The sequence below is a fragment of the Lissotriton helveticus genome, chromosome 6, assembly GCF_964261635.1.
Source record: "Lissotriton helveticus chromosome 6, aLisHel1.1, whole genome shotgun sequence".
In the NCBI taxonomy this organism is placed as follows: Eukaryota; Metazoa; Chordata; class Amphibia; order Caudata; family Salamandridae; genus Lissotriton; species Lissotriton helveticus.
This window is the reverse complement of record NC_136067.1, coordinates 200,433,929-200,578,107: the sequence shown is the minus strand read 5'-3', so window position 1 is coordinate 200,578,107 and position 144,179 is coordinate 200,433,929. Positions and strand designations below refer to the sequence as shown.

General features: G+C 47.9%; 1 protein-coding gene across 1 annotated transcript; it reads right to left on the bottom strand.

Annotated features, from left to right (window-relative positions):
* Positions 1-39,160: 39,160 nt before the first annotated feature.
* LOC144761289 (cysteine-rich venom protein-like) lies at positions 39,161-120,464 on the bottom strand. The gene is made up of 9 exons (XM_078646740.1): positions 120,432-120,464; positions 118,369-118,488; positions 109,341-109,460; positions 98,193-98,312; positions 91,438-91,528; positions 82,614-82,762; positions 71,901-71,995; positions 43,885-43,973; positions 39,161-39,294 (listed from the first exon to the last, which is right to left on the bottom strand). Exons 1-9 carry the CDS (start codon positions 120,462-120,464, stop codon positions 39,161-39,163), a joined length of 951 nt encoding a protein of 316 aa, XP_078502866.1.
* Positions 120,465-144,179: the final 23,715 nt, after the last annotated feature.

Below are 144,179 nucleotides of genomic sequence, written 5' to 3'. Positions count from 1 at the left end.
CGGGGGCATCGTCGCGGACAGTTACTTTCAGCATGCCGGACACTCCTCCCCATTCGAAGGGGACGCAGGCCATCCGACACAGGCTCTCCGAGTTATCTGCCGATCGGACGGGGCAAAGTACGTTTGGTAGGATTTGTTCTGGGGTCACCAGGTGACAACGGACGGCCGTCACACTGGCCCCGGTGTCACGCAGGGCCTCGGCCTTGCGCCCATTGATGCTCACCCATTGGCTGTACTTCCGAGTGTTGGCGGGCAGGGGAGTCCGCGGGACCATGTCTCTTCCTCCCAGGCATGCCAGGGTCATGGCGGCGGGTTCCCACTCGAACTGCTCCGACTCATAGGTCTCCGTGTCTTCGGAGACTTGTTCTTCTCCCAGGGCGGCGGCCGCCATCTGGCGGGGCCCGGGGACCTGGTTCTTCGGGCAGGTCGGGTCACTGGCATAGTGGCCGACTCGCTGGCATCGATGACACGTCACGTTAGCTCGGAACCCCGGGCGCATCGGGGGGTTTCCCCGGCCTGCTGGGGCCGGGGTGGCGTTAGTGGGCGCGGCCGGGATGGCGTCTCGGCCCCGGCCCGGGCCTCCTCCTCCTCCTCCTCGGGGACGATGATGACCTTGGTTGGTTCTGTTCTGCTCATTCGGCCCACTCCGGGCCACTCGGGTGCTCTCCCACCGGTCAGCCTCGGTGGCGAGCTGCCGGGGTTCAGTCAATTTACTGTCGAGGAGGTGCTGCCTGAGCTCGACGAAGCAGTTGTTGGAGAGGTGCTCCCACACAATGAGATTGAAGAGTTGTTCGTAAGTGGTTACGTTGTTACCCTTGATCCACCCCTCGAAGGCTCGGCTGAAATAGTTCACGTATTCCAACCACGTCGTACCTGGGATCCGGGTGCAATTGCGGAACCTCTGGCGATACATTTCGGGTGTAAGCCCATATCGACTGAGGAGGGCGGCCTTCATGTGGTCATAGGACGTCATTTGATGGTCCGGAAGCTGCAGCAGGGCATCACGGCCCTCGTTGACGAATCTCCCCCATAGACCGGCTCCCCAGTCACTTCGAGCGACCCGGTGGGCGGTCATGGCAATCTCATAGGCCTTGAACCACTGCTGTATGTCGTCGTTCCGGTGATATTCTCGGACCACATCCTTGGGGATGTGGACCTTCTGCTCGGTAGGACCCGGGGAGTGCGGTTTGCGTATTTCTATCCCTGCTAGTTTGCACTCGTGCTCGTATGCCAGTCTTTTTTCTTCGAGGTCTCTCTGTCTCTGTTTTTCCTCTCGCTCTTCTCTGAGCCGTAAGTGTTCTAAGTTTATTTTTTGTTCCGCCAGTTTCAATTCTCCGTCTAATCTGAGTCGTGCCAAGTCTAACTCATGTAATCTATTTTTTTCCCGCTCTTGGATCTCTTCACGGGAAGGGCCTGTTCTCCGTTCTTCCGTCCGGGTGGTGTTGACTTCCGGGGCTGCGGGGTCCCGGGGGGTTGCGGTATTTGTCTCTGTCCAGGCCTCTAGGGCGTTTTTGAAGTCTTTTTTTGTGCTTAGTCCGGTGGTAGCAATGCCTAAGTCCATGCAAAATTGTTTGAGCTCTCGGTGGTTGTATTCTTCCAGCTTATCCATCTGGAACTTCTCCGCCGATCCGCTCTCTTTGGTCGTCATTGTGGTTTTAGTCGTAGGGTGAGTGTTGGACAGGCCACATGAAGGGCTCGCTCCCTCCCCGCAGGACAGGGCCCGGGCCACCGTCAGCACCATTGCCCGGCCCAGCCGCCATCTTGGACACGGCACCACGCGGCCGCGCGGCCTCAGCCCGACCCCAACCCTGGGCCTGGCCAGGCCCCGACATCCCGGCACCACCCTCCACCCAGGAGGTGAACGGCCCACTTGGCAGGTCAATGGGAGTACGAAGTGTCGATGGCTCTCCCCCGCCAGGTGCCGAGCACCCCCAGCCTCCTTGGGCGCTGGCTCCGCCCCCCTGCTGGGTGTCTGGACTCCCTCATCCCAGACCTCCCGACCTCCAAGAGCGAGGGTCCGGACATCAAAGGGCGCCAGACCTATAACTGAGGCAGCCCCAGGACAGGAAGGCAGTTGTATCCTGGAGTCGAGAGACACCGCGACGAACTCATCCTTGACGGACTGTTGGCGCTGCCACAGCCCTGCCTTGTGAACTATTGTCCTGCCTGCTGGCGCTGCCGCGGCCCTCTGTAACCTTCCTCCCCGTGGGACCTGCTGGCGCTGCCGCGGCCCTCTGTAACCTTCATCCTCGTGGGACCTGCTGGCGCTGCCGCGGCCCGTTGCAACCTGCATCCTCGTGGGACCTGCTGGCGCTGCCGCGGCCCGTTGTAACCTTCATCCTCGTTGGGACCTGCTGGCGCTGCCGCGGCCCATTGCAACCTGCATTCTCGTGGGACCTGCTGGCGCTGCCGCGGCCCGTTGTAACCTTCATCCTCGTTGGGACCTGCTGGCGCTGCCGCGGCCCGTTGCCACCTACGACCTCTTCGGGACCTGCCGGCGCTGCCGCGGTCTGACCCATCCGAACACCGAGCTCGAGGATTGTGAGCTATCACCGTTACACACCCGTACCCGTGGGTACCAAGACTGTCCCGCTACCCCCTTCCCTTACTAGAGACTAGAATTGAGAGGATCATCGTGTCCTGATCGCCTTGTATCGTGCCACACTACTACCCGAAGTGCCTATAAAAGGTGTTACCCTAATCTTTGTGTGGTGTCCATCTGTGGGGGGGAAGTTACCTGTCTGTGCGATCACTGTGCTCGGCCGACCCTCCAGGTCCCCGTCTAACATTGGTGGCTAGCGGCGCGATCCGAACCAACGCGTACCGTACAGACAGTAACTCACCCTACGACTAAAACCACAATGACGACCAAAGAGAGCGGATCGGCGGAGAAGTTCCAGATGGAAAAGCTGGAAGAATACAACCACCGAGAGCTCAAACAATTTTGCATGGACTTAGGCATTGCTACCACCGGGCTAAGCACAAAAGAAGACTTCAAAAACGCCCTAGAGGCCTGGACAGAGACAAATACCGCAACCCCCCGGGACCCCGCAGCCCCGGAAGTCAACACCACCCGGACGGAGGAACGGAGAACAGGCCCCTCCCATGAAGAGATCCAAGAGCGGGAAAAAAATAGATTACACGAGTTAGACTTGGCACGACTCAGATTAGACGGAGAATTGAAACTGGCGGAACAAAAAATAAACTTAGAACACTTACGGCTCAGAGAAGAGCGAGAGGAAAAACAGAGACAGAGAGACCTCGAAGAAAAAAGACTGGCATACGAGCACGAGTGCAAACTAGCGGAGATAGAAATACGCAAACTGAACAAAAACCTAGGGGTGCCCGAGCAACCGCACTCCCCGGGTCCTACCGAGCAGAAGGTCCACATCCCCAAGGATGTGGTCCGAGAATATCACCGGAACGACGACATACAGCAGTGGTTCAAGGCCTATGAGATTGCCATGACCGCCCACCGGGTCGCTCGAAGTGACTGGGGAGCCGGTCTATGGGGGAGATTCGTCAACGAGGGTCGTGATGCCCTGCTGCAACTTCCGGACCATCAAATGACGTCCTATGACCACCTGAAGGCCGCCCTCCTCAGTCGATATGGACTTACACCCGAAATGTACCGCCAGAGGTTCCGCAACTGCACCCGGATCCCAGGTACGACGTGGTTGGAATACGTGAACTATTTCAGCCGAGCCTTCGAGGGGTGGATCAAGGGTAACAACGTAACCACTTACGAACAACTCTTCAATCTCATTGTGTGGGAGCACCTCTCCAACAACTGCTTTGTCGAGCTCAGGCAGCACCTCCTCGACAGTAAATTGACTGAACCCCGGCAGCTCGCCACCGAGGCTGACCGGTGGGAGAGCACCCGAGTGGCCCGGAGTGGGCCGAATGAGCAGAACAGAACCAACCAAGGTCACCATCGTCCCCGAGGAGGAGGAGGAGGCCCGGGCCGGGGCAGAGACGCCGCCCCGGCCGCACCCACTAACGCCACCCCGGCCCCAGCAGGCCGGGGAAACCCCCCGATGCGCCCGGGGTTCCGAGCTAACGTGACGTGTCATCGATGCCAGCGAGTCGGCCACTATGCCAGTGACCCGACCTGCCCGAAGAACCAGGCCCCCGGGCCCCGCCAAATGGCGGCCGCCGCCCTGGGAGAAGAACAAGTCTCCGAAGACACGGAGACCTATGAGTCGGAGCAGTTCGAGTGGGAACCCGCCGCCATGACCCTGGCATGCCTAGGAGGAAGAGACATGGTCCCGCGGACTCCCCTGCCCGCCAACACTCGGAAGTACAGCCAATGGGTGAGCATCAATGGGCGCAAGGCCGAGGCCCTGCGTGACACCGGGGCCAGTGTGACGGCCGTCCGCTGTCACCTGGTAACCCCGGAACAAATCCTACCAAACGTACTTTGCCCCGTCCGATCGGCAGATAACTCAGAGAGCCTGTGTCGGATGGCCTGCGTCCCCTTCGAATGGGGAGGAGTGTCCGGCATGCTGAAAGTAACTGTCCGTGACGATGCCCCCGTAGACTGCCTCCTGGGGAACGATCTCGAGAGCTCCCCGTGGGCCGCTGTGGAAAGAAGAGAGCATCTGGGGATGTTGGGTCTCCCGGACTGGGCGTGCGTAACCACCCGGTCCATGGCCACCCGCACCATCCCTAGACCAGAAGAACCAGAATGGGCAGCACCTCCGCCCTCGATCACTCCAGAAGAAGACTTCCTCCAGACCGACCACCCGGACCCCACCCCAGAGGGGTCCACACAGCCCCCCGAGCTTCCCGACCTGGCTCAGTGGCGTCAAGAAGGGGGGCCCACCCAGGAACAATTCCGGCAGGAGCAAAAGACCTGCCCCTCCCTCGAGGGATTGCGACAGCAAGCGCTCGCCCAGAGCCAAGGAGACACCACCGGGGCCCACTGGGTTTATTGGGACAATGATCTCTTGTACAGCGAACAGAAAATCGCAGAACTGGGGGCCGGGCGAGTGCTGGTGGTGCCCCTCCACTTCAGAGACTTCCTGTTGAACCTAGCCCATGATGTCCCCCTGGCCGGGCACCTGGGCCAAGACAAGACCTACCACCGCCTGGTGACTCACTTTTTTTGGCCCAAAATGAGAAATGACGTATCCAACCATTGCCGGTCCTGCCCGACCTGCCAGGCCAGTGGGAAGAGCGGCCGCAAACTCAAGGCACCCCTACAACCATTCCCCGTGGTGACCACCCCGTTCGAAAGGGTGGGAATAGACATTGTGGGGCCCCTGGACCCCCGAACAGCACAGGGACATCGCTTCATCCTGGTCCTGGTGGATCACGCTACCCGCTATCCTGAGGCGGTCCCCCTTCGTACGATAACAGCCCCAGTAGTGGGTCGAGCCTTGATGGGGATCTTCTCTCGAGTGGGCTTCCCCCGGGAAGTCGTCAGCGACAGGGGTACGAACTTTATTTCAAAGTATATGAAATCCCTCTGGCAGCAGTGCGGAGTCACTTACCGATTCACCACCCCCTATCACCCCCAGGGGAACGGACTGGTCGAGCGGTTCAACCGCACCCTCAAGGGGATGATCATGGGGCTGGAAGAACCCCTACGCCGCCAGTGGGACGTGCTACTACCGTGCCTCCTCTTCGCCTACCGAGAAGTCCCCCAGAAGTCCCTCGGCTTCAGCCCCTTCAAACTCCTGTACGGACACCCCGTTCGCGGGCCTCTCAGCCTAGTGAAGGAGGAATGGGAAATGGCCCCCCTAAAGACCCCTCCGGACGTCTACAAATACCTCCTGACCCTCCGTAATCAGACCCGGAAATTCAGGGAGATCGCTAAAGCCAATCTGGAGGCCAGTCAAGAGGACATGAAGAAGTGGTACGACCAACATGCCTCCTCCATCGAGTTTGAACCGGGTCAGCAGGTATGGGTGATGTCCCCCATCGAACCATGTGCCTTGCAGGACAAATGGACGGGGCCCTTCAAGGTGATAGAGCGCAGGAGCCCCGTCACCTATCTCATCGACCTGGAGTCCCCCCGGAACCCCCTCCGGGTCCTCCACGCCAACCGACTCAAACCCCACTTCGTGCGCTCAGAGCTCAGCCTGCTGATGGCTACCGACAGTGGCGCAGAAGGAGACTCCGAGCCCCTCCCTGACCTACTGAGGACCCGGGAAAGAGATGGTTCGGTGGACGGGGTCCGACTCTCTGAGGCCCTGACCCCAGAGCAGCGTCAAGATTGCCGGGCCCTCCTGCTGCCGTTCGCAAACCTGTTCTCTCTCGCACCCGGAGTCACCTCCTGGTGCCTGCACGACGTGGACACGGGGGACAGTCCTACTGTTCGACACCGGGCGTACCGAGTACCGGATCGGGTACGTACATGCATCCAAGAAGAAGTCTCCAAGATGCTCGCCCTCGGAGTCATCGAACCTTCGGACAGTCCCTGGGCCAGCCCGGTCGTCCTGGTCCCCAAGGCCGCGGCCCCGGGCACCACCCCTGAACTCCGGTTCTGCATTGACTATCGGGGTCTGAACGCGGTCACCCGAACCGACGCACACCCTATCCCCCGAGCAGATGAACTAGTCGACCGCATGGGGGCAGCCCGCTACCTAAGCATCTTCGACCTGACAGCGGGCTACTGGCAGATCGGCCTCACCCCCAGAGCCCAAGAACGTTCCGCTTTCTCCACCCCGGATGGGCACTACCATTTCAGAGTGATGACCTTCGGCATGAAAAACGCTCCAGCCACTTTTCAAAGACTGGTGAACCAGGTATTGGCGGGCCTCGAAGAATTCAGCGCCGCCTACCTGGACGACATCGCGGTATACAGCCGCCACTGGGCGGATCACCTCCACCACCTCAGAGAGGTCCTGCAGGCCCTCCAACAGGCCGGCCTCACCATAAAGGCCAGCAAGTGCCAAATCGGCCAGGGGTCCGTGACCTACCTCGGACACCAAGTGGGGAGCGGTCTGGTGGCCCCCCTCCAACTCAAGGTAGCTGCCATTCGGTCCTGGCAACCCCCCGAGACACAAACCGAGGTCCGAGCCTTCCTGGGGCTCACCGGATACTACCGGCGGTTTGTAAGGGACTATGGCAGCATTGTGGGGCCCCTCACGGAGCTCACGTCTAAGAACCACCCAAAAAGAGTCAACTGGACTCCCGACTGTCAAGCAGCCTTCGAGACGCTGAAGGCCGCCATGTGCACCGCTCCTGTGCTCCAGGCCCCCGACTACGGCCGCGAGTTCATCGTGCAGACCGATGCCTCCGACCATGGTATTGGGGCCGTCCTCTCCCAACTGAACCCCGAAGGAGTGGACCAACCAGTGGCCTTCATCAGCAGACGCCTACTGCCCCGAGAACAGCGCTGGAGCACCATTGAGCGAGAGGCCTTCGCGGTGGTATGGGCCCTCAAGAAGCTCCGGCCGTACCTCTTCGGAACCCATTTCCGGGTACAGACGGACCATCGGCCCCTGCAATGGCTCATGCAGATGCGGGGGGAGAACCCCAAACTATTGCGATGGTCCATCTCCCTGCAGGGGATGGACTTCACTGTGGAACATCGCCCTGGCCAAGACCACGCCAACGCGGATGGCCTGTCCCGCTTTTTCCGCCTCGACGAGGAAAGTCCCCAAGAAGATGGGTGACTCTCCCCGCCTTCAGCTGGGGGGGACGCATGTTGGACAGGCCACATGAAGGGCTCGCTCCCTCCCCGCAGGACAGGGCCCGGGCCACCGTCAGCACCATTGCCCGGCCCAGCCGCCATCTTGGACACGGCACCACGCGGCCGCGCGGCCTCAGCCCGACCCCAACCCTGGGCCTGGCCAGGCCCCGACATCCCGGCACCACCCTCCACCCAGGAGGTGAACGGCCCACTTGGCAGGTCAATGGGAGTACGAAGTGTCGATGGCTCTCCCCCGCCAGGTGCCGAGCACCCCCAGCCTCCTTGGGCGCTGGCTCCGCCCCCCTGCTGGGTGTCTGGACTCCCTCATCCCAGACCTCCCGACCTCCAAGAGCGAGGGTCCGGACATCAAAGGGCGCCAGACCTATAACTGAGGCAGCCCCAGGACAGGAAGGCAGTTGTATCCTGAAGTCGAGAGACACCGCGACGAACTCATCCTTGACGGACTGTTGGCGCTGCCACAGCCCTGCCTTGTGAACTATTGTCCTGCCTGCTGGCGCTGCCGCGGCCCTCTGTAACCTTCCTCCCCGTGGGACCTGCTGGCGCTGCCGCGGCCCTCTGTAACCTTCATCCTCGTGGGACCTGCTGGCGCTGCCGCGGCCCGTTGCAACCTGCATCCTCGTGGGACCTGCTGGCGCTGCCGCGGCCCGTTGTAACCTTCATCCTCGTTGGGACCTGCTGGCGCTGCCGCGGCCCGTTGCAACCTGCATTCTCGTGGGACCTGCTGGCGCTGCCGCGGCCCGTTGTAACCTTCATCCTCGTTGGGACCTGCTGGCGCTGCCGCGGCCCGTTGCCACCTACGACCTCTTCGGGACCTGACGGCGCTGCCGCGGTCTGACCCATCCGAACACCGAGCTCGAGGATTGTGAGCTATCACCGTTACACACCCGTACCCGTGGGTACCAAGACTGTCCCGCTACCCCCTTCCCTTACTAGAGACTAGAATTGAGAGGATCATCGTGTCCTGATCGCCTTGTATCGTGCCACACTACTACCCGAAGTGCCTATAAAAGGTGTTACCCTAATCTTTGTGTGGTGTCCATCTGTGGGGGGGAAGTTACCTGTCTGTGCGATCACTGTGCTCGGCCGACCCTCCAGGTCCCCGTCTAACAGTGAGTTACTGTCTGTACGGTACGCGTTGGTTCGGATCGCGCCGCTAGCCACCAATGTTAGACGGGGACCTGGAGGGTCGGCCGAGCACAGTGATCGCACAGACAGGTAACTTCCCCCCCACAGATGGACACCACACAAAGATCAGGGTAACACCTTTTATAGGCACTTCTGGTAGTAGAGTGGTACGATACAAGGCGATCAGGACACGATGATCCTCTCAATTCTAGTCTCTAGTAAGGGAAGGGGGTAGCGGGACAGTCTTGGCACCCACGGGTACTGAGGTGTAACGGTGATAGCTCCCAATCCTCGAGCTCGGTGTTCGGATGGGTCAGACCGCGGCAGCGCCGGCAGGTCCCGAAGAGGTCGTAGGTGGCAACGGGCCACGGCAGCGCCAGCAGGTCCCAACGAGGATGAAGGTTACAACGGGCCGCGGCAGCGCCAGCAGGTCCCACGAGAATGCAGGTTGCAACGGGCCGCGGCAGCGCCAGCAGGTCCCACGAGGATGAAGGTTACAACGGGCCGCGGCAGCGCCAGCAGGTCCCACGAGGATGAAGGTTGCAGAGGGCCGCGGCAGCGCCAGCAGGTCCCACGAGGATGAAGGTTGCAGAGGGCCGCGGCAGCGCCAGCAGGTCCCACGAGGATGAAGGTTGCAGAGGGCCGCGGCAGCGCCAGCAGGCAGGACAATAGTTCACAAGGCAGGGCTGTGGCAGCGCCAGCAGTCCGTCAAGGATGAGTTCGTCGCGGTGTCTCTCGACTCCAGGATACAACTGCCTTCCTGTCCTGGGGCGGCCTCAGTTATAGGTCTGGCGCCCTTTGATGTCCGGACCCTCGCTCTTGGAGGTCGGGAGGTCTGGGATGAGGGAGTCCAGACACCCAGCAGGGGAGTGGAGCCAGCGCCCGAGGAGGCTGGGGGTGCTCGGCACCTGGCGGGGGAGAGCCATCGACACTTCTTACTCCCATTGACCTGCCAAGTGGTCCGTTCACCTCCTGGGTGGAGGGTGGTGCCGGGCTGTTGGGGCCTGGCCAGGCCCAGGGTTGGGGTCGGGCTGAGGCCGCGCGGCCGCGTGGTGCCGTGTCCAAGATGGCGGCTGGGCCGGGCAATGGTGCTGACGGCGGCCCGGGCCCTGTCCTGCGGGGAGGGAGCGAGCCCTTCATGTGGCCTGTCCAACAGAGTGTGAGTGCAGAGTGAGAGTAAGTGCAGAGTGAGTGTGAGTGCAGAGCGAATGTAGAGCGAGTGCAGAGTGAGTGCAGAGTGAGTGTGACTGCAGAGTGAGTGCAGAGTGAGTGCAAATACAGAGTGAGTGTGAGTGTAGAGTGAGTGTGAGTGCAGAGTGAGTGTGAGTGCAGAGTGAGTGAAAAGCGAGTGCAGATTGAGTGCAGAGTGAGTGTGACTGCAGAGTGAGTGCAGAGTGAGTGCAGAGTGAGAGTGAGTGCAGTGTGAGTGTGAGTGCAGAGTGAGTGCAGAGTAAGTGCAGAGTGAGTGCAGAGTGAGTGCAGAGTGAGTGTGACTGCAGAGTGAGTGCAGAGTGAGTGCACTCACACACACTCTGCACTCACACTCACTCTGCATTCACACTCACTCTGCACTCACACTCACTCTGCTCTCACTCTGCCCTCACTCTGCACTCACTCTCACTCTGCACTCACTCTCACTCTGCACTCACTCTGAACTAACTCTCTCTGAACTCACACTCTTCACTCACTCTGCACTCTCACTCTGCACTCTCACTCTGCACTCACTCTGCACTCGCTCTGCATTCGCTCTGCACTCACACTCACTCTGCACTTACTCTCACTCTGCACTCACACTCATTCTGCACTCACACTCACTCTGCACTCACACTCACTCTGCACTCACTCTGCACTAACTCTGCACTCACTCTCACTCTGCAATCACTCTCACTCTGCAGTCACACTCACTCTGCACTCAATCTGCACTCGCTATGCACTCAGAGTGAGTGTGAGTGCAGAGTGAGTGCAGAGTGAGTGTTGGACACGGCCTCGTGGCGTGGTCCGACCCCGTCCGCATGGCGGGCCCGGGACGACATCGGCCCTCCATTTACCTACTATCGACCCCCCTGACCCGCACATTCACGAACCATCAGCACGAGCAGCCTCCCCGGCCACCTACAGCTCTCCCCCTCCCTGGGACCCCGGCGGAACCTGCTCGCCAACGCTGCCAGCCTGGCACCCTGACCCGGCCACCCTTTCCGGCCCGACTCCATCTTGGGACCCTCACGCCCCGAACACGTGGCCGCAGCCATCCCGGGTCCGGCCCCAGCGAAGCCCAGACATTGAGGCACCAGGATCCTCCCAGAGGGTAAAGTGGCCACTCGACCAGACCCCGGAGGAGGAGAGTCTCGAGGGGCCTTCCCCCACCCCCGGACGCCTGGTATCGATCGCTCTCCCGGCTCCCTGGGCGCTGGCTCCGCCCCCCTGCTGGGTGTCTGGACCCCTTCATCCCGGCCCCTCTGACCCCCAGGCGCGAGGGTCCGGACATCAAAGCCCTCCAGTCCTATATCTGGGCCAGCCCCGGATCAAGACGGCAGTTGTATCTGGAGTGGAAGCCCTGCTGACCTCGTCGCGGCTGATCCTGATCCGAACTCTTGCACCTGGAACTACCTTCGAGGCCCTGCTGACGCTGTCGCGGCCTGTCCAAGCTAAACCACCTTCGAGGCCCTGCTGACGCTGTCGCGGCCTGACCGAGCTGAACTACCTTCGAGGCCCTGCTGACACTGTCGCGGCCTGACCGAGCTGAACTACCTGCGAGGCCCTGCTGACGCTGTCGCGGCCTGTCCAAGCTAAACCACCTTCGAGGCCCTGCTGACGCTGTCGCGGCCTGACCGAGCTGAACTACCTTCGAGGCCCTGCTGACGCTGTCGCGGCCTGTCCAAGCTAAACCACCTTCGAGGCCCTGCTGACGCTGTCACGGCCTGACCAAGCTGAACTATCCTCGAGGCCCTGCTGACGCTGTCGCGGCCTGAACCCTTGAACTATCCACGCACCAGTGGGTGCCAAGACTGTCCCGCTACCCCCTTTCCCCCGAGATCAAGACATTACGGATCCCTCGATCCTTGCCGCTATCCTGCCAAGAACTTGCTTCGAGTACTTATATAAAGATTCTTGTGAACCTCCTTCCTGTGTAGTGTCTATCTGTAAGTAGTGTGATTACTCTGCTGTTACGATTGTAGGAGAGGAGCCTCGCCAAGGAGGCCTCCCTACGGCGCTCGGCCTAGTCCATACAGAGAGGTGGGTCTCGGGGCGGACAGTCAGACACCTTCTGTCTCCCCCGGGGTCGCCTTTCCAACATTGGTGGCAAGCGACGGGATCCGAGCCCACGCAAATCGTACAGCGAGTAACACGTCACTACTGACAGAGATCCACAGCCACGATGACTACTAAGGAGGGCGGAACGACCGCAGAATTCCAGAAAGACCTGTTAGAGGAGTATACCCATAAAGAACTTAAACAATTTTGCAAAGACTTGGGTATCGCTACCACTGGACTAAGTACAAAAGACGATTTCAAAGAAGCGCTGCAAACCTGGGTGGAGACCAGAGAGACCCCACCCCAAACGAACGATGACATTGTCCGAGAAGTAACCGTGAGTACCGCCATAGCCCCCATAGAAGAAAGAGCCGCCAACAGGGACCCGGGCCTCTCCCACGAAGATGCCCGGGAGCGAGAGAGGAGTCGGCTCCATGAACTAGAGCTCGCCCGACTCCGGCTGGACGGAGAACTCCAATTAGCAGGAAAAAAAATGGCCCTTGAACAACGGCGATTAGAGGGAGATCTGGAAGAGAGGCGGCGGCAAAGAGAATTGGAAGAAAAAAAACTCGCATACGAGCACGAGCGTGGCCTCAAAGAACTCGAACTCAAAGCCAACCTCGAAGGAACTGGCACCACGGTAGCCCGGAACCCCTCACCGCCTGCCGACCCAAAGGTCCACATCCCGAAGGATATCGTCAAGGAGTACTACAAGAATGACGATATCCAGCAATGGTTCAAGGCGTACGAAGTTGCCATGACCGCGCACCGCATTCCGCGATCAGACTGGGGTGCCGGCTTATGGGGGAGATTCGTCAGCGAAGGAAGAGACACCCTGCTAGAACTGGCCGACGACGTAATGTCCTCCTATGACCACATGAAGGACGCCCTGCTTGTCCGGTATGGCCTCACCCCCGAGATGTACCGGCAGAGATTCAGAGACTGCAAGAAAATCCCCGGTACCACGTGGGTCGAGTACGTGAACTTTTATAGCAGGGCCCTGGAAGGATGGATAAAGGGCAGCAAAGTGTCCACCTACGAGCAGCTGTTCAACCTCATCGTTTGGGAACACCTCTCCAACAACTGCTTTGTCGAGCTCCGACAGCATCTACTCGACAGCAAGCTAACCGAGCCCCGGAAACTCGCCGTCGAGGCAGATCGATGGGTGAGCACCCGGGTCCCCCGAACACCGATAGGAGAACCCGGTCAGGGTGGCCGGGGGCACCCCCGCCAGCGGGGGGGCGGAGGAGGACAGAACCAGAGCCGAAGCTTCCCGCCAGCCGCGGGCCGGGGCCCCCCTCCCGGGTTCCCCCCGAGTAACACTTTGCCGTTCCTGAAGAGGGACCCCCCAGCACGGCCGGGGCCCCACCCGAACGTTACTTGCCACAGATGCCAGCGGACCGGCCACTATGCCAGTGACCCCCTCTGCCCCTTGAACCAGCGTCCCGGCACCACTGGGCCTCCGACCCGCCAGTTCGCTGCTGCAGCTCTGGGAGGAGAGGGAGAAGAAGACGTAGAGGTCTACGAGGAAGAACAAATCGAGTATGAACCGGCCGCCATGGCCCTAGCCTGCCTGGGCAATAGAGACATGGTCCCCCAGGCCCCGCTACCGAGCAACACTCGAAAATACCGTCAGTGGGTCCACATCAATGGACGGCGGACCGAAGCCCTCCGAGACACGGGAGCCAGTGTGACCGCCGTCCGCTGCCACTTGGTGACCCCCGAACAGATCATCCCGAACGTAGGCTGCCCCGTGAGGGCCGCCGACAACTCCGAGACTCTATGCCAGATGGCCCGAATTCCCTTCGAATGGGGGGGAGTGTCGGGCACCCTCAAGGTGACCGTCCGGGACGACGCCCCCGTGGACTGCCTCCTTGGGAACGACCTCGAGAGCTCTCCCTGGGCCCAAGTCGAGCGGAGAGAGCACCTAGGAATGATGGGACTACCAGAGTGGGTCTGTGCGACGACACGATCTATGGCGGCCCGAGCCCCGGCAGCGACCGAGGCCGCCCCGACCGAAGAGCCAGAGTGGCCCGAGCCACCACCCTCGGCCATCCATAAAGAATGCGACTCCGAGACCAGGCCCTCGGAGCCCGGAAACCACCCCGAGCTCAGCGACATCCCCGAACTCGCCCAATGGCGCCAAGAGGGTGGTCCCACCCGAGAACAATTTCGGCAGGAACAGAAGACCTGCCCTTCCCTCGAGGGGACCCGCCAACAAGCCGCTGCCCAAGCTACCGGGGACACCTCAGGGTCCCACTGGGTCTACTGGGACCACGACCTCCTATATAGTGAACAGAAAATTGCCGAGCTGGGGGCCAGCCGAGTGTTAGTGGTTCCCCTGCGATTCAGAGACTTCCTTTTGAACCTGGCGCACGATGTGCCCCTCGCAGGGCACCTGGGGCAGGACAAAACTTACAGCCGCCTGGTGACCCATTTCTACTGGCCCAAAATGCGCACTGATGTACATAACCACTGCCGCACCTGCCCGACATGCCAAGCCAGCGGAAAGAGCGGGGGGAAGGTGAAGGCCCCGCTCCAACCTTTTCCAGTAGTGACCACCCCCTTCGAGCGAGTGGGAATAGACATTGTGGGGCCCCTGGACCCTCAAACCTCGCAAGGGCATCGCTTCATACTTGTCCTGGTGGACCACGCCACCCGCTATCCTGAGGTCATCCCCCTCAGAACCATCACCGCTCCCGTGGTGGGGCGAGCCTTGATGGGGATCTTCTCCCGAGTAGGATTCCCCCGGGAGGTCGTGAGCGATCGGGGCACGAACTTTATATCTAAATATATGCGGTCCCTGTGGCAACAGTGCGGGGTCACATACAAGTTCACCACCCCGTATCATCCCCAAGGGAATGGACTTGTGGAGCGGTTCAACCGGACACTCAAGGGAATGATACAGGGCCTAGAGGAGCCACTACGACGCAGATGGGACGTCCTGCTGCCCTGCCTCCTGTTTGCCTATCGGGAGGTACCACAGAAATCCCTGGGGTTCAGCCCCTTTGAACTCTTGTACGGACACCCTGTCCGAGGTCCGCTCAGCCTGGTCAAAGAGGGCTGGGAAACTACCGTCAAAGACGCACCCCCGGATGTCTACCGATACCTCCTGACCCTCCGAAACCAGACTCGGAAGTTCCGGGCCCTTGCAGAGGCCAACCTGGAGGCCAGTCAGGCGGACATGAAACGCTGGTACGACCAGCACTCCTCCTCCATCGAGTTCGAGCCGGGCCAGCGGGTCTGGGTCATGTCCCCGGTCGTACCCTGTGCCCTCCAGGACAAATGGTCGGGGCCCTTCAAGGTGATCGAGCGCAAGAGCCCCGTCACTTACCTCGTGGATATGGAGTCTCCCCGGAACCCCCTCCGGGTTCTGCACGCCAACCGGCTCAAACCTCATTTTGCCCGCACAGAACTGAGCCTGCTACTCGCTACCGACGAAGGGACCGAAGACGACTCCGAGCCCTTGCCTGACCTCCTAAAGTGCACTGAGAAGGACGGCTCCGTTGAAGGGATCTCTCTCTCCCCCGACCTGACCCCCGCACAGCGCCGAGACTGTCAGGAACTGTTGGGACAATTCACAGATCTGTTCTCCCTCACCCCCGGGGTTACCCAATGGTGTGTCCACGATGTCGACACCGGGGACAGTCAGCCAGTACGACACCGGGCCTACCGGGTCCCCGACCGAGTTCGGGCCTGCATCCAGACGGAAGTCACCAAGATGCTGGCCCTGGGGGTAGTCGAACCCTCCGACAGTCCCTGGGCCAGCCCAGTGGTCCTGGTCCCCAAGGCCGCCGCACCTGGCACCCCGCCAGAACTCCGGTTTTGCGTCGACTACCGGGGGCTGAATGCTGTTACGAGAACCGATGCACATCCCATCCCCCGGGCCGATGAACTGATCGACCGCCTGGGGGCCGCCAAGTACCTCAGTACCTTCGACCTCACCGCCGGGTATTGGCAGATCGGCCTCACCCCTAGCGCCCAGGAGCGCTCAGCCTTCTCCACACCCGACGGCCACTTTCAGTTCAAGGTGATGCCCTTCGGCATGAAAAACGCCCCGGCCACCTTCCAGAGACTAGTAAACAAAGTACTGGCGGGGCTAGAAGAGTTCAGTGTCGCCTACCTAGACGACATTGCGGTCTACAGCCTCCACTGGGCTGAGCACCTGAAACACCTTTGGGAGGTCCTGACCGCCCTCCGCCGGGCCGGGCTAACTGTGAAGGCCAGCAAGTGCCAGATAGGCCAAGGGTCCGTGACCTATCTGGGACACCAAGTGGGGAGCGGCCAAGTGGCTCCCCTCCAACCCAAGATCGACGCCATCCTAGCCTGGGAACCCCCGGTCAACCAAACCGCCGTCCGAGCCTTCCTGGGGCTCACGGGGTGCTATCGGCGTTTTGTCAAGAACTATGGGAGCATTGTGGGCCCCCTCACGGAACTGACCTCGAAGAACCGGCCCCAAAAAGTGCAGTGGACACCCGCGTGTCAGAAGGCCTTCGAGACCTTGAGAGCAGCCATGTGTACCGCCCCTGTGCTCCAGGCCCCCGACTACAGCCGAGAGTTTGTGGTCCAGACCGATGCCTCGGAACACGGCATCGGGGCGGTCCTATCGCAAATGGACTCCGCGGGAACTGACCATCCTGTGGCCTTCATCAGCCGGCGGCTGCTGGCCCGAGAGCAGCGATGGAGCACCATCGAGAGAGAAGCCTTCGCTGTCGTGTGGGCCCTCAAGAAACTCAGGCCCTACCTCTTCGGCACCCACTTCCGGGTGCAGACTGACCACCGGCCCCTAAGGTGGCTGATGCACATGCGTGGCGAAAATCCCAAACTGCTGCGATGGTCCATCTCCCTCCAAGGCATGGATTTCACGGTGGAGCATCGCCCTGGCAGTGACCACGCCAACGCTGACGGCCTGTCCCGGTTTTTCCGCCTCGACGAAGAGAGCCCCCAGGACGATGGGTGACTCTCCCCGCCTTCAGCTGGAGGGGACGTGTGTTGGACACGGCCTCGTGGCGTGGTCCGACCCCGTCCGCATGGCGGGCCCGGGACGACATCGGCCCTCCATTTACCTACTATCGACCCCCCTGACCCGCACATTCACGAACCATCGGCACGAGCAGCCTCCCCGGCCACCTACAGCTCTCCCCCTCCCTGGGACCCCGGCGGAACCTGCTCGCCAACGCTGCCAGCCTGGCACCCTGACCCGGCCACCCTTTCCGGCCCGACTCCATCTTGGGACCCTCACGCCCCGAACACGTGGCCGCAGCCATCCCGGGTCCGGCCCCAGCGAAGCCCAGACATTGAGGCACCAGGATCCTCCCAGGGGGTAAAGGGGCCACTCGACCAGACCCCGGAGGAGGAGAGTCTCGAGGGGCCTTCCCCCACCCCCGGACGCCTGGTATCGATCGCTCTCCCGGCTCCCTGGGCGCTGGCTCCGCCCCCCTGCTGGGTGTCTGGACCCCTTCATCCCGGCCCCTCTGACCCCCAGGCGCGAGGGTCCGGACATCAAAGCCCTCCAGTCCTATATCTGGGCCAGCCCCGGATCAAGACGGCAGTTGTATCTGGAGTGGAAGCCCTGCTGACCTCGTCGCGGCTGATCCTGATCCGAACTCTTGCACCTGGAACTACCTTCGAGGCCCTGCTGACGCTGTCGCGGCCTGTCCAAGCTAAACCACCTTCGAGGCCCTGCTGACGCTGTTGCGGCCTGACCGAGCTGAACTACCTTCGAGGCCCTGCTGACACTGTCGCGGCCTGACCGAGCTGAACTACCTGCGAGGCCCTGCTGACGCTGTCGCGGCCTGTCCAAGCTAAACCACCTTCGAGGCCCTGCTGACGCTGTCGCGGCCTGACCGAGCTGAACTACCTTCGAGGCCCTGCTGACGCTGTCGCGGCCTGTCCAAGCTAAACCACCTTCGAGGCCCTGCTGACGCTGTCGCGGCCTGACCAAGCTGAACTATCCTCGAGGCCCTGCTGACGCTGTCGCGGCCTGAACCCTTGAACTATCCACGCACCAGTGGGTGCCAAGACTGTCCCGCTACCCCCTTTCCCCCGAGATCAAGACATTACGGATCCCTCGATCCTTGCCGCTATCCTGCCAAGAACTTGCTTCGAGTACTTATATAAAGATTCTTGTGAACCTCCTTCCTGTGTAGTGTCTATCTGTAAGTAGTGTGATTACTCTGCTGTTACGATTGTAGGAGAGTAGCCTCGCCAAGGAGGCCTCCCTACGGCGCTCTGCCTAGTCCATACAGAGAGGTGGGTCTCGGGGCGGACAGTCAGACACCTTCTGTCTCCCCCGGGGTCGCCTTTCCAACAGTGAGAGTGCAGAGTGAGAGTGCAGAGGGACTGAAGAGTGTTAGTTCAGAGAGAGTTAGTTCAGAGTGAGAGTGAGAGTGAGTGCAGAGTGAGAGTGAGTGCAGAGTGAAAGTGAGTGCAGAGTGAGGGCAGAGTGAGAGCAGAGTGAGTGTGAGTGCAGAGTGAGTGTGAATGCAGAGTGAGTGCAGAGTGAGTGTGAGTGCAGAATGAGTGTGAGTGCAAAGTGAGAGTAAGTGCAGAGTGAGTGTGAGTGCAGAGCGAATGCAGAGCGAGTGCAGAGTGAGTGCAGAGTGAGAGTGCAGAGTGAGAGTGCAGAGTGAGTGAAGAGTGTGAGTTCAGAGAGAGTTAGTTCAGAGTGAGTGCAGAGTGTGAGTGAGTGCAGAGTGAGAGTGAGTGCAGAGTGAGGGCAGAGTGAGAGCAGAGTGAGTGTGAGTGCAGAGTGAGTGTGAATGCAGAGTGAGTGTGAGTGCAGAGTGTGTGTGAGTGCAGAGTGAGTGTGACTGCAGAGTGAGTGCAGAGTGAGTGCAAATACAGAGTGAGTGTGAGTGTAGAGTGAGTGTGAGTGCAGAGTGAGTGTGAGTGCAGCGTGAGTGCAGAGCGAGTGCAGATTGAGTGCAGAGTGAGTGAGACTGCAGAGTGAGTGCAGAGTGAGAGTGAGTGCAGAGTGAGAGTGAGTGCAGAGTTAGTGCAGAGTGAGTGCAGAGTGAGTGTGAGTGCAGAGTGAGTATGAGTGCAGAGTGAGTGTGAGTGCAGAGTGAGAGTAAGTGCAGAGTGAGTGTGAGTGCAGAGCGAATGCAGAGCGAGTGCAGAGTGAGTGCAGAGTGAGTGTGACTGCAGAGTGAGTGCAGAGTGAGTGCAAATACAGAGTGAGTGTGAGTGTAGAGTGAGTGTGAGTGCAGAGTGAGTGTGAGTGCAGAGTGAGTGAAAAGTGAGTGCAGATTGAGTGCAGAGTGAGTGTGACTGCAGAGTGAGTGCAGAGTGAGTGCAGAGTGAGAGTGAGTGCAGTGTGAGTGTGAGTGCAGAGTGAGTGCAGAGTAAGTGCAGAGTGAGTGCAGAGTGAGTGCAGAGTGAGTGTGACTGCAGAGTGAGTGCAGAGTGAGTGCAGTGTGAGTGTGACTGCAGAGTGAGTGCAGAGTGAGTGCAGAGTGTAGAGTGAGTTCAGAGTGAGTGTGAGTGCAGAGTGAGTTCAGAGTGAGTGCAGAGTGAGTGCGAGTGCAGAGTGAGTGCAGAGTGAGTGTGCTCCGCATCACACCCCCGGATCCATGTAGTTATTTGTTGACAAGGGCGAGTGAGTGCAGAGTTAGTGCAGAGTGAGTGCAGAGTGTGAGTGCAGAGTGAGAGTGAGTGCAGATTTAGTGCAGAGTGTGAGTGCATAGTGAGTGCAGAGTGAGCGTGAGTGCAGAGTGAGTGTGAGTGCAGAGTGAGTGTGAATGCAGAGTTAGTGTGACTGCAGAGTGAGAGTGAGTGCAGAGTGAGAGCAGAGTGAGTGCAGAGTGAGTGCAGAGTGAGTACAGAGTGAGTGCAGAGTGAGAGCAGAGTGAGTACAGAGTGCAGAGTGAGTGCAGAGTGAGTGCGGGTGCAGAGTGAGTGCAGAGTGAGTGCAGAGTGCAGAGTGAGTGCAGAGTGCAGAGTGAGTGCAGAGTGAGTGCAGAATGAGTGTGACTGCAGAGTGAGTGCAGAGTGAGTGCAGTGTATGTGTGACTGCAGAGTGAGTGCAGAGTGCAGAGTGAGTTCAGAGTGAGTGTGAGTGCAGAGTGAGTGCAGAGTGAGAGTGCAGAGTGAGAGTGCAGAGTGAGTGAAGAGTGTGAGTTCAGAGAGAGTTAGTTCAGAGTGAGAGTGAGTGCAGAGTGAGAGTGAGTGCAGAGTGAGAGTGAGTGCAGAGTGAGGGCAGAGTGAGAGCAGAGTGAGTGTGAGTGCAGAGTGAGTGTGAATGCAGAGTGAGTGTGAGTGCAGAGTGTGTGTGAGTGCAGAGTGAGTGTGACTGCAGAGTGAGTGCAGAGTGAGTGCAAATATAGAGTGAGTGTGAGTGTAGAGTGAGTGTGAGTGCAGAGTGAGTGTGAGTGCAGAGTGAGTGCAGAGCGAGTGCAGATTGAGTGCAGAGTGAGTGTGACTGCAGAGTGAGTGCAGAGTGAGAGTGAGTGCAGAGTGAGAGTGATTGCAGAGTTAGTGCAGTGTTGGACACGGCCTCGTGGCGTGGGCCTACCCCTCCCACATGGCGGGCCCCGGACGACATCGGGCCGCTGTCGATCTGCTGTCGACCCCCCTGACACGAACATTCCCGAACCCGCAAGGAGGGCCGCCCCCTGGCAACCTACGGCTCTCCCTCTTCCTGGCCCCCGGCGGGCCCTGCTCGCCAATGCCGCCGGTCCAGCAACCATGCCTGGCCCCATCTCTGGCCCGACTCCATCTTGGGCCCATCACGTCCCGAGCACGTGGCCGCCGCCACCCTGACCCCGGCCCCAGCGAAGCCCCGACATCGGGGCACCAAGATCCTCCCAGGTGGTCGAGTGGCCACTTGACAGATCCAAGGGGCGGGAAGTTCCGATGGCCCTCCAGCCGTCCCCGGATGCCTGGTATCGATCACCCTCCAGCCTCCCTGGGTGCTGGCTCCACCCCCCTGCTGGGTGTCTGGACACCTTCATCCCGGCCCCTCTGACCCCCAGGCGCGAGGGTCCGGACATCAAAGGACTCCGGTCCTATATCTGGGCCAGCCCTGGATCAGGACGGCAGTTGTATCTGGAGTTGAAGCCCTGCTGACCTCGTCGCGGCTGACCCTGATCCGAACTCTGCACCTGGAACTACCTTTGAGGCCCTGCTGACGCTGTCGCGGCCTGTCCAAGCTGAACTACCTTTGAGGCCCTGCTGACGCTGACGCGGCCTGTCCAAGCTGAACTACCTTTGAGGCCCTGCTGACGCTGTCGCGGCCTGACCAAGCTGAACTACCTTCGAGGCCCTGCTGACGCTGTCGCGGCCTGACCAAGCTGAACCACCTTCGAGGCCCTGCTGACGCTGTCGCCGCCTGTCCAAGCTGAACCCCCTTTGAGGCCCTGCTGATGCTGTCGCGGCCTGACCAAGCTGAACTATCTTCGAGGCCCTGCTGACGCTGTCGCGGCCTGAACCCTTGAACTATCCACGCACCAGTGGGTGCCAAGACTGTCCCGCTACCCCCTTTTTCCCCCGAAATCAAGACACTACGGATCCCTCGATCCTTGCCGCTATCCTGCCAAGAACTTGCTTTGAGTACTTATATAAAGATTCTTGTGAACCTCCTTCCGGTGTAGTGTCTATCTGTGAGTAGTGTGATTACCCTGCTGTTACGATTGTAGGAGAGGAGCCTCACCAAGGAGGCCTCCCTACAGTGCTCGGCCTATTCCATACAGAGAGGTGGGTCTCGGGGCGGACAGTCAGACACCTTCTGTCTCCCCGGGGGTCGCCTTTCTAACATGCAGAGTGAGTGCAGAGTGAGTGTGAGTGCAGAGTGAGTGTGAGTGCAGAGTGAGTGTGAGTGCAGAGTGAGTGTGAGTGCAGAGCGAATGCAGAGCGAGTGCAGAGTGAGTGCAGAGTGAGTGTGACTGCAGAGTGAGTGCAGAGTGAGTGCAAATACAGAGTGAGTGTGAGTGTAGAGTGAGTGTGAGTGCAGAGTGAGTTTGAGTGCAGAGTGAGTGAAAAGCAAGTGCAGATTGAGTGCAGAGTGAGTGTGACTGCAGAGTGAGTGCAGAGTGAGAGTGAGTGCAGAGTGAGTGTGAGTGCAGAGTGAGTGCAGAGTAAGTGCAGAGTGAGTGCAGAGTGAGTGCAGAGTGAGTGCAGAGTGAGTGTGACTGCAGAGTGAGTGCAGTGTGAGTGTGACTGCAGAGTGAGTGCAGAGTGAGTGCAGAGTGTAGAGTGAGTTCAGAGTGAGTGTGAGTGCTGAGTGAGTTCAGAGTGAGTGCAGAGTGAGTGCGAGTGCAGAGTGAGTGCAGAGTGAGTGTGCTCCGCATCACACCCCCGGATCCATGTAGTTATTTGTTGACAAGGGCGAGTGAGTGCAGAGTTAGTGCAGAGTGAGTGCAGAGTGTGAGTGCAGAGTGAGAGTGAGTGCAGATTTAGTGCAGAGTGTGAGTGCAGAGTGAGTGCAGAGTGAGCGTGAGTGCAGAGTGAGTGTGAGTGCAGAGTGAGTGTGAGTGCAGAGTGAGTGTGACTGCAGAGTGAGAGTGAGTGCAGAGTGAGAGCAGAGTGAGTGCAGAGTGAGTGCAGAGTGAGTACAGAGTGAGTGCAGAGTGAGAGCAGAGTGAGTACAGAGTGCAGAGTGAGTGCAGAGTGAGTGCGGGTGCAGAGTGAGTGCAGAGTGAATGCAGAGTGCAGAGTGAGTGCAGAGTGCAGATTGAGTGCAGAGTGCAGAGTGAGTGCAGAGTGAGTGTTTGAGTGCAGAGTGAGTGCAGAGTGAGCGTGACTGCAGTGTGAGTGCAGAGTGAAAGTGAGTGCAGAGTGAGAGTGAGTGCAGAGTGAGTGTGAGTGCAGAGTGACTGCAGAGTGAATGCAGAGAGAGTGACTGCAGAGAGAGTGCAGATTGTGAGTGAGTGCAGAGTGAGTGCAGAGTGAGTGCAGAGTGAGAGTGCAGAGTGAGTGCAAAGTTCGAGTTCAGAGTGAGAGTACACTGTGAGAGTGAGAGTGTGAGTGCAGAGTGCAGAGTGAGTGCAGAGTGAGTGCAAAGTGAGTGCAGAGTGAGTGCAGAATGAGTGCAGAGTGAGAGTGACTACAGATTGAGTGCAGAGTGAATGCAGAGAGACTACAGAGTGAGTGCAGAGTGAGAGTGAGTGCAGAGTGAGAGTGAGTACAGTGTGAGTGCAGAGTGAGTGCACAGAGTGTGAGTGCAGAGTGTGAGTGCAGAGTGTGAGTGCAGAGTGTGAGTGCGTGCAGAGTGCGTGCAGAGTGAGTACAGAGTGAGTGTGAGTGCAGAGTGAGTGCAGAATGAGTGAAGAGTAAGTGCAGAGTGAGTGTGGGTGCAGAGTGAATGTGACTGCATAGTGAGTGTGACTGCAGAGTGAGTGTGACTGCAGAGTGAGAGTGCCTGCAGAGTGAGAGTGACTGCAGAGTGAGAGTGACTGCAGAGTGACTGCAGAGTGAGAGTGTTGGACAGGCCACATGAAGGGCCGCTCTCCCCCGGCCCAACCAGGCCCGAACCAGCCACGCAAGTACCACACACCACCATTGCACGTCCACCGTCCCCGCAGGGACCCCTACACTCGAACCTGTTGACCGCGTAGGCCGACCCACTACCGGCCTGCGCGCCCATCCTGGGCGCCATCTTGGACACTCCACCACGAGGCCGCCTGGCCCCCGATCGACCTCAACCCTGGGCCTGGCCAGGCCTCAGACATCCCGGCACCAACATCCACCCAGGAGGTGAGCGGGCTACTTGGTCAGTCAATGGGAGCAGGAGGTGTCGATGGCTCTCCCCCGCCAAGTGCCGCTCGCCCATCGCCTCCCCGGGCGCTGGCTCCACCCCCCTGCTGGGTGTCTGAACCCCCTCATCCCGGACCTCCCGACCTCCAAGTGCGAGGGTCCGGACATCAAAGCACACCAGCCCTATAACTGGGGCAGCTCCAGAGCAGGACGGGAGTTGTATCTTGGAGTCGAGAGACGCAAAGAAGAACTCATCCTTGACGGACTACTGGCGCTGCCGTAGCTCTGTCTTGTGCACCCTCGTCTTGCCTGCTGGCGCTGCCGCGGCTTTGGGAACCACCCTATCCTTCATCATCGTCGGGACCTGCTGGCGTGGCCGCGGACCGTTTGTAACCACCACCTTCATCGGGACCTGCTGGCTCTGCCGCGGACCGTCGTCTTCCTTCATCCATCTCGGGACCTGCTGGCTCCGCCGCGGCCCGTTCATCTACGCCACCGAGCTCGAGGATTGAGAGCTATTTTCCATCTTTTTGGTAACAAGACTGTCCCGCTACCCTTTTCCCAACCAGAGACCAGAATAGAGGGGACCCCTGAGTCCAGACCTCCTTGTACCATTCTACCGTACTTGAAGAATTGTCTATAAAGTATCGTTGAACTTTATCATTGTGTGGTGTCCGTCTGTGGGGGGGAAGTTACTTGTCTGTACGATTCACTGGAGACGGCTCTCCCCGGAGACCTCTCCCCGTATCCTCGGCCGACCCTCCCGGTCCGTCTAACATTGGTGGCCAGCGACGGGATCCGAATCACCGCATAAACCGTACAGAGAGTAGCTCACCCCACGGCGAATCACGATGTCAACTAAAGACAGCGGATCAACGGAGAAATTCCAGATGGAGAAATTGGGCGAGTACAGCCATCGTGAACTTAAACAGTTCTGTATCGAATTAGGTATCGCTACCACCGGACTAAATACCAAAGATGACTTTAAGCAGGCCCTGGAATCTTGGGCAGAAACCGGGGCTGCCGGAACCCCCGATCAAGACATCGCAGCACAAACCCCCATGGCCCCTGAAGAACGAAGAACGGGTCTCTCGCCAGACGAGATCCAGGAACGAGAAAGAACCCGACTACACGAGCTGGAAATGGCCCGGCTCAAAATGGACGTTGAACTAAAGTTGGCCGAACAGAAAATCAACTTAGAGCACCTGCGTCTCCGAGAAGAAAGAGAGGAGAAACAGAGACAAAGGGAGCTCGAGGAAAAGAAACTGGCATATGAACATGAGCGGAAATTAGCTGAAATCGACCTACGCAAACAGAATAAAGAAACAGGGGTGCCCGAGCAACCCCACACTCCAGGGGCAACAGAGAAGAAGGTACACATCCCCAAGGATGTCGTTCGAGAATACTTCCGAGAGGACGACATCCAGCAATGGTTTAAGGCCTATGAAATCGCTATGACTGCACACCGGATCGATAGAAGCGATTGGGGGGCCGGTCTGTGGGGGAGATTCCTCAATGAGGGCCGCGACGCCCTGCTGCAACTCCCGGACCAGCAGATGACCTCCTATGACCATATGAAAGCTGCACTCCTCACCCGCTATGGCCTCACACCCGAGATGTACCGTCAGAGGTTCCGAGACTGCACCCGCATCCCAGGTACAACTTGGGTGGACTATGTCAATTACTTTAGCCGAGCCTTCGAGGGCTGGATCAAAGGAAGCAAGGTCACAACCTACGAACAACTGTTCAATCTTATGGTATGGGAGCATCTGTCGAACAATTGCTTCATTGAACTTCGCCAGCACCTCCTCGACAGCAAGTTAACGGATCCCCGGCAGCTCGCAGCCGAAGCAGACCGGTGGGAGATCACCAGAGTGAGTCGAAATGGGTCCTCCGAACAGAACCGGAACAACAATGGTCAGCACCGTCCCCGAGGAGGTGGAGGCCAAGGACGCGGAAGAAGCAACGCTCCGGTCACCCCCACTACCAGCCCCACCCCCCCGGCCAACCGGGGCAGCACCCCAGCGCGACCGGGACATCGAGCCAATGTTACCTGCCATCGATGTCAACGAGTCGGACACTATGCAAACGACCCAAACTGCCCCCAGTACCAGAGCCCAAGACCCCGCCAAGTAGCCGCTGCTGCTCTGGGGGAGGAACGGATCTCAGAGGAACAAGAAGAATATGAACAGGAACACCAAGAATGGGAGCCAGCCGCCATGGCTCTCGCCTGCCTAGGGGGGAGAGACATGGTCCCGCGGGTCCCCCTACCCGCTAATACCCAGAAGTACAGCCAATGGGTGGGCATCAATGGACGCCGGGCTGAAGCCCTTCGTGACACTGGGGCCAGTGTAACAGCCGTCCGCTGTCACCTGGTGACCCCCGAACAATACTTACCAAACATTCTCTGCCCTGTACGTTCAGCCGATAACTCAGAAAGTCTGTGTCGGATGGCCTGCGTCCCCTTCGAATGGGGAGGGGTCTCCGGCATGTTGAAGGTGACGGTCCGAGATGATGCCCCCGTAGACTGCCTCCTGGGTAATGACCTGGAAAGCTCTCCATGGGCAGCAGTCGAACGAAAGGAGCACCTGGGGATGCTGGGCGTCCCGGACTGGGCGTGCGTCACCACCCGGTCCATGACCGCCCGTGCCAACACCCGCCCAGAGGAACTCGAATGGCCGGCGCCACCGCCTCCGGTCGCCCCCGCCGAAACCACCGACCGTGACGTCCCCCCCGAACCAGCTCAACCTCCAGACCTCGCTAACCTCGACCAGTGGCCTCAAGAGGGGGGGCCCACGCAAGAACAATTTCGCCAAGAACAAAAGACCTGTCCCTCCCTCGAGGGACTCCGCCAGCAAGCGCTAGCCCAAAGCGCAGGGGATACCTCCGGAACTCACTGGGTCTACTGGGACAATGATCTGCTGTACAGTGAGCAAAGAATCGCGGAGCTGGGGGCCAGCCGAGTCCTAGTGGTACCCCTCCGTTTTAGAGACTTTCTGCTAAACCTGGCCCACGATGTCCCCCTGGCAGGACACTTGGGTCAAGACAAAACCTATAGCCGCCTGGTGACCCACTTCTTCTGGCCCAAAATGAGGGACAATGTACACCAGCATTGCCGATCTTGCCCCACGTGCCAAGCCAGTGGGAAGAGCGGCCGCAAACTGAAAGCCCCCCTGCAACCTTTTCCCGTGGTCACCACCCCGTTCGAGAGGGTCGGAATCGATATCGTAGGGCCCCTGGACCCGCGCACAAAACAAGGCCATCGATTCATCCTGGTGCTAGTGGACCACGCCACCCGCTACCCGGAGGCTGTTCCCCTGCGGACTGTGACAGCCCCGGTAGTCGGCCGGGCTCTGATGGGGATCTTCTCCCGGGTGGGCTTCCCCCGGGAGGTCGTCAGTGACAGAGGCACGAACTTTATTTCGAAATATATGAAATCTCTCTGGCAACAGTGCGGGGTTACCTACCGGTTCACGACCCCCTATCACCCTCAAGGAAACGGACTCGTTGAGCGGTTCAACCGCACGCTCAAAGGGATGATCGGGGGGTTGGAAGAGCCCCTCCGTCGCCAGTGGGATGTACTGTTGCCGTGCCTTCTCTTCGCATATCGAGAGGTTCCCCAGAAGTCCCTGGGCTTCAGCCCATTTGAACTGCTATATGGACACCCCGTGCGCGGGCCGCTCAGCCTAGTTAAGGAAGGCTGGGAGATGCCCCCTCTAAAGAACCCACCAGATGTTTTCCGCTACCTCCTAACACTCCGCAACCAGACCCGGCGATTCCGAGAACTAGCAAAAGCCAACCTAGAGGCCAGTCAGGAGGACATGAAAAGGTGGTATGACCGGAATGCCTCCTCCATCGAATTTGAACCTGGGCAACAGGTATGGGTGATGTCCCCCACCGAACCCTGCGCCCTACAAGACAAGTGGACAGGGCCCTTCAAAGTGGTCGAGCGCAAGGGTCCGGCTACCTATCTCATCGACTTGGAATCTTCCCGGAACCCCCTCCGGGTCCTCCACGCTAACAGACTGAAACCGCACTTTGTACGGACAGAACTCAGCCTCCTGATGGCCACAGACAATGGGGCTGAAGAGGACTCCGAGCCCCTCCCGGACCTCCTACGAACGCGGGAGAAAGACGGTTCCGTAGATGGGGTCCGACTCTCAGAGGCCCTCACCCGAGAGCAACACCAGGAGTGCCAAGTTCTCCTGTCACAATTCGCCAGCCTGTTCTCCCTCACCCCAGGTGTCACTTCCTGGTGTACGCACGATGTGGACACGGGGGACAGCCCCCCTATCCGCCACCGGGCCTACCGCGTGCCAGATCGGGTACGGGCCTGCGTCCAGGAGGAAGTAGCCAAAATGCTCACGCTCGGGGTCATCGAGCCCTCAGACAGCCCCTGGGCCAGCCCTGTAGTACTGGTCCCCAAAGCAGCTGCCCCCGGCACCACACCAGAACTCCGGTTCTGCGTCGACTACCGGGGCTTGAATGCGGTCACCAGGACAGACGCACATCCCATCCCCCGGGCAGATGAGCTAATCGACGCATGGGAGCTGCCCGCTACCTCAGTATCTTCGACCTGACGGCGGGCTACTGGCAAATCGGCCTCACACCCCGGGCACAAGAACGTTCTGCCTTTTCCACGCCCGATGGCCATTACCATTTCACAGTCATGCCCTTCGGCATGAAGAATGCCCCAGCAACGTTCCAACGGCTCGTCAATCAGGTCCTGGCGGGGCTCGAAGGATTCAGCGCCGCCTACTTAGACGACATCGCTGTATACAGCAACCAGTGGTCCGAGCACCTCCACCACCTCCGAGCAGTACTGCACGCCCTTCAGCAAGCTGGCCTCACGATCAAGGCCAGCAAATGTCAAATTGGGCAAGGGTCTGTAACCTACCTCGGGCACCAGGTGGGAAGCGGCCTGGTGGCCCCTCTGCAGCTAAAAATTGCCGCCATCCAGTCCTGGCAGCCCCCCACTACCCAGACCGAGGTACGAGCCTTCCTGGGCCTCACGGGCTATTACCGAAGGTTCGTGAAAGACTATGGTACTATCGTGAGGCCCCTCACAGAGCTCACGTCAAAAAATCAGCCCCAGAAAGTCAACTGGACCCCAGAGTGTCAAGCTGCATTTGAACAATTGAAAGCCGCCATGTGCTCCACCCCTGTGCTCCAGGCCCCCGACTACAGCCGGGAGTTCATCGTCCAGACGGATGCCTCCGACCATGGCATTGGGGCAGTCCTGTCCCAAGTGAACACCGAAGGCCATGACCAGCCGGTGGCCTTCATCAGCCGGCGACTCCTACCACGGGAACAACGCTGGAGCACCATAGAGAGGGAGGCCTTCGCGGTGGTATGGGCCCTCAAGAAGCTCCGGCCCTACCTTTTTGGCACACCCTTTCGGGTACAGACCGACCACCGACCCCTGCAGTGGCTGATGCAGATGCGGGGGGAAAACCCGAAGTTACTACGCTGGTCCATCTCCCTACAAGGGATGGACTTCACAGTTGAACATCGGCCTGGGCCCGATCACGCCAACGCAGATGGCCTGTCCCGGTTCTTCCGCCTCGACGAGAAGAGTCCCCAAGAGAATGGGTAACTCTCCCCGCCTTCAGCTGGGGGGGACGCATGTTGGACAGGCCACATGAAGGGCCGCTCTCCCCCGGCCCAACCAGGCCCGAACCAGCCACGCAAGTACCACACACCACCATTGCACGTCCACCGTCCCCGCAGGGACCCCTACACTCGAACCTGTTGACCGCGTAGGCCGACCCACTACCGGCCTGCGCGCCCATCCTGGGCGCCATCTTGGACACTCCACCACGAGGCCGCCTGGCCCCCGATCGACCTCAACCCTGGGCCTGGCCAGGCCTCAGACATCCCGGCACCAACATCCACCCAGGAGGTGAGCGGGCTACTTGGTCAGTCAATGGGAGCAGGAGGTGTCGATGGCTCTCCCCCGCCAAGTGCCGCTCGCCCATCGCCTCCCCGGGCGCTGGCTCCACCCCCCTGCTGGGTGTCTGAACCCCCTCATCCCGGACCTCCCGACCTCCAAGTGCGAGGGTCCGGACATCAAAGCACACCAGCCCTATAACTGGGGCAGCTCCAGAGCAGGACGGGAGTTGTATCTTGGAGTCGAGAGACGCAAAGAAGAACTCATCCTTGACGGACTACTGGCGCTGCCGTAGCTCTGTCTTGTGCACCCTCGTCTTGCCTGCTGGCGCTGCCGCGGCTTTGGGAACCACCCTATCCTTCATCATCGTCGGGACCTGCTGGCGTGGCCGCGGACCGTTTGTAACCACCACCTTCATCGGGACCTGCTGGCTCTGCCGCGGACCGTCGTCTTCCTTCATCCATCTCGGGACCTGCTGGCTCCGCCGCGGCCCGTTCATCTACGCCACCGAGCTCGAGGATTGAGAGCTATTTTCCATCTTTTTGGTAACAAGACTGTCCCGCTACCCTTTTCCCAACCAGAGACCAGAATAGAGGGGACCCCTGAGTCCAGACCTCCTTGTACCATTCTACCGTACTTGAAGAATTGTCTATAAAGTATCGTTGAACTTTATCATTGTGTGGTGTCCGTCTGTGGGGGGGAAGTTACTTGTCTGTACGATTCACTGGAGACGGCTCTCCCCGGAGACCTCTCCCCGTATCCTCGGCCGACCCTCCCGGTCCGTCTAACAGAGAGTGACTGCATAGTGACTGCAGTGACTGCAGAGTGACTGCTGAGTGACAGTGACTGCAGAGTGAGAGTGACTGCAGAGTGACTGCAGTGAGAGTGACTGCAGAGTGACTGCAGAGTGACTGCAGAGTGAGAGTGACTGCAGATTGAAAGTGACTGCAGAGTGAGAGTGCAGAGTTAGAGTGACTGCAGAGTGACTGCAGAGTGACTACAGAGTGACTGCAGAGTGACTGCAGAGTGAGAGTGACTCAGAAGTGTGAGTGTTCCAGAGAGAGCAGGATATGCTTGTGTGCTTACACGATGCACTGACACACAGGAGCTAAAACAAAGAACAGCTTAACACGTGTCTTGTGAGCTTCATTGAGGTAGCCGGCCCTCTGTGAGGGGAGCAGCAAGGAGGGGATGCCCCAACCAATCAAGCGCAACTACTCACAACGTACTGTACGATTACAACACAGGCCAAAGGGCAGAGCTAGGTCTTTTCGCATTACGTAGGGTGAGCAGTGTGTGAGTGTGTAGGGTGAGCAGTGTGTGAGTGTGCAGGGTGAGCAGTGTGTGAGCATGCAGGGTGAGCAGTGTGTGAGTATGCAGGGTTAACAGTGTGTGAGCGTGCAGGGTGAACATTGTGTGAACGTGTAGGGTGAGCAGTGTGTGAGTGTGGAGGGTGAGCAGTGTGTGAGTGTATAGGGTGAGCAGTGTGTGAGTGTGCAGGGTGAGCAGTATGAGAGCATATAGGGTGAGCAGTGTGTGTGTGTAGGGGGAGCAGTGTGAGTGTACAGGGTGAGCAGTGTGTGAGTGTGCAGGGTGAACAGTGTATGAGTGTGCAGGGTGAACAGTGTGTGAGTGTGCCCGGTGAACAGTGTGTGAGTGTGCAGGGTGAACAGTGTGTCAGTGAGCAGTGTGAACAGTGTGTGAGTGTGCAGGGTGAACAGGTGTGAGTGTGCAGGGTGAGCAGTGTGTGTGTGTGCAGGGTGAACATTGTGTGAGTGTGTAGGGTGAGCAGTGTGTGAGTGTGTAGGGGCAGTGTGTGAGTGTGCAGGGAATGAACACTCGAACTAAATCCACCACACACACACACATAAGACCACACACACACATAAGACCACACACATAAGACCACACACATAAGACCACACACATAAGACCACACACATAAAACCACACACATAAGACCACACACACACCACACACACCACACACACACACACCACACACACACCACTCTCACCACCACACTCTCACCACCACACACTCACCACCACACACTCACCACCACACACGCAACCACACACACAACCACACACACACACCACCAGCCGTCTGTGCATGCTTTCACCGGGCACAAACACCACCAGCCGTCAGTGCATGCTTTCACCGGGCACAAACACCACCAGCCGTCAGTGCAGGCTTCCACCAGGCACACAACACCAGATGTCAGTGCACGCTTTCACCAAACACACACACACCACCAGCCATCAGTGCACACTTTCACCAGGCACACACAACACCAGCCATCAATGCATGCTTTCACCAGGCGGACACACCACCAGCTGTCAGTGCACGCTTTCACCAGGCACACACACCACCAGCCGTCTGTGCACGCTTTTACCAGGCACACACACCACCAACCATCAGTGCACGCTTCCACCAGGCGCACACACCTCCACCCAGCAGTGCACGCTTCCACCAAGCACACACACCATCAGTGCACAATTTCTACAGGCACACACATGAATTGTTAACGCATCCACAATTAACTAATATAGCAATCGCAGTAGGGTGCACTTTACTTTTAAACATATTCATCTAAAGCGCAGCATGCCACCATTGCTACAATTCCAATCCAACCCACATAATTCCACTACACACCACATGCATACACTCCATAACACATGGCTAAAAGACATTGCCATTTACAATGCCTTTAGCTCTAACTCAAATAAATCCGAGACCTATTGCATTTCCAATGCTTGTTTCTTGTTTGAATGTGCTTCACCCATTGACCTTAGACCTCTATCAATAAACTCTAGTCAGCATTCTGTAGTACCCCTTCCCCCTCTCAAGTACGGCTGATCTGGTGGTTGGGAATGCTGTTTGAAAGCTTGTCAGTTCCTGTTCGGATGAAAGGTGAGAGCCATGTTTCTTTAGGCAGGTTTGGGCGACGATCTTAATCCCCTCTGCTCCTAAGTACCTTTCCCTCTGTAGACATTCTTCTTTTGCAACAGGCATAATGTTTTTTTTTAATTCCTGAGGAATTTCAACTATGTACCTATGAATAGAAGCTGAAGAAGTTGAGGGGCATATTTACTAGAGAAGTGGCAGAGCGTGGCCTTAGCTTAGTTGTCTTAACGCCACGCTGCGCCACTTCTGAAATGCAGGGCTGCACCTTATTTACAACAACATGATGCTGCCCTCCGTTGTCCCCTGCGCTGGAGCTAAATTTAGCAGCCTAGCACCAACTCAGGCACCCTCTCTCCATAGTACAAGGGTGTCTGCATTGAGGGGAAGATTAACCCTTCCCGCGCATAAACAATCTTTAAATGGCCTTTTGAAACTTCTTTGTGGGCTGCTTAATGCATTTTATTTTTATTGATTGGGACACCTTCATGAATATAAATGAGAGGGGTCGCAATTTGTGACCCCCTAGAATTCACAAAAATTCATAGGGATCGTGGCCTGCTGGGGTCAGCAGACCACCATGTCCGTGATTGCTTTTAAATAAAGCTATTTTTTGTGTAAAGCAGCCTGTTTTCCATGAAGGAAAACAGGCTGCTTTACAAAAAGAATAATGAAAAGTTTTCTTTTCATTTTTCAAGAGCAGGCAGTGGTCCGTGGGACCACTGCCTGATCTTAAAAAATGCTTTTACAGACATTCACAAAAGGGAAGGGGTGCCTTCGGGACCCTTTCTCATTTTCGAATGGGTGGTAAAATGTTAATGTTTAGCGACTGCATTTCGGTTGCAAAACATTCATACATACAGATGCGATTTGTATTAGGAAGGGACGGCCTAGGCGGATGTATGACGTTATAACGCATGCATTTACAACGCATGCCATCACAACGCAACTTTTACATCGCAGGTGCCATTACAACGCATGGCATTACAACGCAGGTATTTACAACGCAGGGGCTATTACAACGCATGCCATTACAACGTAAGTATAGGTAAGTATATAATTTAAATTACAAATGTAAATAATTCTAATTTAATTAATTTAATTTAATTTAATTTAATTTAATTTAATTTAATTTAATTTAATTTAATTAATTTAATTTAAATTTAATTTTACTTTATTTTTTACCTTGTACCCTTTTACCCAAAAACCCAAAACTGACTCTGAACCCTAAAAATACCCCTTTACCCAAAAACCCAAAACTGACCCTGAACCCTAAAAATACCCCTTTACCCAAAAACCCATAACTGACCCTAAACCCTTAAAATCCCCCTTTACCCAAAAACCCAAAACTGACCCTGAACCCTAAAAATACCCCTTTACCCAAAAACCCAAAACTGACCCTGAACCCTAAAAATGCCCCTTTACCCAAAAACCCAAAACTGACCCTGAACCCTAAAAATGCCCCTTTACCCAAAAACTGAAAACTGACCCTGAACCCTAAAAATACCCCTTTACCCAAAAACCCAAAACTGACCCTGAACCCTAAAAATGCCCCTTTACCCAAAAACTGAAAACTGACCCTGAACCCTAAAAATACCCCTTTACCCAAAAACTGAAAACTGACCCTGAACCCTAAAAATACCCCTTTACCCAAAAACTGAAAACTGACCCTGAACCCTAAAAATACCCCTTTACCCAAAAACTGAAAACTGACCCTGAACCCTAAAAATACCCTTTACCCAAAAACTGAAAACTGACCCTGAACCCTAAAAATACCCCTTTACCCAAAAACTGAAAACTGACCCTGTACCCTAAAAATACCCCTTTACCCAATAACTAAAAACAGACCCTGAACCCTAAAAATACCCCTTTGCCCAAAAACCCAAATCTCACCCTGAACCCTAAAAATGCCCCTTTACCCTAAAACCCAAAACTGACCCTTAACCCAAAAAATACCCCATTTAAAAAACAAACATATAACATTTTAAATATAATTATATACTTACCAGTACTTACGTTGTAATGGTATGCGTTGTAATAGCACCTGCGTTGTAAATACCTGCGTTGTAAATACCTGCGTTGTAAAAGTTTCGTTGTAATGGTAGTGCGTTGTAAAAGTTGCGATGTAATGGTTGTTTCCCGGCCTAGGCACATCCCTTCCTAATAGTGAATCGCAATTCCGTTTTATTATTCAATAACAGGTTACGAATCACGAAATAGGGGTTGCTACATCGGAAAAACCTTTCTTGCATTCGCAAACAGCCCGATTCTGTGAATCGGCCTGTCTGCAAAGACAAAAATACTTGATAGATGTGACCCCTTGTTCCTTATAAGACAGTAAAGACAAAAAGGTTTTGAAGATTTTGTTGTTACATTTAAGGTTCTATCAACATGTGTTTCACCCAGTAGCCACTCACCGCAGACTTTCTGAAGACTGTGAAATCAAAGCAACACAGTCCGGCATGTTTTTCCAGCTGTCTTCTTGTGTACTTCTCATGACCCCACAACACTGTGTTGCGCTCGCTCATTATGTCCTTCTCCCTGCCCCCTCCATTATGAACTCGTCATTGTATGTTTCTTCCCCACTTTGCTTTCTCATCCATGTATTGTATATATTGTATTTGTATTTATATAGCGCTTACTGCCCCTGACGAAGCGTGCTCCGTGTTTATCAATTTCCGTTTGCTCTCCTCAGTGCTCCATGTTGCTCTCGCTTGACCATTGAAACTCCTCCACACCCCTGCCATCTGTGCTGCTTCCACCACCCCCCCAGGCTGCTTCCTCTCACCCCCATCCCTAGGTTTCGTCCCGTCACCCGCCCCCTGTTGGACGGGGACCTTCTGGCCGGCCCACCCCTGAAGTTTTGCTTGATAAGTGTGACCTGGGGATGGTGATTCCCCCTCTGAGTGCGTGTACATGGGTGAGGACTGGCCTCCCATAGGAATGCATGGGGAATGGGTGTGCCCCTGATAGTTCCTGGTGCGTGAGGGGTACAGGCTCGAGTCTGGTATGTATGAACTCGTGTGATTGAATGCTGTAAGATGACGTATGCGACGTGTGTGTGTCTAAAAGAGAAGTGCCACTTCTAGACATTGGTGTGTGTGTGCAGTAAGCATGCTGGCGCGTGATTGGCTGAAGTGAGGGAGGGGCTGTGCCTGTATCCTGTATGGGTCTGGGCTGTCCCCCACAATGCTGGCTCCACCCACCTGGGGTGCGTCTGGTGTCCTAGCCTGGCCAGTAACAAGAAATTCCTGATAACCAGTTCTAGCTGGTTCTCATCCTGCCTGCCCCTTTTTAGACAAAGGGACCTCCTGTATAAAAGGAGGGTGTGCCCTCTTCTCTCTCTCTTTTCCTGCTTGTCCTGACTGGCATCCTGCCAGGGCCCTGCTGCTTGGGCTCAGGGGAAGGGCTTGCCTCCCTGAGCCCTGCCCTGCTCCTGACCTACTGGGATCCTGGACTTCCTTTGGTCTCTGAAATCTATGGCCCTAGCGCTTGGGAGCGCTTCCCTGCTATCCTAGCGCCTTGGGGCGCTCCATTCCCGCTTCTAGCGCTTGGGAGCGCTTTCCTGCTGTCTTAGCACCTCGAGGCGCTGTCTTTCTGCCCCCCAGCGCTGGGAGCGCTCTACTCTTCCAGCCGGTGCCCACCCGGCATCGGCCTGTTCGTGTGCGGGGGCCCGAGCCCCCAGCGAGTGCCTACCTCGCTTGCCCCCGTCATTGCTGCCCTAATCGAGGGATCCTGGCCCTCGTCAATTTCCCCTGTATTCACCGCCGCAGCCCGGGACCCTTCGTGAGGCCCTCCCCCGGGCCGCGCTCTGAGTGGCTGGCGGCCCGGGCTGGGCTGATGACGTCTCCCCGGGCCGCGCTCTGATTGGCCGGCGGCCCGGGGAGCTGCAGTGAGGGACGGAGAGAGCTGAGACATGCAGGGGGCTGCGGGAGCCTACTCCGCGCCCCTGCGTCACCCCAGAAGAATGGCCGCTTCCCCCCCGGGGCCCCCAGGAGCGAGAGGGAGCCCCGGAGAGCGAGGAGAGACCGGCGCGTCTAACAGCCGGTGAGTGATGCAGGAGGGGAGGCGGGGCATCGGGCCACATTGCCGGTGGCCGCCCCTCCCCTCCAGCGCGAGCTCAAATGTGTTTAGAGGCCCCCGGGGCCCCCAGTGATGCCGGGTCCCCCGAGGGGGGCCCCGCCTGCCCGTAGCTTGACCCCTGAGCCCCGAGAGGCTCCCTCATGGCCCGTGGGGCCCCCAGTGATGCCGGGTCCCCCGAGGGGGGCCCCGCCTGCCCGCAGTTTTGTTCTCGAGCCACGAGAAGGCTCCCACGTGTCCCGAGCCCCGAGAGGCTCCATCTGTATTTCAACCCCTGAGCCCCGAGAGGCTCCACCTTTGGCCCCTGTCCCTATGAGCCGGCAAGGCTCCGCCCACCATTTTGTCCTCGAGCCACGAGATGGCTCCCACGTGGCCCTTGCTTCTCGAGCCCAGAGAGGCTCCCCCATTTGGCGCATTCCTCATGAGCCTGAGAGGCTCCACCCTAGCCCATTGTTCTGAGTCTGTGAGGCTCCCACGTGTTGGCCCCATCCTTGGTCCCCAGCTGCCCAGCACTTCGTGGGCAGCTGCTACGTGTAGGTGTGCGCTGGGCTGCGTACAGCCTGTCCTGAACATTGAGACTCTGGGCGTCCTAGCCCCAGGAGGCCAGCTGGCCCGTTTAAAGTATTGGCTAACGTTAACTTTGCTTCTTGAGAGTTATTCTGTGTTTCCTTCCTACAGGTACGTCTGTGGTGTTATGTACCGTGCCATTCCTTCCTTCCTGTATAACCTTGCCTCATGTATGTTGATACTGGTTAGAGTGAGTTCTATTGCTAGTCCTATGGAACCCCGGGGCGTGACGTATTCTAATGCTAAGCTCCTGGTGATTATGTGTTCTAGTCCTAGTTCGAGGAACCTCCCAGTTGTTGTATGTTCGAAATGCCAACTCCATCATGTGCATATCCCTGGCAGTGGCCCCATGGCCCTGTCCTGTATATTTTCCCTTGTAAACCCTGCCCGTGCCCCTGGCACCTTGTAAGTTAAGTATTCCTGTCTAAGTGTGTTCTTCAATACAAACGCTATTTTCATATATATCTGGTGTGGAGTCCTTTTGTGGGGGGGGCCCGGGAGGTTGTTGCTGGGGGTGCGTGCGCAAATGCTTTACACATGACCTCCGAGATAGGCCTGACTGCTCGTGCCAAGCTACCAAGGGGGTGAGCAGGGGTTGTCTTGGGGGGTGACTTCCCTACCCTAACTAGAAATGGTGATTTCTGCCTGGCCTTGGCCCAAGCCTCGGCCAACCAGGGATCCCATTTCTAACACCCCCCCAAGGTGCTTTCCCCACACCCACCCATGCCCCCCTTCTCCTTACCTGTTGCTTATCACCCCCTCGGCACAACACTAAAAATAGCATCACACATCATTTTGCAGACGCACACCAATGAAGCGACTCATCATTGGTAAAGTCACTAGTTCCCAAAGGCGAGACATATGGGCTGTGCCAATGCTTGTTTAACCATGTTTCCTAACATCATTCAGTGGACAGTTGCCAACATGGGCAATTCTTAAAATATACTCGACCCATAAATATATTTACAAAAAAATATGAACATTTTTTGCATTCTGTATTTTACTCTTGTTAAAATACAATTTGTGATAGTTTTGCATTTTTATTTTTTACCAGTCCAAAGATTCTGTTAAACAACCCAGGCAATAATGAAGTAAGGTTGGTCATACAAACTTTCGGCAATTCACATCCTATTCATCAACATGCTTATGTATTGTGCTCAAAATAGGTAGTCTTGCTAGGCATTCAGCATTCACCTATCGACCATGTCATTCCTAACTGCTTAGAATAAAAACCCTGGCTCTAAAGATCAGCACTTTGCATACATTTTGAAATACACACGCCAGTTTTTCCACCAAACCTTTCCAGTACCTGAAAAGCCAGTACTGGAGATGGAAAAGGATAAACATTCATTACCACGGGAAAGAAAACATTTAAAATAACGCCAGACATATACCATAAGCTGCCCAAATACTGCATGTGTTTGTATTTAAATGCATCTATAGAGTAAAATAAGGTCTAAAATACAAGTTCTAAGTACTGAAAAGCAGAACAGACAACACAATGTAAAGACATGAATGAGCAAGTTGACATACTATACAAAGTACAACATAATAAATAAATAATAAACCTGTCAATCAAAACAGGGCCGTTAAAGTATTGTCCACATAATTCCAAAAAATATATTCATGAATGGTATAAATCCTTGTACCAGCAACAATGGTCGTGGCTGCACAATGGCCCCAGTGTGATCGATTCATATTCAGCAGGACGAATAAATAAATAAATACATCTAAAGGTTAAATGCAATTGGTCTGTCTCTTCAGGAATTAAACATGCCATTTAAATGCAGGGGGACAAAGCTGCTCCTCTTTTCAGCCGGGCCAGCATGTCAAGAGTAATTTGAGTTGAAACACCACAGCAGGACACAGCATAACAAGCATGTCGTATGTACGCTTTCGATGCACCCAAGATGGCAGTTCACGACATGTAGACATATTCGCCTCTGCCCAAGCACAGAAGACTGTCATTGCGTGGTAATAACTTATTTGATATCACTGGCGCGGCACGTGCAGGTGGCAGGACAGTCACGCCTCAAGTCGTCTCCTGTACAAGTTCCATCCCAATTTGTGAATGTTTTGCAGTTGCTGTACTTATCTTGATATGAGCATGAATTTGCTGTAATTTAATAAAAACAAGAATAAATTAATGCTTGTCATAATATCAACTTCAAAAGACCTTAAAGGAAGTCGTAACCCTTGAGCAGTGCCGGACAGCTTTCCATTTGGGAATTGTGCCAGACGGCCTCGAGGATTCTGTGGTTGATGGCGCCCTGCCTGCAGGTCCCCATATATTTACAAGCAGGAAAAACATTTTTTAAGCAGCACCGGTTCCTTTAAGGAACATGAGCTGCTTTGAATAAAATGTTTCCTATTTGCAGTGCTTAATCTGAGCCGGTGGTTTCCCGGTGCTTGGAACAGGCACTTAATTGGTTTGGGTGCTCCGCACTGGCACTTAATTGTCAACACTGTATTTATGACAGTCTTCCACATGGTGGCACTGCTCTTCTAATTTAGAGATGAGCAGAATAACAATTGTTTTTGAATACAATACACATAAAACATTACTAATACCTGCCTCCCCAGACATTCCTTCAGGTTTGGGGATATGGAATAATCTGAACTCTCGCACTAGCAGGTGAGAGAGATGGTTAGTAATTGCTTTGGTACTTTCATTGGCAGGGTTGAGAGGGGTGAAGGGGATGGTTGCAACTTGCAATGGCCTCCTGGTTTGTGCCCTGGCACTTATTATCTTACTAAATAAGCGTTGTTCATTGGCTATGAAGACACAGGCATGGTGGTCTGCTGTTCAGTACAGGCCACCATCACTTTGTTTCTAGCTATCAAAGGGCAACACAACCTGCTGATATTAATTAGGCAGGTCATTCCACATTCTTGTTTAACTGTTGGTTTTTACGTTAGTAGATACATTGCATCACAGATTTAGAGAGAGGTAGTAAAATGTTGGTGCGAAAGTTGCCAATTGTGGCCTGTCTCTTTTTACACAAAGCCTCTTTTTTCTATCTTAAAAGTACTATAATATATAAACTAATTTTAATCATGAATATCACATACACATAAATAACCAACAAACCACATACTCGGTTAGAGTAAGTCAAGCGAGACAGTAGAACCCTATAGACAACAGCACCTGACTCGCTATCCCTATATTATATGTGTATACTCTGGAACTACCCAGAAATCACCCACTGTCACAATGCAATTCCAATATAAGAATATCACAATTTAAACAAAAGCAAAGGTGCACCACAACTGACCCAGACAACGAAAAATATTTTTTAAACCTGTGTCCACAAATGTATTCTTCAAAGTTCTTCTTTTGATTTTGAAACTGGATTAAAACACAACCAAGATGTCCCATCCTCGAGAAGTAGATGTAAGGAACTTTCATATTCAACTGATTCTGGTTAGTCACAGCAATTTTGCCAAAACACATTGGTCCCCCCTCATTTGTTCTGGACCATGGATCATTCCTTGATGGAGTGAACGCATAAAGAGTTGCCTTGCTTGACAAGATATGACGCTGATTTGAAACAAAATCAATTGCAGCACTAAATTTGATATCATCAGTGACACCAACTTATTGATTGGTCGGACTGCTCGTTTCGCTCGACATATGTGAAGAGCGAACTGCTTGTTTTATAAAATAGACAAGCTGATGGTATTACATTATATTCCTGGTTACTCTCATTCCTTGGACTATTCATCGCCTTGCAATTACGTACAGACTTTTTGTCCCCTGAAGAAGTCCTTGTGTAAGGACGAAACACGTTGGTTGTTTTATGACCATCTTGATTGTGTTTTAATCCAGTTTCAAAATAAAAAGAAGAACTTTGAAGAATACATTTGTGGACACAGGTATAAAAAAATTTTTTTTACCTCCCTGGGTCTTTTGTGGTGCCCCTTTGCTTTTGTTTAAACCACATACTCGTATTTTATAAAAAATATAGCACAATTTACATAGTAATAATCAATTCATGTTTAAAGCTCATAACAAACTGTGCTATGGCCTTGGAATTTGTCTTCAGCTCGCCTACCAATAAAATACTTTGGTATGCTACTTGCTTATGTCCTTCATATCTTTTAAACAAAGGCTAATATACTCTGACATGATTTGCAAAAAAAATGTTATAATATAAAACTCTCTGAAGATGAACCTCTGTCTGTTCCTAATTTATACGTGTAGGTGGTATCTACCAACCTTCCTTTTCAAAACAGGCATAACCTAAAACTGTCTCAGGGAACAGACACAAATGTATTCAATATAAAGAAACATCTATGACTGTTTACCTAAATGTTTGTGTTTTGTAATTTAATGTTACAAATTCCAATTAGGTTTTTTTTGTTGGTATTTTGGCCATAACTAAACGATTTCTTTTCTTATTTTATAGTATTATTCTTTGCATTTCCTGTCTTCCTTTCCTCTCAGAAAGTGTAGGTAATTGGAGCAACTCCCAACACTCTGTACTATAGTTACTTATATCGACCTTCAAGTTGTAAAATAAATCTGCAGACAAGTGTAGGTAATATTTGGAAATATTTAAAACGATAACCCTGAGCACACACCTCATTTGTACTCTATTTCCCTACACTCTCGCCTAACACCCTTCTGATGTTTTTGACAAGTGAAACATAACAGAAAGCATGACAATGTTTTGGTTGCACCGTCATGCATATAATGTTTTCCCTTATATCACCGACCTACCTTCGTTGTTAAACTTATGTAAATAGAGTTCAACTAGCTTAAGTATAAATTACTCCCATTTACAGATGTAAATTAGGTTTGAGTTTGTAAATATCCTTTGTAAATCAAGTGGCTCACTCATACGGACAACAATTCACCAGTGATCTAGTAATCACGATTTGAAAAAAAACACATACCAAGACTTTTTGTATTTGCTTTAAATATATCCTAGGTATATGTGCAATTCCATAATAGAGAAAATTATCATTGCCTCCTTTATCGCTGGTTAATTCTATATATGATGCAGATTTTTTTGTCTTCACCTTACTTTTGTGAATCGCCGTGTTCTCTTTGTGAAGGTCATGAGAAAGAGAGGGCAATAGAGACTTATTTTGCCCCCTTTTGTTGAATATGGGAGGATGCCATTAGGTTCGTCATGTATGCCTATTTCCTTGTAGCATTACCAACCATTACACAGCATTTACTTTTTAACCCCATTTCTGGAATATACTAGGGTTAACACCAGATAAGGAGAAGATGTACACAAACCTGCAGCCTGGGGAAGGGTATTGATGATCGTGAAAGTAATAGGTAATAACTTTCCATGTGCACGCCTAACTCTTAATAGCAGCAGACGACAGTCCTCACTGTAGGGTTTGGGTAAGAGTAGAACTGTACCTTAACTTTCTTCTTGTCTTCCGTATAGAAAAATATGATTTTTTTAAAATCTCTTTTCCACTACTGTTACTTAAATTAAGAATGCAAATTGGATGTGAACAGTCCATGGAATGTTTATGAATACTGACAAATGTAACAATTTGTGGGTCATAATCATCTTCCCAATGGACACACTCTACCTCTCCCCTAGGTCCTGTACGCAATGGGCACCCTTTTCCCCGTGGTCACCTTGCTAGTGGACACACCCTAGCTTGCCGCTAATTTACCTTCCCAATGGACATACCCTACCACTCCCTAGGTCACCTTCACAGTAGACACACCCTCTGCCAGCTCACCTTCCCAAAAGGCACACCTCAGCTCTCAAATACGTCACCTTCCCACTGGACACATTATAGCCCTTCACGGGTAAACTAATGCTGCAAATCTTAACCCTTCTTCTAAGAAAATATGAGGAAAGTTTCCCAAGGCCATGAGTGGAATATAGGGCTGGAGGCACAAAGTATCGTCAAAGCTTGATTCTCAGAATATTTTTGCTCTCCGAACTTACAAACACATTTTTCCTGTTAATTGGGGCAGGTACGAGAAACTGACTGCAGATAAAATTCCTAAGAATTACTGTATAATTCTATGTAGAGGACTGACTGCAGACCACATTCCTGAATGTTATTGCATAAGAACCAAGGGGCATACTTATCAAAGGCACCAAGCAAGAGGACGTAGAGCAGCATAAAACCTAGAATGAGATTTACCAAATCATGCATGGCTTGGCAAATCTCGGGTAACGCAAGGAAGCGTAAGTCTCCACCCTGCGTTCCTATGCCTCAGGGAGGCGTTCCGTGGGTGGAGCATGGGTGTTCCCAAGCATTCTGCAGCACAGACAAAAAGAGGAAAACTCCTCAGACGATTTTTTCTGTGCAGGAAGGTGTTCCTTCCTGTACAAAAACAATCCTGCCTGCAACACAGGCACCCTTGCATCCCGGTGAAAGGGTGCCTGGGTTGGAAGCCACTCGTGCACCACTCACAGAGGGAAAGAGCAGGATTGCACCAAATCATGAAAGATATGGCACATTCCTGCCCTCTGCCTTTCACAAATCATGGCACAGCGAGTTGTCTTTCTGCACTACGTTGAGCAAACAAATGATAAATATGCCCCCAAATATTCTATGTAGAGGAACTGACTGCAGATCGAATCCCTGAGTAATATTATATAGACCCAAATATTCTATGTAGAGAAAAGTGCTGAATTTATTATGAAAGGAACATGGTGCTTTAGCAAAAATAAATACGTTTTTCAATCACAAAAAAAAATCTTACTTTGATACTTACTACACAGTTTGTCGTCACATGCTTTAGGACAGTCACCACATGATTTTCCTTTCTTATACGGCGTGCCAAGCATATTTTTGGCATTCCCCCTGATAATAGGAATATAGAAAATAAGATGATGCACTATTATTTTAACTTGGTTGCAAATGAGAAGCAGTATTTATCACATAATCTACATTAGATGTATTGTTCACAAAGTTGCCTTGCTATAGTCCACTTAAACAAAGGCTTTTATTCCTGTTCACGCATCAAAATCGTATGGCCCTATACTATCTACTGTACAGCCAGCAGACATTTTCAGCTCCCATCGTAACATTGGTCGAACAATAATTTTTTTTATAGAGCAGAACCAATCCTACTGACTAGGAGAATTTTAAATTGTAACTGTTAAGAAATTGGGTTTCTAGTTGGCAGAGGTATGCACCCAGTCCAAGCAGGAACCACAATTGTAGTCAGGGTAAGTCACCACATACCCTAAATGATCCTGTGCTCACCCGCAAGTAGGTTGGCACATAGCTATCAGACTTAACATTAGAGGCAATGTGTGAAGTATTTGTGCAGCACTTCAAACAGTAACACAATGAAAACACCACAAAAAAAACTCAACACTAGTTTGGAAAAACAGAGTATATTTCTATGGACTCAGGAAGAGATGCCCTTCCGGAAAGCACTGAAGACTTTCCTCTTTTGTTAAGAATCACTGTTGTTTGAGACAGCACACCTGCAGAAGCGCCGGGACACCCCGTTGGGGTAGCTGTGCGCTATATAAAACACACTAAATAAATAAATGGGCAAATCAAGAGCACAATGACAAAAATCCAATAAGTAAAATGTAAGTTTTGAATTATTAAAGATTAAATGTAGTACTTGAAAAGCTTAAAGCATCAACCAGGGCTATCTGGTTGCCTTTGACTATGGTAAATCCGAAAGTTCAGGCTGACCGTAATGGAGTGCAGGTTGGATTTAGGGACAAGCCTTGGCCCACTGAAAAAGTATCTTGAATGAATCACCGACATTGTGGATGCCAAGAATGTGATGCGTTGTCGTTGATCCTAACGATGGAAGAAATGCGTTGGTTCCGAGCTGCGCAAAGTTGAGGATGTGTCTGGAATTGCTGTGATGTGTTGAGCAGTCAGCAAAGTGATGACTTTGATCATCGTAGATGCAGTGATGCATCGGCATCCAAGGAGGTGCACCGAATCCTGAGGCACAATGGCATCGAGCAGTAGGCAAAGCGATGTACTCAATCTTTGCAGCCTCCTAGATGCTTCGGCGTTAATGGAGATGCATTTCTTTTGGTCTGTGCAATGGCTTTGATGGATTGATTTATGATGTTGCAAAATTTTATACCCACTTCCAAGGGCCCAGGACTGGATTGGCACCACTAAGCAGCAGGGTAAGACTTACAGAAAGCAAGGTACTCTTGCAGTTTGATGAAAAGTCTTTGATGTGGCTGATACTTAGCACAGGGTGCAAGCCAGCATGCCCTTGGAGTCACGCTGGGTTCTACTGAGATGGGACCAGTCCTTCCTCAGCAGGGCAGGTGGTAGCAGGCAGCAGGGCGACACAGCTGAAAAGCAGTTCTTCCAGAGCAGCAGTTTATCAGAGTGGCAGTCTTTTGTAGCAACACAGCAGTCCTTCCTCCTGACAGAGTTCTTCACAGGTCCAGTATTGTACAGATTTGTACGTATACCCAGTTGTGCTTTTTTAGTGGAAGTGACTTCAAAGAGGGGCTTTGTTGTGCATAGAGGCCCTACATCACAGCTCTGGCTCCAGACTCTCTCCAGGAGGGTATGCAGCCCTTTGTAAGAGGACAGGACACAGCTTATTCAGGTGTTGAAGCTTCTCTTTCCCATTCTGCCCAGGATGACCCATCAGGCTGTGGATGGTCTCTTAGTCATACCTAAACTCCCTTTGTGTGTGGCTGTCTAGAGGAAATTACAAAGTTATTAGAGAAAGGCTGCAGGCCCACAGGGCTAATAGAAGAAAAATGCCATCTTTCTAAAGTAAAAGACAAACAATTGAACGACTGAATCCAGAACAAATCAAAACATTCACCCCCAGTCAAGAGATCTTTGTTAAATCCATCATTCTTTTTCTCACCATGCCACCCCAGTTTAGACCTGGGCATGTGCAAATCAATCTTGACCCTGTGCCTCACGGGAACAGTTCAGCCAGAACTGCCAAGCCAGGTCCTCCCTGGACTGGAAACAAGCACCCTAAGACCGGTTTCAGCCAGGATAGCTTGAATCCAGTGGCACAGTGGGTTCAAACTGGAATGGCATGGTGATCAAAAACACAATGGATTTAGGCCCAGATCTCGGTACTGGGGTGAATGTGTGATATTGTTCTGCACTTTTCTGCCCATCAATTGTTCTTTTTGCATCTTTCTAAAAGTGGCATTTTTAGAAGGGTAATGATAAATTCGACTTTACCAGTAAACAGGATTTTTCATTACAATTTTAGTAATATGACAGGTCTACTCCTTCTCAAGCAGAAATTACACCTTCTAAATTGTAATAAGGAATTCACCATTTTTACCTATAAGAGGGGTGGGCCTCACAGTGGGGAAAACAATGTTGGAAGTTTTTTAAACTACCATGATAAAGCTTAAAAGTACATGTTCTACCTTTTGATTATATAGCACCCTGCCCTATAGAACCCTACCCTACTTAACCTCATCGCTGCTGCCGACGGCCAACGGCCATCGCATGCACTACCTTGGTAGTGCTGTGCACGTCCGTTGGCCGTCGCTGCCCCGCCCGCTCAATAGAACGCAGTTAAGAGGTTAAGGGGTGACATATATGTTATAAAAGGGGAGTTTAAGGCTTGGCAAGGGTTTGAAATACCAAGACAACATAGCAGTGTAAACTGCACACACAGGATAATACTGGACAGGATTTGCTGCTACAGAGAAGAACGTACCAGGGGCTACTGTGAAGTCAGGAAGACCGATGATGCACCTTAAGGGGTCAACCGGCAGGTATGTCATGGTCTTCTGCCAGTTCTTCCGGCACCTTTGGTGATTGTTTTTAAAGTCCCAAGCTTTAAGGTTAGGAAGGAGCAGCACATTTAACACAACTTCTAAGGGCCTAGGATCTGGTCCAGGACGGGGGGAGGGCAACACTTGAGGGTTAGTACAAGTACAGAAGACAAGTGCAAGGTAGGAGGTCTCTGGAACTTATGTCAATGTGGATCACACAGGAGACCAGCCAAATAGTCCTTACAGTCACTTCTGGTGGGCCTGAGTTTAAGAATACAATTCAGCTCTCCTTCAATCAGCAAGGCAGGTTCAAACAGAATGTAAGCCTTCTGGAGGAAAAGGCAGGCCTCAAGCAGCAGGGTAGTTCTTTGGGGCACAAGGAAGTCCCTCTGCAGTCTTCCACATATCCAGGAATGTACCAAAGAGTGGCTCAGAAGTATCAATAGTTATGCATGGTGCCAGCATTGAAATGGGATATCTTTCGATTGTACACAAACAATTGGTCCTAGAAATACCTTCCCTTCCCATGCCAAGACTCAATAAGTCTGGGGTGATAAAAGACTAGTGTCAGGTTTCTTTATGTGTGTGCTTGAGGAAGCTCTTTGATGTGTAAGTGGAGCAGGAAACAGCTGGCAGGTTATCTCATCCCAGTGCTTAATTTGTAAATAAGTAAGAGCCATGACCCTCGTCAGGAGGCCACTGCAGCTTGCAGCACCCGTTGCCCCTACCAGTGCTGCCAGTGTCAATACCAACACAACAACCATCATCCACCTACAAGTGTGACATTTTAGACTATTCCAGGCCCCCAAAGCTAGAAGAATGGCTTGAGCAGCAGGTATTTGTCATTTTTAATATACATTTAATTCATAAACTGCTGTGGTGGTGCTGATCTCTAAATTAGACAAACAGCACCACCATGTGGGAGACTGTTTTAAGTGCAAGTGTTGACAAGTAAGTACTGGTGCCGAGTACCGGAAACCACTGGCTCAAATTAAGCACTGTCTCATCCTACCAACATTTACTGTTCTTTTGTCTCACTGTCTTTAAGGAATACCAAACGTCCAACAGCAGATTCATTCAGTCATGTGTCCCAGAACACAGGCAGAAGGGTTAAATTGTTAGGACAAGAAAATGTCAACTTTCTAAAATTGCAATTGTCAGAATTCTGAATGAAACTCCGACTTAACTAAAAAAGAGGATATTAAATTACAGTTCATTTGAGTTTAAACATGAGATCCCTATCTGCTCCCAATCAAAAGTTAGCACTTATTAAATGTAATATGGTAAATCTATGTTATCCAACGGGAGAGCTGGGCATCGGAGTAGTAAAAAACAACTTTTTTTTTCACTACCAGGACATGTAAAACTTAAGAAAACATCCTAATTGTTACACACAATGCACCTTGCCCTGTGGTCTGATATGGGCGGACTTAGTGGTGACTCATATGTATTAAAAATGATCGTTTATGTCTGATGAAAGTTTTTTTTGCAGGTCGCAATGGCAGATTGGAGCAATACTACTGAGACCTGTTTTAAAGTGCTACTTTAGTGGGTGACAGATCTAGTGGTTAATTTACAGGTCCTGGGTACATGTCGTACCATGCACTAGGGACAAATAAGTACATTACATGTGTCAATCAGGTGTAAGCCACTTTTATTATGTTTTAGGGAGAGAGCACAAGAACTTTAGCATTGGTTAGCAGTGGTAAAGTGCATAGAGTCCAAATGCCAAAAAAAGCACATTTATGAAAAAGGAGGGGTGTCGAAGAAAGATGGTGACCATGTTGTGCTTCCGCTAATGTCTCTCTTTCAATTCTTTCTGCGTTTTGTTTCCCAAGGAGGATCAGCATACAGGACTACTCCAGTTCTGCTTTCAGGGTTAAACAATGGACTCATTTGCTGATCGGGTCTGGATACTGCTGCTTGTGTCCTCAGAAGCCTCTCAGGTGGCAGGAGTGGCTGGACTGACTAGAAGAGGGCTTTGTTAGTGGTGGGTCCTCGGCACCAGACTGAGTGTTGGGCATGCTCAAGGTACAGTAGTGACACCTTAAAATACAACATCTGTCTATGATTGGGCTGAAACGCCTGCTTCTGGGTCTCGAAATGCTAGAGGGAGCAGAGAGGCTGTCTCGCATGGTGTGGGAGAAGCATATTCGCCAGCACACTCTATCATGTGGGCTACAAGAGGCAGGGTCGCAGCCGCAAATTTCAATCACTGAACGCCTGAATCCCTTCATCAAGTAATCTTGGATGCCCGCAGCAGTCAAGATAGCAGGTGGTACAACAAGGGGGATGGAACTTGAGGTCACTCAAAAGGGTAATGTTGCAGCTGATCAGCATGGTCAGGCACCCATTAAAAGTACGTCTGAAGATCTGACTCAGCATTTAATGACTGCTCCCCAGAATGTCTGGGGGACCGCAGGACCAAGTAACCAGGAGGTGATGGCAATGCTGCAGGTCAGTAACAAGCAAGGAGCAATTGGGTTGTGTGAGGTTGATCAGGAGACCATGAGTGAACTGGGTTTATTAGGGACCTACCTTGGACTGTGGTCCTAAATGAGAGGCCTACAGGACTTACAGGAGATAACGATTGTGTTCAGTGCCCTCTCCAAGGTTACACATGTTTAAAAAATCTTAGGCAGCATTTGAAATGGTAATGCATTTGTTGCTAGCAACAATAATTCGGTCAAGCACTAGGTGGATGGCACAACACTAGATAAAAGCTTGGACAACTATCATAATGGGGGAGATAATGTTTTCTCACTTACTGAAGGTTTAGAATCCACATGTCTTATCCCTAGCCCCAATGACTGTGATGATGACTTTTATTTATCTGCCTCGTGGGGCAGCGAGAGCAGTCCTTCTGAAGAACCAAGCTCCACAGTCAAGTGACTAAAACAGCATGAGAAATCAAAAGAAAGTATTCACGCCTGTGTAATGGGAAATTGGTCTCAGGTGGCAACAGCTTTGAAATGGCACTACTCGGCCATACAGCAGTTATATCCTGAATTTCGTGGTTCTGAGGTGATTTTATCCACCGTGGAAAAGAGCCAGCTGACACCCACAGAGAAAACAGAAGAGCCCTCTTTGAGGCTTATTTAGAGTTCTATTAAAAAAGCATCAGACTCGCCCTGACAGTAGTAGGGCTCGGCTTGCAACTAAGAAATTGCAAGATGCACTAAAACAAATGAACCTGTCGAGTTTGAGAGGAAAGATTACAGATTTGAAGAGACTGATCTTGGGGTACTCAAGGGCCAGGTGGAATCTTAGGAGTCTCAAATCTCTGATATAATGTGGAAAATTGAGGACTTCGAGAACCATCAAAGGTGGAATAATGTCAGCTTTCCCAGGCTGGCGGAAGGAATAGAAGGCAATGACCTTAGGGCGGTCATGTTGGACCTTCTCAAAGGTGCATTCTCTGAACTGTCTTCATGGAATCAGGAGTAGGAGGTGCAGTGGGTACACTGATTTTCTTTGATGCTAAAAAAATAGGGCTACTGAACAGGAGAGAGCGCTAATAGACCTAGAGATGTCCTTGTGTACTTTGGGAAGTATTTACTAAGGTAATCAATTTTTTAGAAGGCCTCCCCTGATGCCTGATGCAGTTTCAATGGTCAGTCCTTTTTTGTGCACCCAGATTCCTGCCATATTACAGTTGAGTGCAGATGGAGGCTAAGGCAGCTCATGAAACCATTTCAGGATATTGGGGGTGAAGCATTTCTGCTTAACCCCATCTGCCTGAAGATCAACTTCAATGGTAAAATATGAAGCTTTATGTCCAAAATCCAGGCACAAAGAATATCTGAACAAACAATCATCTGGGCATTAACTGAACTTCTGCAATGCTATTCGATAATGATGGGGAACAGTGCTGAATTTTGGTTTTGAAGGGAGAGGGATATGACTCTTCTCTGGTAGTCTGATTGTAGCATTATTAGAACCACTCCATTTATCTTTTGTTTTCTTTCTTTATCTTTGAAAGAGGGGGTCTCTTTCCCTCCTCCACATCTGTCTGTAAGTTCTCTCCTTCTTTCACCTTAGAACTGATTAGATTAGTATGTATATCGAGCCGGGAGAGAGGCTGCAGAGGGTCTGAATGGGAGTCATCGCTCAGGCTCTGGGTGGTTTGATTGCTTCACTGGGTTGGTATTGGTGGTTGTAGGATGGAGAGGTACGTGTTTGGGGGATAGAAGACTGGGGAGTGGGAGTAGTTGGGGTTAGGAAGGGACTGGAGGAGGCAAGGACACTTCAAGGGTTTTCGGGGAGGGGAGCACAACACATGAGGAGAATCAATTTTGTATGAAAGTGTAGGTCCTCATTAGCTTTATAGGAGACAGGTAGGTAAGGCTGGGAAAGATTGAGCAGAGGTTGATGGAAAATCTGTACTGGGTACTCAAAAGGTAATTTAGCTATGATGAGCCATATGTTTAAGCTGTGTATCGCCTCAATAAATATTTGTGGCTTTAACAATGTTGCTAAAAGAAGGAGGGTGCAGAAGTTTTTATATTTTTGAAGGCAAGTATTCTTGGTCTTCAGGAGACACAAATAGAGGGGGCAAGGAAGAATTTGCTGTAGACACATAGGGGGCGATTCACAGAACTAATCTGAGATAAAATCCGAAACGTACTACTTTTGGTATTCACAGAAGGCATTTAGTAGTAGTAAAGTTAGGACTCCTAACTTTACTACTACTAAACTGAAATAACATTCTAAACGTACTACTTTTGGTATTCACAGAAGGCATTTAGTAGTAGTAAAGTTAGGACTCCTAACTTTACTACTACTAAATGCCTTTTGTGAATACCGAAAGTCGTAAAGTTAGGATTTTATCTCAGATTAGTTCTGTGAATCGGCCCCTTGGTTCCTGAATAATATTGTGCACTACACAAGATGCTAAAACCCTATGAGTTGTTATACTGGCGCATAACAATGTTTGTGCAATTAAGCGATGCTCTGCTCATAAATATGGTACATGGAACATCGCGGAATGTTTTTACACTACTGGTTGCTTTACCCTATGTTTCGTATATATGGTCCAATTTTAGAAAACACTACAACATTATATTTCTTGGCCACTGAGCTAGCACTTTGGCCTACTCCATCTATAGTATTTGATTATCTGAAAATCAATGGGGTTGAAGGTGTTGTTCATGGTGATCCCGGCATTTCTCTGGGTATAAACCAAAAGTATTAAAAAGCCATGTGTAACTTGAAAAGAGAGCAGGGTTTGGTGGATGGTTGGTTAAAACTTAAAGCATCAGATCCCAGCTATACTTATTATTTGGCCCCCACAGGACATTTGCTCATTTGGTTTACTTACTAATATCACCTAGTCTTCTTCAGGGATGCCAACTCAAAATATTTCCACATGTCATTTCAGATTACAATCCATTGGTAATAGAACGTCCGTTTGCTGACCAATGAGGATTTATGAGAACTGGTCTTTAGAGAGGTTTGCCTGTTGTTAATGCAGATTATATTACACACATGAATCTCTAGATCCCTGAATTTTCTTTTATTAGAATGGAGGGAGAGCCCCAATTGGAGTAGGATGCTTTAAAAGCTAGTGTAAGCTGTGAAACCCTCAGGTTTAGCTTAAATAGTCAGAAACTACAGCATTTGCTTATTAGGGCCATTGACCCTGTCTCCAGGCTGGTCGCTCCCCACGCCGCGCAGCTCCACTTGACTGCGCGCCTGCTCCTGACCCAGCTGCTGCCTGGTGCCAAGTTCGAGGCCCGCCTCCACCCGCAGGCTACCACCTGCGCCTCATCCCTGGTGGCCAGTGGTAGGCCGCAGGTTTGTCACTGCTGTTCTTTATTGTGCTCTATTTTGTGCCCTGCTATCGTTTTTTGTGCCCCATGTTGAGTTCTGCTATCTTTTTCTGTGCCCCATTTTGTGCTCTGCTATCGTTTTTTGTGCCCCATACTTTGCTCTGCCATTGCTCTTATTGTGCTCTATTTGTTGTGCTCATTTATAGTTTTTTATTGCATCACTGTACTGCATCTGCCCCTATTTACTGTACTGGCTCTTACTTTCTGTCTCTGCTTACCCGCCTTCTCTCCCCTTCGCCGTTCTTCCTCCCGCCTTCCCGCCGCTGCGTCCCCTGAGGCCCCACCTCCCCCGCTCGCCCATTCGTCGCTCCCCCCTCCCAGCTGCTCCTCCCTCCTACCTCCCCTTCTTATGGCGGCCACTGGTGTGCCAAAGGCGCGCCTAAGGCAAGCCCGTCTGCACCTGTCCGTGCCTGGACCGTGCCCAGCGCCAGAACCCCTGGCCCCCGCGAACGCAGTGATGCCCGACTGAGCTATGATGCCAGCACCTGCCAAGAACATACCTGCTACCGAGCCACCCTGAAGTGCACCCATGGACCCTTCACCTGCCGGAGCTGCAGCTTCACCGGCATTTGGCCAGCCAAACCGCCAATAAAGGAACCCAACTACCTCACATGCATCCTTCTCAACACCCGCTCCACCCGCAAACATGCCATCAAACTCTGGGACCTTCTCGACTCCACCACCCCGGACGTCGCCTTCCTGACAGAGACCTGGTTGAACGCCGCCTAAGCACCCGGCATCGTCATAGCCATCCCGGAAGGCTACAAGATCACCGGCAGAGACCGCACCAATGGAACAGGAGGAGGAAGCGCCATCTATCACAGGAACACCCTCAGAGTCTTGACCAACACCGACGACACCCTCAGCACTGCCGAACACATGCACTTCCAGATCCACACTGACCCCAACACAGAGGAACCCTTGTCTACAGACCCCCCGGACCCCGACCAAGGTTCAGCGACTCCATCACTGACTTCATCAGCACACACGCCCTCGCCTCCACAGACTACATCCTCCTTGGAGACCCGAACTTCCACCTCGAGAACAACAACAACGCCAACTCCACCACTCTGATCGACAACCTCGACAACCTCGTGACAACACCCACCCCCGCCGCCGGCCACACGCTCGACCCCATCTTCACCGCAAGCCCCCATGTCTCCTTCAACCACACCACCGAACCCCACTGGACTGACCACCACTGCATCCACTTCACCTTTAGGAAACCCACCAACCACTACTGCACTCAACAGATGCCTCGACGCTGCTAGAGTAAAATCACCGAAGACCAGCTAACCACCACACTCACCCAGAACCCACCCGCCGACTCCACTGATCCCAACACCGCTGCCCGCAACCTCAGACAGTGGATCGACGACTGCGCCAACACCCTCGCCGCACTCAGCCACACCAGCAAGAAAGCCACCTGGATCACCGAAGACCTACAGGCCTCTAAATGAACATGCCGAAAATTGGAGAAGAACTGGCTCCTCGAACGATCATCAGACAGCTACACCGCCCACAAGAACGCCACCCGCAAACACCATCAACTCATCAGAGCCGCCAAGAGGGCCTCCTTTAAGGACCACCTAGATAACAATGCACACACCAGCAAAGAGCTCTTCAACATCATGAAGGAACTCTCCAACCCCAGCTCCAACACCAACGACATCCTGCCTTCGCAAGACCTGTGCGACTCACTGTCCACCTTCTTCCACCTCAAGATCGCCGACATCCACAACAGCTTCAGCACCACGACCACCCTGACAACCAGCACCCCCACGACCACCACCCGCACCAACCGCCTGCTCTCATGGACCAGCGTCAACGATGAGGACACCTGCAAGAAAATGAACACCATCCACTCCGGATCACCGTTATAGATCCTTGCCCTCACCTCATCTTCACAAAGCCAGCACAGCCATCGCACCTCATCCTCGGAGAGTAATCAACATCTCCTTCGAGAAAGCAACCTTCCCGGAAAGCAGGAAGCACGCTGAGATCAACGCCTTACTCAAGAAACCAAAGGTAAACTCCAAGGATCTCTAGAACTTTCAACCCATCTCCCTGCTTCCGTTCCCAGCGAAGGTCACCGAGAAAATCATCAACAAACAACTGACCCGCTACCTCGAGAAGAACAACATCCTAGGCCCATCCCAGTCCGGTTTCCACAGCAACCACAGCACCGAAACCGCCCTCATCTCCGCCACAGATGACATCAGGACCCTGCTTGACAACGGAGAAACAGCGGCCCTCATCCTCCTGGACCTGTCAGCCGCCTGCGACACGGTCTGCCACCGCACACTATGAACACGCCTCTCCGATGCCGGCATCCAAGCGAAGGCCCTGGACTGGACCACAGCCTTCCTCTCCAGCAGAACTCAGAGCCTCCACCTCCCCACCTTCCGCTCCAATGTCACCGAGATCATCTGCGGTGCTGTTCAACATCTACATGGCACCCCTAGCCCACGTCGCCCAAGAGCACGACCTCAACATCATCATCTACACTGACGACACCCAGCTGATCCTCTCCCTCACTAAAGACCCTATCACCACCAAAACCAACCTCAACGAAGGAATGAAGGATGTCACCGAATGGATGAAGAACAGCCGACTGAAGCTGAACTCAGACAAGACGGAGGTCCTCATCCTCAGACCCTCCCCCTCAGCCTGAGACAATTCCTGGTGGCCGGCGACCCTGGGAACAGCTCCAGCACCGACCGACCACGCACGCAACCTAGGGGTCATCCCTGGTTCCACCCTCTCCATGACTAAACAGGTCAACGCTGTCTCCTCTTCCTGCTTTAACACCCTCCGAATGCTCCGCAGGATATTCAAGTGGATCCCCGCCAAAATGAGAAAAACTGTCACCCAGGCCCTCGTCACCAGCAGGCTGGACTACGAAAAACACCCTCTACGCAGGAACGTCGGCCAAGCTCCTGAGACGGGTGCAAAGCATCCAGAACGCCTCGGCATGCCTGATCCTCGACATTCCCCGCCGTAGCCACATTACACCCTACCTGAGAGACCTGCACTGGCTCCCCGTCAACAAGAGGGTACCCTTAAAGCTCCTTCTCCATGCGCACAAAGCTCTGCACAACACCGGCACAGCACAACTCAACAGACGACTCAGCTTCTACACCCCCACCCGCCAGCTCCACCAGCCTCGCCCTCGCCACAGTCCCTAGCATCCAAAGAACGACCGCCGTTGGCAGATTCTTCTCCCACTTCGCCGCCAAGACCTGAAACACGCTCCCCACCAACCTACGGCAGACCCAAGACCTACTGGCCTTCAGAAGACTCCTCAAGACCTGGCTCTTCGATCAGTAGCAGCACCCCCCTCCACCCCCAGCGCCTTGAGACCCTCACGGGTTTGTAGTGTGCTACATAAATGATCTGATTGATTGATTGAGTGTGGGTATATCGGAAACTCAGGGAGACTGAAGCTCACCTTATGACTGCGGTTTCAACCAGGGCTGATCCTGAAATGGCCCAGTATCAGTTAGCCTTAGTAATGGCCACTCTCAATGAAATCACTGCAAAAACAATAGCAGCAAGGAAATATCTGAAACAAAGACAGGAATGCTAAGAATACAGCAAGTGGGTAGGACATCTCCTCATAGTGCCTACTAGGCAAAAAGTGTCTGCTAGGCAAGAATTATCAGGGAAACAGAGTGACAGATTCTGAAGTGATCCATGTTGTGTTCCAGGAGTATTATGAAAGGCTTTATGGGGTTCGGGCTGTTAGAGAGGAAAGTACATGGCAATATCTAGAGTCTATACATCTCAACAGAGTCAGCCTTTGAGAATGGGGTTCTCTACAATACATTTATTACCATGGATGAGATCCAGGTGTGCTCAATGATCTTCCATCTGGGACAGCGATGGGGACTGACAAGATCCAGCTAGAATGTTCTAATATATTTTTTTAAAGATTATGCTTAGAGCTGGGGGAGTTATTTTTGCAAGTACAGAAGGGACAATTATCCCTGGACTCATGATCTGCTGCTAATATAGTGGTTTAAAAAAAAAAGGAAAATATCCTTACAATTAGGGTTCTTATCGACACCAAATTATACAAACAAATCCTTGCCACATGATTAAGCCAGAATATTGCTAAGATGGTCACTGCCAGACAACCCGAGAGAGGTACTATGGATCTTATCCACCACTTGATCGCGCTTTTTGATGTAGCTGCCATTTCAGGGGAGCCCATGGCCTTATCCCTGTTGATTGTTGAGAAAGCATTTGACAGGGTATCCTGGAAGAGTATGTGGAGGGTATGTGATGGTTTAGAATTGGCACTAGGTATATTAAGGCTGTTCAGGCAGTGTGTCGCACACCCACAGACCGACTACAGATGATGGGGGGACAATCAGGTTCAATTAAAATTGAAAGAGGTACTAGACAGGGGTCTCCTTATTCCCCCCTAATATTTGCTTTATATGTTGAGCCTTTCAACCCAAAACTCAAAGACTATTTAGCAATAAGACACATGCAATTTCATGGTTGGAAGACCAGAATACTTGCCTACGCTGATGACATTGCAATCATAGCTGTAAACCATGATGAAGCAGTGAAGGCAATAGAGGAAGATGCCCAATCCTTTGGCAAATTCTTTGGCAACTCCTTAAATCGAACCAAAACTGAAATGGCCATGAATAGGCAGACACAAACAGCTGATGCACATGTTGTTGATCAAGCAATATATTTAAAGGTTAACATTGGTTCAGAAGTGGCTCAGATAGTGAAATCTAATCTTGATTCGGTTATTAAGAAGGCTAAATGTGATTTGGGGAGGCTGAATAATTTACATTTGTCAATTGTCAGTCGGTGCCATGTGATTAAAATGCTATTCCTGCTGAAGGTCCTGTAACTCTTTAGGCTTATCCCTCTTGGGTTTGAGCACTATTGGTTCAAGATGATGGATGATATGGTGTCTAGATTTATTTCGTTATATGCTAAAACCAGAAGGGCACCTAAATATTTGACATTTCCTAGGAATAGAAGGGGGTGGGCCATCCCAGGCCTTAAAAAATATACCAGTGGGCACTACAATATATATGCTCTCTTTCAGGAGGAAACACAGAAAGCTATGGTCTTGGAGAGAACCTCTCGCCCGCTAATCAGGGCAGATGGTAGAAGCTGCTTTTTAAGGTTTACTGAACCTAGCTACAATAACAAGGTTTTTTCATGAGTCTTGTGGCAGCATATAAGATTTGGGCAATCTGCTGAAAATAAAAAATGTGCCTATGCAGATTTAATGTTCATACTCATCTACAGAGAAAACCTCTACAGAGGAATTCTCTACTTCAAGGAATTTCTCAAGATGCCCTTATATTAAGTTAAGAAGGGCAGGGGCTATCAAGATTAGGAGATTTTTTCAGGGAAAGAACATACAGCCTGATTCATGAAACGAAAATCGGCTTGCAAAGGGCCAGATTCTGAGAATCTGGCCCTTTGCGAGCGCAATTATTGCATTTGGGATTCATCATCCCAAATGCAATAATCGCTATTACAGAATTCGCTATTGTGCGAGGAATTGCATTTAAGGAATCTCTATTAGAGATTCCTTAAATGCAATTCATCAACCAATTTTAAATTGCTAATTCGCAATTTCGGGCCGCTATTTACCGAGAGGTCAGACCTCTCGGTAAATAGCAAAAACTTAGAAAAATGCTTTTAAAAGTATTTTTCTAAGTTGCATGTTGCACACACACATGTCCTTTGGACATGTGTGTGCGCAACACCTGTTCCAATTTGCATTTAAGGGGTGCTACAGGGTGTCCTTTGGACACCCCTGGCACCCTTTAAATCGCTATCTTATTTGCGAGTAGCAAATTGCTACTCGCAAATAAGGAATACTCCCCATTCATTCCTATGGGCCTTTTGGCCCATAGGAATGAATGGGGAGTTATTCCTTATTTGCGAGTAGCAATTTGCTACTCGCAAATGAGGAATGTGTAGGAATCGCTATTTATTTAGCAATTCCTACATGAATACCGTTTTGCGAGTCTCTAATAGCGATTCCTTATGAATCTCTATTAGAGACTCGCAAAACGGTACCTTGATGAATCAGGCTGAAAGTCTCTTTTGAGGAACTATGGGCTGATTTTGATATCAAGCAGACGGAAATTGGTAAATACCAACAGATTCATTTTTTTTTGTTAAAACAATGTGGAGGCCCAAGTGGGTTTTCCAAAGTTCCTTTGATGGAAATGTTAGTGGTGAAAGAGGAATGAACAATCATTTGAATTTCTGGTAAGTTATGTCGGATGATCTCGAGAAGCATAACAACAAATGGCAGAAAACACTTGATTCCTCAGATCTTTGTTTTTATAAGTTTCTGGAGCTTAGCCAAACACTGTTGTGGTCGGCAGGTTGCAGGCACAGCACAACAAAGCAGTCTTTGACCTATATCACACTCCAGCTAAAATTGCTAAATGGACGGGGCTTGGTAAGTACCCGCTGCCCTCAATGTTAGTTCAAGAAGCAGACTTGGTGCACATGTTCTGAACGTGCCCGTCTGTAGACGTACTTAGATCTGAAGTCTCTAAATTCATTGGGAATAGTCTAAAATCTGATTTTACTTTGATTCCTCCTTGAGATGTATAATGAGGGTGTTGCTAGACATGACCAGCATGGCCATGACTCACATTTGTATTGCTTTGATGTGCCTAGATCCCCAACCGCACACATTTCATCAATGATTAGGGCGTTTGTTGTCAATGTTCAATAATGAAATGCAAGAAAGGCAGGAAAGCTAAGCAGAAGGGGAGGTAGAACTGGACACCCCTTTTGGGCTGGGTTAATACTGAGAAATTTGATTACTTGGTGCAATGCCGGATCATTTGGTTGAACTTTGCCTTGATTGGCCTACCAGGAGATTTTTCAGAGGTTGTTAAGCTTCCACTGACCTACAGGCTAACTCACCAGATGGTAATGATTTGTGTTGGGCCAGATATGCACAACCTGTACTTTATCTCTGTTATTGGGTTTACACTTTTTTCGGTGTAAGGAATAAATAATCATTGTTTGCTTACCTTAAACATCAGCCATATTTGGCTACTATGTCAAGATATTTGTGCATCATGTTTATGGAAAATGTCGGCATACTGCATCGTGCTATTCATATAAGTTCTATGAAATATTTAAAGTTGAGTTAATTAGTAATCATTTTATGCAATATCGAACTTAGTTCGGAGTGATCAACGGGAATACTTATGCAGAACTATGTAAATGTGCACTTTATTTATTAAATAGCATATCCTAAAGGTGTATCTTATAATCCTTATTCTGTAGTCTGGGTATCTAGGATTTGGCAAATGGTTATTGTGTTTCTCTAATAAGTATAATCTCCGACTTGCAGTTTTGACAGTTAGATCCTTTTACCTTTCATTATGAATTTTGGCAGGTAAGCTGTTGATATTGGCAAGTTTGGGATTTAACTTTCATGAAATGACATATATTTTCTTTATTTACTATGTGCTTTTTCTCCTCCTTTTGTTAAGGGAAAAACTTTGCAATAAAAATATATATTTTTTTTTAAGAAACAAAGAAAAAGGAGGAGGGGGTCAATGCAAAAACGTTCCAGGAAATACCACACCAATGATTTCAGGTCTAACAGTACTTTAAAAATGTTGTATTTTTTAAGGAAGTTTGAAGTGGCAGGCTGGTAGAAGCATTATTCCCTCACCAGTTACGCCACCATTTTGGTGAGCTAGTGTTCAGAGCGGTTAAGAAGATCTTGTCAAGGAGTAATTATTGAGGGCTGCATCCCACCCATGCTACGTATTTACGGCCTGCCAAAGACAAACCCATGTCCATCCGTCAGAGCTCTGACCATGTCCAGGTACAATCATGCTGCAGGATTCCACATCCATTTCATAACATATCCTCTAGTCAGACTCACTCTTTGTTAATTAATCTCTACTCCCCATTCCATGCTTTAGGCAATGAGGTATTCAACATTCTATAGGAGTATGATATTTATGGAATTATCAGTCTGACCGGATCGATTTTCATCATGGGAGGAGCACAGAGCTGATAGTCCACTTTGCCCTGGATGACTAATGTTTCAGTGGTTCAGATTTGTTTAGACTGCACAGAAGGTTATGACACAGTGAGCCATAAAATTGGGATTAGGGCTTAAAGACTTTCTGTCAGATAAAGTATTTCAAGTCTTGGCACTGGTTTAGAAATGATAAGTAATGTGGCTCTGAACCTCATTCTTAAAGATACTATTCCTCTGCCCCTGGTTGTGCTACACTGGCTTCCAGTAAATCAGAGGATTTTTTTCCGATCAGTATGTGTGGTGCATAAATCTGTCAACTCCACTCAGTCATGAGATGTTTCAATGACATTATTCTGGTCAGGCATAAAAACAAAATGTCTCTTGGCAGTTTCCTGATATAGTGCCTGATTTAGATCTTGGAAGACGGTTTACTCCACACAACTGTGAAGGATATCCCATCTGCTGAAATATAAATCTCATAGGATATAATTGGATTTGTCTTTCGGCGGACAACATATCCGTGACCGTCTGCCAAGATCTAAATTAGGCAATAATTCACAAAACAATTGGTAGTAGGGTATTTTTCATTGCTGCAGCTCAAACATTGAACTTTTTTTCATTCTATCTGCATAAAGAGTTGAATCTAATGTTCAGAAACTATTAAATGCTTAGCTATGTTCCTCTTGTTACAAGTTAGTTTGGTTGTTTTATTGATTCTCTCTTTCCGTTCTGGACTGTGCCTTTCTTGTGATATTTTCCTTAGTTTTATCAGTTCCAATGCACCGTCCTTGGGTGGAAGTTGTGCTTTATAAATGTGACACGTAAATACAAATACAAATAGGTGGTTATGAAAAACACCTAACAAGATGTCATACATGAATTTTTATTATAATGGGAGGTATTTGAGATCCTTATGGGTTCACAAATGACACACATTTTGTTGTCATGAGAGACACTGTTAGATCTAATATGCTAGGTGTGATTTAATATGAATGACTGGCACCACAGACAAGCAACATTGTGAAGATATCTGTTAGAAAAGCATTGTATGGCCCACAGAATCAGGTGCTCTTGAAAGGTTAGGATTAGGCTTTCAGGTTGCCCCAAATGAAGAAGGAAAACTTTCCTTCTCTGATTTGAGCTTGTTTCTCTCTCAGTTCAGGATAGAGGCATAAGATCATCATGCAGGTCAGCTATCATATGTGGACTAGACTCCAATGTCCCTCAAATGAATTGTAAATTGATTAAATTTCTACGATTTCACGAGTAAGAACTGAATGTTAAATCATTGTAATATTATGAAAAGTATTTTACAATTACATAATTTTTTAGGATTTTATGTTTTTATAGAGATGTAATATTTATATGAAGCAGATTTTATAAAATTAGAATTTGGCATATTGTTATGGTGTTAACTAACCGAACAATAAATAAACAATTTCAAGTTCAATTTCAATTTCTCTCACTCTATCATCAAAATCTTCGGCCTATATTTATGAAGGTTTTACCTTATCCTTGCGTAGTGCAAGGCAACTCAACGACAATGTAAAGGCTTGAGCAATTTTTACAAAGCCACGCAATGTCTGAGTTCTGTAGCCCTGCATGGCTTCGTAAAGAACCGTAATGCAAGGCAGCTGCTTGTGCTGCGCTATGCTACGTGTCAACTTAGGAGGCCTTCCATGGGTGGAGCATGGGCGTTCTCACCACGTGAAAGTTTAATAAATGTTCCCCTGATTGTCTATTATGAAGAATGGTGAATAATATTGCAAAGTATTTTATCTGAGATATTATCTTAACACTCATGAATTTGCTAAGAAAGGGCAGATTTAGAACTGGCCTGCGAATTGCTGTATCCAGAGGTTTATCTGACAAGAGAGTAACTACTGGGACCCATTCCTTGCTGGAGTGATCCATTTATATCAATCAATCATTTGTAAAGAGCACTACATGTCCGCAAGGGTCTCAAGGCACTGGTGGGCGGGGGCCTCCTGATCGAACAGCCAGGTCTTGAGTATCCTCCAAAGGTCAGCAGGTCTTGGGTCTGTCGTAGGCTCAGTGGGAGGGTGTTCCAAGTCTTGGCGGCGAGGTGGGAAAAGGATCTCCCACCGGTGGTTGTTCTTTGGATGCGTTGGACGGTGGCGAGTGAGAGGATCAGTCGTGATGAGGTGTTTTGGATGCGTTGTAGTAGTTTGATGAGCTTGATCGGGGCTCCCGCGTAGAGGGCGTTTCCGTAGTCGAGTCTGCTGCTGCTGACGAGGACCTGGTTGACTGTCTTTCTTGTATCTGTCGGGATCCATCTGTAGATCTTGCGGATCATGCGGAGGGCGTTGAAGCAGGAGGAGGAGATGGTGTTGACTTGCTTGGTCATTGAGAGCGTTGAGTCGAGGATGATTCCCAGGTTGCTTGCGTGGTGGGTGGGTGTCGAAGCTGCCCCCAGTACCGTCGGCCACCAGGAGTCGTCCCAGGCTGAAGTGTTGGAGCCGAGGATGAGCACCTTCATCTTGTACGAGTTCACCTTCAGACGGCTGGTCTTCATCCAGTCGGCGACGGCCTTCATTCCTTTGTGGAGGTTGGCTTTGGTGGTAATGGGGTCCTTGGTGAGGGAGAAGATCAGCTGAGTGTCGTTGGCGTAGGAGATTATGTTGAGGTCGTGCTGTCGGGCTACGTGTGCGAGCGGGGCCATGTAAATGTTGTAAATGGTGAACAGCGTCGGGCTGAGGGAGGATCCCTGGGGTACGCCCTATATGATCTCGGAGGCTTTGGAACGGAATGGCGGGAGGCTGACGCTCAGGGTTCTGCCGGAGAGGAAGGAGGTGGCCCAATCCAGAGCCTTGTCTCGGATCCCTGAGGCGTGGAGGCATGCACGTAGTGTGCGGTGGCAGATGGTGTCGAAGGCGGCAGAGAGGTCTAGGAGGATAAGTGCTGCTGTCTCGCCGTTGTCCACCAGGGACCTGATGTCATTGGTGGCGGTGACTAGGTATGTATATGAATGTACTCCTAGTAATGTTCAACTGAGATGGTGAGGTTTCGGCTTATTAGCTACTCTACACATTTATTCAATAGTCAATACTATAGAAGATAACATTAACACCTGGTTGTGAGGGAATTTATTCAGTTGGCAATGCTATTGTTTCTGCCATAATATATTCTCTAGTCATACTCTCAGAAAAAGTTAAGTGTGTCCAAGATGGCAGGGCTTGTCTATGGAACTTTCCCAGAAACATTTACACAATTTACTGGGATGATTCCACACTTGATTGTTTTGCGTTGCGTTGCAAAGTGAACCTTCTTTGACTAGGTCAGGCTGGTCTATAAGGCCAGAAGGGCTGGTCTGATGGGTCAGTGCATAGGCCAGTTTTTGGTTTGTTGGGCATTTTAATTTGTCTGGTGGGCTGGTTTTTATTGTTGATTCCCTGATATCACCACATTGCCTGCAGCAAGAACAAATGCATGTAGTCTCTAATACCTTACAAAATGTATATACAGTGTGTCTTTACAAGTTAAAAGCTGCCCCTAGTTGCAAAGTTTTGGACCTGGCCCTTTTTGCAGGGTTATCCCCAAACTTTTTGCCTTCTTACTCCTATTTTTCTGACCTACTTTTTGTGGCTTTATGACTTTGGGCACTTTATCACTGCTAAAACAGTGCTAAAGTGGATGTGCTCTTTCCCCTAAAACATGTTATGATAGGTTTTTACCTGTTTAGCGTTTTGAATTTACATGTAAATATTTGGAAAGTAATATTTCATATACCCAGGGCCTGTAAATTAAATGCTGCTAGTGGCCCTACAGCACTGTGTGTGCAACACAGAGACGTAGCCTTTCACACCTGTCCCAGGCCTGACACTGTAGAGCCTGCCTGCACAGTTTACTGCCACTATGACTTGGCATTTAAAACTACTTGCCAAGCCTTCAACTCCCTTTTTTACTACTCATAGGTCAACCCTGATGTTGGGCCTAGGTAGCCCTACTGTTTAAGTAAAAGCTAGGACATGCACCTTTATTGTGTGGCATGTCCTAGTTAGGACAAACATCCTATTTTGTTTCTCACTACTGTGAGGCCTACTCCTCTCATAGGCTAGTATTGGGAAATCTCATATATGTGTATATATAATTCCTGATCTGGAAGGAGAAGTGTTGCCATGTTTGGTATGTTTGGAATAGTGTTGATAAATCCTGCTTACTAGTGAAGGTGGACTTTACATTATGATTTTAGAAATATCACTTTAAAGAAGGGGCAAGAATAAAAATCTATGAGGCCCCCAACATTGGCCTAGTGATATGGGACTACTTCCACAACCAGCCACAGTGGTTCGCAACCTTGGTTTCCTTGTTGACGACAAGTTATCTATGAGGCAGCAGGCTACAAAGGTTGCGGCGATCTGCTTTTCCATCTTAAGATGGCTCCAGAAAATGTTATGGATGCTGCCCCTATCCACTCAGAGAACTGTTGTCCAGGCGTTGGTTGTCTCCCGCCTGGACTACGGTAATGTTCTCTATTTGGGAGCTGATGCTGCAACCATTAAGATTCTTCAGGTAGTCCACAATGCGGCTGCCCGCCTGCTTCGGAAGGTTCCTAGGAGAACTTCAGCATCTTCTGCGCTGCGTGACTTACACTGGCTTAAAATCTCAAGCCGGATTAAATTTAAAGCCTTATGTTATCTGTTCAAGATTAGGCAGGGCACAGCCCCTAAATACTTACAGAACTTAGTTCAACCATACAGGACTCATCGAACACTTAGATCTTCTGGGAATGGAGACTTTGTTATCCCAAGATTCAAACTTGCCAGAATGGGCGGGCGGTCTTTCGCTCATCTAGGGCCCAAGCTCTGGAACGCTTTACCAGTTGCTCTAAAATTGGAGAATAACTTGCTGCGGTTCTGGAAGGGACTTAAGACCTTGTTTTTTGAGTGATCTGCCCGTTGTCCTGGTCTGCTCGATAATACCTGATACTTCTTTCTTCTTGAATCTATCCCTAGCGCCGGGAAACCCACTACGGGTAGCTGTTGCGCGTTAAAAGTTAAATAAATAATAAATAATAATAATAAAGAATGGCCATTTCTCTGGCCTTTGACTCTTTGTGCTTTGCAGCCTGACTCCAATTCATGTGTGGGCCTGGGTGACAGCTACACTTTGTGCATTCTTTCCCGACAGCCATCACACAGCAAGGGCTACATCTGCATACCGATAGTCTTCCTGGGCTACAGAGTGGAAGGCAGTGAACACTTACATTTGTATAGGCTTTGTCTTGCTCTGACACAAAGAGCTGAGTTACCTCCTACTGATGTCTAGATTCAGGGCTGGGACTAAAAGGCAGTGTTGTGCACCTCTAAGGTTTCCTTTGAAGTTCCTGCTTGTACAAAGACAATTTTGAGTATACTTACAGGGGCTCTGACCCCATGATTTTAAACAATTCAAGGACCTCTAATCAGATGCTGCTCCCTCTACATACTATACCAGAGGACTGTTTTGCTGCCAGGAGAAACCACCATTCATGTGGACTTATTTGCTGCTTTGGCCTACTGCCTGCTGTTTGCTGGGCGGAAGAAGGGACCGCCACTCTGCCACTAAATTTGGATTTGCTGGCCTGCTGCCTGTCACCATTCCCTGTGCCCACTTTACAAGGGCAGGGATTTCTCTCCTATCCTTTGTCCTGCAGGAATCCCAGGTAAGTCTCTGCTTTGCCCCATTATGAAAAGCTCATGTTGATTGCTGCACATGTCATCTGATCTCTGGGAAAAAATTGCAACGTTGAATGCTCTGTTACTCCAGCCTGCTTGTGTCGGTGGAGTACTACTGTGAAATGCGTGGAGAGCGATCTCTAATCCTGAGGCACTTTAGCGTGACTGCAGCTGAACTCTGCCATGAGGGAAAGTGGAACGTGTGGGCCTCATAGGAAATTATGAGGCAGCCTCACATTCTCATGTGGGTCCACCCCTGCCCCTTTGCATGGAGCAATCCTTAATGGCTGTGAGTGCCCCTTGCCTCTCACAGCTGCACCGGATGGTCGCAGACAGCTGCCTTGGTAGTCCCCCATGTGGGGGTCTCTGCGAGGTCCACCACTGGAACCTGCGGGTTGACGATGACTTTGCGGCCCAGTGCAGGTATTATGCCGTGCTTCCCATTGTATTTCACCCCCTGGGGCTGGCTGTTTTCTTCATCAGCTGCACTGAAAGCTCGTGGGCCACTGCACTTAGTAATTCAACAGGCAGGGGACAGGACGCTAACGTGGCATACATTGGTGCCTTAACCCCACCCCCCTTCAGGATAAAACATACCAGGAGGTGCCAGTCCCATGTGCTTTTTACATCATGGGTGAGTCCTCGACGGAGGCACTCGATCTAGAACTGGATACTTCTGAACAACTATAAATTACTGTATTCCCCCAAATAGGCATGTTGGTACTGCTATGCCCTATGTTTGGTGCCTAAATTAGTGCATAAAGCTTAACAGGAGTGCAGGTGCGCTGCACCCTAGGTGTTTAGGGTAATATTGGTGATTTATGTGTATTGGTCATTATCTATTGCATTACCAGTACTTTATATATTGATGTATGTTGTTTTGGCCTGTCTTGTTTGGATAACAAGTACTATATAATGTGACTGCATAGTATGCACAGTAATGTTGTTTCCTGATGTTTGCAACATATAGGTGTTTTACATATTGCACTCATTATGATGCTTGGCAATTGTCAATTTGACACAGTATTTGCGATTCATGTCACTTCTGGTCCTGTGTTATGTTCAATACATTTTATTTTTATATTATCCTGTGTGGATCCTCTTTTGTGGTGTTATTATTGGGTTTATGTGTGTTGTGCAAACGCTTAACACATTGCCTGTGATGATAAGTCTGCCTGTTCTGCTCCAAACTACCAGAGAGTAAACACAGGTTATCTTTGGTGTGTAACTTACTTGCCCTGAATGGAGTTGTGGGCACTGCCTAGCTTAGGTGCATACTCTAGCCAAGTAAAAAAAACATTTCTAACAAAAAGGTTGGCCACATTTTTAGCTACCAGGTTCCCTAATGGGGGATACTTTGATTTTAGTGCCTGCCCCAGACCAACTAACTGATTTGCAATATTGCTTCATGTGATCTTTAAAAGGTTCTTTGTGAACTCCAGCTTGATTTGTTTTCGGCAGACATTTCAAGTTCTGACTCACGTGGGGAATCATTGAGGGTTCTGAAGATTTTGAGACAGGGGGGTTGTAAGAAATGGGGTTTCTGGTTGGCTAAGTTATACACCCAGTCCAGGCAGAACCCACCACTTTAGTAAGGGTAGTCTAGATACACATATGAGATAACCTGTGCTCACCCTCTGGTCACTTAGTGCATAGCAGGCACGCTTATCTAAAGAGGCAATGTGTAAAGTATTTGTGCAACACCCACCCACAGTAACCCAATGAATACACCACAAAAAGACTCCATGCAGGCCTATGAAAAAAAGCATTTGTATTATCAGTAAATCAGTAAATCAAGACCAAATGAAAAAAATCTCATAAGTACTTTCCAAGTTATACTGGTTCAAAGTATCTCATGAAATGCAAGATTTCCAATTAGTTAGTTCAATACTGTGCTAGCAGCACTTACGATCAGGTTGTGATTAATGTATACTATTTCCTTGCCTTGGCGAGAAAACACTACTCAACACGGCACTTGGGATATGGTTTTGAATTGGTCCCTTGGATCAGGGGAGTCCAACAAAGATTGGCCATCAGTGAGGGCATGGATCAGTGTCTGGGACCTCGGGAGCCCGACTCCCAACTACAGTACTTTTCCAGCCGTATTCACGGGGGACAGGCAAGGAGTGCAGGACTGTCCATGTTTTGTTAAGGCAGTCGCAGTGGTTTTCCTCCTGATTCACAGCAGCAGTGGCCAAAGGGTAACATTCCTTGTGCTTCTAGCCACACCACTGGTCCCCAGGGCAACGCATCACAAAGAAGCCACACTGGAAGGCGTTGCAACAGGGGTTGAAGTAAGGACGCACAGCTGCTGGAAGTTGCAGCGCAAGTCTAACTAACTGGAGCATTGATTTGGGGCAAAATAAAAACAGCTGCTTCTGCACCCAAGCAGGGTGCATTTCGATAAATACAGTAAGCAAATGGTACAGAACACTACGCTTCTTCTCAGAGCTCGGCCACCAGATCCACAGCAGAGCTGAAGTCTTTGATGATCCTGAGACTTCGATGAACAGGGGCCAGCCAACACGCTTTTGGAGAACACTGGAAGTTTATCACAAGGCAAAGGTAGTAGGCAGCAGGCCAGCACAGCAAGGCAGGAGCAAACTGACAGTCCCCCCTGGTAGCACAGCAGCCCTTCTGGCAATGTTAAGGGGTGAAGCCAGTGACGTCTGGTTACAGGTCCAAAAGTGTCTGATTTGATGTGGTCAGATGCCCAATACGTATACCCAAAAGTGCCTTTGATGTATGGGGTGACTTAAAAAAAACTAAAGTGCTCAGGTCCCCTTTTACCCAGTTATGTCTGCCAGCCTAGCTATGGGTGATACATCAGCCCCTTGTGTGGAGACAGAACACTACCTAATCAAGTGAAATCTTACTTCCTGCCCCTCCTCTTGCCCAGGATGACCCATCAGTATGCAGATGAATGCAGATGCAGTTGTGCTTCCTGTATTGTGACTGTCTAGAGGGAATGCATACATGTGTCTGTCACCCAGACCACACGTGTATTGGAGACAGGCTGTCAGAAACACAGAGCAGTAAGTGTAGACAAATGTCTACTTTCTAAAATCTGAATTTCTAAAATAGTAAAGTGAAATCAACCCTCACCAGTAAGTAGAATTTATCAATGCCATTCCAAACATATGAAATAACAAAAAGCTACTTTGCTCTAATCGGGAATTATTACTGAAAAAGTTATAATGGAATTCCTAATACTAACCTATGAGAGGGGTAGGCCTCACAGTAGTGAAAAATGTAATAGGCTGTCTTTCACTACCAGGCAGCGCAAACCACAACAGTACATATCCTTCAAATTGCTTACATAGCACTCGGCTAGTAATGCTACCTAGGTCCTACCTTTGAGGTGGCTTACATGTAATAAAAGGGGAGTTTCAGGCTTGGAAAGTAGTTGTAAATGCCAAGTCGTAGTGGAAGTATACTGCACAAACAAGCACTGCAGTGGAAGGCCTGAAACAAGTTTGAAAGGCTAATTCTGTGGGTGCAGTGTTGCAGACCACTAGTAGGATTTAACTTACAGGCTCCGGGTATATGGTATACCACTTTACAAGGGACTTACAAGTAAATTACATGTGTCAGTCAGGTATACACCAATAACATGCATGTTTAGAGAAGAAGAACATGCACTTTTGCACTGATTAGCAGTGGTAATATGCTCAGAGTCCTACGGCCAACAAAAAGATACAGCAAAACGTGGAGGTAAAAAGCAAAATGTATAAGTGAAGACCACCCTATGGATGCCAGGTCTAACAGGAATTCAAGAAGACGATCTGGATTGGCATCAGCCGAGGACTGCGGTATGGAAGATATGGTTAAAAACTTCATGGAAGGCTGTCTACACATCCTTCCTGTGTTAATTATGTTAACTTGTGTTGGGATTACAGTAGGTTTCAGTTGTGTACTATGTCATTCAGATCGGAGAATAATGTAATTGGCCAATGATCTGTCCTAGAATTGGTTTAAATGGCTTTGTCTTAGTTGTTGATGGCACAAGTGAAAATATCCAGTGTATACCTTATGTAAGGAGCAGCACTCATTTAAATGAAGCATAGTGTTTCTAGGTTTCCAACCACTTGCGTACCCTATTTGTCACTCTGGATTATCATGACAAGGGTGAAATTGTACACTATTTTTGTTCAGTGGCAGCTGTTGAATGGCAGCCATGTAATCACTTTTCTGAGTATCTACCATTATTTACAACCTTTCTTGGTGCCACGTGATCTTACTGACTGAAAGAAAATGCTTCATATTCATGTTGCAATCTCTAGATTGCACATTATAAGAGAATGAAGTCCCTAATGTCACCAGAGTGAGTGCAATTTTAGTTGTAAAGCAGAGTGTTTTATTAAAAATAAACATTCCAGGGATTTGAGTCTCTTAATTTCATGAAAATCCTAACCTCCAAATCTGAATCCCCAAAGTTTGTAATGACTCCTAGTTTCACAGACCTCCATTTGCTCTCGTTATCCACCCAGATCACCTTTAATGTTTGTCATCCCTAGTCAAGGTCCTAAACTCTTGTGCTATGCCTAATATGACAAGAGATATTACCAAACTGAAAGTTAGAAAGTGAAAGTTGAATAAGGTAAGTGTTCTCTGCCAAAAAATGCGTATTGATAGCCAGCTAGTTTTGTCTATCATTCACTTCCACAATGAACTGAGAACCACCCTGACCAAGCAATGCCTCATTATTGTGTAACTTGCTTGTACATCAGACACCCATTAAGGATGGCGAGCCCATCTCAATCTCCACATCTATTGTATCTTCTGTATCCCTCAAATCCCTTATTAAATCTCCTGTCTGTTCCCACTTGCAATTCTACCTCTTTAAATCAAACTCCATATATCTGTCCTGTGCAATAACTCCTCATCATATCTCCTCATGAAATTAGAACTACTGGTAACCTGTAGTTGGGATCTTGCCATATACGAACCCTATAATCATGCATATGCGGGTATGACTGTAGCATTTGAATTGGTACACCTACCGTACAGTACAGTACAGTACAGTACCCCTCTAACTAGTGGATAGGTTTGAGCTACACAAGAAACACATTCATGCATGTGTGGGTGTGACTGTTGCATTTGACTTGGTACATCTACAATACAACGCTATTCTGTCTTTCAGCTAGGTTTCAGAACTACCAATCACACATAAATACATACAATTAACTTTAAGTTGAGCCCGGTTCTTGAATACACCCATTATTAGAATGCATGATCCCAACCATTAGTATTTATACCATTAACAGGAAACCTTTTTGAGGGTGCCCGTATACATTGCAGATTGAAAACTAGCATAATGTTGATTAACGTAATGCATTTCCATGGCTCCAGATGGTTTAAATGCAGGGTTGCATGAGATTAAACATTATAAGTGTCCACTTGTGTTGTCATTGCATCTTTTTGTATTGCACAGCTTACAACACATAAGTATTGAAAGAACAGTTAAAAAACAATCTGACAAATACATTGTCTTCTCAGGACATACTTACGGTGGGCAGTAGTGGCAGACATAGAAATAAGTTAATGCTTTTTGAGGACATTTGGTAACAGCACACCCCACCTGGTGAGAATTATACCAAACAATCTGCAAGTACAAATAGAACATTAGCACATTATATAGAGTAGAATGAAAGAACCCACACATAGTAACATAAATGTCAACTTAACCCCCCTCCCCCACATACATCACAGAATAATTAAGTTACTCTAGAATGGAATTATGTAAAAGCACAGTGCTAAAACATATTATACAAAAACATGGACCCCAAAACATAGACTGCTATCACATTGATCTTTGAGTAAGTGTCTATGATACATTCAGAGCGCCATGCGCTCATTCTCTTTTCAAATATGTTTTTAATGTGGTGAAGGAAGCAGCGATTGCTGGTGTGCAAAGGTTCGGAAGAGTAAGGCGCTTTCACGAACGCTTGGAAAGTCGTTGTGTTCTGCCTGCTCATATCGCTTGATGAGCGGGGTCTGGGGAAGGCAGTGCTGGGCTCGTGGTTATGATTGCGAATCAACCCTGCTGTGAATATTACTGTTTATTTTAAGGTGACTGTTTATGATACATTCAGAGTGCCATGTGTTGTGTCTCGTGTTCGTGTTGGCTGGAGCTATGCTCGAGTCAGTAACACAGTACAGGTATGCATTTACTTTTGAATATGGCCTTGTGTTCTGGTGCGTTGTGTTGCATTTGGAACACAGAGAAGATTGAGAGCTGTACTGACGGCTGCATCCGTTCCTGCTCTTCCCTGGCTGTATGTGGGTTCAAGTTCTCATTAAAGGAAACTTAAGTACCTTATGTATTGGAGAATCATTCGACTCAACACCGTGCACGTTTTCTCTTTTCAAATATATATATTTTTTTTATTTCAACAATTGTTATTAGAAAATAATTTGTTTTGTTATACAATACAGAGAAAGAGAAGGCAATGTAGGACATTGTTATTGTGCTGTTACAAAAAAACGAAAGTAACTATTCGTGGCCCGTGGCTTTACTAGAGTGGAGACACATTGCATTACCTTTGAGCGAGGAAAAAGAAAAAGGTAGAGAAAGAAAGGATGAGAGATAGGAAAGTGGTATTTAGTTAATAAAATGAGGAGGAGGAATCAGTGATTGCTGGTGTGAAAAGGTTTGAAAGAGTACAGCGCTCTCACTAATAGGCGGAAAGCCATTGTGTTGTGCCTGCTCCTATCGCTCTATGAGTGGGGTCTTGTTACACTGTGCAGTAGAAATAGAAGCATCCCCTCTGCTGAGCCTATTTTTTAAGTATTTCACTCGATAATGAACTTTAGTGTACACATCCTTCAAGAAACCCAAAAGACGCGATGTGCTAACAGTGTCATGTACTTTTTCTGCTCCTGTATTGAGTTGCTGAGTGAGATCGCATTGGTACATCTGGTCAGCCTCTAGCCTGGCTTTGGGGGGCCACTGCTAAAGGCCATTAATTCTACTGCCTTTATTTACTTTCAGCGCACTGAAGTTTAGTTGGCTCAGATCATGCTTGCAGACCGGTGAAGGGTACCCTGACCCTGGCAGTATTTGTTAACAGGAAGCTATCCTGAAGCAGTCATAAGACAAATAATGTATGTTAATGCAAGCCACAAAAATGCCCCAAAAACCTAATTTGAAAGGACGTTGGGGCATATTAACAAGGCAGGCAATTTGAAATTATCGCCGTTTTTGCGGCCGTTTTCGGCCGAAAAGCGGCGATAATTTCTTCGCCCTATCAGCAAATACACGCTATCGCGTATTTTGCTGATTTTGCGTCCTTGTCAATAACGCCCAGCTTTGCATCTCTAATGAGATGCAAAGTGGGCGTTCCAGGGCAAAATAATAGGAGAAATGTCGCTAAGCGACATTTCTCCTATTAACAAGCTGCTCCCTAATAAGCAGAGCGTTAGGAAAAGTAGCGCTGACCACAGTTAACGCTACTTTCCTAACGCCTGCTTGTGACCTGTTCTTAGCCATGTAATCCAATGGGAGGTGGATTACATGGCTAAGATTGTCCTGCCCTATCAGCAAGGTTATCGCCAATTTCAATGGAATATCCCTGGAAAACCAGCGATATTCCATTGAAAACAGCGATAATCCCCGCTATCGCTGGGATTTTTATCCCCATGGCGTTAAGCGTTGTTAATGCAACGCTACCATGGAGATTATCGCCAGCGATAGCGGGCGATAGATTTCCTCACGCTAGCAGGGGTCAGCGATAATTATCGCTGCCGCTTGCTAATATGCCCCGTTATGTTTAAAATACAGGACATGCATGGTACTGAAATTCTCCAGCTCTGACGAGCCTAGCCCTAGTACTCACTGGCCCAACTGCACACAGCGGTGGTCTGTGACCTATGGCACATCCTCCATCTAGTCCCTGTGCTCTCTGCACCAGCAGCACAAGGGTATGTGCCATTGATTTTGAGTGAAGGGCCTGATATTACTTTACAACGTCAGCCAGGGCAAAGATATGAGTTTGCTGTTTCACCAAAGATATGTGTTTTTTTACAGGCGTAATTCAGACAACTTTTAGTTCGAGTCAGTGCAAGTGCGCTGTTCTGGCGAGCTGCTGTAGTGTTGTATGGAAGGGAAGCACTGCACACTCTCTGCCCATATTTTTCATTGGCTTGTGCCTTTTTCCTTCCTTCGTAAATGCCGGCTTCTAATTCCTTAATAGGCTTGTTAGTCTCTCCTTAGTACCGCCTTGGCTTCATTTGTAACCTCCCATGGCTACTGGCTCCTTTACTTCGGCTTAAGAACTTTTATAGGGATAGAGGGTATAGATGTTACCAACGCTGATCATAGGTCATGCAGAATTTTCTGGTTTTGCTCATAAAGCACCTCTGGTCACCATTTTGTGCCACATACTTTCTCTAAACTTTCAATGGTGTGCAAGTCTAACTCTCAAGAAGCGAGTGTGTGGGAAGTTTTGAATCCCAGTTAGATCACTTTTAAGGCATCCTCGATATCGGAATAAACATTCAATGCAATACGCTGCATTGGTTGTTCTGCACAGCTCGAAGTTAAGGATTGATGGAGCAAGGATTCGCACGCAGAGCGACTTGCTTGTACTCAGCCCTCTCTATTAACTCATAACATAATAATAAACATGTTTCATGTACTAATATTTTCACCACACAAAGACACTAGTATCTATGGGAAGCTTTTCAATCTGCTTTTACTAACGTTAACCCGCTTGCATTACAATGCCCGCTGCTACGTGGGATTTCTTACTGCGCATGCGTCTGTCACATTCATGTGACATGACGTATTCTCTGCTTTGGAGGGAATCTTTTGCTTCTGCGCACTAGAACTGAGATGGCTGCTCTGTATTACAGCATGCATGAAGCTTGCAATGCTGCTTTTGCTAAGCTGTTCGTTCTGCTTAACCTATAATGCTATAGTTAAAATAAAGTAATGGGAATAGAGTAGAGATAAGTAGTATACAGTGCATTCATTTATCCCGTGTTCTAAAACTGTTTCTTTTCTATTTTTATGTAACGACAATCTTGGGCCTGGGAGGTGCTATTACTTCATCTTGAAAACCCACATCTCGCATGTACAATTTCAGAAGGAACTGAAGTCATTTAACCTTGAAGCAATGCCAAGCTACAGCACACTGGAAGATGTGCCTGGGAAGATGACCCGCTAACCTTAGGCGGAAGAGAACATTGTTAACAATGTATTTCTATAAGAATATCCATTGTTGGGTGGAATAAAGATACATGGGAAAATTAAATTTGATGGGCGGGAACGTTATTAGAATATTCAGAAGCAAAATTTTCATTTTGGTATGGTGTGATGATCTCTCCCCGTCTTTTGTCCAAACAAATTTGGGTATCTGTACACTTGCAACATTTGGGGGGTGGTACACTGACCTGAAAATAGTATAACTAGGGTAGGCTTAGTTATTTTGTCTGACTTGTCAGAATAGCTGACCTGTCACTGACCCAATGCACTCAATAGGTGACCAAGAGCAGAGGTGCTGCGGAGCAGTCTGACAGAAGATTCGATAACCCAATCGGGGTTCGGGAGTAAGGGTATTGGCGGAGCACTCTGTCCGAGAATTCCATGACCCAATCGGGGTTCTGGCTGTTAGCTGCAAAGAGGGTTGTAGCGCTAGCGTAGCAACTTTAACTTTGGGTGCCGGTCTTAGCCTGTGGAGGTCCTGTCCTGATCCAAATCTAGTTGCACCTGTCCTGATTTCTGGTCTGCACCTGTCGTCTATGCTAGCACTTACACTTTGGGGCTCAATCCTTTGACTAATCCGTGGCCAGGGTTAGTTCTTCAGACCATTCTAGGTAAATATTCTATGTGGGTATGTCATTGTAAGGTTTCCTTCTCTTCCCCACCCTTTAATGTCAAATGGGTAAAGACTGCCTTATAAAATCTTTGCATATCTTCATTTTAATCATTATCTTCCTGATTGAAAATGTTCTATTGCTAAATGTTTGGATTAAGACATTCAAAAAATTTTAGATAAAGAATGTAAACATTTTTCTGAGTTTGTGGTTATTATATGAGTGCAAATGTTATTTTCTACCTATTATTCTAACTCCTTTTGATCCCTTAGGACTTTAGGTATTGTTGACAAGGATTGGTAAATCAATGGTATAGGTCCTAAATGAAAATCATAAATCACTGATTAGAGTAAAAGGGCACAGGTTACCTGATTAAACTCACTACAAGTTTATGTTGTTTTATAGGCCCAGGTGAGTATGGTAATCAGAGTCCGGTGACCTGTGCGCTCTATCAGGATTGTGCCTTCTCTGTGGTGGTCAGCACATATACAGCATTTACAGGGCCACAGGTGGTAAATTCCATTTTGCTCGCGGAATTTGCGGAATTTGGGTTATTTCCCGTTCCCCGGAGAATGCGAAAGTGCTGAAAATTCTGCGATCTACTGCTTTGTGGAATTTTTTTGCTTGTTTGCGCTTTGAAAATGCGTGTTCAGGGGATATTTCTCCCCGAGCACGCAAACAGTGTTTGCGAACAGGAAAAAAGCATCGCGAACGGGTGGAACGTGCAATTCCACATGTTTGCGGAACTTTTGCGTACTCGCGGAGAGTTTTTTACCGTTTCGCGGAGCTTTGCGTAGCGCAACTTCTCAAATTTCGCCCACCGCTAGCACTTACACCTCGCTTTACAAAGGTCATATAGATGGCGATGGGTTGTTATTGGCCATGTCTAAGGTATAGGCACTTTTTATTTATTTATTCCTGCCATTTCGTGCATGCTGAAACTGTCTGACACAAACACCGCATGTCATCTTTAACAATCGTGTTTTCTGTATGTTCATCCGATGACGGCAATTGCTATCTGGAGGTCAGTGGCAAGTGTGTACGTATCCTATGTGGGGCTCAATGGCTCAGCTGAGGGGCTTCCTCGCTCTGCCCACAGACCAACTTTGATGTTTTTGAGGGGCAGTGGTGGGATGAAATAACTAAACTTTTATTTTGCGCAAAGAATCTGGCCTCTATGCCCACCTTTCTGCTGCGCTTTCTCCAAGTGCCGGCAGAATATATGCCAGATTCCTGGCTTGGGAGTTGCACATGAATTGTTTTCATGTATTTTTAGCTCTGGCTTTATTATGCGAGAGACAATGCATTTTGTTTTCAAGGTTTTACTTACAGAGGTGCCAGTTACATCACAGTTATTCCATCCGTTACTGGCACTTCTCGGCTCTGCGAGCCATGCTATGCATGGCTAAACACTTAATAAGGTCCCAAAGGCTCTTAGGAATTCTGCTATGTTACAGGAGGTATCAGCAGGGCTTCTTGGCCCCCAAGGTCCCTCAGGAGTAAAGTGTACCTTAGTCCCCAACAAGTAGTGCACCAGGGCGTGTATTTGCAGAGTGGTGGAGAAAGGGGGCGTTACCTCGGATGACCTCTCAGCAATCCTGCTGTGTAGGACTTACTGGAGTTAACAGGAGGGGTTGTTGGCCCCCAAGGACCATCAGCAGCCATGGGGACTTAATTCCGAACCAGCAGTGCACCAGGAGGTGTATTTTCAGAGTGGTGGAGAAAGGGGCGGGTCCTCCAACAGGCTCCCAGCAATCCCACTGTGGGAGACTTACAGAAGGTAGCAGGAATGGTTGTTGGCCCCACAAGGGCCCTCAGAGTCTAAGGGAACTTCATCCACCAAACAGTAGTGTACCAGAAGGCGCATTTGCATAGTGGTGGAGAAAGGGGGCTGGCTGTGGATCAAATCTCAGCCATCTTGCTGTGTGAGATTAACTAGAGTTAACAGGAAGGGTTGTTAGCCCCCAAGGACAATTACCAGCTAAGGAGACTTCATCCCCTAACAAGTTGTGCACCAGAAGGCCCCTTTGCAGAGTGAATGAGAAAAAGGGCTGGTCCTTCTGTAACTTCCCCCGGGGGCCAGCCTGTTTTTTTTACAGCCAGGAGACAGCCAGCCATTGTTCTACTGGACCGTGGGAGAGCCTGAAGGGCCCCGCGGTTCCTCACGGCTCCCTGCCTCTTGCTGGAGCCAGCATTGCTTTCAGACATAGGGAGCTGCTAAACATGCAGCTCCCTGTGTCTGAAAGCAATTTGTCGGCTTACCTGCTTGCTTGGCAGGTACACAGATGAATGGTTTGCTACCAGCAAGCTAAAGCTTTTCTCTGCTCTCTGTTGCTGGAAGTGGAGTGTTTGTTGTGGTTTGGCCGGAGTGGTTAAAGCTCCCACCAAACCACAGCAAACAGCTATGTTCCGGATGTGGGCGCCCTGGGACATAGCAGGAGCCAGCCCTGGGGTATGGCAGTCCCCAGGGCCATTAATGGTTCCAGGAGGGGGGCCGAGATCCCCCCTCCTTTAATTACATAGGACCTACCTTGGAGAGGTGGCAGTGCAAGGGGCCGAGAACAGCCCAGGAGGGGGGCTGCATGCTCCCTCTTATTTTAAAACGAAATTATGCCCAGATGATTTGGTGGTCCCCGGGACCCAGGCAGGTCCATAAGGCCCCCATAACAAATTAATTAGCCTTGGGAGGCCCCTATTTCTTTTCTATTAGCCCTGGGAAGGTGGCAGTCCCCAGGGCATGGGGATCTGGGAGACCCTCTTGTATCTTAAATACATTTAAAGCCGCATGCCCCAAATATTTTTTTGATTAGGAAAATTCTTCTGTACCAATTACCTCTTGGTAGAGGTGGTACATTAAACACAAATTTTCTTTAAACCTGCATTTCGGGTCATTGACGACCCCTCCTCAGGGATCTCATCATAACAGTCGAGCCGACATGAGCAGAGTTCTCACTCCGGAAAAGAAAGAGTATGAACCTTGGATGACTGGGTATTAATTGAAAATAGCGTCCATAAACTTTTTGAATTCAGCAAAGAAAGTAGAGAAGTTTTCAATATAATTGCTCCCATCAGCCAGGCAGTGTTTTTCCAAATCTGGCATTCCTGCAGTCATCATTCGTTCGGCGCCTTCAGACACAGCACGACGACAGGGATGCACACACATAAAACCAAGAGGAATTGAGTTTAATCTTTTGAATATTGAGTGCATTGGTGTAGCATCGTAAAATAAACCTTTTGCCATGCCCAAACCTTCTCTTTTTGTACATCTAAGTCACCCTTACAGTAGGCCCTGGACAACCCAGAGGGCAGGGTGCAATACATTTAAATGGTAGGACATGCACTTTTATGTTTTATGTGTTCTGGTGGTGAAAAACTCTCAAATTTGTTTTTCACTACTGCAAGGCTTATCCTCCCACCTCATAGGATAGGATAACATTGAGATAACCTTACTACATTTTATAAGTGTAATTTCCAGTTGATATGAGATAAACCCTTCAGGTCTGGTGCCTCTGGAATCACAATTTCAAATCCAAAATTATGGTGAAGTCGGGTTTTAAATCGCTGTTCTGAAAATGGCACTTTTAGAAAGTGGCCCATCTCTGATCACATGGATGGGTGTAGCTGGCAGTTGGGCTTTGTGTATTCCTTCTAGAGGGCCACACAGAATAGGACCTTAGCTGGGTCTCAATGCACCATCTCTTACAGTATGGGAAGGAGGAGCTGGGCACAGCCTCACTTACACTTGTATAGGCTGTGTCCTGTCCACACACAAAGGGCTGCATACCACCCTGTAGTGAGTCTGGAGCCAGGGTAGAAAGCGAGGACATCTGTGCACTACAAAGGTATGTCTTTGAAGTCCCCCTACTTCAAAGGCAACACTGGATATAAGTATTGGTCCTCAGACACCACCAAAACAGTACAGTTTGGGACCTATGAATACTCTGTCAGGAAGAAGGACTGATGTGCTGCTGAAAGACTGCCACTCTGCCGGACTGCTGGTTTGCTGGACTCCTGCTTTGCTGTTTTGACTTGCTGGCTTGCTGACCCCAGCCTGGGTGAGAAGGACTGGACCTGCGTCACTTGACCCAAGAATCCAGAGGGACTAGCTGGCTGGCCTCCTGGTTGAAAGCCTGTTATGTCCCTCAGGCTTTAGATCAGGCCGCCAGCCATCTAGCCCTTGGTGTCACTCTGGGTGCTGGGGTCAAGTGATGCAGGTCAAGCCTTCTCACCCAGGCAGGGGGCAGAACGTCATTATAGTAAAGCAGGAGCCCAGCAAATCGGAAGTCTGGCAGAGCAGCAGTCCTTCAGCAGCAGAGAAGTTCTGGACCCTGCCATCTGCGAGTCTACCCTGTCAGGGGTGCCACCCCATTCCTGGACCCTGGAGCCTAAGGTGCATGCCATTGGAACCAAGGCAACTTCTCTGCTGAATGACGCAACCCCTAAGCAGAACCTATGCATCTCCTCGGCTGAGAGGCGCATCCCTGAGCAGACGCGACGCATCATTGTGGCTGTATGGATTGGACCCGTTCCAAAACACTTGCATCGCCGCCACCTCCCACTTCTTAGGACCGATGCATCGCCTTAAAAAATGCCATTACGTAACACTTTCCCCCTGCCCAAGCTCCTCACATCCCTCATCATTGCAGCCTCAACGCCAATGCCACATTCTGCATCAAACCATCACCCCTCATTGGAACCGAGACATCACCTGTGCTGCACCCGCATTATCGACACAGAACTTCACATCGCAAGCCCTGTTGACAGTATCCTCGACGATGCAACAGGGGATCACTGAAAGAATATCGACGGACAGAATATCGACCATCAAAAATATCGTTGAGAAAATATCGACAGTCAAAATATCGAGTTTCTATCTACAAACAGGTAAGTACAAAAATATCGAGTTAAAAATATCGTTTACAAAAATATAGTTCTAAAAAATATCGTATTTACTAAAAACAGTGTTAAATTAAATTAATATTAATAATTAATTACTAAAATATACTTAAAATTACTTAAATTAACTTATAATAATTAAATAATTAATGAAAGTTAAATAAATATTTTTTTATTTCATATTTATTAAACATATATATATAGTAATAAAATATAATAAAATAATACCCAAAAACTGAAAACTGACCCTGAACCCTAAAAATACCCCTTTACCCAAAAACTGAAAACTGACCCTGAACCCTAAAAATACCCCTTTACCCAAAAACTGAAAACTGACCCTGAACCCTAAAAATACCCCTTTACCCAAAAACTGAAAACTGACCCTGAACCCTAAAAATACCCCTTTGCCCAAAAACTGAAAACTGACCCTGAACCCTAAAAATACCCCTTTGCCCAAAAACTGAAAACTGACCCTGAACCCTAAAAATACCCCTATGCCCAAAAACCCAAAACTGACCCTGAACCCTAAAAATACCCCTTTACCCAAAAACCCCAAACTGACCCTGAACCCTAAAAATAAAAACGATATTACTTCACTTACCTTAAAAACGATATTACTTCACTTACCTTAAAAACGATATTTTGGCTGTCTATATTCTGTCCTGTCGATATTTTCTCCAAACGATATTTTGGAGTCGATATTATGTCCAAACGATATTTTGGAGTCGATATTATGTCTGTGCACCGCAACAGGACCTCACACAGCAGCCATGCTGCATCTTGGAACTGACGCACAGCCTCTGCTGCATATCACATCTTCGACAATAAGCATGCAACGCTCCGCATCCAGGATGTAAGGTACTTTGTTCAGCAGACCTAACTGGGTCCCTGTAGCCGGCCCACGCTCCATCATGGTCAGTCTGAACTTGTGACTTTGTCCTGGTCTGGCAGAACCAACTATCCCTCAGTACTGCTATGTGCACTTCAACACTATTTTTCACTATAAACTTTAAAATTCAATAACTCTGTTTGTACTGATTGTATTTTTGTCATTTTGGAATTGTTTATACATCAAAATATACTCTGCTTTTCTAAATCGGGTGTGGGATCTTCTTGTGTGTTGTTGCACAGATACTCTACTAATTGCCTGTACGTTTAGCCTTAGAGCTCTGTGCCAAGCTATCAGAGGGTGAGTACAGGTTCATTTAGGATTTGCCTACCTCATATCCTGGAGTGTGGTTGCTGCTTGACCAGGGCTCATACGTCAGTCAACCAACAGGTCAATTTTTAACAGTGATGTGTCATCCCATTTCATCTTATGTTGTATTTGGAAACATTCTAATTAATTCAGAAAGGAAGTATTGTTTTTTAAAGTATCTCGCAACATTGAACCAACTTATTGCAACATAGACAAAACAAAGTGCTAACATTTAGTTCAAAAGAAAGATAACTCACACAGTTCCTAAAAATGAAGATGATTGAAGACTGTATTGAAATTGAAGACCTACCTGTGTATAATGTCTTATCTCTTTGCCGTTTATCGAAGGGTTTTCAGAGCCGTACGCATAATCAACCTTCTCACTGTCAAAAGATGCAATCACATCCCTCCAGTCCGCAAGAAATGAGGACATAAAAAGGTTTTCGCCACATGTGAAACCTAAAAAAAAGGAAAAAATACATTTAAATGAGTGCACTTCAGAAAATCAATCAAGGATAGCAAAAAGAAAAATTAATAGTAAAATTAGTGTAGGGCATTTCAGAGTCTATTTTGTCCTATCATGATCTACACTTTCTTTTCTACAGCTAAAAAACATAATAGCCATAGTTTGGACAATGAGGCTGATTAAAATACACAAAACACAGCAGGCCTGAGTGTTGAAAATAGTAACACCTATCATCACACAATTTAGGACTGCCTAAATTATTAACTTCAGGAGAATGAAATGCTTATTTGACCCGGTCAGGCACACAAAATAGCTACAAATGCAAATTTCAGGAAGTCGTTTTGGCAGCAGCTAGCGCACCTCACTTTGGTTTGGATCAAATTACACTTTGGTCCAGATCCACTAAGGTTGTGTGCATCGCAAGGCAAGGCAAAACAACATATTGGTATTAAATGTTCACAGCAATAGGTATTTGGTGCTTTGTCCAGCTCTGCATCATGTTGTATCAAGGGAGTAGGAGTTACTGGGGCATTACTCGAGAGGAACTGAGCAAATAAACTGTTTTTTGATGCAATGCCCTATCTACTGAGACAACCAGATCTGGCTTTGCATAAAAACGGAAGCCTTCTTGAAGCAGGCATTAACAAGAAGAAGTATTTTAATTTCTCAAAAACATCCACTCATTCCATGTGTGCTGCAGTTTACCAACACATCCAAAGCATGGGATCCTTCTGAAATGTTTCTAGGCCAGGCTTTCCCAACAAGTAGTTTGTGAGCTACTGGTAGCTCTCCTGCTACCTGTAAGTAGCTCTACTGCATGCAGCCCAGTCAACTAACATAGAAGCTTCTGTTTATTTGAGTTGATATATGTATACCTAAATTAAAAAGTGTTTCTTCAAGAGACAAATGTGTGTGTTTTCAGACTTCATAAGCTGATGTTTGGAGAAAATTGATTGACTTTTCAATTGAATTTCCATTCCAACCAGTGAGTAGGGTACAAATGAACATATGTTATTTCAGCATCAAGATACATTTTAGAATAAACGTGAACTTCACAAATACAGGTTATGTTATGTCATGTTATGTTATGTTACATATAAAGCTGCAATTTGAGTGATAAATTATGCAGGTTTGGGGAGACTTATTATTTCCTTGTTATCCTGTAGCTATGGCTATTGTGCCTGAACCCTGTAAGAATTCCAAATTGAAAACGCCTTTTTTACAGTACCACTGGTTATGTAGCCTGGTGTACCGAGGTGAATACTCCCGATAATCTTGCATTGAATGAGTACTTATATAACTTCTCTGATGTGGTCAATATTACAACACTAATGATATCAGCAGCTCTATATGATGTTCATTTAATATGAGTAGCTCTTATTACAGAAAAGGTTGATGATCCCTGGTGTAGGTGTAGTAAGTTGTACTGGAATACTATGCTACCAGTACACATCATATCCCAAAATTGTGTGAGGCTATGGATCACGCAATGCTACTCTGACATAGTTGTCTATCAAAGTGCGTTCAGTAGGGTAGGAATATGGGGCCCAGCGCAAGCTGTGTTTGGTGGTTGGGGCTGGTTACCTCTGTTGTCCTGGCGTCATTGCTGACTGTCAAGCAAGTGAAGGTGAGCAGTCCAAGGTGCCTCAGAGAGGTAGTGTGTGGGATTGAGACTCAGGAGCAGATTCATCAACACTTTGTACCAGTGCAAAATCAGGCAATGTGATACAAACTAGTGGAAAGTGTTGATAAACTATGGAAAGTATCTCGAAAATAAGGCAAAATATTGCAAATAGACCTTAGTGCTGCGTTGTGTTACTTTGCATCAGGGTGGTGTTGCATGAGTGGTGCATGTGTGTCTTTTTTAATCAAAGCTACATCTACTAACAATGGTAGACATGGCTTTGTATGGAAAGATTATCCCCCCATGGCAGGCACTATCAAGGAGAAACATTTTTATTTCTCCTAACCTTTCCCAATTTGCATATATGCTGCACTATGCAACACCATACAGTGTAGAAAAAGGGTTCCCTTCCAGTGCAAAACCTTTGCTAGACATCATGCACACACTTTTGCAAATGTGTGTGCATGGCTCTAGGCAGCCAGAATGAACCCCAACTCTGGGGAAGAGAGCAGCAGCACAATATTTTAGTAGAACTTGTGCTGCCCTCTTGTTAGACCAGTTGCCTCAAATTAATCTTCCCCCAAAACCTTTGCCCTTTTCCCTCCATTTTTGCTGAAATTTGTTTCTGTTGGCCATAGGACTCTGTGCACTTTACTATTCCTAACCAGTGCTAAAGTCCTTTTGCTCACTCTCTAAACATGGTCTTATACCTAATTGGAATATTTGATTTACTTATAAGTCCCTTGTAGATTCACATACCGTATACCCAGGGTCTGTAAATGAAATGCTATTAGCGGGCCTGCAGCACTTATTGTGCACCCAACTGAAGTGGCCCTTAAAATGTCCCAGGCCTCCTCTCAGTGCAGTCTAAATATAGTTTTAAACTGCCAAATCGACTTCCGAAAATAACCCTCTTGACAAACCTTAAACTCTCCTTTTTTTGCATATGTCACCCGTAAAGTAGGCCAGAGGCAGCCCTTGGGCAGGGTGCACTGTTATTAAAAGTTTGGACATCTACTTTTTAGTTTTAAATGTCCTGGTAGTGAAAAACTGCTAAATTCATTTTCCACTACATTGAGTCCAACCTCTCCCCTAGGATAACATTGGACTACCTCATTATATTTAATAAGTTCTAACTTTTGATTGAAGGCATATCAGAATTTGGTGTTTTATATCTATGAAATTGTAATTAAAAATCCTCTTTAATGGTAAAGCTGGAGATTAGATCAAAATTTTGAAAATGCCACTTTGAAAAAGTTGCCATTTTCCCGCCCTTTGCTATTTGGTGCCTGCGGCCTGACCTAGGTCACACGGCTGGGCGTAGTTGGCAGATTTTTCAGACTTTTTTAATTCCTCCCAGGCAGTCACACGATAGAGGCATTAGGTATGCCAGAATGGGCAATCTGCTGGCAGCATGGGGGCATTTCTGGGAACAGCCCCACTTGCAATTGAATAGGCTGCGCTCTGTGTTCATACAAAGAGCTTGGCACCACTGCATTTTCCCTGGAAATTCCAAGCACTCCAAAGGAAAACATCTAGGCATTTATCCTACTTCAAAAAGGGCACAAGATATAAAAATAGGTACCTCAGATCCATTAATCAGTTCACTGCGGAATTACTCTCAGAGGATGGACTGCTGTGTACTCCACAAAACTGCTTGTTGTAGCTTGAAGAACTGCTATGCTGCCTGGAGCGTGCTTGAACCCTCAGAGAACAGACCTTCTGCTCGAGCCCTACATCATCACTTGAACCCAGGACTACCAGGGGCAGTTCAGGGGCTTGTTTGCTGGCCTTCTTTTCAGAGCCACATGGACATTACAGGCTCTGACCATCTCTTACCTGCACCTGGACCCATGCCTGAGTAAGTCCTGAACCCCCAAGTAGTACCCCTCCAGTCCTGGACCCTTGGTTGTTGTGTTAAATATGCCCAGATAGCCAAAATCCAACACGTGAAATTTTAACTAAAAACTGCTCTGAGAACTGAGGAAAGATCTGGACCAATCCGCTCCTCGATCTGCTCGAGGGTCATCTCTGCGCAGCCTGACCTCAGTTTAGCTCCCACTACGTTCTTCTATGTAGCAGAAAATCCTATTAAGATGTCACTTGGCAAAGGGATATCCACCATCCTGAATTGTTGTTGGCCACATCCTCCAGCGTCATCCCACTGAAGATGTTTGACTTCCAAAAGAGTGACCAAATCAGAACGTTGAAATCTTCACTGCAAATTTGTCCAGTGGCTCTCCGACAATAACTCTCCTTCTTCAGACCCCGCTGAAGCCTTGCCCTCCTAAACTCTTCCTTCTCAGAACATTTTTTTCAAACCCTCATTTAACTCTGAAGGTAAACACCAACTGGACTTAATCCACTTTTTGTATATGACCCGCCCTCCCTCATGGTCAGCCATATTTTATTATTTCACCCGGTCTCGTGCGCCCGGATATTTGTGGTTGGAATTTTGAGCTTTAAAGCACTAACAGCCTGATTCATCAACGGGCCGTTTTGCGAGCCCCTAATAGCGATTCATAGCGAATCGCTATAAAGGACTTGCAAAACGGTATTCATGTAGGAATTGCTAAATAAATAGCGATTCCTACACATTCCTTATTTGCGAGTAGCAAATTGCTAATCGCAAATAAGGAATAACTCCCCATTCATTCCTATGGGCCAAAAGGCCACAACAGCTCTGTGACAGTATTTCCTGCTTTTTCTCAGAAAAAATCGATGCCATCTATAATAAAATTGAGGCACTTAGCTCTGTCATAAGTAGCCAGGATAACCACACTGTGACCCAGATAGCACCTACCAACATTTCCTCTTTTGACGATTTCCCTGAAATATTGTTAATCGAGGTCCAAAAATTGTTCACTGATATTAAAAGTGGAAGCCCGGCGGACTTGCTTCCAGCCAGACTTATGGGTCCATTGGGAAGTACACTAGGCCCTGACGTTCAGAGACTGGTGAATCTCTCATTGACATCTGGAGTTGTTCCACTATGTTGGAAAAAAGCCCTAGTTAGACCCATTAGGAAGAATACATCTATTCCTTGGACCAACATGTCTAACCTGAGGCCTATCTCCCTCCTGCCATTTTTAGGGAAGATTATTGAAAAGCACACCAATAAACACCTTTCCACCTACCTAGAACAATCTGGTAGTCTCGATCCATCACAGTCAGGTTTCAGGCCAAAATTTAGCACTGAAACGGCCTTGCTGTCGATAACGGACGATCTGCGGCTGTACCAGGACAGGGGTTACTCCGTTGTCCTGGTGCTCCTAGATTTATCGGCAGCGTTCGATACGATCTCTCATGCCATCCTGATCGAACGCCTGTCTGTGAGTGGTATCGGCGGTAGAGCCCTGGACTGGATCAAGAGCTTCCTCTCCCACCGTACCCAATCTGTCACCATGGGTGAATTTAGGTCGGAAGAAGTTAGCATTAACAAGGGAGTCCCGCAGGGCTCCTGCCTGAGCCCAACTTTATTTAACACCTATGTGGCTCCCTTGGCAGATGTTACTAGAGCTTTTGGTTTCCATCCAGTGTCCTACGCGGACGATATGCAGCTGCTCTTCCCCTTTAAACATCCTACCCCAGAAACTATTCAATCATTTTCGGATGGGATGAAGGCAGTTGCAAGGTGGATGTCATCCAACTTTCTCCTGTGTAACGTTGGAAAGACAGAGGTGATGCTTTTCGGGGAAGCCAGGGTTCAATGGTCCCCCGACTGGTGGCCTCCTGATCTGGACCCAGTTCCTGAGCCAAAAACAGTAATCAAGAACTTAGGAGTCAGATTGGAGCCGGAGCAGTCCATGAAGCAAAATGTTAATACTACTGTGGGATCTTGCTTTCATGTGATTGGTCTCCTTCATAAAATCTTTCCTTTTCTCCCTGACTCTTATAGAAAGACCTTAGTTCAGGCGCTGATCATAAGCCGCCTTGATTACTGTAACGGTCTCTTGGCAGGTGCAAATGAGGAGGTTTTGGATCGCCTACAGGTGGTGCAAAATACAGCAGCTAGGTTGGTGCTAAATGCACCCCCCAGATCCCCTTCAAAACCATTACTTCATAAACTTCACTGGCTACCAATACGCTTGCGAGTGAAGTTTAAGACCTGCTGTATTATTCACAAGGGCCTAAATCAATTGGGACCAGAATATCTGGCCAGGAAATTTGTCCCTTATGTCCCTACCCGTGCTCTTAGATCCAGTGACCAGTTGCTACTAAGTGTCCCAAAGATAACTAAATCAAGGCTAGGTGGCAGGGCTCTGTCCGTAGTTGGCCCCAGTCTTTGGAACTCACTCCCGCTCCCACTGAGACAATGCCATAATCATCTTCAATTTAGGAAATACTTAAAAACCTTCCTTTTTAATTTATTTTAAATACTATCTGCTGGATCATAGGAGCCTATACTGTATTTAATTTCATTGTTTTTGTTGTCAGTTTCTACTGGTTGTCATCAGCGCGGAGATACACCTACGGGAGTTTATTCACAGCGCTTTACAAACATGCAAATAAAAAATAGCGATTTAAAGGGTGCCAGGGGTGTCCAAAGGACACCCTGTAGCACCCCTTAAATGCAAATTGAAACTGGTGTTGCGCACACACATGTCCAAAGGACATGTGTGTGTGCAACATGCAACTTAGAAAAATGCTTTTAAAAGCATTTTTCTAAGTTTTTGTTATTTATCGAGAGGTCTGACCTCTCGGTAAATAGCGGCCCGAAATTGCGAATTAGCAATTTAAAAATGGTTGATGAATTGCATTTAAGGGATCTCAAATAGAGATTCCTTAAATGTAATTCCTCGCAATTTAGCGAAATCGCTATTACCGATTTTTGCATTTGGGATGATGAATCCCAAATGCAAAAATAGCGCTCGCAAAGGGCCAGATTCTCAGAATCTGGCCCTTTGCGAGCCGATTTCGGCTTGATGAATCAGGCTGTAGATTTTTACAAAAACTTTCAAAGTTTATGACTCCGGTTCTTCCGATTGGATTTTTATGTCTCTGGTTACAAATAATTTATAAAGATTTGCTCTATTTTTCTGAATTGGTGCATGGTTTTTCTTGTGTTGTGTTTTGACTTTTTACTGTTTGTGTGTCACATAATAACTTTACACATAGTCTCTAAATTAAGCCTGATTGCTTTTTTTGTGCAAAGGATTAAGCACAGCTTAATTTAGTGACTTTTGCAGTTCTCTACTGGGATTATGGCTGCTTCTTGAGCAGGGGGTGCCTCCCATTCAACAAACAACACAATTTCCCATAACTCTCCTTCCCTCCTAGTGCGTAGGAGCACCTTTGGGACCATATTACGAGTACAACGGTCCATAGTCTGACAATTTGAATTTTCTGAAATATTTTAGGGAAATGGCAATGCTAAACTTCAACTTACATTTTTCGATTTCTGTTTCATATTATATTTGACTTGTAACAAATAGCACCCATTGTATCCTTAGAGGAGAATTGTCTCAATAGTCTTCATGTATGGAGAGGATGAAAAGCTAATGCTTTGCAAATGTACCATGATACCTAATAAAAGCGTGGAAACTAGGCCCCACTGCCTCTTAGCACTGTAGTAAAGTACACCATAAGTCAAATGCAGTGAGTCTCTCATAAATGTAGACCATGGTGCCATTTTCAATCTTCTGAACAAATAGCGAATCCTGCGTCTTCAAAAAATACTTCCTAAGGCTGAGTCATAAAATTAAGTTCTGCCAGGGCTTCCAGTTGTGTTTCACAAGCAAACTAATGTTGTCTTTCTGGCGTGTACAATTTCTCATTGAGGTTTGCTTTGCAAAATTGCATAATTCTTTAAAAAATATTGTGCAAAATGATTGGAAAATTGCAAGCAATAACGATGAGATTTTTGTACAGATTTCCACATTTAATAATACATTTCTCTAATATTACCATCTCTATCTTCTCTAACATGTATTTATGTCTATAAATTCTAATGTACTGAAATCACTGTCCTCAGGTTTTAAAATCAATACACTTTACAGGTAGCACACAGTTATCCATCAATTTAATACCGGATCAATTATAAATCAGTTCAGGGTTCTATAAGGACTAAACGTATACTGATGAGCATTGATTAGCCTGCTGCACAAGAGGAGCCATGGCTCATGGAGATGTTTGAGTTGGGTTCAGTCGATTATGCCACAGGGCATGGAGACACAACCCAATGGCCAGGGCACAGGGCAGGGTCAGTTTATTTTTTTTACCATAGTATGCACCATACGTGGTACCAATTCAGTAAGTGGGCACTGGTGCACAGAAAGATAAAATACCAGATGTGCTTTGTGAGCTGTTACTGACATCATTGTATGGTCTTAAGAAATAAACTGCTATTTGTTACATAGTTTAATAAAAAGCATAGAGTTTTCTTACAAAGAGTCATGAATTTTAATGACTCCACATTTATTTTTGTACATGTTTACCTAACTCCATAAGACGAGCAGCTATGTCCCACATTTTTGTAAGACACCTGTCAAATATTTCTTTGTGGGACCTCTAGTAATGGAAGCAGTTGATGCTGGGACCAAAATATAAATTTTCCAAGGAAAGAGGAAATTCAGCAGCTCCATGTTACAGGATAGGCTTGTTCTAGATCAATTGATACATTTTGCTGCACTAGCAGGGGGCTGTGAAAAGATTGAGACGCTGGGAATAATGTCTACTATGCCCCACCTCTAATGGCCATCAAGAACAGTTGCCTGCCACTCACAGGCGGAATGAGCAAAATTTTGCAACCTCTGTCGCATAAGGTTGAGAGGTGTGGCACAGCGGCCAGAGGAGCTGACTCTGGAGCGTAGGACTCAAGGTTCATTCTCTGGAGGCAACTCAGCACAGCATCATGTGACTCTGGACAATAGCTCACTTATTCTCCCCAATGGCCCCCAGCACCTTGAAACCATAAGGGGTGATATGTTTGCGCTTTACAAATATGGATTACTGTATTGAAAAGCAAATTGTGGCATGGGTCACATTGTTGGTGTCAAAAAAGAGCCAGATTAGACACTGTAATCGAAAAGTTGCTTAATTTACCTTTAATCACTCTCTTATCACTCGTGCTGTGTTCCTGTTCGCAGCCACTCGCCCAACGTGCAGCAGTTTTTGCTGCTTCAGGATTCCATTTCTAAAGTAACCAGATATATAACAAATATAACTTTTGAGCTAAAGACAGAACTGTTAAAGTGCAAACCAAAGACAGTCATTCGCTTTTAATTATTTTTACAAGTTTTGGACCCACATTTATGAGAGGTGCTTAATTTTAACAGTGCCAATTTCCCCAGTAGTGGTAGAATATTTATGTGGGTCACGTTGTCAAATATAGCTGTATAACAAAACACTTTTACCTGGCATTGGTAGGGTAGTGTTTTCTCCAAACACCTTTTTACACCATATTATAGAAGTTGATAATGTGTGACAAGATTGTTTCTGCACATTTAGGATATGCAGATCTCCTAACATTTGTTGCTGGGTTTATGTCAACTAGTGCAACATGTTTATTTGGGATATTACTTTCCAGGGTAATATTTGCATAGTATCTTTCACAAGAATTATACCCTTCCAGTACAAAAACAATGCTAGTTGTTGCAATGTGGTGCAAAGGTGCACTAATGGCAATAGGCAGTCTGGTTGTGTGAAAGTGCTAGTGAGGAGAGCAGACCTTCTTTCTCCCTTTCAATCAATGCAGCACTGTATGACTAATGTGTAAATCTGCCCCTTGCTGCATTTCATGTGGTTGTGCTGGTAATGTGGTCTGGCTTTCGTGCTGCTGTCTTTTTGGGTTGCATTATTGCAATGGGATTTTCTTTTCGTCGTACTGCAGTTTTTTGTTGCTATCTGGTTTGACTGTTTTATGTGATGGGCTATTCTGGTGCTATATTATTGTGTTGTGTTTAGTTATTTACTTTTGGTATGTCAATAACTTATGTTATATCTCCAACCAAAAGTTTCACTTTAAAAGTTCCTGTGACTAACAGCGATTTATCACTCTCTAAATTATTAAAATAACACTGCTCCAGCTCTTTAACCACTTAATACACCAGTGAGCCCAAACCTGTGGCCACCACCAGAGCTCACATTTGGTGCTACGGCCCTTTGAATCAAATGTGCAGCATTTTACACTCAGCAGGTTCATTATAAAACTCAAAAGTGAGCTGCAGGCTCGTTTCTATACAATACTAGCTTACCCGTCGCGCGTTGCTGCGATCTCCGAAGAAAGGAAATTCAAGGAAACTCGTTATGATAACATTCAATTTACATTGTGTGATATTTATTGAAACTTATTCATTTTAATATGGAAAACATTTCAAAGTGTCATTTTAATTCTATTTATTTATTCGAGTGCTTGTGGATACACGATTTTCTGTTTTTCCGTTTGGTGCATAGATCAGTATTCGAAAGATTATGAGGGCCCTGGGGGGCCTATATTTAAAAAATTGTTATGCCAAAAACCTTCCCGGGAGTGTACTCAGCAACTTCCCAAAGTTTCCTGGCAATCGGGTGAATGGTGTTTTAATTCTATATATTTATTTGAGTGCTTATGGATACACATTTTTTTGTTTTTCCGTCTGGTGCGTACATCAGTATTAAAAAAAGATTATGAGGGCCCTGGGGGCCGATATTTAAAACATTTTTATGCCAGAAACCTTCGCGGGAGTGTACTCAACAACTTCCCAAAGTTTCCTGGCGGTCGGATGAATGGTGTTTTAATTCTATTTATTTATTCGAGTGTTTGTGGATACACGATTTGTAGTTTTTCCTTTTGGTGCATACATCAGTATTCGAAAGATTATGAGGGCCCTGGGGGCCGATATTTAAAACATTTTTATGCCAGAAACCTTCGCGGGAGTGTACTCAAAAAACTTCCCAAAGTTTCATGGTGATCGGATGAATGGTGTAGTAATGCATGAAGGACAAACAGACCGGCAGACAGACAGACAGACAGACATACATTCGTTTTTTTAAATATATATATATATATATATATATATATATATATATATATATTCAAACTATTCACTCGGAATTGAGGCCGCTCACCACTCGCAGGTCGGTTTGCCAAAACCTTTATTAGAGAAACATGCAGCTTGCAAGTCCTGTGTTGTTGTCCTTTGGCCTTACGCGTTTCGAAGCCTTGTCGCTTCTCATCAGAGGCCGCATCACATCAGTCCAAATCATTGCGGTTACATCTCCCCGTGCTTTATTCTAATTGTAATTGGCCCCAGCTGTGCATATATATTACCGCTCCGCTTGCACATTCACACAGCGCACTTCAAAGATGGGTGCCTCCAACGCGGCGGTGCAGCCGCGTACATATCATGCTCCATTTCCCACCATCCATTGTACAGGAAAAGGCACTCACAGGGCTTACGGCAACCAAAATGGGTTTATTTCCATAAATAATGGACGCAAACATGAAAAAGACGCGTTTCACCTATGGCTTAGTCTCGTATTTCATAAAAGCCACCATTGAAACATATTCTTTTAAGCTATTGGCTGTACACAATGTCACATGATTTCAATGCGTCATAAAAATCAAGAAAGGCCAAAACTATACTTACACGGCGGCCATCTTAACACTGTAAAATTAAACTTTATCATTTTTAGTTGTTAACAGTGACATAAGTTCAAGTAAATAACTCGATACTCATACCATTCAACAATGAATATACATAATAATGGCTGCTTAGTTCCGTTATGGCCCCAGCAATCATTAACTTTTATCGTAACTATAACGCCGTGTATCGGCTAAGTTTATACAGTGAAATGGTAATTCAGCCATGTATCGACAACCCCTCTTGATAAAGACACAACTAATGTACTTTTCAATGTGACTCCATTGCAAACTCTGTAACTGATAACATGCCATTCTTACAACTGTTTTAACTCAGTCACCTAAATGGACCATCATTTCTTCACCCATATTAAGTCCATTCGGTGTCTTGGTTCCCAAATCTATTATATATCTTAATTCCAGCCTTCTGAGCTTCCTGACTCTATCTCCGTCTCTGATTTGTACTGGTACCTGATCTAGACCAAAATAACGCAAGAGTTCCCTAATAGGTCCCTATTGCTGTTATGCTTCTCAGCAAAGTGCCTCGCTACCGGGTAATTGACGTCACCTTTAGCGATTGCCCTCATGTGTTCTAATATTCTAAGTTTCACAGAGTTGATTGTACTACCTATGTAGCGAAGGCCACACGGGCACTGTACGCAATACACCACATAATTTGTGTGACATGTGAGATATTTTGAAATAGGTCTAGGTCTAGGTAATCCCGCTACTTCATAGGACAATGTGCGTTTACTGTGTGTGCAAGCCTTGCATTTACTGCATGGATAGAAACCCTTAAGTTCCCTTAGGGTCCCTGATTTCTTATTTTCTGCTTGCAAATGACTCTGCACCAAATCATCTTTTATTGATCGTGCCCTTCTAAAGGTAATCAGGGGAGCAGGTGGAATATCACCCCCGATTACACTGTCAGTTTTTAGGATATGCCAGTTGCGCATCAGTATTGATCTTAAATCTTTGGCATTATCCAAGAAGGTAGTGATCATTCTAAAACTGTTAATATTCTCATTACCTCTTTCCTGTCTTTTCTGATTGGTTAGGAGATTTTTCCTCGCTAATTTCCTCACTTTATTGAGAGTATCCGATAGAAATTTGCTATTATAGCCCCTTTTAACAAATCTGTCGATACTTTTACTAGCAGCACTCTCGAAGTCTTCTTCCGTTGTGCTGTTCCGTTTCATTCTGAGCAATTCCCCATAAGGGATGCTCCTCACCAAGCTTGGTGGATGATTACTAGCAGCATGGTGGATCGAATTCCCTGCTGTTGGTTTGCGATAAAGGGATACATGTACTGAGTTGTTCACTATGTTGATTTGGAGATCTAGATAATTCACTGTATCTGAACTGATATCACCACTGAATTCCAAATTGATCACATTCTTATTCATGCATTTATTGAAGGTGACTGCTGACTCACTTGAGCCATCCCAAACAATACATAAATCGTCGATGTACCTATACCAGGCGATGACCCTATTCATCTCCATCTCTCCTGGCGACCTGGATACCTGCTCCTCCCACCAGCCCACGAACAAGTTCGCATAGCTGGGGGCGAAGCAGGTGCCCATCGCTGTCCCGGACACCTGGTGGTAATAATTATCATCAAATATGAAAATATTGTTTTTCAAACAGAATTCAGTGAATTGTAAAAGCATTTTATTATGTTCAGAAAATATCAATGATTTATTTTTCAAGAAATGTGACACTGCTTCCAAACCATGTTCATGTTGTATTACTGTGAACAAGCTGGTAATGTCCAACACAATAAGTTTATACTCTGGTTTCCAGTCATGTTTCTCTATACGCATCATAAAATCTTGTGAGTCTCTTACGTATGCTGATATGGTTTTCACTAAAGGATAGAGAAATGTGTCAATGAAGGTCGAGAGATTTTCAGTAAGACTCCCTTTCAAGGAGACAATTGGCCTCCCAGGAAGAGCATCCCTGTTTTTATGTATCTTGGGAATGTGATAAAAGGTTGGCATTACTGGGTTCAAATATCTGAGGAATAAGTACTCATTCATATCCAGCATCGATTTGTCCAACCATGTCTGATCATTTCATGGTATCTCTCTATGCTTCTCAAATAAACCTCCTTAGAAACTTTTTGATAACATTTTTCCATCTGAAAGCTGTCTTAATGCTTCCTTCTTGTAGTCAGATCTGGTTTGCAACACGACATTGCCAGGAAAGAGGTAATGAGAATATTAACAGTTTTAGAATGATCACTACCTTCTCGGATAATGCCAAAGATTTAAGATTAATACTGATGCGCAACTGGCATATCCTAAAAACTGACAGTGTAATCGGAGGTGATATTCCACCTGCTCCCCTGATTACCTTTAGAAGGGCACGATCAATAAAAGATGATTTGGTGCAGAGTCATTTGCAAGCAGAAAATAAGAAATCAGGGACCCTAAGGGAACTTAAGGGTTTCTATCCATGCAGTAAATGCAAGGCTTGCGTACACAGTAAACGCACATTGTCCTATAAAGTAGCGGGATTACCTAGACCTAGACCTATTTCAAAATATCTCACATGTCACCCGAATTATGTGGTGTATTGCCCACAGTGCCCGTGTGGCCTTCGCTACATAGGTAGTACAATCAACTCTGTGAAACTTAGAATATTAGAACACATGAGGGCAATCGCTAAAGCTGACGTCAATTAACCGGTAGCGAGGCACTTTGCTGAGAAGCATAACAGCAATAGGGACCTATTGCGTTATTTTGGTCTAGATCAGGTACCAGTACAAATCAGAGGCGGAGATAGAGTCAGAAAGCTCAGAAGGCTGGAATCAAGATATATAATAGATTTGGGAACCAAGACACCGAATGGACTTAATATGTGTGAAGAAATGATGGTCCATTTAGGTGACTGAGTTAAAACAGTGTAAGAATGGCATGTTATCAGTTACAGAGTTTGCTATGGAGTCACATTAAAAAGTACATTAGTTGTGTCTTTATCAAGAGGGGTTGTCGATACACGGCTGAATTACCATTTCACTGTACAAACTTAGCCGATACACGGCGTTATAGTTACGATAAAAGTTAATGATTGATGGGGCCATAATGGAACTAAGCAGCCATTGTTATGTATATTCATTGTTGAATGGTATGAGTATCGAGTTATTTACTTGAACTTATGTCACTGTTAACAACTAAAAATGATAAAGTTGAATTTTACAGTGTTAAGATGGCCGCCTTGTAAGTAATGTTTTGGCCTTTCTTGATTTTTATGACACATTGAGATCATGTGACATTTTGTACAGCCAATAGCTTAAAAAATATGTTTCAATGGCGGCTTTTATGAAATACGAGACTAAGCCATAGGCGAAACGCGTCTTTTTCATGTTTGCGTCAATTAATTTATGGATATAAACCCATTTTGGTTGCAGTAAACCCTGTGAGTGCCTTTTCCTGTACAATGGATGGTGGGAAATGGAGCATGATATATATATATATATATATATATATATATATATATATATATATATATATATATATATATATATATATATATATATATATATATATATATATATATATATCATACATATTTTACAAAGTTGTGAGGCACACATTTTTGCTACCTTGCACATCTCTTGATTAACATTTGTGACATTAGGATTGTATCTAGATGTCATGAAAGGCCCCAGGCCTAACTCTCCCATGCTGCTTAGCTGCCATGTTACTTTTTCCCTCATTTTCTTTTGCTTTATCAGTCCTTCCACCCATTTTTCTGAGCAATTTTCCTGGTTTTGCCTCATTTTGTCCTGCTTTCTCCTTCCTTTCCCCCATTTTTCTGAGTGGTTTTCCTGCTTTTGCTCTCATATTTGCCTGCGTTTGCCTTCCTTTACCCCCTTAATCTAAGTGCTTTCTCCTGCTTTTGCCTCGTTTTTATCTCCTTTCTCCTTCCTCTCCTCATTTGTCTGAGTATTTTCTCCTGCTTTTGCCTAGTTTTTTGCTTTTTTACCTTCCTCCCGCCCTATTTTCTGAGTGCTTTCTCCTGCATTGGCCTAATTTTTCACTGCTTTCTCCACGAAGCAGCTAGCAACTTCAGCGCCTTGAGACCCTCCCGGGTGATTTGCCACACTTTATCAATCCTGATTGATAATAAGAAAATATGTGAAATACAAATGAAAAAATAAATTTGTTCACACAATACTTCCATTTGCAGCAAGGTATCTTATACTATTTACGAGAGATTGTTTTCGTACCATTTTTAGCATGTTACTGGCCGGGGGGTCCACAGCTCTTCTAAAGGCATTATGCACTTCAACGATTAACTCCTGGACAGTTGTATTTTCAGTTGAAACCACAGAAAACGGTTTGCCGACCTGGAACAACAACAATGGTATTCAAATGTCTGACCTTCTTGAACAGTGCAGCATGACTGCTTCTGCTTGGCTCAGTTTCAAAAGATTAAGGCATTCATTAAAATAATCTGTTATAACCGGGCTACAAGATATCTTTATGTGTGTGGCAACATATTCTTTCTGAATATATAATCATATCAACCTGTTTAGAGCGGAGCAATTAATCAAATTCCTCTGGGTACAGCCCATAATTGCTAGTTTTGGTCTTTTCTGGAATCTTTCTCAGAACACGTAATTCATGCAGACACTGATGATGAACAGAAATGTTACTGCTGGAGAAAAGTGCAAAGATGGGGAAATCAAACACGGGCATTAATGTGCTAACTGTTTACTACTGAGCATGTAAAAAAGGTGATTTTCACTGACTTGCCTCTTGGTTCTTTCATTGTGACAGAGCCCTATTAGAACAACAAAGTCTAATAACTAGCATTTCCAAAAGACAGCACTAGGTCTTATTGTGCACCCATTGAAACTACGATTTTTTATTTTTTCTATTTTTTCAGGGCTATGAGTTAATACAAACCACACATCAATATGTCATTTCAGTTTGTAGATGTACCGAAAAAATGTGGCAATATCAGATTCTCTCTTTATTTTTTTGCATTTATAAAAGGGGCAAACATAATTCCCAGCACACTAAGAAAATGCTGCCCTGAAGGCCTGTGTTCCTGCAAAATCAAACATGAGTGGGTTTTTCTAGCAAACGTAGTGGGCACAAACAATAATGTAATATTAATGCAGATCAGGAAATTTGGGACCATATAAAAACTACAGTAATCTATTGTTACAAGCTAGATCCCTTTTGCTTTCACTGGCTGGTTGGTAGCAAACACTGAACATGACATTTGCTAGAATTTTAGCAATATTTTCCAAAATGCAGTAATTTCCTCCAGTTCCATCATATAGAAACATGACACAACCAATTTATAAGCCCCAAGGCAGTCCTCTGTCTCTGATAAGAGTGGGGCACCAGATTTCTTTCGGTTTTCTTTCAGCTTACCTACAGGAGATAAACTGATTTAAGCTACCTTGCTTTTACTTTCTGATATCACAAACGGGCTTTATTGAAACATACCACAATCACATACTTTTTTAACAGCTACACATCCTACGTTTTCGTTAATTGTGTGCCAGGCTACCCTAACTCAGATTTGTTGGCCTAGAGATTGGACTGAATGTGACCTTTGTCATATTTTTAGTTCTTTTTTCGAAATTATGTTCATTACCCCCATCCTCCTTCATGTAGGGACATATCTCTGCAAAGATTTCACTGCAGCTTTGTTCCTCCAAGTATCCTAAGCATGAGGTTACCAAACATGCATGGGTGTACTGTAGCTTCAGGGTGCGCACAGTGCATTTTGAAAATTTGGAAAACTATTGACAGCAAAAAGCCGTTTTAGGCTACTTGTTTTTTGGTTGCAAGAATCACCACTGGTCATGGTGCCCTTTGCCAAGTTGATATATATATATATATACGGACACATGTGGGCACCCACTTGTGATAGGAGCATCTTGGTTGCATGTCATTAGTCATGTGACAATTGACATTTGGCTATAAACAACAAATCAAATTTCATAATTCCCTCCCCCCCGTCCTCCATTTTCCTGAGTCGTGTCCTAAATTAGCTTAGATAACCAGCTTCTGAGTGACGGTCGGTTCCTTAGAATCTCGCTAGATAAGCTCTCATATCTTTAAGGGTTGATCTCCCATCTAGTAATTTCCTCCACAATGGGTGGGGGGGGCAGTGTATGTTGGTGAGCGGTTTCAACAAGATACCCTATGCACACAACAAACGAGTAGGAAAGGTGTGTCAATGTGGACACATGTATGTTACAAAGCAAAGCTAACAGAAAATACACAAGGATTTCTTGTTTGGTGTGTCAACAGTTCGGTCTCTTTTAATTTCTCAAGCAAGACAGCCGACACATGTTTCGTCGCATATGGAATAGTCTTTCCGCGACTCCTCAGGGCTGGGAAAGATACAAGGGACAACGATGGAACATATAACATGATGTATATACTTTGTTGTTCATTGCGACAGTCACTTATGGAAACTGTAGTTAGTGGAGAACCCAAAACGAGAAAAGACAATTTTTTTCTTTGTTTTTTCACGGTGCACAAGGAATTTGTATGGTTGAACTTGTGAAAAGGTTTTGTGAAGGAAAGGAGATAGAAGGTGAGAGAGTGGGTGGGATTTTGTAAAGGAGGCATATGATGAAAAAGGAAAGGAAAAGTGACGCGGTCACGCAGGTTCTATGTTGATCTAAGTGAATAAGGTGTGACAAAACGATTCTAAAATATGCTAGTACTCTATGTGAGATAAAGCTAACTATATGGAAAGGGTAAACTTCTACATAAGTCATAACTGTATGGGAAATACATGCAAATGGGTAGTAGTCTGTAAGAGAGGGAGGAAGAGGAGAATAAAGGAATGAAAAAGGGGTAGGTGAAAGAAACAAGGTGAGAATGGCGCTCACCGCTTAGCCGGTGGAAATTCCGACCCGGCAGGGCCCGAGACTCTAGTGATGAAGTTCCAGTTGGGTGTGAACTACAGAGGGGACAAGAAGATAAAGAATAAGAAGGTATGAACCTCCTATACTGTATTAAAGTAAATAGGGGTTGGAGGGGTACTATGCCATTCTTAGAGCAAGCGTGGTTAAAAGTGATAGGAATAGAGTAATCTCACCGGACAGAATTAAACCTTGATGTGAGATCCTAGATGTCCTAGAACGCTTCACTCACTCAAAGTGTTACATCTGCGATGAGCCAGTTATGGCTCATTAGTGTACAAATGCTGTAGAGGTAAACAAACACAAAGTACAGGTTCATAAGAGAAGAACCCGAGCAAGGTCTACCATTTAGTAATGGAACAAGAAAAATGATCAGTAAGAATTACCAGTGCGCATCTTCAAAAAGCAACAAGCCCCGCAGGATATGTGAAGATATAATAGTGTGGATGCGATGTGAAGTACAGAGAGACGTGCTGGTGAGCGGGCCATTACTCATCTCCTCCCAGCTCGCTAGCATCTTGAGTCAGTGTGGAGGGGACCTCATGGCGTGAGGTCCTCTGCCTTCTGGGTGTTTTAAGCTGTCAACCAGTGCTTCCTAAGCTCGGGCTCTACCTCTTGAGCCGATGCCTCTCATTGCCTTCCACACTAGCAGCTCTCCTTCGTATCCTGTCCATTTCTCAAATTATTTCTTCCATGTTATGACAGAGGGCCCTCCTGGTGCTTTCCAGTTTAAAGTGATTTCCCGTTTAGCCAATATGTACACCACATCCTGGAACCTACTTATTGCGCATGGTATGAGGAACCAGCTCAGCAGGCATATTAGTGTGCTGTGCACATATGCAGAGTAGGTGGTGAAATATGCCTGACCCCTCCAATGCCTCTTCAGTGCCATAACTTCTTTAGATGTTAAGTGTGTCTCTTGAAGGAGTGCCATGTGAATGCCTCTTCTGTTAAGAAATGAGAAAATCTTATGCTGTTTCACCATCGTGTTCATGCCCCTAATTTTCCAGGAAAGTAATCAAAGCATCATTGGGGACCCCATTGTTGCAAACTCTAATTGCCAATACCTCTCCACCTCTCTAGGGGAACCCCTAATCTATTTTCTGCTTTTTCCACGGCCCAGCCGCCATCCAAGCATTCTTTCCGGCACAACTCAGCATCTCGCTCACTTTTAACTTCCAACTAATACTCCATTGGTGGTAGCTCCTCTATGCTTATGGCAGCCAGGGTAACCTGCTCCACTAAGCGATGATGGAAATCTTTCAGGATCCCCATGTCTGCTCCTAGATGATCTATCCTGGCCTCCCACGCTTCATGAGATGCCGTTGTACCTTGCTTAATGCTGAGCGCTGCTTTCTCCTTTATCTCACTTACTTTTAGAAGCGCCATCTTTCTCTTGGGCGTCAGCAGCATTCCTTTCTTCTGGCCTGATTTACCCATTTTTTGCTCTGTGTGGTGCTCGGAGGAACGGGCCAGAGCTGTCAGCCCACTTCCAGTGCTGTAGCGTGGTTGTCAAGGTCTTCAGATTGACACCGCCTCTCTTAGTCTGCTTGAGTAGGCCACCGGGCAACCCGGGTTTAAAACTGTGGGTATGCGCTCAAGGTGGGTTCACCAGTCTTTCCAGAGGTGATCCTCTGTCCCACTCCTGCTCAGTCTGTAGCATGTAGGTGCGGGGGAAGGGATTCTGCTATCTCCTTGACAATCCCCCGGGATGCTGGGTCCCAATTAATTAGTAATGGTGCTCCGCAGGGTGCACACTGCTTGCTGTGTGGCCACTGGGAGGCCAGTGGGGTCCGTGGCAGAGGACCACTCCGCTCCCTCCCTGGCCAATATTCATGTTTGTGTGAGTTGCAGTGGCAGCTGAGCCGCATCCGGTCATCTTCTCCCACGCAGTCCCCAGGACAGCGATCTCCCAGTCAGCTGATGAGACCCTCAAATAGCTAACAGTTCCTTCTGGTCCCAGCCCTTTGACATGCACTAGTGCTGCTCCAGGGTTTACAGCCCTAGAGGCATTGGCCAGTCCTCACTGCGGGGCTGCACCAGGGTTGCTCCTCTTTGGGACTGGTTGGGCCTCCTGCTTCTAGCTCTGTGAATGGTCAATGGGTGGGAGGGCAGGCAGGGAGACTGGAGTCGGGAACCAGGATGAGAGTCTCTTCACGAGGGGGTTCCAGCATATCAGGCAGGTGAACTACAGCGCCCCTCTCAGCTTCGGGACTTCCCCCAACCTACCTCTGAGCCTCAAGTGTGCAGTCTACTGCAGTCTCCTTTCTCCACCCTGGGCAGCTCCTTGGTCATGTCTCTCAGGGTCTGGAGAAGTGGTCTCTTTCCTTGTGGGTATTGCCGCCCTCGTCTTTTCTGCTTTTATTGCATGGCCTCTGAAGCTGCAGTTCAAAGGATGTTGCATCGAACTCCTTCCTCACCAGTCCCAGGCCCCCTCTAACCCAGACAGAAGGCCACCGGGAGTGGGGTCGAGCACAGCTGACTGCAGTCTGATCACTCACAGTTATTGCCCCAGTGGGTCAGGGCCTCTTCTGGGGTGTCCTTCGATGTACCGCTATGCCGGCTCCATGGTCTTCACTATAACTCAGGTGGGTGACATTTTTGCAAGGCCACCCGCCGCTCACAGTATGTCTAGACTTGCTGCGGCTGATCCAGGGCCCCCGGCATCAGGAAATATCCTTCCCCGTTGTGCCTGCACCACCAGCAGTTGGCTCCTTGCAAGTCTGAGCCCTGTGCACTGGCCAGAATCATGAGGATGCGGTCTGATGGGGATCTGTTGGTGGGAGCTCTGACTTTTGCTTCTTACGCCATTGGCTTCAAGCCACACACCCCCTGCAAACCTACTCTGATGTTTATATATTCAATAAGGCAGCAACAGGGTTAATGATAAACTCCTCTGCCTATCAGGCATATTGTTTGTGTGGTTCGTTGGAAGACTTTGATGGTCTTAGAAAGAGGCATAAGTATCAAAACTTTTAGTGGGCCAACAACCATAACAGAACAATCTGGTATGATGCCATTTCTGGTGGAGGCACCCAATGACCACCTTATAGCCTTTCTGTGGATTTACTGACAGAATATAGACCACCAGAATTGTGTGGACACTGGAGGAGTAAAATGTACTATTTCTACTCCAGCCAGTACAACAGTAGGAAAGTGTTGAATTGTGGAGGGTAAAACTTACTGTTCCCACTCCAGTCAATAAAACAGTAGGGGAATTGTTGGATTGCACAAAGGTAACATTTACTATTCCCACTCCAATAAATGCAATAGTAGGGAAAGTGTTGGCTAGCAAAGGGGTAAAATGTACTATTCCCACTCCAATAATTGCAACAATAGGGAAGTGTTGGATAGCGGAAAGATAACATTTACAATTTCCACTCCAGTCAGTACAACAGTAGAGAAACTGTTGGATACCAGAGGGGTAAAATTTACTATCCCCAATCCAATCAGTACAATAGTAGAGAAAGTGTTGGATAGCCCAGGGGTAAAATGTACTATTATGAGTCCAATCAGTGTAACAATAAAAGTGCAACAAAATATCTTGAACAAAATAAAATTACTTCAAGAACAAATCAAATTAAAAAAATATAAATATGTAAAAAATACAAATATATTTGTATATAAAATATGTAAAAAACTAAAAACATATTGCAATGTTAAATATACAACACAAAATCCTTCAAATAGTATTATAAATATAATACAAAAATAATTTTCATTCAAATATACTTTTTTATTTTAAAAATTGTTTTTTAACCAAAATGTATTATTACCTTCATTTAACTTGGTTACTTCCCACTGTATATCCCCACAAAAATATCAAAATGCACTATAAATAACCTTTCAAACAAACAAATATTTACAACCTAAATATAAATGTTCATCAACAAACCAATTATCATAAATTAAATATTCATTATCAATTAATTATAATGAATGTACTTCCCAAAACATACCCTCATATCTCATAACATTTTACAAAAATTATTTACACAAATAACTTAATTATTTATCAAATTAGTAAATAATAATTTAAAATATAATTATTAATTACTTAAAATGTATTCACTTCTTACCCCAAACCCCTACAAAACCCTCAACTCACGTAAACTCACGTAAACGAAATATGAATTCACATTTCCTCGTGTCTGGCCTCTTTATTGAATGGGTGCTAATATAACACTGACTACAAAATTAAAGAAAGGAAAAATAATCTGGAGCAAAAAAGCCATTCCGTTGGGCTAGCAAGACTGGGAAAATATTGTTCCCTATAGATACATTATAACTGGCTGTGGGAAAATGTAAGTGTACATCTAGCTGTAAATCTCCAACTGGGAATGGTGACTAGAGAGTTACAGCTATGTGAGTAAACATGCCTTTTTATATTTACCTTTGTGAAGAAGAAACAAATTCTCTTTTTCTTTGGCAAATATAGTGATTTTTTCTATTCCTTTTAACTTGTCATAAAACCACAATTGCCCCTATTCATTAAATACACTCTAATTAAAAGAACGAAGTAGTGGTTGTCTTTATAAATATGATGAAATTAATATTTAGAAACCAAAGCATATCAGTGTTATTTGTAACAGAGTAAAACAGGTGATAATGACTCAAGGTCTCAATATTGATATCCCAGATCTCATAACCAAATTAGAGAGGCCCACTTTGAATAGTCCTATTGTAGTCTTCTGAGAACAAGACCATTGCAACCTGCACACAGGTGCATTGAATTATTGGCCCCTCGTTCGACAGGAAACCCAGGTTCAGCGAGAGTGCGCTAAGCTCCAGTACGGTTCTTCTCACGCTAGAAAGCTATTTTTCACAGACCATAAATCTCTCTTGCAGGATGTGTCAGAAGTTCACTTGGAAATCCTGCATTCATCAGATGCGATAGAGCTTTCTGGCGCGGATAACATCTGTTCTGCATAGTCAGCCCCCTTTCTCCTGACATCAGGAGCGCGACATTTCCCTTCACTCCTGTGCACACCGAGTAACAATGCCGAATATTGACATTCATACAAACGCGCAGAATGTACTCCAAACACGCAGCATTGACAAGTCGGGCAGTGACGTCTAGTTTAGAGCAGCGGCACAATGGCACTTGTCACCCCCTGTCTGTCAGCCTAAAACTCAGTCCGAAATGTGTCAAAACGTATTTCTTTTATTTTTACTGACCGAAAATTGAGTGTTTTTGGGTTTTGGAGTTAGGCTGCTTGCTGATACACATCCATGAGCGTTGCCATGACGACTGGAGGAGCTGGAGCTGGAGGTGAAGGTAGGGGAGTGTTGCCCCATACCCCACTACCATACAAGAAACCCTAGGTATTGTGGGTTCTGCTCCTTTGGTGAATGGGTAGCACAAGTTCATTGGTAGGGTTCCCCAATTGCACCTGCTGCTAAAATGAATGTGGTCTCAGTGCTTAGTTTGTAAAAAATAAGTGCCAGGGCCCTCGTCTGGAAGCCACTGCAACTTGCACCAAACATTGTCCCAGTCAGCGCTGCCAATGCCACTATCGACACAACTGCTAACCATCCCTCTCCTACAAGTGTGACAGTTCAGACCATTCTAGGCCCCCAAACCATAAGAATGGCGTGTGTGGTAGGAATTTGTCATTTCTAATGTATATTGTATTGATAAACAACTGTTGTTGTGCTTATCTCTAAATTAGGCAAATAGTGCCACCATCTGGCAGACTGTCATAAGTGTCAGTGTTGCAATTTAAGTGCCGGTGCCGAGCTCTGGAAGCCAATGGCTCAAATTAAGCTCTGTGTGCTCTGTTAATATTCAGCCATAAGGTTTGTAATGAGTGATATTGGTATCAATGTTTTTAACTACTGTCAGGGCAGAAGTTTGAACCACCCCTCCATCTACCAAGTCCTGCTCCATGAGGTCCATGGGAGTGATGTTTTTATTTTCAAATGACGCAGATGACTACGGAATCCTTGTCCTTCCTGAACTGTAAATGCACGATTATAGGTTTACGTAGTGCTACTTTTTGTTCAGGGCAGTAAATCGTTTAGGCACTGAAGCACCCCCTTCCAAGTCTCTTCAGAACCGATCAAAACACACAAAAGAAGCAAAATCAAATAGGCCTGGCGTTGGCTGCAGCTACTGATTCTGACAATCCTTGTTATTGAAAAACGTTCTTGCAAAAATATTTTTTAAATCGGCTACTCATACACGCATATGCACAGGAGGTGCACACTTGGAAAACTTTAGTGAATTGCATTTAGTCATGCGAAAATATCTGTACGTATATTTTCAAATGAAAGCTCTGATTACACACCTGCAAACTATTTTTTTCCGCATGGAAATCATTTTTCCCATTAGAGAAGTAGCTAAAGGAGACAGTCCCACTTCCCCATGCTGTATACTGTGAAGCCCTTATAACTACAGTATACATATGTAATGTAAATGTAATTTGTACATGCAAAGCTCACTAATACCCCAACTGGGGTGTCCTGGCACTGGAACACATACCGCTGTGGAACCCTTCCTGGCTTTTCCCTGTGAAATGTCAACTCCTGGGCATCCCCAAGGTGAAGCCAGGCATCCCAGCGCTGTTGGAGCTGTTGTGGAGATTAAGCAAGCTATTGCCTAGAGTGGGACCCATGATTGGAATAGGCACCGAGGCGAGAATTATCAGGTCCGAGGAAATTGAGCCCAAGACTCGCCGAGGCGGGAATTGATCCCTGGTCCCGGGCCAGACCTCTGCATCAGGGTCTGCCGCTCTAACCATTGAGCCACACTTCTCCACATAATTTTAGTAAAATATAAAAGGTCTTGGTAAACGCCAGGCCTAAACAATCTTACTCGAAAGCAACATATTGCTGTCCATCTCTCTGACATGGTAGACCAGCTCGCCACATTGCAGTTCCATATTTGTTGTTTTTTCTCCCCAAGCATGGACAGGCACCTCCTGACTATACTTGCTCTGCTCCCAGCTTACTTCCGGCAGTGTCCAGAAGGAGAGTGCAGCCTGAATCTGTCATGCATCATGTTGTGGCTCATGTGATTGATATCCTACCCAGGTACATCATGGTCTCATTCAGTAGCGGTCGGCAGTAGGTGTTTCTGTAGGGCGGTGATGTGGGCAGGGGGAGTGGCAGGGTGGGGGTAGTAATGTATGGATTACAGAGTTTTACAGGTAGGTAAACGTTTAAATAAATAAAACAAATTTTGTTGCGCGCACTGCATCACCAAATGTGATGCAGTGCGCGCAACGAAATAGTTTCAAGGACCACAACAGTGCCCATTTTATATTTAAATACTGTAGCTCAATGGCATTTTAGCAATAAATATATAATCCCGCTCTGCAAAAATGGGCATAAAAGTTGGTGGGCCGATCTGTGTTTCGACAATTTTACCTCTGTTGGCTGAGAATGGCCATGTGATATGCTCCAGGGACCCTCTCACATGCAAGTAAGAGGGTGAACCTTTAGTAATCCCAGTAAAGACAAAGTGGGATTCAAGCAGCGAAAAGATGGTTTATTTGATAGGATGACTGACCTGTCACCAGCAGCTATGTAATGCTAATTCGTCAAAGAAAACTGCTCATGACAGTTACCTTCATGCAAATGGCGCCTACTCAACAGGTGTTGAGTAGTGATGAGGAGAGGCACAGGCCGACAGCGGAAATGTATTGGGCAGTCTAGACAAGCTGATCCTAACCTGGTACCTGCAAAAACTTAGGAGTCTGCGATGCCTCCTTAGGGAGGGTGCGACTGTTTAGAAAATTGAATAATATTAATGGATGTCTAGTATATATAAATAAATAAAACACATTTGGGAATTTTAAAATGACTTGTGCATATGAAGGACTTTGAAATTGGTGTCTAAAATGTAACTTGGTATTCTTATCTTTATTTGTGGTTGCAGTGAGCAAACAGAATCTAGCATGGACGATTGGTAGGCTAAATTGAAGCAAAATAGAGCATCCATTAGGAGCAAAAAGGCAAAATGATATTATAGATTCTAGAATTTCACTTCATCTTTTAGAAATAAAACTCAATTTGGAAAGTCCCAACCACCCCTTTAAAGTTACATCTTCGACGTTCGCATTTTTTTTTTGGTTATGAATAAAGTAAAATAATTCACAATTTGTGTATTTATTTGATATATGTTTTTTTCTACATTTTTATGTATTGTTTTGTGGTTTACATTGAAGAAATTGCTAATGCGGGGGGCCCTCATCCTGCAGTAGTGATTGAATGCGAGCCCGCATCAGTCAAAAGGTTAAGAACCATTGGTCTAGACTACCTGGTGCTAGATGGAGATATCAGACAACCCATTTTGTGCAGTGATTGCCTTCAAATGACATAATTTACCTATCAATTAAAAAAGCTTACTTTACTAGATATGCTGGAGCAAACATTATTAATGCATTGAATTCAAATGATTCCCTAAATCATACAAATATAAATAAGGTGACACTTTCAAACTTGCAAACATAATTTCAGAACCAATATATTTACCATTTTCAAAATGTTTTCCACAGGTATCGTCGCTGGCCTTCCATTGGAGCTTACTACATGAATATCTGATCTTTCAATGATTTCATTGTCTGAAATTGATGAACGTGAGACCACATCATTCTGTCAAAATAAAGATATGCTTTTAACATTTTTGTATATTTACAAAACGTTGATGCCAATCTGCCTTAACACACCAATATTAATATTATTAAAAACTTTGTTTTTACATAGTGCTTCCTGGGACATTTTCGTAGCTTTTTCTCAGGCCCTTGACAAAAAAGATGCCACCATCACCCAATGGATTGTGGATTTTATCTACCTCCAAGCGAGTAAAGACTACCATGACCTTCCCGGGGTTTGACTTCTAAAGATTACCACATATGTCAGAGAGAGGCATTCCACTCGTTGCTTGCCTACGCTATTCTAAGACTTATAAATTACATTTCCAGAGGGCAGGGTCTCCGAAAACCCCCCAAAGCTTTTATTTTAATGTATTGTGGTAATTCTTTGCAGAGGGGCAAGGAACCCCATATTGAGCTTCTGGTTTATTAATTCTGAGTGACACATAGTAAAAGGTACATTTTAATTCCACTCTCAAATCTGTTACCATAGTGAAGACTGCTAAAGGTCTGGGCGAAAGTATCATAAAGTATTGTAGATCTTTGTACCTAAAGCAGCCCTGGTAAAAATGCTCAAAGCAGCCCCTCTCTTCGTCTCCTCACACAATCTCACTCTTCCATCCGCTCTCTCTCTCTCTCTTTCGGTTTTTAGGTCTCGCGACCTGTCAATGCGCATGCGGGGGTTAAACAGACTTTAACTAACTGGCGATTTGATGCTGCGCCCGTGCGCTTTTAGGTCAATGCGCAAGCGCATTGACCTAAAATGCACGTGCACAGCATCAAATCGCCAGCCATCTGTTGACCCAGCAGCTCTTCCCGCTCCGCCCCACAAGCTTCCCCCAGCGTGCGCTCTGCCTGAGCCGCACTCCTCCCACACCTTTGAACTGAAGCTTAGCTTCACTTCAAAGGCCCCTGCTGCTTCACACCCTCATGCCACTGTCCCCGCTCCGCCCCCTCCCCTGCCCGACGTGTTATTTCTCCACCCCCCTCCCCACAGCAATGCCCTCCGTCTTGTTTAGATTTCCCATCTCGAGTTTCAATCTCCAGCGTGGCAACATTAGAGCAGTGTTTTAGTGAGTATATTTTTCTAGCATTTTGCCACACATTAGGTTATTATTATTTGTAATCGCTAATGCTAACATTGGGGCTCTATCTCCATTGACTTAGATTCATTACTGCTATCGGTTGGAAATATAGTAGCACGCTATTCCTTCACTTCCGGGTTGAGTAAGTGTGTTACAGATCGCCCGCATCATGACACGCTATGTTTAGAGTGCACGGTGCTACATGATGGTTTTACTGTGTCACTGTTTTTCCGAATACAGTTGCATTTTCACTCCACCCTTTGCAATATAACACACGGGTATGGTTTGTGCCCACTTTATTTTATTTCATTTCACTCAATATACAGTGTTTACTCTTTTCCCAAGTGTTTTGTGCACTTTCACTAAACTAACACAAGGGGTCTTTCTTTACTACTGTTATGAATTGACTTTTAGCTGGTACATCCGGTGTTATCTTTGACTCTTTTGTTTTGATTCAGCTATTGCCATTATAAATTACAATAACTTTAATTTAAGAATTAATTATAAAAAAAATGTAAAAAACATTTTGATTTGTAATATCAATACATCGAAGTCACGTTAATACAACACATATTGCATTAAAAATGCTATAGGTGTCACATTTGTGAAAGTTAAAACTATTGGCATTGTAAATGACAAAGCTATTAAATTTGCTATTTTCAAAACCAACACATAAATAAAAAAATTGTCATTTACAATACCAATAGCTCAAACTTTCCTAATGCGAGACCTATTGCATTGCAAATGCTTGTTTTCTCTCTGTTCTCTCTGATCTCCCTCCCTCTTTTTCTCTCTCGGTTGTAGCCTCGTTCCCGCTACAGTTCACTTCCTGGAGCATCGTGGAAATGACAAAGGCCCCAGGAGTGGGTCTGCACTTTCAAAACCGATCACCAGGGGCTCCAGCACCTCGAGGAAATGCCAGGTGAAATAAAATGCCTGTCTGACTGCGATTATGAAAGAGGATATTATCCGTCTTTCACTCTAATGAGTTGTTTTTCGAATGTATACACGTCAAAAATTATCAATTTGCCATTTGTCCATTTTGTGTATAAGTAATAGATCTAAGCGAATTCTTTGTATGAGATCTATGAATTAAATACTTAGTGACATGAAAGTGGGATCTGAGAGATGATTGGATGGAATTTACTAACAAACATTGATAAATGCAATAGGTTTTGGCTATCTGCCTATTTCATATACATATTGCAGGACGTATTGATGCATTTGTATATGTTCAGAAATAGAGATGTGTAATGGAATAGTCTGAATTGTCGCCCTTGAAGGAGTGTGATGTTTAGTAGTTGTGTTGTTACTATCATTGGCAGCATGGCAGGTGCAATGTGTAGCGCAATCTCAGTGGCTTCCTGACGACGAGCGCCCTGATAACTTATTTTTTTCACAAATGAAGCACTGACCTAGAGTACCGACAATGTGACAACAATGTAGGAGCAGGGCTTGCAGAAATGATTGTGTTGTTGTATAAACATATTAGGCGTGCAGATTTGTGCTTCTGGAACCACATTGAATAAGTGCTGACATGTAAACTGAACAACTTATAAGTTAACGTAAGACCATAAAAACATTAGCTCTTGTGTGGTTTAGCTCTCTTTTGCATGCCTAAGACAGACATGTATATATTAGGTAGTTGTGCCAAAAGAGAACACAACTATAACTTTACATCTGAACATGTAAATCATAGCCATGCGTATCTTGGTGACTGTCTCTAATTGTGATAAATACATTTCGAGCACCATATTTGAACTTTAACTAAAATACGATTGTGTTCAGTATTTTCATATTGTGAACGTGAGTGGGGTTTCTCCACAGTACAAATCTTGAAAATTAAAAAATGGAAGTGGAATCTAAAAAAAACGTGGTATTTGTTCAAGCTGCAGCTGTGACAGACTCACATGCCACATCACAACTGCGCATATCACGCCTCCTGCCGGTCATGACGTTTACATTGGGGTACAATCAAAGACTGGAGTAGCGAGGGCGTTTTATGGGGACTTGGCTAAAGAGATATCATATTAGGGGAGGATAACGATATCTCAGTCATCCATATTTCCCTTTGTTGTTCTAATTCTATTTGCTTCGAATGTTGTAGAAGTTCATTCACTGTTTACATGATTCATTGACGCTCATTGTCACCATTATTAATGTTTCTCTTACAGAACCCCTCCCAGGCCTGCGAGTTCGCTCTCCCATACCATTTAATGGCCGCATTTGCCACACTCATTTTTCCTCACACATTTCGAAGGACACAAGGTTATGATGTAAAAAGGCCACAGTTGTATTGCATAGTACATAAAGCATGGATCAACATTTCACAACGTTCATGGTTAGTCATTCGTGACCAATGTTTTGTCATTACTTGCATTTCTTGATGATAAAGTCACACTCATTCTGTTTCTTTCTAGCCAACAGCATAATTCCTGAGCAATGGTCAGTTCCGCAGGCATTCCAGTGTTTCCGGATTCTAGGCTTCCCTTGCTACCGACCTCATGGACGGCCATTAAGCCTGACCCGGGCTGCAAATGCCGTGCCACCTGGCCTGCACTTTTGCTGACCACTCGCCTGCTCCTCCGTGCCCCTGTGGTGTGGCATCCCATGGGCACTGGCTGGCCAGCCCTACAATTCTGGCTGTCTTTGTGTGCTGTCACCTGCTCACCTGTGCCCCTGCCATGCGGCATCCCAAGGGCACAGTTTGAGCACCTCTTCTATCTAACTTACTCTTTTCGTGGGTACCTTTCTGTGCTGACTCCACCACGTTGTCAGCGGTTCTCCGATCGGTGGCAGCTCCCCCTTCACTCTGCTCCTTTAAGAAAACCCCAATTGCTCCAGAACCCCGACTACTTTCAACAGGAACATATCAATTCCCAAACAATCAGATGTACCCCATCCTCGGTGTGGTATCCCTGTCCTCTAAGGTTGATCAGCCCACGTCTCACAAATCCCCAGCCATTTGCCCTACATATTTTCGTCATCGTAATGTCTAGCTTCCGTCTTGACTGGTCCACCGCCCCTGGTTCGCTGACCACACCAGCTCTGCCGAGTGTATCATTCTTGCCAGGGCGCCATTCCATAGGTGATGGCGCTCAACAACTTCCTCCTCTCTATGCTTGCCAGGTCGTTCCCTCCCAAATGTACGACAACTGCATCTGGGCCCTTTCTACCCTGTAATTCTCTCTGGATAACTGAGAGAAGCAGCTCGCCCTTAATGCCCAGTAGCCCAATCCATTTCACCTCTGAGTTTATCAGCCATATTCCTTGCGTGCTGCTGCCCATTGTTGCGTCTGTGTGACGTATGAATGCCCCACGATCCACACCATGCGCCGATCCCCCATTGGACCTTCTGAGAGTAGGGAGATTTTAGAGATCTGTGAGCTGCATGTATCCATTGTATGCACCCGACGTCCACCGTCCCAACGATTTGATCCTCTCAACCCCGAGCACCATCGGGGCCACGGTGGTGAGTGTCCCATTACGACCCGAATTCCTTGAATGGGAATCCTGCCATCTCTAGGGACTTCTGGAGCACTGCCCTGAACTGGAATTGGCTGAGCTATGTGCCATCTAGGTGTCGAAATAGGAGGCCTGTAATATCTGATCTCTGCCTCACGTACTCTCTCATAATGCACACCGGGAAGCACGCCTGTCTTTAATGCAGTTAATGCATGTGCCATTACCCTTGTCAATTCGATCTGTCTTTGACCTTCTTAGGTGAACTATTAAGAACCAGTCCCCTAAGTGTATGTCCCCTGTTTGTGTGCAAGCAAAATCTGGGGATGCCCTGGCCGGCGCCACTAGCTCGCTAATTCTGCAGGCCCCCAAAAAATGCCAGAAGAAAAGCTGCTCTAAATAGCTGTTCTTCTAGTTAAGATGAGCATATCCCCTCTAGTTGTCGCAGGACTGCTTTCAGTACATTAAAGTCAATTGGCATCCTCCTGTCCTGTTGTCTGGGCTGTAACTTCCTCCATCCCTTCATTGCTGATCTACTGTAGAAGGATCCTGCCGGGTTGTTCCCGGTTGCCAATCTAGCATAGTATGATACAGCTTTCAGGTGTGTTTGTGCCCATGCCCTGGATTTACCATCCAGGAATGCCCCTGCCAAGAACCCCTGCCCCGGTGATGCTCTGAAGGTTATTGCAGTACTTATGATATCTGCCTGCAGTTTTTGTGGCTAGTGCATTGTCCATTAGTGCTCTCAGCACAAGTCCATGATTTCCCACACTCGCCCAGGCATCGATGTCATGTTCTGTACGGCTACTGGCACCAGCTCCCTGAATCTGTCCCAGTGGAAACGAGAGATGGCATCCACTATTGAGTTTACCATCCACGCCCTGCTATGTTTGGCCCCAACTGGAGGTCAACCAGCGCCCTTAAAAACCACACCACTGCCGGGCATTTAGTCGAACCGATGTTTTTTGCCTGCACCACTGTGTGGTTGTCTGACTACAGATTGATTTGTTTGCTAGCCTGTTCTTCCAGATTGTGAAAGCCACTATAATTGGGAAGAATGTGATGTTTTTTATTAGCCCTGTATTATGTCATGCCTCAGGCCAGTGTGCCGCTGTCCATGCGGTGCCAGGATTGCCCCGAAGCCATGCCTGCCAGCGGCATCTGTGAACAGCTCAAGCTGTCCAGATGTCACCTACGGGGCTCTCCACATGAGTGTCCCGTTGAACCCCGATAGGCAGGCATCTCATTGTCCCAAATCCTCTTTTACACCCTGTGCGAGGCGGACCCTGTGGTGCTTTTTTGATAGCCCTTTCATCAACCATGCCAATATTCTAGCAAACAGTCGTCCGGTGGGGATCACTTTGTTAGCAAAGTTAAGCTTCCCAAGCAGTTGTTGTATTTCTGTTAATGTCACTTTTTTCTTGTACCACAGCTGTCTGATCAGTAGCCGCAGCTCCGTCACTTTATCTTTGGCCAACCTGTGCATCCCTTCCATGGTGTCTAACTCGATCCCCAGGAAGGAGAGCCTTGTTGTCGGGCCTTCTGTCTTGGTTGGTGCCAGTGGCAACCCCAGTCACTTCGCTAGATCTATGAATTGTTGCAGTAGGCCCACGCATTCCTCCATCCCTGACTGCCCAATGAAAAGGAAGTCATCTAAGTAGTGCAAGCGCCAGCTCTGCTGGATGACGTCTCTCCAATTCCCATTACAGGAAACTGCTAAAGGCCTCAAACAAGGCACATGAGATTGCACAACCCATAGGTAGGCATTTGCCATAATAGTATGCCCTTTCCAGTTGAAAACTGGTAGGTGGTAGGTGGTAGCTGTCGGGGTGGACTGGTATTAGCCGGAAAGCCACTTCTATGTCTGTTTTTGCTAGCAGCGTTCCCTGTCCCATCTGTTTAATCTGGTCCACTGATGCATAAAACACTGAGCAGCTAGCTAGGTCCAGCCCGTCATTCACCGACTCACCCTCTGGGTAGGGTAGGTGGTGTATGAGGCAATATTTTCCTGCCTCTTTTTTTGGCACCACCCCTAGAGGGGATATCACCAGGTTCTCCATCAGAGGAACCTGGAAGGGACCCGCTACCCTCTCTAGTATGACTTCTTTCTGCACCTTTTGCCTGGCCACTTCGGGGTTGTCCCTTACAGATTTCAAGTTCTGGCTCATTCTGGTGGCCACTTTTCCTTTGTGGGGTAATCTCAAACCTGCTGTAAAACCCTAGGCCAATAGTTGGGCATCTTCCAGTTTTGGATATGTGTTCAGTAATTGTACCAATCCTTGTACTCTTATGGGGGTGGGTACGAGTTTCATTGGTTCTTGCTCTCTCCTCCCCAGGGCCCCGGCTCCTTCCCCTCACTATTTCTTGTTCCTGCTGTCTTCACTATCCTTCTCCCATCTGGGTTCTTTACAGCGGATGGCCGCATGGCATGAGTGCCACAGCAGTTCCCACAACAGTGCAGAAACCTGCAGGCCTGTCCCCATCTGCACTCATCTTTGTCAAATTTCCAGCATGTGGCTGTGTGTCCTTTCTCGGGTTTTCCCCCAGATGCACTCTTCTACTTTGTGTTCTGTGTGTTGTTCTCAAATTTCCCTCTAATCCCTGAGGGCCGAAAATTGCTTTCCCGTGTTCCTGCCCATTCAGTGGAGGCCACCATGTGACTTGTGAACCCTGACACATCCTGTTGGTCACATTCTATTACTGGCTATGCCTGCATCTTTTACCGGAAGCCCTCGTCATAGTGCAGCCCTGTCTCTCCCTGATACTTTTGTTGTACCTCATGCACTCTCTGTTCATGCCGGAAAAGTGCGGTGGCACTCTGCGGGAATTTTTCTATAAAAACACATGCCTAAGTGCTCGCAGCCAGTTCTCTATGGACCTTTCTACCCAGGGCTTGCGATTCTCCCTCCTATCCTCCTCCTTCTTGTCCTGTGTTGTAACATCTAACTTTGCTTTGCTGACCTCTAGAAAGGAAAAAATGTCTATGTATGCCTTCCTACATATTCTCTCTTTCACCGCTAGTGGTATCAGAATGGCCAGGCCACTTAACCGTGTAGCGATGGGAGGATCCCCTGAGGATGGGCAAATGTACTCACTTGCAGGTTTGGACCCATCCCCTTTGGTACCTTCCTTTGCCCTGCCTTTTTTGAGCTTGCCCCCTGTTTCCCCTGCCGACCCAGCCGATGGAAGGATCTTGCCCCAGCGCTCCTCGTAGACTTGCTCCCTGTTTCCTTCCCATTTGTGCTCCCTTCCACTATTTCTGGGGATCATGTGTCCAATTGGCTGGCCCCCCATTCACGCTCTAGGCTTCTCCCAGATGGCGTGTCTTTCGACGAGGCACCTGCGCTGAATTTGTGCAGTTGCCCCGCCATGGCCACCACTGCATGAATGGTGGTATGTGGCTGCCCATCCGCTGAAATGTTGTTGGCCCTCATGCCTCCCCCTGGTATCCCCCCCTGTCGGGCTGGCCCCTGTATTGGTCTGCCAATGGTAGGGAAACAACCACGTCCCTGTGCTGTGGGGTTAGTTACCCCCAACTGAGTCCTGTAGTTGGCAATGTTACCTGGCCCCCTGCCCCTTTTCGCAGTGTACTTTACTCACCATTGTTACTCTTTTCCACTGTGCTCTCACCTCGCCCGGGGCAGCCGTCATGGCTACAGGTCCCCCTTCAGATTCGCAGATGCTGATGTCCTCTGTCTCCTCGACGTCCACTGCAGATGGCCTTTTGTGTGCAGCCGCTTTACCCTTCCCAGCTGGTCTTCTCTTTGGTGCAACTGCTGAGGCCTCTTTATCCCATGGCCGCTGGGCTCTCTCTTTTTGCGGGGAGATGTTTTTCTTGGAGGGGCTGCCATCTTTGCTGCATGCCCCTTCCCCCCTTGTAAGGGAGCCACTGTCCTGCTATCCAGTCTTGATTTTTGGGATGCTCCTTCATCAGCCCCATCACCCATTTGGTGATCCACCCATCTTTTTCCTTTTATAGCGATCAAGCCCCTGGCTGTGCTCAACACTGCCTCCAAGTCATCATCCAAAATCCTCCCACTGCTGAGGGGCAATACTTGTGGTCATATGTCCTTTAAGTACACGGAATTCACACACAAAATATATGTGTACTCAAAGACAAATACACAGGCGCTCAGTCCCTCTCTCGGTTTGTCTCTGCCTTTGGCCCAACAAAGCAAACTATGTTTTTAATACATTTACAAATAGCTCAACCTTTCACCATTGTTTTATCTTTTTGATGCTCTAACTTTTACATTGTGTTTTTGAGTCTTGATTCATAATTACATCAATGGGAGGAAAGCATAACGGTGCAAAGTAAGTACAAAATTCTAGGTCTTAAAAAATTAAAGTAGTTCATCTTACCAGTCTTCGACTTTTGATTATGGGTTTTATCACTTGGCTATCATTATGTTTTGTGGTGGAAACTGCTGCTTTTTGTGTGGCATCACTCTCTGTCATTGATGATCCCGGGATGGCATGTGACTGAAAAATAGTTGTTCGATAGTATTGTTACCATGTGTTCAATAAGAAATACTTAAATAAACTGCTTTTTCTTTCAAATACACTTTGTAGGGCCCGAAATTAACCATCATTAGCAGATATTTTAAAGAATGATGGGAGAAAGTTTGTTGAACTTTCTTGACTCCATAACAAAGAATAGACCATTTCCGATAACTCTGTTTACCCCTAGCCTGAAATAAATTATCCTCATGTTGTATAGCCAACAGTTTAGGCAAGGACGAACTATATATAAATCTTGGTAACTATATACAAAATGCTAATTCAAATGCTCTCTATTAAGATAAATTTTAAAAAAGTAGTTGAAGGGGTGGTTGCAGGATAAGAACTTTCCAGTTGTACTTCGGTGTCATTTGTAGGTCTGGGTGGTAAACTTTGCTCCGTTCGCGAAGTTTGCAGAGTTTTCCATCCTTGGTGGAGCACGCGAAGTTCCCCAAAACTCTGCTCTGTGTACCAGAGCAGAGTCTTTGCCTCACTTGCCAATGTCAAGTTGTGTTTTTTGGTCACTTCTCGGAATTCTCTGCAAACTCTACCCAGGGCTAGCATTAGTCTTGTTTATGTAACTTGATGCTATGTAGAATACTCTGGAAACTATCGGGTTTGGTCCGTGATGCATGTTAAAACTGATAAATGATTAACCTCTTGCTTGCTTCGAACAGCCCCTCGCCCCCTGCAGTCTGACGCCAAGCTGGGCGTGTGCGCCGGACAGCTGAGGGCCGTCTGATTTGCCCACGTGTAGAATTCACCCACAAAACCGGGAAATGTGCGCTGCAGCAAAGCGGTTAAATGAGGACAAGAGAAATGCAAGTAATATTGAGCCTCGAAAAGCTACGTTTAAAGATAAGCTATACACAGAGATGTTTTAAGGCTTTGCAAAGTGGAATGTTGCCCAAGACCCCCGCCTTTCAGCAGGGCCGGCTTTAGGCATGTGCAAGCTGTGCACCTGCACAGGGCCACCAAACCCCAGGGGCAACCACGCCAATATATATCCTTAATATATTAATCCTCTGAGGATGGATACATATTTGCGTGGTGGCCCCTGGCAGGGATTTGGCGGCCTCTGGCTCTGTTCCACTTCTAAACACCCTGACCCCCTCCCCTCTTTACTGGCCTGCGCGCTCCGCCCCGCCCGGACCCCCTCTTCCGGGCCCCCTACCTACGCTCCCTGCCCAGGGCCACCATGAGCCTAGAGCCGCCCCTGCTTTCAGGGGCCCACTGATAGACCCAGCTCTGTTCTGCAGAGTCTTGACCTGATGCTCTTGAATAATTCTGAAACAGATTGTTTTAAATGCCATTTTCTTTTAATTTATTATTAACGTGAGCTGTGTGTGAGAGTCTATTACAGACATTTTGTAGAGAAATGTTGTGTTTAGGTTTCATGCAACCTCCATAAAAAAAGTTTCTTTTAGATTCACACAGGACCTCACATATGAGAAATGGGAGCGTGTCTCAGAGATTATTTGCAGTAATATTAGTGAGCTGCTGCTGTGTTATATTATTGAAAACACACCTCTCTAGCCCTGAATAGAAGACCTAAAAACATATAGGGGCAGATTTACAAGCCTCTTGCGCCGCCTGTATGTCACTTTTCCCATGTTAAAAAAGTTCAAAAGTGGTGCAAGGGGATTGTAAATAAGCCCCTTAGAATTTGGAGGCGTGCACCTGTGCACTGTCAGTGTCCTGGCCAAAGAGGTCATGAAAGAGCTGAAACTGGGTCATAAATTCAAAGCTGTTCTTAACAGGGGCCCCCAAAATCCGTTCGGCCCTAGCCCCCCAAAATCCTTGAGATGTCCCTGGCTATACATCTTTGGCCATCCAATCATTAGTAGTATAACTGTTTTTTTAGTTCTAGTGCTGTTAGCACCTGTGTCCAAACCTTCTGAGTTTGAGAAAAATGTAGCACGTACCTTTACCATGGACAGGTGCAGAAAAAGGGCCATACAGAAGGCAACCGACAGCAGGCCTGCATCTGAGAAATAGAATAGACACACTTTAGCGCCTAGAGCCAAAAAGACATGAGCATGCGCAGAGATATCCTCAGTGGTTTGGCCAAACAAAATAAACATTAAGAAAATGTTTCATTCCCCAATAAATAGTTAGCCATTGTAGGTAATATCTATACTGCCTCACCCAGGCAGGGGTACGAAAACACTCTGAACTCTTTTCTTCGCCTGACTAATTGAGATCAGCTTCGGTAGCATGTAGAGGCATGCGTATACTGGAATTAAATCGAACAGTGTCATTTATATAGAAAGAAGAAGCACCTTCCCTGGCGTGAATTTGGCGTGGAGAAGAGAAACAGGTTCCTAGGTGTGTCCGTATATGGGCGACGCCAAAATAGAAGCAGGGAATTAAAGTTAGTGGCTTTACAAGGCGTTTGTTATTGTAATATATTTATACAGCTGCACTCTAGGAGTCGTATGAACAGTTGAACTATGCAGAGCTGAGCTACTGTGGTTTTTGTGTTTGCACAGTATAAAGCGCCTACGTTTACCTCAGAGTTTCCCCGAGTTAGTGCCTGCTTTTCAGGCAGAACATCAGTGGTTGCTTTTTACTGTTTCCGAACTGTGCTATTTAAAATATCGTGCACTAACTAGGATAAATTCACAGTGAAATATCTGCCTTTCAAACAGTGGAAACGCATAAAAGAGGCGCTTTCTGTTCACTGACTAAGCCAGCACGTTGTTCATGACGTCACCCAGTGTTCTAGAAAACCTTAGCCAGTGGCGGTCCCTCGCAATGGCAAAGAAGCATCGCCCCACTGCCTGGCTCAGAGCCAGCAGATGTAAAATAAAATCATGTTCTTGCATCATCTTATTTTACATTTGCCACCTCTTAGACAGTGATGTTGGGAGTGGCGCGGACGAGGCATGATGGGAGGGGGGAAGAGGAGTCCAAGTGCACTCCACTCCCTAAGTGCTCATGTGTCTTTGGCCAGCCGTCTCAGGCCGAACAAAAAACAGACATGCGCACCTAGGTTTTCCCCAGCCCAGCTGCATTGAGCAGCCGGACTGGACAAACCTAACAGACCCCCTGATTTGAGCAGGGTGTCTTTCCTGCCTGCTCAGAACAATCCCCACGCTGCTCTACAGCATGGGGTTTGGACAGGGAGTCTGTCCCAGGGGCTTCTGGGACCAGTCAGGAAGAGGAGAGGCGGTGCGACGCGACACTGAAGGCGCGCAGTGGCAAAAGATATGTTTATTTATTTCTTATATTGTGTTTGTTGACCCCCGCGCGACACCTCTGGCTTTACCCCACCCGCCCCACCACCCTTCGTTTATGGCGGCCACTGCTGTTAGAGACATGAAAAATTAATGCATCACCTGCACCATTCAAACTTTGTAATAAAAGTGATAGATTACATAACTACTTACATAGCTCCCTCTACACCTGCACTGTTGGATATTGTCAGGGTTTTATTTTTAGAGAGCGCTATCTTTAGGAAATGTCAAGCTGTCAAGATGACTCCCCCCAGTTATTTACCTGCAACTCTATCATGAATAGTTGTGCTGGCTCAAAGCAGAGCTGAAAGTCAGTTGTAATCAGTTGTACATAGACATTTAGGACCTGATATGGTAAACCTTGAAGCAATGGAAAACAGAATGGGGAGTTGCAGCACTGTGTTGTATTAAAAGGAGGGAGCAGAAATGCGCCATATCTGCTATGTTATGGCGCCGTTGTGTTCTGACGTAGCACTGGCGACTTCTGGTTACCTAGCACCAACAGAGGCACCCTTGTGCAATGAAGCAAAGATGCCTGTGATGTGGACAGAACAGTTTTTGTGCAGGAAGGTAAGGGATTACTCAGTGCACAAAAGCTATCCTTAGAGACGTATTCCTCTTTCTATGCCTGCTGCTGGATGCAGCACACCTGCAAAGAGGAAGTAACGAGGGTAAATAAAGATATTTCTCCTAGTTACTCCAGCCTCAGGTGGGCAAACCAGTTTGGTGCAAACCTTTAGTAAATATGGGTTAGCATCAAAATACATGCGTGGATGCACGAGAACGCCGATGCATACCTACCTAATGCAAGGTAACACAAGGTAGCATGGTGCTGCCTTGTGTTACTATTAGCAAAACACACAAGGTGATGGCGGAATGTTGCACATTGGCAAAACATCATCAGCCAGGATAGCTTGACTCCAGTGGCATAGTGAGCACGGGACCCATGTCTGGGCATACCCTTCCCACATAGGGCGAACATCAAAACACACAAGGTGATGGACGGAATGTTGCACATTGGCAAAACATTCACCCCCAGTCACAGATCTGGGTTTAATCCATCGTTATTTTGCTCACCACGCCACCCCAGTTCAGACATGGCCATATGTCCTAGGATGCTTGTTTCCAGTCCAGGGAGGACCTGGGTTGGCAGTTCGGGCTGGACTGTTCCCATGGGGCACAGGGTCAAGACTGATTTGCATATGGCTGGGTCCAAACTGGAATGGCATGGTGAGCAAAAAAACGATGGATTTAGGGCCAGATCTCTGTACTGGAGTGAATGTATGACATTGTTCTGCATTCAGTCCATCAACTGTTGTTTTCGCCTTGTGTTACTTTTGGCATAACATTTCTCAAAAAGCCATGCAATCTGGTGAACTTCAAGCGTGGATTTTGCGTTGGGCTGTGCCACAAAAAGAAAATCAATCAATCAATTAATCAGTCAATTTGTATAACGCGCTACTCACCCGGAGGGTCTCAAGGCGCTTGGGGGGGGGGTCCGCTACTGCTCGAACAGCCAGGTCTTGAGTTGCTTCCTCAAGAAGAGGTGGTCTTGGGTCCGGCGGAGGTGGATGGGGAGGGAGTTCCAAGTCTTGGCTGCCAGGTAGGAGAAGGATCTTCCTCCCATGGTGGCTCTTCGAATGCGTGGAACCACGGCGAGGGCGTGACTGGTCGATCGCAGTTGGCGGGTGGGGGTGTAGAAGGTCAGGCGGTTGTTGAGGTACCTGGGGCCCAGATCGTGGAGGGCCTTGTGTGCATGGGTGAGAAGACGGAACGTGATACTCATGCTGACGGGGAGCCAGTGCAGGTCTTTCAGGTGTCTGGAGATGTGGCTGTGTCGGGGGATGTCCAGGATGAGTCGTGCGGAGGTGTTCTGGATGCGTTGGAGTATTTTCTGTAGTTTGGCTGTGGTTCCGGTGTAGAGGGTGGTACCGTAGTCCAGTCCGCTGGTGATGAGTGCTTGGGTGACCGTTTTCCTGGTTTCGGTGGGGATCCATCAGAAGATCTTTCGGAGCATGCGTAGGATGTTGAAACACGATGATGAGACAGCGTTGACTTGTCTGGTCATCGAGAGGGAGGAGTCCAGGATGAAGCCCAGGTTGCGTGCATGGTCCGTTGGTTTGGGTGCGCTGCCTAGGGCCGGGGGCCACCAGGAGTCATCCCAGGCAGAGGGTGATGATCCAAGGATGAGGACTTCCGTCTTGTCTGAGTTCAGTTTCAGACGGCTGTTCTTCATCCACTCGGCTACTTCTTTCATCCCTTCGTGTAGGTTGGTTCTGGTGGTGGCAGGGTCGTTGGTGAGGGAGAGGATCAGCTGGGTGTCATCGGTGTAGGAGATGATGTTGAGGTTGTGTTGGCGTGCGATGGCTGCGAGGGGGCTCATGTAGACGTTGAAGAGGGTGGGGCTGAGTGATGATCCTTGTGGTACGCCGCAGATGACTTCGGTGGCCTCGGATCTGAACGGGGGGAGGCGGACTCTCTGGATTGTTCCGGCAAGGAACGAGATGATCCACTCCAGTGCCTTCTCTTGGATACCTACGTTGCTGAGGCGTTGTACTAGGGTGCGGTGGCAGACAGTATCGAACGCTGCGGAGAGGTCCAGGAGGATGAGGGCCGCTGTTTTCCCGTTGTCGAGTAGGGTTCGGATGTCGTCAGTGGCTGCGATGAGGGCGGTCTCGGTGCTGCGGTTGGCCCGGAATCCGGACTGTGAGTGGTCGAGGGATCCGTTCATCTCGAGGAAGGCGGCAAGCTGTCTGTTGACGGTCTTCTCGATGACTTTGGCGGGGAACGGGAGGAGCGAGATGGGGCGGTAGTTCTTGAGGTCGGTGGGGTCTGCTGAGGGTTTCTTCAAGAGGGCGCTGAGTTTGGCATGCTTCCAGCTTTCCGGGAAGGTGGTGGTGTTGAAGGAGCAGTTCATGATGTCCCGGAGATGGGGTGCGATGACGGAGTCGGCCTTGTTGAAGACGTGGTGGGGGCATGGGTCGGTTGGCCATCCGGAGTGGATGGTGTTCATCGTGCGGATGGTGTCCTCGGTGCTGACCGGGGTCCAGGCGTGGAGGGTGATGGTGGGGGGCGTTGGTTCTGTTGTAGGGTGTGTGGTCTGTTCGCCGAAGCTGTTGTGTATGTCTGCGATCTTGCTGTGGAAGAAAGAGGCGAGTGAGTCGCAGAGGTCTTGTGAGGAAGTGATGTTGTTGTTTCCAGCGCTGGCGTTGGAGAGCTCTTTGACGATGCTGAAGAGTTCCTTGCTGTTGTGTGCATTGTTGTCTAGTCGATCCTTGAATGCTGACATCTTGGTGGTGTGTATCAGCTGGTGGTGTTTGCGGGTGGCGTGCTTGAGGGCGGTCATGTTGTCTGTGGTCGGGTTTTTTCGCCAGGCTTTCTCGAGGGTGCGGCAGTTCTTCTTGGAGTTCTTGAGGTCGTCGTTGAACCAAGAGGCCTTCTTGCTTCCGGGTCTGCTGGGATGGTTTTTCAGGGGTGCGAGGTCGTCAGCGCAGTTGGTGATCCACTGTGTGAGTCTGTTGGCTGCTTGGTTGGGGTCCGTTGATCCGGCGGGAGGGTTCTGGTTCAGCGATGCGGTGAGCTGGTCGGTGGTGATCTTGTTCCAGCTCCTGCGGTGAACCTGTTGCGGGGGTGGTGGGTCGTGGTCTTTCTGAAGCTGAAGTGGACGCAGCTGTGGTCTGTCCAGTGGAGTCCGGTGGAGTGGCTGAAGGTGATGTACTTCCTGGACGAGAAGATTGGGTCGAGCGTGTGTCCGGCGTAGTGGGTTGGAGTGTTCACCAGTTGCTTGAGTCCGAGGTTGGCGAGGTTGTCCAGCAGGGTGGAGGTGTTGTTGTCGTTGTTGTTCTCCAGGTGGAAGTTGAGGTCCCCTAGGAGAATGTAGTCGGCGGAGGGGAGGGAGTGAGGGCTGATGAAGTCTGCGATGTCTTCACTGAATTGTGTGCGGGGTCCTGGGGGTCTGTAGATGAGGGTGCCTCTGAGTGTGGTCTTGGGGTCGGTGTGTTTCTGGAAGTGAAGGTGTTCGGCGGCTGTGAAGATGTCGTCGGAGCTGGTCGTGATGCGGATGGTGTTCTTGTGGACGATGGCGATGCCTCCTCCTGTCTGGTTGACGCGGTCCCTTCGAATGATCTTGTATCTGTCCGGGATGGCTATGGCGATGTCGGGCGCTGAGGAGGCGTTCATCCAGGTTTCCGTGAGGAAGGCGACGTCCGGGGATGTGATGTCGAGCAGGTTCCAGAGTTCCACGGAGTGTCTGTGGACGGAGCGGGTGTTGAGCAGGATGCACTTCAGGTGGTTGCTGTTGGTGCTCGGCTTGTCGGGAGCGGGTGCAGTGCAGGTCCGGAAGCTGGAGAACTTGCAGGGTTGGCAGGTGAAGGGTCCGTGGGTGCGTCCTGGGGTGGCTTGGTGGCAGCCGAGGAGTCGGCCGGTGTTGAGTGCGCGGACGGTGGCGGTGCCGTACGTCCGGCGGGTGGGCTGGCGCTGACTCTGCCATAAAGGGAGAGTGGGGGGGCGGAGCGAGGGAGGAGCAGCTGGGAGGCGGGAGCGGGCTGGCGAGTGGGGAGGGGAGCGGTGATGCTGGAGGGAACGGAAATGGCACAGCCACTACGCAATTTCTTAGTACATCTAGGCCTTCATCTCTACATTTTCTAAGGAAATGCATTAACTGTAAACAGTACACCCCAGAAACTGTTAGCAGTGGTTAACTCTTCCTGTTTTCAAGATGTGCTATATCTGCATTTCATGCAGAGATGTGGGCAAAGTTGCGGCTAAATATATCCGCTTTAGACAAGTCAAACACTTAAAACAAAGGCTCGGCTCTGCGTCTGGACCCTTGGTGAATAATTCAACTGGCCCTTTTGCTGACATTTTTGAGTCTCCAAGAAGTTGTCAGTTTGAATCCTGAAAACGCCAACTTAGCCCATCATTCTTTCAGATTCAACACACTGAGTACTACTGAATTGCATAATAACAAACACCTCTCCTTATTTACGGAGCCTAGCACTAGGCGTAATTGCCGTTCTAAGCACAATGCAAGATCTTATAATAAATGTTTCAAATCACAGTACAAGCATTTGGGCAATAAGCTACATTGTCTTCCGAGGGCCCGTACAGGCAGTGTGAGGGATGAATCACAGTGTGTCAAGGTCCCAAACACGTTTCTTAAGAAATGACTCAGGAACCTACATTTGTTCTGGAATGCCTGGCCAGAGACGGCTGTACGGCAGGCGGTAATTTAGGCCCCCGCGGTGCAGGGGAGCCCCCTCCCTGGGTGGAGGGAGTGCCTTCAGACAGGACTGTGAATATCTGTGAGCTATGGAAATCTCAGGGTTCCCTCGTCCCATTCTGTTGGTGGGGGAATCCTTTTGAATCAAGCCACTGGCCCGGGATTGTCAACCTTCTCAACTTGTGTGTGAAGCTGAAGAGAAAATTGCGACTTAGTGGACACGTGCAACTGGCAAAACATCCCTTCAGTCCACAAACTGCATTAGGAGCCAAGCACGCGGGGGATGTAGTATGTGCTACATGTCACGTTCTCTCTCAAGTCCAACTCTCAACAGCAGAGAAAGGGCGCCAAGCCAGCTAAGCTAAGCATTTTAATAGACAAAAAAAGCAACGTGGAAATAAAAATGAGTTTAGTGTCTATCGTTTGAACAGATTTTAATACTAATACTGGTATGATTTATTTACTATGCAGTATGGGTCTTCCATGAATGCAATGAAATAACAGTTGATGCTATGAAATCAGACAATTACAATTGTGGTACATTAAATAGTAATTTGTATGTAATACGGAGTGCTATATACACTTGCACGAGAGTACCAATTACTCTGAATTGTCTGGGCGGGCGATGACGCTCTGACTCACTTGTAATGTGGACCTAAATGTGATGTCATGTGAAATCTGAATTTAACATTTCTCCTAATTTCATCTTTGGCGCACAAAAAATCATTTGAGAGGTTAAAGTCACAAACTGATATAGAATACGAAAAAGTGACGTTTTCCTTCACAAATAAGATGTGAAAACACAGCCCTTCGGTCAGTTTGTTGTGGATTTGGTATTCGTAAATCCAGGGCTAGGAAAGGATTTGTGGGCACTTAGCCAGGCTTACATACCTGTGCATAAAACTACATATCTTGCATGACGTTTGACTGGGAGGTATGCAGTCTTATAAAAAATTCACAAGAATCCAACAGAATTATTTTCGTGATTTTTTACTCCCATGCATTTAGCTCATGTCCTCCAATATCACGTGATGTACACAAGCATTAACAAATTTAATATTGCAGCCCCGTGCTTTCCTATGAAACAGTCGGCATGCTACAGTGAAAAGAGCTGTTAGGACATAGTCTCTGTAAAGACGTGTAACCAGCAGTGGCAGCTCCTCTGCTCTGGTGGATCAGTGTCGTCCCACTGCTTTTAAGAAGTGCCCAAGAGAAATCTAATATGATGATAACTTAAAGTTATTATCATGTTATGCTCTGTGCTATGCTGCTTTGCGGGTGGGCGGGGCTGCTCTGCTCTTGGTGCATGGGAGTAGTTGTTTGCCCACTCCTAAGTGCCCAATGACTGTTTGGTCGACCCTCCCGGGCCGCCCAAACTAGCCATGCGCACTTTCCCCGTTCTCCATGCAGGTTGCATGGAGAACATGCCCACCCCTCCAGTCCCTGGCTGAGCGCTATGTCACGGTGCTCAGACCACTCACAATGCTGCATTGCAGCGTTGAGATTGGCTTAGGGGAGGGAGCCTGGCTGCCTGCTTCCTGTTCCTGGAGTCGGACTCAGGAGAACAGGAGCAGGGATGAGGGACCCGGCCTCAAGGTATGTTGTTTTTAATTCAACCCCCGCACGACCCCCACCGCAATCCTCCCCCTACCCCCTCCGCGCCCGCCTCAACACCCAGGAGTCATGATGGCTGCCACTGCATGCATCAAAATTTCTAAATTTCGTCCCTTTTAAATATTATGCACATTGCCTCATGGGCAGGACAGCCTATTTACGAGTAACTTAATAATATCTAAAAGGAATGTTTAGACCTGCCAAAATGGTTTATTTTGAAAGCTTAAATTGCAGTTTAAAAACGTCAAAATGTTCACAGGAGTACGGTTTGAGCAGGAAATATTTCCACTTGACCTCTTATAGGGGTCATGGATGTAATGGGTCAGCCATATTGGGAAGGGATGGGAGGCATTGGAGGGTTCTGGTGTGAAGCTGAAGCTGAAGCTTTGTTAGTCATGTGGCGAGATAGACTATACTCGGAGTAATGAAGATTACCCGTAAGTAACCGGGGCAATAATTCGTGAACATTTTACAAAAATTGTCTTCTCACAAAATCATAATTATGAATTGAAATACATAAATATAGAAGAATTAAGATTGAGTATGCCATCATAAGTAGCTAGGTGGGAGCAGAAGAAGGAGACATTATGTATACCAAAGGCTACCCACATTATAGGAAGTGGCTTATGGAATATGATATTTTCTTTTTAATCATAATTCCTACTTTTCTTGCTTAGACAATAACCATAAAATAAAATATGCATTGCAATACTACTTATAAAGCCTCCAACCAAACCAAACATGTATTGAATTAGTGCAAAAATGTCTCCTACCTTTCATTGTTACCATGTTTGAAGAAGATACCTCGCGAGATGAAAGGAGACAGGTGTTCTTGTGCTCTGTGACAGAGGCAAGTTCAAATACATGTATATATATACACACTCACACACAGACACACACCTGCTGTCCATGCGCGACTTCCTGTTTACTTAATCAGCATTGACTAAAAATGATCCATAGAAAGATAACAGTTAGCTCATGATACATACTTGGCAAGCTGTTCACCTGTCTTTAATGAGATTCCCTCCAGCTATTGGTGAAACGTGCATTGTAACAGTGACTCCTGAGTGTCGTCGGGCTATGAGTAATCACCAAATAATTATAGTTCTTCGAATGTGACAGCCAGCAAGGATTACACAACACCATGTATAGGATGTAATACATGTTCCAGGTTCATCGTCTCCAGAACGTTTATTAGAATTGGGTTATTGTTGTGGAAATTCACGTGCTCCTTGGCTTATACTGTGTCATCGGAATGTGACTGGACTACATTATCCAGTGGTACCATATCTGCCAAGGTTTACTGTGTCACGTAAAATCCAGTACAGGATATCTGCTAGCTAATACCTCTTGCACGTTATCAAGTTCCCACGTTTTTGAGTATTCCGGGATTACAAGACAAAGGTTTTATCTTTTGCAGTCGTATACTTCATTACAGTCTATCTCCATTCCTATATGTTGTTTGTAGTTAACAAAACTCACTATCTCCATTGATGTATGCCTACAAGTATAAACCTATTTAATTTACAAATTACGACTGATTCTTCTATTACCTAGTATGGTGAACAGGTGTTTGACCTTGCCCTCTCTGTAGGGTCACCCCCAAACATTTTCCCTTTTTCCCTCCAGTTTTTGTTTTTTGTTGGTCTTAAGACTCTATGTATATTATCACCCCTATACATGGATTGATTGCCTTATACATAATTGACAAATTTAATTTACTTATAAGTCCCTGGTAGAGTGGTATGCCATATACCCAGGGCTTGTAAATTAAACACTATTGGTGGGTCTCAAGCACTTAGTGTGCCACCCACTTAAGTAGAACCTTAAAACATGTTCCAGGCTTGCCATTGCAGCCAGAATGCAGTGTCACACTGCCATGATGACGTGACATGTAAACCCCCTTGCCAAGCCTTAAACTCCCCTTTTATTACATATATGTCATCCCTAAGGTAGGCCCTAGGTAGCCCATAGGGAAAGGCACTGTGTAATTACAAATTTGGACATGTCCTCTTACGCTTTACATGTATCATCAGTAAAAAACTTCAAAATCTGTTTATCACTACTGTGAGGTGTGCCCCTCTCATAGGATAACATTGGGGGTTCCTTATTAGATTTAACCCCTCTGTGAAAAGGTAGAACTGAATTCGACCAAGAACCCTTCAGTATTTGCCCGGCGTTAGGCGCCTCTCATACCAGTCGAGATTACCAAAGAAAGAGGCAGGCGCTGGAGACAGGAAGACGAGAAACAGGAGTTTATTCCGACGGAGCAGAACACGTCAAATCAGACAACAGGGTATCTTCTCGAGGTGCTCTGCCGCATCTCTGAGGCCTGGCCTCTTATACACAGGTTTATGGCTTTATTACATACACTGCATCCGTAATGTTTCTTTGAAGGACAGAAAAGACATCCTCGGAATCCCCGGTCCAGGCCCGTTCCCACACACATCTACAGTAGAGTTCCCACCCCGATCTCAGCATGTGGTGGTTGTCGCGCAGCTGGACATTCCACTGGGAACGGGGATGTGTGTGATCAGTCGGACCTTTGATGTGAGGCGAGGTCCTACTGTAGGGGGCAATAAACTGCATCTGTTAGGCTAGGTGATGGCCTGGGATCTGGCCGGACAATCGGGCAGGGAGGAAGAGGTTAAAAAAAGGGGGGCCTGTTCTTTGAATGAGATGAAAGAGTGAGGGGGTTCAGCACGGGATGTGGCTCGGAGACAGGGTTGCATTAGAGGTGCGCTTTTGGCCCAAGCAGGAGAGACCGGGGGCTGTCGGGGCGCGGGGGAATACTAGCGAGGACGTGGAGTGAGGGGGAGAGATGCGCAGGCTATTGGCAGTGGGCAGGGAGGCCACGACACACTAAATGGCTGCCATTTACATGCATGATGGGGCCTAAAAGGGACAAGATGGCGTGGCCACTGCTTCACGATTCTCACTTTACTTTCAACAGTGGCCGTGGTGAACATGAATGAATGCCGCTTATATATACCTAATTTTAGTAATTTTCCACAGTCCCCAGTTTTTATCATAAGTTAGTTCATTCCTGTTCACGTCACAGGGGAGGATGTACAAGCTGACATTAGTTATACAATTCGCTTTGGTAGCCTATATGCATTACAGGCAGATGGAAATAATTCAGCTAAAAATGCAGACAGAATCGTACATAACCATATGTAGTCAATGTGGCGGGCGGGGAGACAGTGCATACAAAATTACATTAGCTGCGTCATACGTTAGACCTTGGAGGCGGGGACATTACATTAGACGATGTAGGAGATTCGTTCGAATACAAACGTGATGTCATACAAAAAGTGTTCTGGCAGGATAAGGGCTATTATCACTTGAGGTCTGGACTCCATGGGGGTCAAAACTAGACAGCATGTTCATGTGCATAACTGGTGTTCTACAATCATCAAGATACAGAGTTAACGCCTTCTTAGTTATCCATGCACAGTTGCAAGTGACCGATGTGAGGTTTCGAAAGCTCAATTGGGTGGTAATCAATACAAAGCGGTTGGGAGAGGAATTCAACTTAATACAAGGGGCAGTCAAGGGGTGGCAATGTCAAAAAGGTTCATCTTTCCAGTGTCTTTTTACAGCGAGCCATCACTGGTAGGCTCTCATTGTTTTTCTTCTTTCGTTGGCACTGTTGAGCACCGGCGGTGGAGCTATGCGTCCAGCTCGGATTCAGATTTCGCGTTGCAGGGTGTGGCCACTCTTTGCTCTCGGACCACAGTCCTGTTTGTCCTGTTACCTAACTAATCTACCATAGGTACTTTAGTCGGGGTACCCGTATTCAGTTCTTCTTTCGGGACAAACCCTATTCTATCTTTGGTGCTGTGTTTCTTCTTTAAGTCAAGTTCAAAAACTCCATATGAAAAAAAGGGGGTGATGTGGGCGTGCTTTGGGAGGCCAAGGGAAAAGAGGGTGGAGTGGGATCGGGTCTGAATTGGACCAAGGAGGGCAGAAATTTCAAGCAAGTGGGCCCATCGATCGGGCACAATGGGCTGGGACTTTCGGCACGAGCTCATCAACATGCAGGGGCTTCTGGACAGCCCTTCTTTCCTTCACTTTCCACGTCGAGAATGGTGCCTTGCCCCGCAACTCTTTGCTCTGTGGCTCCACCTTGGTCGAGGTCATAGATATTCCCCGATCTGCAGCCAGGCTGTGCGTCACATCCGGCCCCTCTCCTCCGACGACCGCACGTTATCTTTAAATGATTACAAAAAAACAAGTCTTAAAGAACTGGCAGGGGAAAATGTTTACACACTTTAATTTCTCTCCCAACCCCAAGTAGTTGGGGAAACGTTTATTGGTCACGATAGGGTGGATGCTTAGTAACCCTTACATCGGTGTATGCTGTTAACTCATGCATCATGGCTGTGGTGCAGGTCTGCAAGTATCTTTCTATTTTCAAACATCATGTCTGTCTGGTGTCTATTCCTGTCATATTCGCAAGCGTGGCAAGAAGTCTGATATCCAACAATTACATGGTTCATCGAATTCAAACCGGCTCCTCCAGTAAAGACTTGTGTTTTTCTAAAACAAATCCTGTTGAGCTATATCTTTCTTCAAGGTCTGCTAATTCATAAAAAGTGTGAAGTGCTTATTATCATGGGCTTACAGCTACCTTTCCCAGGGAAGGACATACGTTAAGCATTTATTTATTTATTTATTTTTTCTTTTCTGACAGCAACGGCTAACTTTTATCAGTTTTTGGACGATTTATCTTTATAAACAAGGTCATCAGCTACAGTCTTTAAGATTTTCTGGGACGGCTGGTTACAGAACTGGGACCATTCTTGAAAATCGGGGACGTCTCGGACATTCTACTTTTGTGCAATGGGCGGTGGTAATCCGAATGATGAGGGTGGTGTTACTAAAGCACTAAAACAAAAGCCACTGACATATAGTTCCCTTTTAAGGGTCAGATTAGGGGACATTAGTCGTCTTACCTGTCCTTTCTTTCTCAGCCAATTAAGTTCCATCATTTTACAGAAAGGAGAGGTAGTAATATGGCAAAGTACGATCGTTTTGCTTCTGTCAATTTTTTCAAACACTGTTGTGTCTAAAGCCAATTATACCTGTACCGGCGAGGTACAGTGTCGTCATTTATTCAAAAAGGGAGCAAGGGAGCCCTCAGAGGGAGAGAGCGTCGTGTGCACAAAATAGGCTATTAGTACACGTACAACATAAAGAGAGAGAGAGAGAGAGAGAGAGAGAATCGTGTATAATAATAGGTTATTCAGTGCACACACATATAGAACAGTACGGGTCGGTTTCACGTATAAAACACAAGCTGAGGGAAAACATAAATTCATAGTTTACGTACACACAAATACCAGATAGGGTGCGACAGCACATACATCAAGTACCGAAACCTAAGACAGAACACAGAGCTATTTTGGGCAAAAGGACTTTGTCATGCATGTTGCGTATTCTCAGTATTCCCTTTAATTCATTTTGGGGGTCGAGTTCTTTGTTCTCCTTCCTTCCTAATAGTAGACAATTTTGTTGGTAACCTCGCTTCAAAAATACTTACTCCTTTTTAATTGGTCGGACACTAGTCCAGTCGTGCTTATAATCACGGTGGGGTCTTCCAACATCTAGCAAATGATGATCCAAGCTGAGGTAAAGGAGGGGTGTCAGTTGGACGTGTGATGGTACAATTCTGATTTTTCTATGAGGGTGGAAGGAGAAGGGGTAAATCTAAAAAAATAACAATATCCCTAATATCTGGGCTGAGGGGGTTTTTGGATGAACCCCAACCCTGGGTACTCTTAACTTTTCTTATTTAGTCAGCACATAAATTGACTCACTGGTGCGCATTATTTTGGGTGTACGTTTGGGATATCGGTTGGGGTTGGGTTCGTCGTACTGAAATAAGCCTTCAAGTTTCTGCTGTAGGCCACTCTCCCATTCGCTAGCTCCAGAGAGAGTCGTCCCTAAGTAAGGAAAGTGCTATATGTTTAATCGTCTTTCACATGCAGGTACCATGTTCGGGCTTAATCTTCCTATCCCATTAACCATTCGATCAACGCCTCAATCATACAAAAAGCATTCTTTTATTGACCCAGACGTGCGCCACACATACGCATTCATACCGTACACATCAGGGCCCATGCGCACATTCATACCATACAACTTTTCATGCTCCCAGAGATAGCTCCTACATATAATGTACCGTCTCACAGAGTTAGCCCATTTTCCTCGCGTGGAACACGGTGCGGTTTTAGGTCTTCTCCATACTTCAGCTGAAATTCCGATGTAACCTGCAAAAAGAAAAAAGGGGGAGGGGGGGCAGTGTTCAAAGCACATCAGCGTGCATAAACACGAAAATGTTTTTACCTACCACGTACTTGACTTATCTCTCTGGGATGCAGTCCCTTATATCTCGGCATTGAAGCCCAGAGGAGCTGGTAGTGTGGCAAAGATAACCAATGGTAGTCTGTTCATTACATAGATCGCCCGAGGGCGGTAGTACAGACCGCGTGTAGGGGAGGGTCAAAAGCCAGGGGTAGTATAGGAGTACGTAACGAGCGAGCCATTTTTAATTAAAAAACTAAACGTGACAAGAGGTTGCAGGATCAGTGAAGGTTGATTTTATAATTGAAAGTATAACAGGATCAGTTACAATAAAATCGTTCATACACATACCATGGGCGAGTATCATGAGTGACATTACTTCGGAGCTTTAATAATACAATAATCAATAGTAAAAACGACATCAATAGGCTTGTCCACATGCCCAGTCAGTATTCTTCCCCGCCCGCCATGTGCACAAAGACCGCATACAACCCCCATAACATCAGGGCTAAGTAACTAGAATCGTCATAAGGAGTTCCAAGTCCCGCCCATGCTGGCGCCATTTTGGTCGAGGCCAGGCGGGTCCAGAGTATAGTTCAAATGCCTCCAATAACTAGCGGCCGGACCAGAATCCCTTTCGGTAGTTCAAAGAGTTCCATTAACGCCAGCAGAAGGGACAGGCGGCATGAACCGCGACTTAAAGTCGAGGAAGGAAAAATCTTCCCTACCGGGTCACGCTGAGGTCCCACCGGAACTGATCGAGTTGGCAGTCTATAGTGTCTCTTAGTAATTCGGACAAAGGCTGGTGTTAGCATGAGGGTGCCACCATCTTGTGACAACGTTGTGGCCACTCCGGAGAGCGGGACAGCAGACGTATCCCTCCACAGATGCGTTGAATCAGTCTTTCCCTCGGCACCCGATGTGGACAAGGCGGCGGTCACCCGGGGCAGCGGCATATCCATGGGGTTAGTCGAGCAACAGTGGCGGTTTCCCCCACCGGAAGCCCGCGGGAGTCGAGGGCCAACGACTCTCGTAGAATCTTTAAAGCTGAGAGGACGTCTTCAAGGGTGGGGCTCATGCCCGAGCAGGCAAGCATCCGAGTTCCATGGTAGCCCAGAGCCATCCTAGTGGACCAGGCCCAAATCCGGGGTGTCGGCCGCCATCTTGAGAGCCCCCCAGCAGCTGCCCTTCACCATGGCCACCGGAGCGGCCCCTCCCGGTCAGCCAGCCGTGGGGGGGGGTCCGTGAGTGGAACGCTAATGGCAGTCTTGGTGCAGGAGAGGAACCTCCACCTGAGGGGGCGCGGGGCAGAGGGGGCCGTCCGCGCCGCCTCTCCGCGGGCGCCCCACGCCATCTGCTGGCGCAGGTATAAGAAATGGCTGGACCAGGCAACAAAGGGGGGAGCCATCAGCAAGGCATCCCCCACACACAACTTGCTGGACATCACCTCTGGATGATCTGGGGACGGGCCTCGGCACGTGGGGTAGCCTCCGGCCTATTCGCACAACGGTCCGCCACCGACGCTACCTCGCCGGCTGATGGCTTTTGTAGACTTTCTTATAGCCCAAAGCCTACTAAAAAGTAGCTCAAAGTAGCCCAACAGGAACAGCGTCAAGCAGACGGCAAATGCATTTGGGTTTGTTGTTGCAGCCGTTTGCCATGTAAATAGTTGTTTAATAAAAAGTTTTAACATGTTACTTTGCTGGAGTGTTGTATATTTATAATATTAGCATAGGGTTTGTCGTTATTTGGGCGGGGTGGGCGACGGAGTCGAGCTGTCTTGCGGCCATCATGGCGCCGAGCTCGGTTCTTCTCACTAGTTTCATATTTCTCATGAGGGGTTGTTCCTACTGTTTCTATTTTAGCTGGGTCAAAAAGATCCCATCAGTGGCCTACTGATTTTGTTCGATTCCTTTCCCTAACGATTTTTATGTTATAGTTTGCTAGCATGATACAGCGGCTAATCCGTATTTTTATATATATGTCCTTTCTATCAGGGGTGTCCTCCAGTGGAGCCGGATGATCTACCTCTAATAACCGTCCGGGCTGAACCAACTACCAACAAATGGGGCGAAGATAGGCATGACGGGTTACAAAGGGGACAAAAGTCTGCACTACCTATCCTTCACTATCCACAAAGACTAAACAGAGTATTGCGACTCTGTGCTTATTTGTGAATAGAGAATAACCCAAAGAGAACCAATTCCGAACAATCAATGTGTTCGGATAAACAATCAATCAAATGAGGGATAAAAAATAGGCACGACGGATTACAATGGGGGCAAAAGCCTGCGTTACCTATCCTTCACTATCTGCAAAGACTAAACAGAGTATTGCGACTCTGTGCTTGTTTGCAAATAGAGAATGATCCAAGGAGAACCAATTCCAAAACAGTAAATGCTTGGATAACAATCAATCAAATGGAGAGGGAAGCAGGCACGACGGATTACAATGGGGGCAAAAGCCTGCGTTACCTACCCTTCACTATCTGCAAAGACTAAACAGAGTATTGCGACTCTGTGCTTGTTTGCAAATAGAGAATCTCTCAGAAACAATCAAATGAGTAATACTAGTATTTTCAAACAATCAAACAATCAATCCGCAATTTGTCGTGTTACATGACCTTACCCGGACCGCATGGACAGTTTCTCGTCTTCTGTTTCCAGCACTTGATCGTCCTCTATTCTCCATAATTGCTGTGGCACTCCTGATGGTTCCCAGTCAGGACCGTAGATCACTCGAGAGAGGTCTGCTCGGAACAAGTGAAGTTCGGATGATCGGCTGCCAGACGAGGGTCTATCAGGCAGGTGCACTTCCCGATCGTTGCAGTCGTTCACTCTGTCATTGGGACCTCTCCCACTGGATCCACGTGTTGCTGATGTGCCCTACGTTGGGCGCCAATTGTGAAAAGGTAGGACCGAATTCGACCAAGAACCCTTCAGTATTTGCCCGGCGTTGGTCGCCTCTCATACCAGTCGAGATTACCAAACAAAGAGGCAGGCGCTGGAGACAGGAAGACGAGAAACAGGAGTTTATTCCGACGGAGCAGAGCACGTCAAATCAGACAACAGGGTATCTTCTCGAGGTGCTCTGCCGCATCTCTGAGGCCTGGCCTCTTATACACAGGTTTATGGCTTTATTACATACACTGCATCTGTAATGTTTCTTTGAAGGACAGAAAAGACATCCTCGGAATCCCCGGTCCAGGCCCGTTCCCACACACATCTACAGTAGAGTTCCCACCATGTGGTGGTTATCGCGCAGCTGGACATTCCGCTGGGAACGGGGATGTATGTGATCAGTCGGACCTTCGGGGTGCGAAAGCATTGATTAATCCCTCCTCCTTTGATGTGAGGTGAGGTCCTACTGTAGGGGGCAATAAACTGCATCTGTTAGGCTAGGTGATGGCCTGGGATCTGGCCGGACAATCGGGCAGGGAGGAAGAGGTTAAAAAAAGGGGGGCCTGTTCTTTGAATGAGATGAAAGAGTGAGGAGGTTCAGCACGGGATGTGGCTCGGAGACAGGGTTGCGTTAGAGGTACGCTTTTGGCCCAAGCAGGAGAGACCGGGGCTGTCGGGGCGCGGGGGAATACTAGCGAGGACGGGGAGTGAGGGGGAGAGACGCGCAGGCTATTGGCAGTGGGCAGGGAGGCCACGACACACTAAATGGCTGCCATTTACGTGCATGATGGGGCCTAAAAGGGACAAGATGGCGTGGCCACTGCTTCACGATTCTCACTTTACTTTCAACAGTGGCCGTGGTGAACATGAATGAACGCCGCTTATATATACCTAATTTTAGTCATTTTCCACACCTCTACTGCACCCGCGATTTTGCGGAAGTGCGGCACTACCGCAAAACGGACGGGGCCGCGTTGGCCATTGGCCGACGGCAGCACCAGCGAGGTAGCGTTGCCGTCGGCCGGCAGCATGGGAGGGGTTAATACGCCGTAATCCATAAATGAGAGGATGTCGATATGTCATGTTTGGTACCCATGAAACTTAAAAATAATAAACCATCTTTAATAGTGAATTCAGATTTTTCATTGCAATTTTGAAAATGTCAATTTTAAAAAGTTGTCATTTTCCTGAACTTAGCCCTTTTGTTCCTGTAGTCTGTCCTGGGTTGCATGACTGGGAGTATTTGGCAGTTAGACTTTGTGAATTGCTCTCAAACTGTCACACAATAGAGAGATTAGGTGTGCCTCAATGTGCCATCTACTGTCAGGATGGGGGCAGAGCTGAGCACAGCCCCACTTTAACCTGAATAGCTTGTGCTCTGCCTCCACACAAATGGCTTAATGACCCTGTATTGTCACTGCAGTCAGCTTGAGCCAGGGAAGGGGAGTCAGGAAGTTCCATGCACTTCAAATAACCTTTCCAGAAGTTTCTCCCACCTTCCAGAAGAAGAGCACCAGAGTATAAAAATTGAAACTTCAGACTCACTTTTCAGTTCAGTACTGGTCCTGCAGAAGGACTCTCAGAGGACTGTCTGCTGTTCTGACCTGCTGTGCACTTTGCTAGACTGCTGCTGTAACTTGAAGTACTTTCCTGCTGCCTGGAGTGTGCCTGGAACCCTCACTGGCCAGCTTTGCTTTTGAGCCCTGCGACAAGGACTACCAGAAGTTACTCCAAGATGTAGTTTGCTGACCTCCTCTTCAGAGCCACAGGGACATAACAGGCTCCCACCATCTAGAACCCGAAGCTGGACTCAGCCTGAGTGAGTCCTAAACCCCAAGAGGTGTCCACTCAGTCCTGGACCCTTGGTTGTGGTGCTAAAAGTGCTCAGATGGCCTTTTTCCAAATCTGGTGCCTTAGACAGAATTACGCCAAAAAGTGCTGAGACCAACCTACTTGTGAAATCCACCATACGTGCATTGAAGTTTGGAATGATTTTGGGGCTTCTCCCATTATGTTCTTCTCTGCAGCATCAAATCCATTTCAACTGTCCTTCACAAAGTGGTAAACAAGCTCATGGAATTGTCTCTGGCTACAGCCTTCTGTATCGCCCTGCTGGAGTTTTTTGACATCCATTTCATCGACTAAGTCTGAATTCGACTCAAGGCAACCCAACGAAAACTGTCGCTCATTGGACACCTCCTGCAGCCTTACCCCACTGAACTTTACCTTCTCAGACATTTTTCTTCAGAAATGTTCCTAAATCCGAAGGTAAGCGCTAGCTGGGCCCAATCCACTTATTGTATACAATCATGGTTTCCTTTAACTTTTGACTTTGACCCAGTCTCTGCAGTTGGCGCTTTGATCTTTTAGGCGCTATTTTGAACCTTAAACTTTAGAAATCCATAACTCTGGGTCTACGGATTGGATTTTTGATGTGTTGGTGTCAAATACCTTACTAAAACGTAATTTCTTTTTCTAAATTGGTTCACTGTTTTTCTTGTGTTGTGTTTTCATCATATAACTGTCTGTGTGCTACATAAGTACTTTACACATTGCCTCTAAGTTAAGACTGACTTGCTTTTCATGCCAAGTTACCTGGTGTTAAGCATAGGTTAATTTAGTGACTTTTTGTGGTTCACTCTGAAAGGGATTGTGCTATTGCTTGACCAGGGCTCACAGCCCAGTCAACCAACAACCCAATTTTTCACAAGAGGAAAATACACATTCCAAATATGTAAACATGCCTTGCTTTTCCTTATGAAGAACATATTATCTGAGAAATATTAACAGACTCTAACCATGTGTACCAAACTTTGAACTTTGTCACTGTCCACTGACAAGGGTGGTATCATAGAAAGTGCCCAGTGTGTGTAACAGGCAGATGCAGCCCCTGTCAGAATTTGGCATTACAAAAGGGGCTGTAAATGCTTGTGCAGCTCCTTTTCTAGTACAAATTGAGGCAAAGCTAAATGTGTGCTTCAGTAGTCCCAAGAGGACATTCCATTAATTGTATGGGATGTGGCCCCATGGAAATGATCAAATACTTTGCGCAAAAACAGTATGGCAGATGCTGGTGCACAAGTGGTCAGGAGGTATACTCATTGAGCACCACCATACTTACTGTGCCCCACATAGAGGTGGTGCACTGTAAATCCACCCTAGGATGCCCCTAAATCTGTATGTATGGAGTGCTAGGGACCTCCTAGTTGGACAAGTGTACACACTCTCTACACCTGCTTTCTGGGGGAATCTGTCCCCCTTTCAAATGGAGGTTGAGCTGCCACCTGCACAGTGAAAAGTGTTTCAGTGACTTCTAATATCCAGTCCAGGTCTAATTCATCAACTGTTCTCAGTGCAGGCATGTGTTCGTGACTGCAGTCGAAACAGAACATTTGCTGTGATATGGCTCATTGTCCCTCACTGTGTCTCAGCAGAACCACTCAAGTGTGCACCACAGAACATAGTGGGACAGTGCTCCACAGCTATAATATGGTCCCAGAGTCAGCAATAAGTAGCAGATTGCTTGTCATCTCATCCACTGGCTTACAGAAAATGATGATTTTTTTGGGGGTGCTTGGTCAAAAGAACATGACAGTCTGGCAGATAGACCATGTTTTTAAGTACCCTATATTTCCAGCATATAGTGATGAGTGGAGCGAATAGATTATTGTACAGGTTGTGGACTCCAGAAGCTCAAAGCCAAATTTCTGATCTGGGGCATTCCTCCATTAGTGAACTTAATTATTAGAACAGTTTTATCTTGGGGTGCTTTAATTTATAATTGCACACACAGACTTAGCTGCAATTCAAAATTTTGAAGTTCATAAAATTGAGAAATTATCAGAAGAGGGTGGCTCTATTAGATCTAGTTTAGAGGTGGTCTAGCCTTGAGGTAGGATCCATCACTGCTCCATTGACTGAGAGTCTCTGTCCCAGTATCTCTGTGTTCCTATTGTCAATGTTTATGCCATTATTCCAGTATCCCAGTGTCCATCTTGCTCCCTCCCCTAATCTATGATTAGCTGCTTAATGTTCCTGTCATTTTTCCACTCTCCCAGTTCAATGCTTGTGTCAATGTACACGATTCACTGTGGCAGCGCTCCTCTAGCTCTGTCTCAAAACTGGAACTTTCCTAAAGCCAGAATACATGCCCCATTGTCCATGCATCAGTGTCTGTGTCTCTCTATGTGTGTGTCGTTCTCCCTGGTCCATTTTCATGCTTCATTGTCCTTGTGTCAGGTTCCATCTTTCTCTGTCTGCGTCATTCTCCCTGGTCCATTGTTAGAAGTTGGTTCTGACAATCTGAGCTGCCCGTAATTTTCGCTTTTTTAACACCTAATTTTTTAGCCTTTACTGTGGGAGAGCCTCATAAGTTGGAACTCACCCACAGGGATCTCATGATGAAACCGACTGCATGTGGATTTTATCGGTATCCCCCGCTGAACTGCAGCCAGAGTAAGGGGCACCAGACTGGTTACATGTAGACACGTGGGTACCTGCCAGTGCACACATGTATGGGCTGCGTGGGGGAGATTCCTGTCATGCACAGCCCAGGAGCAGGTACAGATAGAATGGAGTGGCAGGAATTATGCAGAGTTGGTTGGTGACATGGAATAGGCGTTACACCTTGGGATGACAAATGTAAGGGAAAGTCAGTGTGCTTTACTGTTTTCACTGGAGAAACACTCCATTATTCTCCTATGAAGATGGGGGCCACACAGGGTAGTTTCCCTTCCCAAGGGCCTCCAAATTCCAGACACGAATCATAGTACATTGTAAGGTGTGTAAAAAGAAGTATTCTGCTGAATCCAAAGCTATATCTATACTGCTTATGGGTCACCCCGAATTGTCATATTCCTCTGACTCAGCTCATAACCAGAACCTGGCTGGGTGTAACGTAACCCTGCCAGGCTGGATTAATGTCCTTCCTCCCCAAGCTGTAGCATCAGAGGCCTCGCCCTTCACTGCAAGCATTCCTAGGGCGAAGGTCTCCTCTCAGAGAGGGAGAGATGGTGGGTGGATCTGCAGGTTATCCATCAGCAGCTGTCACCTGGTGCCAGGCACCAAGCTGCTCTGGACCATGAAAGCAGCGAGGATGGGAAAGGGGCTTTTCAGAGACCATGTGGCATGAGACCCCAGGAGGACCCCATTTTGAACTATCCCAGAGGCCTGTGCAGGAAGGAAGGAGCAGGCGCAGAGAGGTGAAGTGTCACTGCAGGATAGGGAAGGCAAGATTTTCTGCCAGCCTCTTTCAAATTCAATTAACAGGTCTTGCACAGGAAGAGGAGTTCTCTTTAGGGTGTGGTCTGCTGGGGAAGACTGCCCCCGGAAACTGGAGCCATGGGCAGTTGGAAGGAGGACCCCCTGACTGTCCCAGCACCCTGGATTGTGCCTGTGGGGGAGTCCAGGACCAGTGAGCAGAGGCCCAGGAGGAGGCCCAGGTGAAAAGCTGGTGCAGGGAGCCAGTGAACACAGCTCCCTGCTAAGTTCACAAACTTGGAGGCCCAGAGGGCGAAAAAAGTCCTACAGATTGTTAGAGCTGGTCATCCGGAGCAGGAAGAGGCCGACATGGTAAAAGTCAGCCATCTGGGGGCCAAGATACACCCCCCAGAAGGTAGGTGACAAAAGTACATGGGGCTCCACCGCCGGTCTTAGATGAGCCCCCGGAGTGGGTCTGGTCCCGGGGTCTGCCCCACAAGAAGTCAAGTCAGGGAGCGCCGTCGCACTCCACATGAAACTGCCCCAACAGGAGTGCAAAGAATCTCCTGGGGCCCAGGACCCCAAATCTGGGCCCTGTCACCCATTAGAAGTCAGGGTGTGCCGTTGCGCTCGCCGTGAAGTCTGCATATGTGGCCCGGGATCCCAACTCCGGACCGCGAAGCCCTGAAGCGGAAGCCGGTGAGCGCCGTCTTTCTCCCTGTAAAGACCTCCCTTGGGGTCCGGGATCCCCAACCCTGGGCCCGGTTTGCCCGATAGGGAGGGTGCTGCCACACTCCCCCCGCTGCAGGAGGAAAGCAGGGGGAGTGCTGTCACACTCCCCCGAGGTCAGTCCGGACCAGCAGCTGCCTCTGTGTTTGCCCGCAGGAGCCGGCAGACCAGAACAGAGGTGCCAGCTCCCCTGGCAGCACTCGTCGGTGCTGCACATTCGGGGAACCGTCGGGAGCCACTGGAGGTGGGCCCCCCCTTAGAGACCCTACAACGGGCATGTGGGTTGCATGGGTGGGAATATGCCCCCGAGGAGCAACACGGCAGGAGTGTCCGGGGGTGGGCTCCCGAGCCTTGCTACACCTACCAGCAGAAGGGGTTCGGGTGGGACCAAGCCCTCAAGGAGGGGCTAATGCGGTGCAGGGCCACCATCACGGACAGCGCTGCTCTCCCTACCTGGAGGAG

Excerpts from the sequence above, each read along its gene's own strand:
- LOC144761289 (XM_078646740.1), bottom strand. The coding sequence starts at position 120,464 with ATGGCCCTTTTTCTGCACCTGTCCATGGTAAAG. Across the intron at positions 109,461-118,368 it reads TAATCAAAAGTCGAAGACTG|AATGATGTGGTCTCACGTTC; the intron begins GTAAGATGAACT and ends TTATTTTGACAG. Across the intron at positions 82,763-91,437 it reads TGATAAGAGAGTGATTAAAG|GTTTCACATGTGGCGAAAAC; the intron begins GTAAATTAAGCA and ends CCTTTTTTTTAG.